Source organism: Dermochelys coriacea, chromosome 1, assembly GCF_009764565.3.
Source record: "Dermochelys coriacea isolate rDerCor1 chromosome 1, rDerCor1.pri.v4, whole genome shotgun sequence".
NCBI classification, from domain to species: Eukaryota; Metazoa; Chordata; order Testudines; family Dermochelyidae; genus Dermochelys; species Dermochelys coriacea.
In genome coordinates, this window is record NC_050068.2 from 258,082,153 (window position 1) to 258,202,762 (window position 120,610).

General features: G+C 52.0%; 4 protein-coding genes across 9 annotated transcripts; 1 reads left to right on the forward strand and 3 right to left on the reverse strand.

Moving 5' to 3' along the window:
• Positions 1 to 1,229: 1,229 nt before the first annotated feature.
• C1QTNF6 (C1q and TNF related 6) lies at positions 1,230 to 9,938 on the reverse strand. 4 transcript variants are annotated; one of them, XM_043520351.1, is made up of 3 exons: positions 9,831 to 9,938; positions 5,371 to 5,620; positions 1,230 to 3,994 (listed from the first exon to the last, which is right to left on the reverse strand). In XM_043520351.1, exons 2-3 carry the CDS (start codon positions 5,612 to 5,614, stop codon positions 3,447 to 3,449), a joined length of 792 nt encoding a protein of 263 aa, XP_043376286.1. In that variant the 5' UTR covers positions 5,615 to 5,620; positions 9,831 to 9,938; the 3' UTR covers positions 1,230 to 3,446. The 4 variants fall into 4 exon arrangements, with proteins under 4 accessions (XP_043376286.1, XP_038274507.1, XP_038274498.1 ...); XM_038418579.2 differs by lacking the exon at positions 9,831 to 9,938 and adding an exon at positions 9,624 to 9,765; XM_038418570.2 differs by lacking the exon at positions 9,831 to 9,938 and adding an exon at positions 6,896 to 7,109.
• Positions 9,939 to 16,486: 6,548 nt separating this feature from the next.
• SSTR3 (somatostatin receptor 3) lies at positions 16,487 to 23,941 on the reverse strand. Its single transcript, XM_038368897.2, has 2 exons — positions 22,468 to 23,941; positions 16,487 to 18,713 (listed from the first exon to the last, which is right to left on the reverse strand). Exon 2 carries the CDS (start codon positions 18,674 to 18,676, stop codon positions 17,465 to 17,467), a length of 1,212 nt encoding a protein of 403 aa, XP_038224825.1. The 5' UTR covers positions 18,677 to 18,713; positions 22,468 to 23,941; the 3' UTR covers positions 16,487 to 17,464.
• Positions 23,942 to 26,455: 2,514 nt separating this feature from the next.
• RAC2 (Rac family small GTPase 2) lies at positions 26,456 to 36,748 on the reverse strand. 3 transcript variants are annotated; one of them, XM_043520373.1, is made up of 7 exons: positions 36,516 to 36,748; positions 33,181 to 33,252; positions 31,258 to 31,375; positions 29,957 to 30,019; positions 28,928 to 29,087; positions 27,537 to 27,669; positions 26,456 to 26,697 (listed from the first exon to the last, which is right to left on the reverse strand). In XM_043520373.1, exons 1-6 carry the CDS (start codon positions 36,548 to 36,550, stop codon positions 27,539 to 27,541), a joined length of 579 nt encoding a protein of 192 aa, XP_043376308.1. In that variant the 5' UTR covers positions 36,551 to 36,748; the 3' UTR covers positions 26,456 to 26,697; positions 27,537 to 27,538. The 3 variants fall into 3 exon arrangements, with proteins under 3 accessions (XP_043376308.1, XP_038236485.1, XP_043376317.1); XM_038380557.2 differs by having other exon boundaries at positions 26,456 to 27,434; positions 36,516 to 36,738; XM_043520382.1 differs by having other exon boundaries at positions 26,456 to 26,703; positions 36,516 to 36,737.
• A 7,358-nt stretch (positions 36,749 to 44,106) lies between these two features.
• Positions 44,107 to 75,487, forward strand: CYTH4 (cytohesin 4). The gene is made up of 13 exons (XM_038422268.2): positions 44,107 to 44,257; positions 51,553 to 51,635; positions 55,637 to 55,701; positions 56,192 to 56,258; positions 58,588 to 58,706; positions 59,197 to 59,277; positions 60,266 to 60,378; positions 62,756 to 62,904; positions 67,267 to 67,378; positions 67,730 to 67,806; positions 68,197 to 68,268; positions 73,730 to 73,884; positions 74,425 to 75,487. The coding sequence occupies exons 1-13, from the start codon at positions 44,239 to 44,241 to the stop codon at positions 74,495 to 74,497; spliced, it is 1,185 nt and encodes a 394-aa protein (XP_038278196.1). The 5' UTR covers positions 44,107 to 44,238; the 3' UTR covers positions 74,498 to 75,487.
• Positions 75,488 to 120,610: the final 45,123 nt, after the last annotated feature.

Genomic DNA, 120,610 nt, shown 5'->3' on the forward strand with positions numbered 1-120,610 from the left:
AGGCCAGCCCTCACTGGTGTGCCAGGCACCTTCCTTCTCAGTGGGTCAGGATGGCCCATCACTCAGTGCCAGGCGGCCAAGCTAGCTAGGCCATTAATGCAGCTTCCCCTTGTGTGGAATGAGGTGGGGGTGATCAGCGAGGGAACAAAAGAAAGGGCATTATTTGCTCAAGTCACACAAAGGCTGAGCACGTCAGCCCCTCACCCCACCCTACCGAATGGCTCCTGCAGGGGGCTGCACTGGGGTGGAATAGACATGGCCGATTCTAGCAGCATCTCCACTGGATGGCTCTGGGATGTGAGCATGCTCTGCACTTCCTGAGGATCTTCCTGTTTGTTTCGTTCTATTAAGGGTGGGGATGGGAGAGAAAAGCCACAGCGGCTCGGGCAGGACCCGGAGATGTGCCAGGGTCCAGCCTGGAGTCCGGAACTGGCACTGGGACCATGCGGAGAGGGAGGAGGAATGTAATTATATCTGCCCCATCCCATCCCAAATGAGTTACAAACCAATCAGAGCCTTCTGGCACATGAGGCAACTGAGACCAGGGTCTTACATAAGACCCTAAGCTGAGCCATCCCCAGTCCTCCACTTTCTCCCACAGACCTCCCAAGCCTGAGCCATCACCTCAACCTGGCTCTCAAACTCCCCCCTCTCACCCCGCCCCGTAACATTACTGACGTTTGTAAACGTTCATTCAATTACTTCATTTCCCTCCGCTATGATTCAGATGCCATATCTTCCTGGAAATACCACAGGGAAAGCCCGTTCTTCCTGTGTAGAGCAGCTAACCAGGACCAAGATCGGCAACAACACAAGAAAAAACATCTGTTCTCTTACAAGCGACTTCCAGCTCCCTCCCCATGTTCAGCTAAAAAAAACACCTCAAACAACTTGTACTTTTCCCTTCGCTAGTAGTTTATTCTCCAGTAACTCCTGCACTGTCTTGGAGCTTTGGTAGCTGAGAACATTTTCTATGAAGGATTAGAAATGTCCTACTAATGACAAATCTCACATAGCGCCTTTCATCCATAGATCTCAAAGCCCTTTACAAAGGAGGTTGAGCATCATTATCTCTGACAGATGGAGAAACAGAGGCACTGAGAGTCTCTCAGTGGGTGAGTGACTGCACCAGGAATAGAACCCAGGTCTTCTGGCCTCCCAGACCAGTGGGGCCCCCTGCCTTAACCTGACTGGAGACAGAAAGAAATTATCCTATAAGGGAAATCATCTCAAAGTGCAAAAAAAAGTTTTAATAAAACTGAAAACATATATACAAAAGTTCTTGGTAGTTTTCTGTAATGTAAAGCACCATTAAGTCCACAGTACTGTGCGTCTCTGCTACCCTGACACCCCACCCAATAAGCACCAGTGACTCTTGAAACCTGGTTTAGCACCAAGGGGCTGAAGCTGGCCCATGAAACGCACATTCCCCTGCCTCCCAATGCATTTTAAGCACCGACCAGCTGCCCTTTTGGCATGTTTGAGCTGGCCCTCGCCCTGCAGAAGCAAACAGTGGCATTGGAAAGGGAGGGACTTCAGAGCTCAGGTCTGGAAGTTATTCAGCATTAGAGATTCCTGCTGCTCTCTGGGGAGACACAGGGACGCCACACACTGTAAATACACAACAGCTGGGTTGGCAGTCTGTGGCTTCTAAAAAGAGAGGGAGAGGAATTCAATTGCTAGTTCCTTCACTCCTAAACCTCACCCCTAGCATGCGGCTCCCTCACGATTCCCCCAAGCCCAACTCTGGAGCCTTTCCACACTCCACTGGGCCAGGAGAGGGGAATCCCAGTCTCCATGTTCCTCATACATCACACCCTGGCATTCTATCAGACACATGGAGCCCCTGATAGGACCAACCTTCCTTGGAGGGACCCTGCTTTTCATACCAGTTGTGCTAATGCAAGCTGTTATGAGGGTCACGTGGGGAAGATCCTGGGACTCGATCCTTTCCCCTGAGCTCCTCATCCTGAGAAAATCAGGGGCAGCAATATGAACAAGAGAGAAACTGGCCTGCAGTGCTCTCAAGTTCACCTCTCCTTTTCTTTCCCTCTGATGTCTTTCTGATGTGAGTTTAGTCCTGTGGAAAATGGACCCAGTGGCAGCCTGGCATCTCATCTTTACTGTGTCCTCAGGACACGTAGGGTGGGGTTTGCAAAAGCACTCAGAGCTGATTCTGCTGCTAGTGAAGTCAGTGGCAATGCTCCCAGTGACATCAAAGGGAGCTGAGCTAGGTCAGCGCTGAGGGCCACTGAAAATCCCAGCTGTCACGCACAGGCAGTGGCAGCATAAGCTTTGCCGTGTAGCCCTGCCAACGTGTCTGACCCGACTGCGAGGGGTTGGAGTGTATTTCAGTCTCCGTGGTTTCTCCACTGAGATCACCAGCAAAGGAGACAGAGTCAGAGGTGGGGACGTTTTTGATGATGTGGACACCTGTTCACTGGGAGCAGGACTGAGATGCCCAACTCACCTCATATAGGCTACCAAGCAACCACTGGCTATCCTCTTCCATTGGAGTATCAGGGAGGTACTGGACAGAAGCTGACCCTGTGCATTAGTAGTAAAAGATATAACCTACCACCAGACTCAGCCAGTCCCTCCCCATTGTGTTCTCAAATGGATTGGAGGTGGGATTTTAAAGGAATGATGGTCTCCTAGCAGAGCTGTTCCAGTCATGCCCAGGGGACCATGGCAGTGGAATCCAGTGGCTGATCACTTGGCTGGATTCTCTTCTCACACCAGCATGCAGTAGGGGGAACGCTGCTGAAGTTGAGAAAGTTACACTGGTGTAAATCTGGTGGGGGTGGGGGAGCAGGAGCAGGCCTGCTTTCAGCCTCCAGAAAAGGAACAGTCCAAAGCTGAGATGGCTTTGAACCCGACACGAGAGTTGAGACTGGAGAGCATCCCATGGGAGGCTTGGAGGGGAGCTTTGCTGATGGCCGACAGGGTCTCGCTCTCTTTCAACACTTAGGGCTAGATCCGCAGCAAGTGTACCTGGGTGTAACTCTGTTGACTTCAGTGGAGCGACACCGATTTACACCAGCGGAGGATCTGGTCCTCTACGTCCCAGATGAGCGAAAGTTTCCACAGCCACGGACTGTACCATCACTCCCTTGCTTTGTATCATTACCTATGTCCCTACCACTGTGTTAAGCCGTGGGAAGGCTCACATGGCCTAGCAAGACTAGTGGTGACCTGAGGCACCCCCATTCAAGGCAAATGGGACATTCCTGGAAGTCAGTGACACACTTTGAACGTGGATGGCCCTGATTTGGATAGCTGGTGTTTTCTTTCAGGCTCCCTGGTGCCCTCCCACCCCATGACCCTCCCAGGGAGCCCCCAGTCCATTTCCTCCCCTGTAGTTTGCAGTGATTGCGGGCAGTGAAAAGAGAGGAGGAGCAAGAGAGAGAGAGGGGGGGGGGGGGCAGAGAGAGAGAGGAGGGCGATCATTCCAAGCTGGGTTTGATCAAGTAGCCGCTGAAGGTGATGTAGATGTCCACATCATCACTGTAGATGGCGTTCTCCCGCTCCCGCTTGTAGAGGCGCACCCAGACCTCGTCGTTCTCCCGCAGCTCCAGCATGAGGCTCTGGCTCTGCATGATACTGCGGTCGCTGGGCTGGGCATACAGGATGACCTGCTCCTGGTCGTTGTGCATGACGTGCATGTAGGTCTCCTTGAAGTTCCAGGTGTGGACGTTTAGGCTGAAGTAGTAGAGGCCGGCCGTATAGCAATAGAACTTGCCTTTGAACATGTCGAAGTGGCCATAGAGGTTGACAAAGACGGTGTCGAAGATCAGAGCCTGGTAGCCCTCGCTGCTGTGCAGTGCCTTCTTGCGGCCCACCGAGAAAGCGGCATACTGGTGCTTGCAGGGATCCCCTGGGGCACCCATCTGCCCCTTGCTGCCTTTCTGACCCTGGGAGCCCCGCTCGCCTGGTGCCCCCTCTTTTCCCCATTTCCCTGGAATCCCAGGCTCCCCCCGATCTCCTTTGTCTCCTAGGAAACAAAGCAGAGGGATACGCTCCATGAGATGTGAAAGCTGCCAAGTGAGAGGTGAAAGCTGCCAAGCACTGGGCTGTCTTGAGGAGGCCAGGGTTGTGGCCGGAAACTAGAGCTGTATACAGAGAACCTGATTCTTCCTTGTGCAGACACCAGCACAGGTAGTCTGTGCCTTCCCTGTTCAGGGGCTGTGGGGGCCAGCGCAGCCTCCCACACAGGCTAGGGCACCCCTAACTTGTTACCCTGTTTCACAGGCCTCTTTGGGGCTTTGCAGGAACGCAAACTGCCTTGAGCACCGGTTCCCCCGGCCACCCCCTCCCTGCTCTGGCCCCAGAATGCCCCCAGTGCTGGGAGCTGTTCTGGAGGTGGTTCTGAGCACCCCTATGCCTAGCGAGCACAAAGGGGCTGCAGAGCAATGATGAATTGGGTCCAAAGAGCAGAATCTCCCATTCGGTGCCAGGACTCACCATGCATGCACATCCTATGCATTAAGCACAGCTGAGATTCAAATGGGGACCCTTGAGGAAGTAGCTGATCTGCACTGGGGAGCCACCCCCATTCCACCCTGAGCTAAGCCAGCAGGAGCTGCCTGGAGCAGGTCTTGGCTGGAAGTCACACTTTGCAAATATGAGTGTTGGGGTGTTCATGCAAGCATCCTCCTAGCTACCTGGGGAGAAAAGTGAATGTTAGGGCTCACGTCATTCCCCTCCTCCCTCTCCCAGATGACATGAGATCCACGGAGATGGCCTCCCATTAGCCTTCCCCGCACAGGACATTAGTGCTGGCACTGTGTCTTTGTTAACCGCACACCCTCTCCTTCTTCCTGGCTGGAAAGACCCGCTACTCCCTCCCTCTGCACTACAGGACAGCTTGATCCTGAAGTAGGTTCAGATTGGCAAGAGGCAACTGCTGATGCTTCTCCCCCAGTGACAATAAACAGGAGCCAGTGGAAATCAGGCGAAGAGGTGGCTCCCCTGAATTCAGAGGCTACAGCAGGAAGACTGCTGGGTTCAGGGGAAAACCGGCATTCTACAGGCTGATTGCACCTCTCTGGTGACATGAGCCTAAGTCTACACGTACCAGCATGGGCACATTCCCTTGATAATGACAGACAACTAGACATCCATCAGTCTGGACATCAGGAACTGGATATGCTGGGGCATGCCCTTCAGTCTGGCAACTGGGGGAGTTTGATGAGTATAACAAATGCACTGGCTATGCTAGCATGTACCAGTTGCCCTTCTGTATGGTGACACTGAAGTCACTGGTAGTCTGTGGGCACCGATATGCCAGCACAGAACCTTACCTTTCACTAGGGTGAAGCTGGTTCCCAAGAAGACCTTGGGTCCCAGGCATACCGGTTTGGCACTTACCCTTCAGTATGGTGATGTTGATGTATGGACGCACCTCCGGCATCGGGTACAGTGAAGAATGGCGTCCGGAAGGGCCGGGGGTGACCTCTGAGGAGCCATGGGAATCCAGTGGGTCGCAGCAGCGTCTGCAGCCATTTGGGAGCGTTGTTGCTTCTTTGGGGTCAGGCTCATCGGCAGGTGCCCCAAATACAAACAGAGGGAGCACAAGGAAGGCCACGTGAGCTCGTAGCTGAATCATTACCATAGTGACCTGGAAGACATGAGCCAGTAAGAGAGAGAGACAGAAGAAGGGGATGACTAAGCCAAGGTAGAGGCCAACATGAAAGGGCAGGGCACTGCATCTCCATTCTCTGTGGCTAACGCCAGTTCATTTCATCGTGGGAGCAGAGAGGGAAAGAAGGAGACAGAAAGACAGAGTTAGTAACTGTTCTGTAGAGAGCTGCCACTTTGGAATCTAATACATGGCTGTCCCTGGAGGGCTAAGGATGCAGTCCAAGTCTCAGTGGTGTCACTGCTAGGGCATGCCTGACTCCCTGGAGTCCTGCCACTAAGAGGAGGCCTGTCCTCCAGAACCTACAGCACCAGCGCTCATAGTGCAACCATTGGAACCCAGGGCACCAGTGCCTGCGGATTCAATCTTCAGGCTGCAATAAAAGGAGAAGAGGCAAATCCAGAAGCCCCTGGTGAGGAAAACAAACTCAGGTCTGAGGTTAGCTCTGCGATAAGGGTCGTGACCTTACAACACTAAAAACATCCTGCTTGGGTCATTTTCTCACCTCATACAGCTGGTAAAGCCGAAACCATACCTACTTCTGAGCTGAAGCCCTGACATATCAGGAGGTGGGGGGAAAAGCACGTTACCAGGGTATTCTTGAGCTGTCTGCTGCTATCAGGAAGGACAGGAGATCTTGTAGGAGAACGATAAACCTGTTAGCTCGTGAGAGCCTCAAATCACTTTCTAACCTTGCGGGAGGGTCCCAGACAAACCTCTTGCGGCTCACTCAGCAATGGCTATTTTCTTTAATTGGAGTCTTGCCCTAAACCTCGTTAGAGAGCATCTAACCGGCTCAGGCCCCAGTGGGTACTGTTCCATCACGCCCAAGGTCACAAGGTGCGGCCCGGTGACCCGCGCACAGGACTAGAAACCACATGCTGCTGAGTCCTTTGCCACTGACTGAGTCCGTGGCCTTGGCCAAGTCATTTCCCCCCTCTGCAGCTCAGCCCCCCATGGGGGAGTAGCAATATTTGCGGGGGGGGGGCGGCGCTGGAGGCTTAGTTAGCAGTGGCCAACTTTGCTCTCAGCGGCACGAAGCCTGGGGCAGCCATCCGAGGGCCACCCCTGGCCCTGCGCCGCGCCCGCAGCAGGCGCCTTCCAGCCCCCGAGGGGCGGCGCAGAAGGGGCCGGGAAAGGCACGTGGCGCTGCTCCGCTCTGCCCGGCCGCGCCGAGGCCGGAGCTGCGGGGGCGCAAAGGGCCCCGGCGAGCCGCGCTTGCGATCAAACCCGCAGCCCTCGCCCCCGGCTCACCCTGGAGGAGAGGCGACAGGCCGCCGGCGGCAGGATCCCCCTGCGCTGCGAGCTGCGAGCCGCTCCCGCCCCGCTGCTGGCCGGGCAGCCTCTGCTGGCGCCGCCCGCCCCGAGTCCCAGGGCGCGGGGAGCTCGCTCGCTCGCTGCTGCCAAGGGCACCGCAAAGCGCTGGCTTCGGCGCAGAGCCGGGCTGCGCCTCCCTCCCCGCCCCCGGCGCGCCCCCTTCTCCCCGCACCGCCGCCTTTAACCCTTGCGTGGGGCTGGGGAAGGCTGGAAAGCGAGGAGACCCCCCCCCCCCGCAGCCCTGCCTTCAGGCCCCCCGGGGGCAGCGGCAGCAGCTCCCTGCTCGGGTTTGACACGCACAGGGGCTGTCCCGGGGGAGCAGGGGCATTGGGCAAGTCCCCGTCCATCACTTGCCCTTCTGGCCGGCACAGTCCCTCCAGGCCTGACCTTTCCCTGCCAGCCCCCTCTGCTCTGCTGCAGCCCAGCGTCCCCCCGAGCCCTGTACAAACATCCCCCCCCCCTCGCCTGACCCCCTCCGCACTACTGGCCTTCCCATGCATTAGCCCCCCTGCTGCCACTGGGGCAGAGCTGTTGCTCACCCCCAGCCCCTACTGGGTGGCTAGGGCAGGCTTTCCCCAGTGTTCCCTCCTCTGCTCCATTCCTTACAGCGCCTCCTATTGACTGGGGCAGGGATCTGTCTCTTCCCTGTTTTGGTTCCCTCTCTGGCCCACGGGTCATGTCCTCGGCCTGAAATCTTGCCCAGAAAGGGCGTCGCCAGCTGGAAACGCTCTGGAACATGACCTCGCTGGGGAAAGCCCACGCACCAACGCTTCTCCAGCTAACGCTCTCGAGCCAGGTGTGCACGTGGCTCTTTGTAGCCAGCCCTGGGCTAGCTCATCATGCCATCTGTGATGGGCCTTATGTGATGGGCCTGGGGCTGAGATGCCACGCTGTTGCAGGGTACCCTTTACCCTCAATTCCCTATGCAGCTAAGCCAGAGGCCTTCCAGGCTCCTTCTTTAGTCAGATCTGGCTCACGCCTGGGGCCCCGTTCCTGGGGATGGAGCATAAGTGTCGACTCAGCAGGTTTGCTCCGCTCCTGTAATTCCAGAGGGAAGCTGGAGAATGTTTAACAGGCCATGGGAGCCTGAGGAAAGGAAAAGTTTTTCCAATTTGTTTAGTTCGGGAGTCAGAGGCGGTTACAGCCAGCTCGCTTCCCAAGGAGTAGCTGTGGCTTGGCAAGAACCCCAGCACCACTGGTAAAGCAAATGGAAAGTCTGGGGAAATATCTGCAGAGAGCATGGGGCAAAGGAGGGAGGGGGAGCACTGGGGATGTTATCACCCTGCCTAATCTACTGGAACCCCCACAAGTGAACGCCCATAGACACATACCCCTTTTGTCCCAGCCAGCAGGGTGGACTCACCAGGGCGGAGGTGCTCTTCAGCAATTCACAACAGTACTCCTGACTTCTAATCCGGGTTCTGCCATGGACCTGCCTGGTCACCTCTCTGTGTCTTAGTTTCCCCATATGTAAAATGGGGATGCTAGGCCAAATTCCATGCTAATGGAGTTGTGCTAGTTGATAGTGACAGAGATTATGCCCCAGGACCCTGAATTGGCCACCTCCCATGTCTAGTGGTGAGGCTTAATTAGTTAATTTTTTGTAGAACGCTAAGCATTATTATTCTTAAGGTTGGGAGCCTACTGCAGGATGTGAAAGTGAAGCCATAGCACTGAGGGAATATGAAGGTAGAGCCGATCTCTGAGTCATCTTAGCCTAGCTCAGGGGTAGGCAACCTATGGCACATATGCCAAAGGCGGCATGCGAGCTGATTTTCAGTGGCACTCACAGTGCCCGGGTCCTGGCCACCGGTCTGGGGGGCTCTGCATTTTAATTTAATTTTAAATGAAACTTCTTAAACATTTTTAAAACCTTGTTTACTTTACATACAACAATAGTTTAGTTATATATTATAGACTTATAGAAAGAGGCCTTCTAAAAACGTTAAAATGTATTACTGCCACGCAAAACCTTAAATTAGAGTGAATAAATGAAGACTCGGCACCCCGCTTCTGAAAGGTTGCTGACCCCTCGCCTAGCTCATCTGGGAGCTATTGAATATTTCCAAGTAAGATATTTTCCAGCCCCTTTTGGAGCTCAGCACCTTATCTATGGGAGACATTTTTCCTTGGAGCAGTGGAAGAAGGTTGGCTTCCATCTTCTCTCCAGTCTTCTTGCTACACTCGTGTGAGCTAGCGGGGTGGGTGAAAACACAGTTTATATGAGCTATTTTATCATCTGATCAAGAGCACATGGGGAATTCACAGGGCTTTGCGCACACGCACACATATGCTTTCTCTCTGCCTTGAAGCCAACCCAGGAAAGCTCTTGCCAGATTGGATTCCAGTACTCTGCTGAAGTGCAGCTGCTCCCCCATCCCCCACTGGACAAAACCTGGAGGGTGAAAGAAATGAGCTTCCCCAATGTCCCCTTCGTTACATTGTCCCTCCCCACCCATCACATGCACATGACTCCTAACCTATCTAGAGAGACTGACCCCTGCCCTGTCTCCTCACCACCCATCCCCTGCAAGTGGCCCCTAACCCATCGAGAAAGACTACTGTCCCCTCCCCTCCCCTGCACTGACCACTTCCTGGCCTAATCACAGGAGCTCCTCCAACCCCCTGCAGTCCAAGCACCCCACGCGAGTGCACAAACACATACTTCCTTGCATCATCCACAGTCACTGAGCAGAGCTAGTTCTTTCTCTAGGCTGGAAGCATTATGCATATCTAGAGGCAGGCAAATAGCCCCTTCCCACTTCTTCCCAGCCACTTATCCTTTATCATTAAGGATAATCATTTTCTATTTCCACCCCTTCCCACTCTCCAGGTGCTTTGCCTTGCAAGTGGAAGACAGGGAACCCCTTACCTCTGAACCCCTTAAGAGAGGTCCTGCACTGAGCTACGTGTATCCTCAGCTGCTCCTTGTTAGCACTGGAAGAGGAGCCCGTGAGAGGAGGCCCAGCTGATTGAAACCAGCTGCTGGCCGAGGGCTCTTATGTAATTACTGTCTTTTCCATCCTCCCTTGGAGGAGGGTCTGGTCCTTTGTGAGTCCCTCCCTCATGCTCTGGACTGTACCAGGCTAAGCAATCTCCCTCCTTTCTCTCTCTCTCTCTCTCTCCCCCTCCCCCCCCCCATTACTTGTTCAACTCAACAGCTGATTCCCCTTTCAGAGCAGGGCCTACTCCTTAGAAGCAGAGCCAGATCTGTCCTGGAAAGGAGTGAGTGCTTTCTAATAGTCAGCTCAGGGAGTTGTTAGTCCTCTGTTATCTTCCCAGCCCTGCCACTGACTCACTGTGTTACAGGCAAGTCACTTAGGCTCTCCTGGCCTTAGTGAAGTGGGCCAATAGGCCAAGATACTGAAAAATGACCAGTCATTTTAGGTGCCTGAATATTTGGGTACCCAAAAGACACCATAAAGGGGCCTGATTGTCAGAAAGTGCTGAGCTCCTGCCCTCTGACAACCAGGCCCCTTTAAGGCAGCTCAGGTTGGGCCCCCAGAATTACTAGTCACATCTGATCATCTCAGCCCCAATTCTTACCTTGCAGGGGTGTTATGAGGCTAAATTACTTCATGTCAGTAGACCCTCTGAGGCCTATGTTTTATGCACCCAGTGCAGTGCCACCCTCAGCTCTGCTGGAGGATGAATTAAGGCTAGATGGAGCCTGAAATGACAGTGACGGAGAGCCCCAAACTGGTCCATGTCCTAGGGAGGGCAGCTGCAGGATTTTAGGGCGCCTTTGGAAAATGTGAAGCACTGCCTGCGTCCATGTTTGTTTCTGCTTTCGTCTGTTCTTCCTGTGCAGCAGCTCAGCGCGAATGCACTTGCTTCGTGGTGCACAGATGGTGACATTGCACCCCTGCATCTGCCCCATTTGCAGAGCCTTTCGCCCAGGACCCCGCAGCGAGGAGCACATTAAAGTAACCTAAATGAGAGGGGTCTCACAGATAGCTGGAGTGCAGGGCTGGTTTGGTTTGCCACCTAAGCCATTTGCTCAGTCCTGGCTATTCACACAAGGGTCCCATTTGCTCACATGACCCACTCTCCTCCCACTCGCCTCATGCCCAGCCCCAAAGGCATGCCCAGCCCCACACTCAGCTGCCCTGCACAATTCCACATTATCAGTGGAGGAGACTATGCCCCTCCCAGCACAGGGCGCTATCAGGTGGGGAGACCCCACTTCTGCAGGACAAAACTACCCACCTCCCACCCCGAGGAAATATTCTGCATGCTTTGTGTTGGGCAGCATGTGTGGTAGTGTTACCTTGGCCACCGCTAGGAACTCTCTGCAAGGGAGTGATGGGAATCTCATGTTTTGGGCCTTGCTCACCCCTACTCCTGCCCCCTCAAATCTGCCTTGACAGCCCTGCTGGGAACTGGACAGCCACTGACATTGCGGGGGGGGGGGGGGGCAGGTTAGCCAGATAGGGGCCAATGTAAGCAAATAGCTCCCCCTGCAGGAGAAACGGGCAGCAGCATTTACAGTCACAATTAGACTTTCTCTCTGCTTCAAGCCTTGTCCACACTGGCATGTTCTGTGTCCGGTTGTGAGCAGGAAGTGCAGCTGCCTGTCTTGGCAACACTATAAGTCTTCTTCGCTTAGGGCCCAGCCCAAATCCCACTATGGTCAGTGGAAAGACTACCACTTATTGCAGTGAGTGTCGGATGAAGCCATGGTGCCCAAGCAGTTTAGCCCTGCCTACTGCAGCACTTAAAAACATGGGTGCAGCTGTATCTATGGCTAGATATCTATGACAGGCACAGAATGTGCTAGGCAAGGTGTCTTCCTGTACTACAGCCCTTTGCTCCTCACTTAACTGGAGATACCGATATAACACCATTTGCAGGGAACAGGATGTGTTGCAAGCGTGTTTCTAAATGCCTGCATAGGCACCTACATGAGTCAGAATGCACATATATGTTTTTACATGTATGCATCTGCATGTATATTTTTAGGGTTGCATTTGTGTCCCACAGGCGAGTGTATACTTATTAGATGGTACATGTTACGCTGAGCGTGCATGTGTTTAGATGGGCGCTGCGTCTGTGTTTCTGTGCTGGGAGTTTTGTGTGTCTGGGTGTGAGATCTGTGCAAGGTGGGTGCCTTATGCGTGCGTTTGCATATCTTAAGCTTGGGAAAGCAAAGAACACTAAGTTTTCATGAGCAAATATTTGCATATTTTCCACTCCTTCAAGCAGATAAAGGGTTTCAGTTCTCTATTGCATTCCCCAGGAGAGCAGGGAGCATCTAATCTGTTCACATCTCTCTGCATTTTTATCTGTTTGGTTCCCCTGCATCAAGAACTGTTTAGAAACCACCCCCAGCCTCGACCCATGCTCCAAACAATTCAGAAGCGAAGGCACGTGCCAGTAGGTTTGCCATTCACCTTATCGGAGCTGCTGTTTTACCATATGGATCGTGTAAACAATGGCTGAAAACAATCCTGAAAATAGCTGAGAAGGATATCAAGTGCAGGCTGTGTAAGCAGCACAGCCTTGTAACATGCCCTCCCCTCAGTTAGGTTGAACCCCTCCATGTGGCCCTTTTCATCTCTGCAAAGTTCTCTTCAACAAAGTTACAGCAGCAGGGTATGGTTGAGCAGAGTAGGTACAGCTCAGTGATTGTGTGGGTGCAGACTGTGGCTTAGTGGGGGTACATAGGATGTTGTGTTGTGAGTATATTTTCAAGGTCAGTAATCAGAGCCTGGCTTTAAATACACACACACGCGTGTGCTGGTGAGCGCACACACACATTCTTGCAGTGCCAGCAGAATGGGGTCCTTTTATTTCTAAGCACCCTGACTATGATCAAATACAAGCAGGAAAGAGGCATTGCAGGGGCTGCTGGAAGCGCTGTGGCCTCTGCTAGACTTGCAGCTCTAGTCTCTACGTGATAAGAATGAAACCCTTTGTGTAGCGGAGGGTTTGATGGTACCCTTATCTCTGTGTCTCTGCAGCCAGAATAGAAAAATCCATTTCCACGTCTGATTAGAACAAATCCCCCTGAACATGTCCAGAATTCAACTAGATGCTGTGCATGACTTCAGCCCCTATCGTTCTCAGAGCCAGCCCACTGCAGGGCCCAAACCACAAGGGATGCACAGGGCCAGCCACATGAATGCAATTTGCACATGGCAACACAAGCAGGCAGCAGCTGTGAACTCAGCAGTGGGAGGGGCAGGGGCAGGTAGGGCTGTGGGACAGAACTAGTTGACATTTTTCACTCCCCTTCCCCCTCAAGGAAAAACAGCCTTTTCAACAACAAGGGAAAATTCTGCAGACAATTTTTGGTTTTAATTTTTTTTTCTGACTTTTTGATGAAAAAAGTAAAAAAAAAAAAAGATTTGTTTTCCCATTTTCATTTTCTATTTGTTTTCTCCACCCCCTTCCCCCCCCCATTTTGCAACTGGAAAAAAGGGGGGAACCAGGAGGGAAAGGTAGAAAACGTGGGAGGGCGAACTTGTTTCTGTGCAAAAATTAGAACGTGTTGCAATTTTTCACGAAATAGCTTGACAAAATAAAAATGGTTGAACATTTCCCCCCAAACATACCGTTTTTCAACCAGCTCCATGTTGGGAGATAAAGAGCGGCCTTTCCAGTGGGCACAGCCGAGTGAAATCAACAGCACTCTGAGTCCCGTCTGCAGGGCTGAGCAGCCTAGTGTTTCTGCACCTAGGGGTTGCAGGCAAAAATGTCTTTGAGGTTTCATTCCTGATCTCTTGCAGCAGAGGGGGCTACAGAGGTTGACCATGAGTTCCCCCTAATCCATCAACCTGGAAAAGGGTTTCTACTTCATCCTATGGCCAAGGTGGCATACATAGTACAATGATAATATAATTGACAGCCAGGGATCCCTCCCTCCCTAAGGCAGGAGCTAGACCAGTCATGTAGCCAGTCTAAAAGGAGATGGGAAACCTTCATGTGTCTGCTCTCCATGTACTCGGAGCTGCCTCTCTCCTGCTGTGTCCTCTCCTGGCTGCTATACTCATTCCTCTCACTGCTCAGAAATAAGCCATCAGCTGTCTCCCTTCCCAGAAGTCCAATGCCATCTTCACTACTGTCTTCCAGCAGTCCTTTCTGCTTCAGAATTACCCAGCATTGCCCTTGCTGTGATACCACCTAGTAGCAGGATCAAGACATCTACCTATTTACCTCTGTCATTGTGGAATTTAGGCCCTTTCCTCTCCAGCACCTGTTGCCTCTTGTACCATGCCTTAGACGGGAGCTCTGGAAGGTCGTCATGGTTTGGTGGGGATCTCATGATCCCGTCTCTTCCTGGTGACCAGATGACAGCTGGAATTCTTTCCACAGTCAGAATGGTCTTTTTGGCTAGCCACTGAGATAGGCTAACTCCCTGCAATTGCTATGGGTTTGCTCCTTAGACTGCAGACTGCATTAGAGTCCATAAGAGTGTATCTCTGCATGGATGAGCCTCCAAAGATATAGGAGAAAGGAGGAGACATGAAGAGTCACCACAACATGTGATTTACAAGGAAAGAGATCAGATACTAAGGCCCTGAAATCTCACATTGTGATATATATCTATCTTTATATGTGCACCCGTTTCCCGGCCAAGCAAAGGGAATGCATTTCACCAGAGAGTCTTGCAATATCTGGCAAAGGGTGGATGCTTCAGGAATCAGAAAAGGGGATTTGTGGGGATTACTCTTTATGCATGGATTGTCTGGTACCAAGATACTGGGTTCAAAGAGAAGAAAGGATGGGTCTGGAGTGGGAGGAGGGTTATTACTCACAGAGAGTCCAGTGCTGGGACTGCAGGGTTAGGGGAATCAGCCCCAACCCCACCCCCAGTCACAGACAATCCAGCACCAAGACAGCTGGGTCAGTCTCTGTTAACCCTCCCTGACAGCCAGTCCAGCTGGAAGACACCCACCCGAGTACACTCCTTGCCCAGCCCTGGCTGCTTTCCCTGGGCTTGGGTATCCCCACAGTGATCAACAGGTTCTTATTTAGCCACATATTGATTCTGAGTGAATTTGCTCCTCAGGAACGTGATTCCATTGTGCGGCTGATCTCACCATTCAAGCCTCCTTTCTCTGCTGTTCCCACTGCATTTTTCTACCCCGGCTTCAAATCTGTTCTGTGTTTTTGGACTTGTGGCTGCTCCCTACGATGACCCAACTAGCCCCTCACAGTCTCGCCCCCTCCCTCTCGGAGGTGCCCCTTGAACTGAAAAGTATTTCTGCCCCAGAGAGACACTGTTTACACATCCCGCAGGATCTTCCTTATCTCTTGGAGCACTTTCTCCTTTTGGCTGGTCTTTAACACACACACGCCCACGCTGCCTCCAATTTCCCCAAAGCCGCCCCTGGAGGAAGGTGCCCAGAATCCTATCGAAGACTCTGAATTTAAAGTCACTCTTACTGATTGCTGTATCTTAGCAACAGCATTTATAGGAAAGTTCAAGATATGGGGAGAGGCATTTATCAGAGCCTGCAGGAATGGAGCAAGGGAGAGGGAGAGATGCTCAGACATACACCCCCATATGCAGCCACCTCTCCACCACCTTCGTACCCATGCACACCCACCCCTGTACAGACACCCCACGGATGCTGCCAGAGACAAATCAACCCCCTGCACCCATATAGACACCTCTACAGAGACAATCAATCTCCTGCACCTGTACAGATACCCCCACGGAGACAAGTCAACCTCCTGCACCTGTACAGACACCCCACGGACACCGCCAGAGACAAATCAACTCCCTGCGCCTGTACAGACACCCCCACAGAGACACCCAAAGACAAATCAACCCCTGCACCTGTACAAATACCCCCACAGAGACAAAATCAGTCCTTGTACCTGTACAAAACCTCACATACACACACCCATGGAAAAAACAGTCCCAAACCCTTGTACACACACACACACAAATCTGCCCACCATAACATCTATATGGGCATTACCATATTCACAAAAATTCACACCCTCACTCCCAGTATGGTTGCCAACTTTCCAATTTTTTAAAAAACAGACACTACAGCCCCCTCCCAGTCGCTCGCTCCACCCTCCCATGGGACTCGTCTGCCACCTGCAGAGCGGGCTGGGAGGAGCTGATGCGGAGCCTGCCTGCTTGCCCAATTGGGGCAGGGCAGGGGCAATCAGGGGCCCAGCAGAGGTGGGTGTCGGTCCCTGGAGCAAGAGTCAGGGGACATGGGGGTGGTTAGTTACCAGAGCGAGGGGCCATAGAACGCCGGGACCCAGCCGGAGCTGGGAGCCAGTTCCTAAGCTTCTCTCCAGTCCATCAACTGAGCTTCTCCAGCAGCAGCTGCTCTTCCCACCCACCCGGCAGTGGAGGCTGGTCAATGCAGTAACCGGACTTCTGCTGTCCAGTCAGCAGTACTGACCAGACACTGCACAGGTCCCCTTTTGACTGGACTTTCCAGTTGAAAACCAGTCACCTGGCAATCCTAACTCCCACATAGCTGCCCCCTTGCCCACAGACACCCCCATTTTTCACACATGCGCTCTCATCCTCCCCGCGCAATCATACGCTGATCCTTTGAAATTGTTCACGGGGTCCTAAATCTTCATGTTTATTTGTGATAAGATGGAGGAGGGTGGTGGAAATTACAGCTTGCAGAACACCCTGCCCCCAATCCGTGGCCTCTTGGTCTTCTTCAGTTGTCCACCAGGCACAATAACACCATGAAACCCTGGGATCGCGAGATGGGGAAGGGTGTGTCTCATACTCTGCTCCACTCTCCTAAACCAGCCCTATTAGAACAGTCTGCAGGTGGGACATGAGAACCCTTTAAAGAACCAGGATATTCCATGCAATTGAGACGATATCAGGTCACACAGGAGGTGGGGAGCTGTCCCCAAGAGATACTAGAGTAGCTGGACGGGGGGTAGGGATAACTCAGTGGTTTGAGCATTGGCCTGCTAAACCCAGGGTTTTGAGTTCAATCCTTGAGAGGGCCATTTAGGGATCGGGACAAAAATTGGGGCTTAGACCTGCTTTGAGCAGGGGGTTGGACTAGATGACCTCCTGAGGTCCCTTCCAACCCTGATATTCTATGATTCTATGACAACCCTAGGGGGCAGATTGTATGTGTTTTTTGGAGGGTGGGAATTGTCCCCATGATCCTGCCCCAGAGTGTCTGGTTCCCATGGACACTGGGACAACTTGGGCAGCTGACGAGGGCATTAGAGTAATTAGCAACCACTCATAATACTCTATGTGGGTTATAGGGGGATTCAGTGCTGGACTCCCCTCTGCAGCTCCCCACACCCATCTGCCCTTATCCAGTCCCCCCTTCCAAGCCCAGCCCAGATGCTGTTGCCCTGCCCCTCCCACAGGGATTTCTGAAGTCACTGGAGGCGCTCTGCCCTTCCCGACACTCCTCGAACTCGTCTCATCTACGGTTCCTCATCAAGCGGAACCTTAGACCTTGCTGCCCCGCAGTCTGCAAACCCCCACAGATACAGACTGGAGTGTCCAGGAGACAGAGGGACAGAGCCTCCCCCTTCCATTCTCTACAAATAACTGATGTGCAGTGCATTGGGTTTATCACAGCTCCCAGGCTCCTCCGGGAGTGGCTTCTGCTCACTGCCTCCTGCTGCTCCATTGGTCAGGGGACACTCCTGTCTGCCATTGCCATTCTGGGCAATCTTGCTGACCCCGCTCTCCTCCACTTCCTCCTCCTCTTCAGTCTTCTCTGCGGGACATGCCACCACCTCCTGGCTCTGCACCCGGCGGGACGGCCTCAGGATGGCCCTGCGGAAACCCTGCTTGAACCGGTAGGAGAGAAAGCCATAGATGATGGGGTTGGCGCAGCTGTTGGCGTAGGGCAGCACCACGACGAGGAAGTAGATCCCGAAGAGAGACGGCTCCTCGGGCAACGGGCAGACCACGTTGATGATGTTGAGCACGTAGAAGGGAAGCCAGCAGAGCACAAAGACAGCCACCACAGCCACCACCATGCGAGTGACCCTGCGCTCTGACCGCTTGCGCTTGGCCGAAAGGGCCCGCACCCTCCGGCCGGAAGAGCGGATCTTGACGACGATGAGCAGGTAGCAGAGGCAGATCACCAGCAGCGGCCCAAAGAAGCCCAGTGCGGCCGTGTAGATGATAAAGCCAGCTCTCCACATGGAGGCTGGCTCGGGCCACTGGATGTGGCAAGTGCTCATCCCCAGGGGGACGTTCGAGAACACCACCACTGGCAGCACCACGATTGATGACAGCACCCACACCGTGGCGCTAACGGCCTTGGCCACACGGGCCGTCCGCCACTTTGACGATTTCCCTGGGTGCACCACAGCCAGGTAACGGTCGACGCTCATCACAGTCAGGCAGAAGATGCTTGTGAACTGGTTTATGGCATCCACGGCCATCACCAGGCGACACATGAAGGAGCCGAAGGGCCAGTAGGAGAGTGCGTTCTGCGCAGCCAGGAAAGGCAGCCCCAGCATGAACAGCTCGTCCGCCAGCGCCAGGTTGAGGATATAGACGTTGGTCACCGATTCGCTCACCGAGTGGCACAGGACCACGTAGATGACCAGGGAGTTCCCAACCAGCCCAACCACGCAGACAATAAAGTAGACCAGGGGGATGAGGACTCCGCTGACATCCATGCCCGGGCTGGCAGCTGTGGATAGGTTCCCCAGGGTAGAACTTGCCCAGCTGGTGGAGATGTTCCACTCCTCAGAAGCCACAGGAGTGGGGAAGGTGAAAGCAGGAGAGTCCATGGCAGAGGAAGGATCGGGCGAGCTCTCACTGGGTCAGCTGGAGAGTTGGAGGCAGGAGAAGAGGAAGAAGAAAGGTATTTACACTTTAAAAGTCAGAGCCGAACAAGCCACAGGTAAAACAGCAGGCATAACGACATGTGGGCACAGCCACAGGTGGGAAGGAGAGGGGGTTCAGATGCTGGAGTCTCTGGAGCATATGGGTGAATGTCAGATGTGACCAGCTGTTTAAGAACCACCATTGGGTGATTGGGACCAGCAGGAAAATGTCCTGGCATACAGCCAAAGGACTTCCCAGGGGAAAGAGCCCAAGGGAGCAATCACAGGCCTCCATTTCCTATTGAAAATGGCTCAGGGGCTGGTAAAGTTAGTTTCAGGGGGCCTGCTTCTCATGTATGCTGAAGCCTCTTTACACTGGCCCAGAAGCATAATCCTTACGTCCGTCCTGGGAAAGAACTCCCAGGCAGGGTCCCTCAGTGGAGCTGCCCCACCCAGACCTTGCCTCCACATTGCCTAAGTGCTCTCTGCATCAACACTGCTGCCTGGGCAATTGGACTAGGACATTATTGTCCACCCCTACCCACACCCCCCACTACTGAGGCTGAGAAATCCCCTTGGAGTCCAGAGCAACTATCAGAGGCTTGGCTTAGTGTCCTGGAAGAAGGAGAGGCACGTTTGCATCATCCCTGCACATGAATAAAGGAGGAGACGGAGTATTTATAACATTCCCATTGGAGGCAGATGGCGTTATACATCCAGCGACCACCCGCTCTCACTCTCTCTGCACCGCAGCAGCAGCTCTCAGTCTTCTCGAATCCAAGTCCCTAATGGAAGGGGCAGTCCCTGCCTTACCACTCCACAGCACCAAAACAAACTTCAAGGGCTCTTAATCTTTTGATACCCAATTGCTCGTCACATCAGGCTTTGGCATGGAAACGCTTAGAGTGAACCCTGAACAAACAGGCAGCTTGTGTGTGTGCCAGATCTCCACTGACAATGGCAGAGATTGAACATGGGACAGGAGGGAATGATTCTTTGGGGCGGGGCTGGGGCCATGTGGGAGCCGCAGCCCAGCACAGGGCAAAACGTGGAGACACAGCGTCTTGCCCCAAGCTATGCCGGAGGCTTCTATGGTGGCATGTCTGCGATGCTCTTGGACTAGCATCTGGAAGAGCCCCTTTCAGATTTCAAATGGCAGCCCCGTGCCTTTGTCATCCCTTGGTGTATTGATCCCACTGCTTGGTTAGCTCCTCAAATAGCCATATTGTAAGTGGGGAGGACTTGCATGGAAGGGGATGGATGCTTAGCCCCAGGAATAGATGGCACCTTCCCCACCGCAGTCTCACCTGAGGGTCTGGGCCAGGAGACCCCTCAATGTTTCAAAGCTTAGCCCAGCTTTTCCCTAATAACAAAGGTTGGGAATCTCAAAGGACACGATTTCCAATCCTACCCACCTCCAGCAGCTCTGAAATAGGCTAAGAACTATTTTCCCTCATGGTGTTTTTCAAACCGTACAAAACCAGGGCAGGCAAAATTTGATATTAAAAATCTAAAAAAAATCCCGAACATTAATCAAACTTCTGGAAGCCTCAGGCAAAATATGAGGTTTGGGCTGGTTCTTATAATATTGGAATGTGTTGTGATGAGCCTCTCAGATACACCTCCTCTGGTCACCACCGCACCTCCCGTGTTTCACACTTTCTACTTGTGCCCACATTCCAGCGGGCACCCTCTGCCCTGATTCTCTACCGAACACAACTAGGACATCCTTACATTATCCTTGTTATCTGTGTTGAATGAGCTTCTGGTTTATGGCAGGAGTAGAGTGGAAATGCCCAGAGAGGGAGCTAAACTGTTTAGGGAAGTCTACGGGAGGTGTAATGGGATGAAATAGAACAATGGGAAGCTCAGGTTTCCTGACGGTGAAGTCCATTGGACTGTGGAATAACTTTGCAATGGAAGCCCCATCACTTGGGCCACTTAATTTAATTGGGATCCGGGAAGTGGGCGGGCGAAGCCCGTCCACTGCTAAAGGATCCCCCCAAGCCTAAAAGGGAGATCCACAGGACCTAGATACCAAAAAATTCCGGGGGACAACTAATGAAATAACAGGGACAGGAGTGTGATCAAAGGGTCAAACGAAGGGAACCGGACGGGGACACTGAGCAGAGAACCCTGGATAGGTCCCACTGCTCCTCAAAGGCATCAAGGGAGTCAGAGGACCGCCCAGAGGAACTCTGCCCGGATATGTGAACGGACCGAGGATCGGAAACTTGGGCCACTTAATATGAGGCAGGCAAAGCCCTGAGAATACACTGCAAGGGGCTGCCATGCGCTGGCCAGGAAAGATGGACTGAATAGAAAGCGTATCCTGCATCTTGGCAGGGCGTTAGAGTAGATGACCCCTGTGGTCCCTTCTAACCCTCCGGTTTTATGATTCTATGATTCGATCCTTTCCAATTTCTAACCTTTATGATTCTTTGAGCTCTTCTCCAAGCTTTTCCAGACCCTTCTCAGTGATGTAGATACGTGTTCATTTTTTCAGGGGAGTGGCAGGCATGGAGGCCAGGTAGAGTGATAGAGGGTATGTCCCCACTGCACAGTAAAGCCCAGGTCTGTGGGAGCTGGGCTTGTGGACTCAGTGTTTCCAAGCCCACACTTGAGCATCCACACTGTATTGTAAGCCTGAGTTTACAATTGCTGGCTCCAAGTCTTACAGCTGTGCTAATATGTCCATACTGTGCTACGCAGATCTTCTGACTCAGGTCAGTGGCTTGACCGGCCTCCCCACTGCAAAATGACAGGGCTTGGACCTGAGTCTCAGCTGGACTCAGGCTCTGACCCACCCATGCTTGCTGATCCCAGGCAGGCTGATTTGTGTGTGGATGGAAGGGGGCTTGAGCTCAAATTTGAGTCAGAGCCCAGACTTAGTGTGCCATGTAGACATCCCTAGAGAACAGGAATAGGCTGATGGCAGGAAGTAAGGAGTGCTGCAATCTAAGTCCCATAAAGAGCAGCAGGTAGAGGCAAGGGATCTCAGTGAGCGCTCTGACTGCAGACATGGGGATCATGGGAGTATTGGCGCAGTTGGACTTCTGGGACGGGGGTGCAGATGTGGTGGACCCAATGAGGTCAAGGAAACTATTGGGGTATAGGATCAAAAACCTGGTTACTTAACTTATAAGCTCTTTGGGGCCAGGACTTTTTGTACTGGGGCACCTGATGGGGTCTCTAGGTGCTCCAGTAATGCAAATAAACAATAACAGTGGTACAAGTGTGTTTGTGCTTAGGGGTTGGGGTCCCAGGGAGGTGAGGGTTTGTGAGTTAAATGCCAATTTCTATTTTTATCCAATAAATCCAAAGTCTTTAGGAATAAGAAACCTTTTTACTCCACATTATCAGTGGGAAACAAGGAATCAGAGGGAGAAATTGGGGGGGAGGGAGTGGAAGGAGCAGAGAGGGGAATCACCGAAGTATAGATCAGCTTTGTAAGTGATGGGAAACCCACCTAGAATTCCCTGCAACAATGTACATAGCATCCCTCTCGAATCCTGCACCTTCTCCATCCCTCCCACCTTGCCTTGCCCCCATTCATTCCTACTCCAGTTCATGACTTTCTCACCCCCAGCACTGGGTACAGACACCATGGCCATCTCCAGCCACCAGTCTGTGGGGACGGAGCAGGGCAGGGGAGGCAGCAGGTTCCGTCTGGGAGGACTGCAGAACCAACTTCTGCACATGAGAGCGCCTGGAGGAGAGGGTGGAAAGAGGAGGCAGATCTGCCTGGTACTTACGTGTCAATGGGATTTACATGTTCTTCCACACGCAGGAAGAATGTTTGTCATATTGTTTCTTCTCCTTTAAAAAAAATTTCCCAATGAAATCTCTGTGTGGTTTGAGTCCTAGAGGGGCTGGAATTGCTTGTCACACTTCTCTCCAGAGGTGCCTGCTGCCCTCACCTCTTCTGCTGCTCCAGAGGTGGTGGGACTTTTCTGCCTTCCTCCAGCACTGCCACATCTGGCTGTTCACACTCTCCCATCTGGTTTCCAGGGCTTGCCTGCTGCAGGGACCAGACCCAGCTCCCAGCACTGCTCAGTGGAGCCAGGACTCCCCTCTCTAGCTCTCCATCCACTGAAGTGGGGGCTTTGTGGACAGGGTTAGGTATAGCAAGCATGTCAGTTACTCCCGGGAATGATCCCACCAGCCAATCAGCATAGACTTGGTGGGGTGGGGGGGAGAGCGAGCATGAGAATAAGAGAGAGAGAATGAATAGTAGGGGAGGGAGAACGGGGAGAAGGAAAAGAGGGGAGTACCAGAGTGATTATGATGGAGAGAGAGAGGAAGGGAGGGAGAAAGGAAGAGGGGGAGAGAGAGTACAGGAATGAGGGGGTGGTTGTGACAGATGGTGACGGAGGGCAAGCCAGAGACGGAGAAGGAATGAGGGGGAGTGGAGGAAAGTGAAAGCAGGAAAGGAGAGATGCAGAGAGCAGCTGGGTGCTGTGAGAATGCAGTGCATGGGAGGCAGGCTGGATGGAGCAGGTTGCTGAGACCTACTCTCTAGGGGGAGTTTTTCTATAGGGTCGTGGGCAAGGTGGGGGATTACGGACACACAGCAGAGGAGTTCCCTGCCCCAAGGAGCTTACAGTCTAGGCAGGCACAATTAGTGCCCTCAGAGCGTCATCATGATCACAGCGCATTGGTATTTATAGGGGTCCCGGGGGGGGCATGAACCCCAGCTTCCACTGTACCCTTCTCCCCTCCTCTGTCCCACAAGCATCTCCAGTAGGACAAGGGAGGGTGAATGGGGGAGTAGGGATCTTTCTGTCTCTACCACCTACCTATCTGAGGGCACATTCCATTTCCCCGCTGGCATTCTCCTAGGGAACGAGACCCCCCCTTCCTCTGCCCATTGCCTCACCTCAGTGAACAGGTGATCGGATCTCGGGCACAGAAAGGGATTGGCTCCAAGGGGAGAAATCCAGCCCCCTCTGCAAACACGTCCCTCTGGATAAAAAGAATAACCCCACACTGCCAAGCATTGTTCCTTCTGCGGGCCTCCCACGAATGGCTTCTCTTTCCCCGGCTCCCTTCCTCACCTCCTTCATGAGAGTGATTTCTGTCTGTTTCCTAATCCTATTTCTGGGGGCGCATCTGAGATCCTGCTGGTTGCCACTTCCCACCTTCAGTATCTGAGCTCCTAGGGCCAAATTCGGACCTGATACAAATTGGCACAAGTGCAACTCCATCGACTGAACATAGAATCACAGAAATGTAGGGCTGGAGGGGACCTTGAGACGTCATCGACTCCAGCCCCCTGTGCTGAGGCAGGGCCAAGTAAACCTAGAGCATCCCTGACAGATGTTTGTCCAGCCTGTTCTTAAAAACCTCCAGTGACGGGGATTCCACAACCTCCCTTGGAAGCCTGTTCCAGAGCTTAACTACTCTTGTAGTTAGCAAGTTTTTCCAGATATCGAACCTAAATCTCCCTTGCTGCAGATTAAGCCCCATTCCTTCTTGTCCTACCTTCAGTGGACATAGAGGACAATTGATCACCGTCCACTTTATAACAGCCCTTCACATAGCTGAAGACTGTTATAAGGTCCCCGCCCCCGAGTCTTCTTTTCTCCAGACTAAACAAACCCAATTTTTTCATTCTTTTCTCCTGGGTCATGTATGTTTACTCATTTTTGTTGCTCTCCTCTGGACTCCCTCCAATTTGTCCACATCTTTCCTAAAGCGTAGTGCCCAGCACTGGACACAGTTCCCCAGGTGAGACCTCCCCAGTGCAGAATGGAGCAGGACAGTTACCTCTCATGTCTTACGTACAACATTCCTGTTAATATACCCAGAATGCTATTAGCCTTTTTTTGCAACTGCATCACACTGCTGACTCATATTCATTTGTGATCCACTGTAACCCCCAGATCCTTTTCTGCAGGACTACCACCTTGCCTGTTAATTCCCATTTTGTAGTTGTGCGTTTGATTTTTCCTTCCTATGTGTAGTACTTTGCACTTGTCTTCACTGACGTTCATCTTGATTTCAGACCAATTCTCCAATTTGTCATGGTCATTTTGAATTCTAATCCTTGCAACCCCTCCCGGCTTGCTTGCAGCCTACAGACTGGGATCCCAGTTCTGGGCTCTGCTGGAACCTTTTAGTGTCAGCTGAGCTGCAATAAAAGGACTGCAATGTTGGCTTAGGCCTGGTTTACACTTAAAATGTAGCTCAACATAGCTATGTCGCTCAGGAGTGTGAAAAAGTCATTGTTTAGTTTATCAATTAGTTCCCAAACCTCCTCTGTCAACACCTCAGCCTGGGATGAGTCCTCAGATTTTAAGCCACTCTCATGATTTTTGGGGGGGGCCTGATTCATGAGTTTTGAAAGCTTGGGTTGGTGATAGATTCTGGTGTTTACACCCCCCATACATATGCGTGTGTAGGGAACTTGAGACCAGACTCCATTATGTTGTTCCTACAGCGCTCACACCAGCTGTGAATTGGGCCCAGGCACCTCATCTCACAGTGCAGGCATCTGCGGAACCCACCGCCACAGAATGTTATCAGGGGTTAATGCATGAAACATAGTGCCACAGGCTGTCTCTGAGGTGCGCCTTGCCTCTGAGCTACCCCTGAAGTAACCTGTAGAACTCACCACCACCAGGGTTTCACCCATGGAATTTTCTGTTACTGGCCTTAGCTGACATTAACCTGTGAAACCCTTTGAAGCAAGGTAGAACCTGTGGAGATCAAATGCAGGCTTGTTGCAGGGTGGAAAGCTGGTTCAATTCAGTCCCCCTGCCCTTTCCTATTACTGCCTCTGGATTTTTCTTTACCGTTTGCTTTGTCCTGAACCCTCCTCCAACTCATTAGACTCCTGGTAGTGGGGGTGGGGAGAAGGGAAGCCTGGGTGAGCCAGGATCTGCAGTGCGCGGGAGAAGTCTGCTCTGAAATCTGCCCTAACAGTCCTCACGTAATGTTGCTTTCCCTATTCTTAGCAGCAGCCAAGGCTCCTGGCGCCCCTGCAGTGAATCAGTCATCCAGGTGCCGTCAGCTGCAGATTCCATCGCCCTGCTGGGGCAGCTCTCATCTGTTTTCATTTCAGCACATCGGTGGGCTATTTGCCTTGGTTGATGACTCATTCCCACCCCACCCTCTGCTTCCTGCTTACCTCTCTGTATGTCTGGCTATGTAAGTGAGTGCCAATGTATGTATAGGTGTCTGTATGGTGTAGGCATAAGTGACGGTGTGTACAGGTCCGTTGGGGAAAGTATGTAAGCTCTGACAGACCGTATCAGCAGGTGCTCTAGAGGATCCATAAGTTCAGGTTGTCCTAGGTTCCCTTCCTGTGCCCCTCACAACAGACTTGCTAGCCTTACCTTTCCTCTGCCTTTGGGGAAGAGGCTTGCCTGGGCTCTGTCAGGCTAGACCCTTTGGCTGATAGGTCCCTGAGGAGAGGAGACTTTCTCCCACAGACACAGACAGATCTGAAGGAAGGTTAGCAATAGCTAAATGCAGGCACCTACCAGCTCAGCCTGAGATAGGAGGTCACACCCTTTCAGCTGACATTGCCTTCAGAACCCCCCGCCACCGTCCCTAGCTTGAATCTCAGCTGCGGTGACACCCAGCCAGTCTGACAGAGGCAGGAGGGATTCAACTGGTTGGCTGTGGTCCTTCCGAGTGTCCAGAGATGCCACAGCCAGCATGGTGCAGCCACAGCATCAAACCCGGACAGCCAAGCTTGCAGCGAAGTGCCAGAGAAGGGACACAAGACACCGATGCCAGGAAAGTACAGTCGGTTTATTAACTCTCATTCCCTATACAGAAATTGACAGGAGGAGGGAGGGAGGCTGTGCAAAAGGACAAATGAGTGCTACAGACCCATATTGGTCCTTCTAGGCAGCAGAAACAAACAAGCGCTGTGATCACCAAGCGGTACAAAGGTCCAAGACGCTGAAACCTTCAACCACTGTTGCATCAGCAGAGCCTGGTGTTGTGAGCAAGCTGAGGACTGGGGCTGGAATCTGTGTCCAGAATAACAAGAGGAGGCAGGTTGTGACACCAGCTTGTACCCTTCCAACCTGCCTTCCCCACCCCATCCATCCCTCCCATTCCAGTCCAGCTGTGGTGTGAGGAGAGAAGAGAGCCTTTTTTCTCCCTCACCTGGCCCTGATCAGCTCTGTCTCCTGTCCCTGGCCACTCTGTGCCTCTCTCCTGCCTCCCTGGGGTCTTATGCGGAGGCTGGGGGAAGAGCAGGGGAAGCAATGTGAAGGGGGAGGAGAGGCAGCCGCTGTCTGGTAATGACAGGTTTCAGAGTAGCAGCCGTGTTAGTCTGTATTCGCAAAAAGAAAAGGAGTACTTGTGGCACCTTAGACTAAATTTGTTAGTCTTTAAGGTGCCACAAGTACTCCTTTTCTTTTTGTCTGGTAATGGACAGCTACAAAGCAGCCCCTAGTGGCCAAGCAGGAAAATTGCAGGGGGGGGCTTTTTTGCAGTTTTCCATATATGTTGAGTTGATTTTTAAGGGGAAGGGCTTAAGCTCCACATCCCCCACAACAGGTCACCCCTGTCTCCAAGGTAGCACTGAGGTTCCAGGTCAGAGTCAGGTTTTGGGATCCCATTGAGGGAAGCTGGCCACAACAGCAGCTTCTCTTCAGGATAGAGTCAGGAAGTTCAGGAGGAGAGTGGTGCGGCAGGAAGGGGAGTCCTGCAAGGGGACTTTCTTCAGGGCAGAGGGCACCCCCCAGGCAGCATCAGGGTCCTTTCAAGGGAGAGAAGGGGCAAGGGGGTTATTTACAGAGACAAATCCCCTTAGTGCTGATAGACTGGGGTCTGGAGGGAAGGGGAGCCCTTTTTCACCTACCCCTAGAGGAGGCTGCACCCCCGTTTTTTTGGTCTAGTGGGCTGGGGACAGAGAACCGCTCGGATTGCCTCGTCAAACACCGTTTTCAGGCCACGTTGCGTCAACGCCGAGCACTCGAGGTATTTCACAGAATCTGTCAGGAGAGAAGACTGCACCATCACTGGGAGGAAATGGGAGTGAATCCAGGAGGTCCCCAGCCCAGCCCTGCAACTGTGAAGGGTCCTCACCCAGAAGAGACGCCATCAATGAAGAAGTCTCAGGGGCCAATGTCAGCCAGAACAGATGCATCCATCTGTCTCTCTCTGTCTGTCTGCTCTGGCCCCCAACACTGCAGTGGCTGAGCATCTCGCAATCAGTGACATATCAATCTTCACAACACCCCTGTGAGGTAGGGCAGTGCTATTACCCCCATTTCACATTTGGGGAACTGAGGCTCAGAGAGACTGACTTGGCCCTAGCCCTGCCAAACCTGCTTCAAAGCCATGTGAGACAGATTTGATGGATCCCCAACCCTGGTCGGGCTGTCAAGATTTGTGGCCAGGTTTGTGGAGTGGAAAGCATTCTCACTCTGAGAGGAGAGGATGAGGTGGCTGTGTGGAGAATGGGAGGTAGGTTGGGGGCGAGTGCTTGTGATTCGTCCCTGGGGGAATGGCTGTGCTTCACTGACTAGCCCCCTCTTCTCTGAAATCCCAGCTGAAAACAACCCATTTCTCCCTACCTTGTGCCTCTGCGTCTCCCCCTCGCCTCTCACCTAGCTACGTCTCGGGTTTAGGGGCTACACGAGGCAAGGAAGTGCTGTACTGTGCAGCGGAGCAGGGGAAAGAGACACACACAGATGAACAAAAAAGTGGGGGCAGAGCTACCATCTTCCCAGAGTCACTCGCACAAACCCCAGATCACGGGGACAGGAAGAGGAAGCAGCGGTTGGGTCTCTCCGAGACAAATTAAAGACCTCACTGTCCCTCCTACTTCCGGACTTGTGGAGGAGGGTTCTGCCAGCAGAGCAGCTGTGGCTTTCACAGAAAAGACTGACCAGCTAGAAGAGGCCGGGGTGGGATAGCTGGTGGGGGATGTGTCAGCAAAAGATCCTGGCCAGAAGAGGGGCAGAAGACAGGGAGCTGAGGGATGGGACCTCCTCACAAAGAGTGTCACAAAAATAAAAGGCCAGGCCTGCCCTTCCAGAGCCCCCAATACCCTGTTCTGTCACACACCCATTGGCATTTCTTCCAGGTGCCCGGTAGCAGCTCCCACTCAGCTTCATGGAATCCTGCCCATGTTCCCCATCCCCTACCAAGGAAGCACATGCCAAACTGATGGAGAGCTCACACACACACACCCCCGTCCTCTCCCCCAGCGGCCTCAGCATATTGCCAATATGACCTTCTACCTACCGATCTCCTTGGCCAGCGCGAGGCCCTGCGGGTACGTGATGGGCGACAACTTCTTCTCCTTCAGCTTCTCAATCGTATCCTTGTCATCACGGAGATCCAGCTTGGTGCCCACAAGGATGATGGGGGTGCTGGGGCAGTGGTGTCGGACCTCAGGGAACCACTAGAGGGAGGTCGAGAAGGGGCCGGGAGGAGAGAGAAAAAGACACACACCCACACACACCAAATAAAATCCACCTGCCACTGTTTCCTCCTACACTGTCCTGTGTGGTAGTGTGGACAACTGCAGCCAGACTCCAACCTGCTCCACGATGGGGTCCAGAGGCAAAGCTCCTGACAAGAGAGCCCATAGTGGGACTTCCCTCCCCCGGAGCTGAGACACAGGAGTGGTGGAAGGGAGAGAGCTATGCAACAGCCTCAGGCTGCGCCCCCCAGCTGCCTCCCTCCCCTTTAGGTGGGAGCTGAAAGTTGCGGGGAAATACACTGTTGGTTCCCACCCCACCCCAAGCTGAATGTTGGGGGAATATATCCCCATGCCCCAGAAATTACCAACGCATAAGAGCTGTGCTGAGCTGGTCTTGGTTGAAAGTTACCCCCTGAACGTGCAGGTTGCAGCAGTGAAAGCTGCTGGGGTCAGGGCAGTGAAGGGGCAGGAGTGGGGGGCGGGTGCTAAGGAAGCACCCAGGTAAGAACCGGGAACAGTGTGTTACCCACTCTCATGTCCTGGAGCAGCACAGTTGGTGGGCCCTAGAATCTAGCCTGGTTTGTTCGTTAATCTCTCTTGAACAACCCAGAGGCTGTGGTAGGCCAATATTCTAGCTACTCCTGAGAGAGACACAAAGAAAAATAGCTCTCAGGATCCAGCTAATCCATCAGCTGTTACCGCCCACACTCACTGCACAAGCGTTCCTTTTTCAAGGCCAGAGTCTGTTCGTGTGGCTCCCACTGGCTCCTTGAGCTGCACGGGGCGAGTTAGTGCCTACCTCTGCCCTCTCCACACAGACACCTCCACACCAGCCACGATGTGCTTACCTTGGCGCGGACGTTTTCATAAGAGGCCGGACTGACCAGAGAGAAGCAGATCAGGAAGACGTCCTGTAAGGACACAGCAGCATTCGAGGATTAGGCTGTGCACATCGCATTGCGTGAGGGGGTCCCCTCCCAGCACTATGCTGGAGCATTCTGTCCAGCATCGGAGAGGGATGGGCCGGTGAAAGGTGCTGGATTGACAGCCCTGGAGACTCAAACTCTCTTGTTATCCCCCCCCCTAAAAGGTACAGCACCATGCACCTTCCCTCCATCCCTCCCAATCTGTACAACTCAGTCCTGACATTTGTGAGCCGCCTGGAGGAGAGAGAAGGTTGTTCAGTCTCCTGGTGCAGCCAGCCCTTGGTAACAGCTGACGCTGTTACTGAGGGAATCTATCATTGCTAAGTGTGGCGGTGGAGCTTTTGTGATGTGGACTCCTGTCCTACTGGGAAATGGACTGACGCTCCCTCACTCATTTCCCACAGATCATCAACCAACCATCAGATGGGGACAGTTTTGGTCTCTGCCAAATGGGGCCAGATTCAAACTGGTCACTATAAATGCAGGAGTGAGACCCAGTGGGTACTTGGGTACTCAGAAAAATACTTCTCTGGTGGCCCCATCACTGCAGAATTTCAGCTTTAGTTTAAAAACAGCAACTCTAAGCCTATGTTTCTAGCCCTTCCAAGTTGTGAAGGAAACCTGCTGAATGTGAACTGATGCAGTGTTGTCTTCCTGAATCTACAATCAGACTGCTTGGGACAATAGCACTATTGTGTGTTGACTCTGAATCCTACTGATGACCATAACAACACAATTAACTATTTTACTGCTGATTGTTTTAACAGACTGTGGATGGAGCTTGAGTAAAGTACCACCATCCCCACTTCTTAAAGGTAAGAAGCTCTGTTTCATGGACTCAGAACGCTCCAGTCTCACAATCAGGACACAAGAAGACAGGAAAGTCTCCATACCTCATTTGCAAAGGCCCAGAGTCAGTCAAATCCTGTGAGAGACACCTTAGTGCTGAATGATACCATATGATATTTAGATGGCTCTCCAAAATATTCCCCATAATCCCTGCACTCTTTTGGACCCCCAGTTGCATAGCATATAAAATAACGGGAATGGGGTCTTTGGGGGCTGGTGAGCTCTGAGAGAGGGGCAAATTAAGAGAGGAATTCTAGCTCCATCACAGGCTGATAGTAAGTCCGACTTCTCCAGCACAGGGAGGAGATGTTGCCAAGGGAATGCACCCTGGGTGCGATGAGTGGGGGAGCAGGGCACAGTGAGAAATGACCCACCGTCTGCGGATAGGAGAGGGGTCTCAACCGGTCATAATCCTCTTGCCCAGCTGTATCCCACAGCCCCAGGTTTACGGGCTTGCTGTCAACCATCACATTGGCGGAATAGTTATCGAACCTGCAATGCAAAGAGAGAGAGAGTTGGTTCCTCAAACCAGGGAGAAGAGAGCTCAGGGGACAGGAGGCCATGGCGACAACGAGCCTCTTCCTGGTGCGCCCGGGAAGGAAAGAGACACCCCCCTGCAGTGCTCCAGTGCTGCTGGCTCACCGAATGCCTGCACCCATCCCACCGCAACCTACCTCCCCATAGCCCAGCTGTCCCAAAATCCTTCCCAGCTCCAGCTTCTCCCACTGCCTTTGGGGCTCCATCCTGCCTGCGAAGTCCCAATCTCTTACTTCCCCTCAAGTTCCCCTTGCCAAGCTCTCCCCATGCCCCGCTCCAGCTCTGTGCTCTCTGAGCCTTCGTCTGCACCCTTTTATTTTAAACACCAGATTGCCCTCTTAAACAGATTCGTGCCATCCACCTTCTCTGTATCACACAGGACCGTGGTCCCTGCCAAACCCCCACTGCAACTGGGTCAGGACACCATGGCTTGCCCCCCTACTCGTACAAAACATGCTGTGGTATCTCTAATGCCTATAGCCAGTGAGGCTCTCCTGTCTTGGGGCAGAGCATCCCCAGGCACCGTGCTGGGACACAGGGTCACTGGCAGCACAGAGAACAGTTGCCACCCACACAGGTGCTCCTTGTAGGTCTCCCATCTTGAAACCATTTGTTATATTTTTCCCTATGCAGAGAGCAATCACAAGTTCTCAGTCTAAAGTGAAGGAAAAGAGCAACAAGAAAGAACTAAAGTAAAGTCCCCGTGAGGGAGCACACCGTGTGCATGTCTCCTCTGGAACAGGCAGCCCCAACTCAGAGAACAAAATGGCTGCCTCTCTCTGTACACAGGGCAGGGGTCCTAGATACGAACCGGTGTGGTGCACAGCAAGTAGAAGGTGTCGCACAGCTACACACACCACACCGTTTGGCACACAGGAGGTGACAGTATCGCAGCACAATCTGGCTGCCAAGAAGAGATGGCTTCTCGTGGCCAAAAGCTCAGCTCAGACTGACCATGTCAAAGGGCAAGGATTTCAGGTGCTCCCAGCCCTGTCTGCAGAGTGATTTATATGCAGCTTCCCAAGACACTTTCCTTTGCTACTGTAGTATAACAGCAACACACACCTGGCTCTTCCAGGGAGCTGGAACCCTAAGGGCCAGATTCTGACACCCTTACCCCCACACACAGGGAGTAGCCCCAGTGATTTCAGTGGGACTTCTTGTGCAGTACGGTGCTATTCACTGAGAACAAGGGTACATGCCAGCGGTGGTGAAGGGAGAGAGGAACGTCAGCTTGCACCATCCCTAATCAAGAGCTGCTAGTAGCCTGTGCTTGGGGCCATCCTAAATTGCATCCCTGCTTCAGTGGCCCCTATAGGAGTTTGCAGTGGTGCAGATCTGTTCTGGCCTTGCACCTTGCTGCCTGGACACGCTCCTTGCATCCTTTACCCTGTCCCCTACAGCTAGGGTTCCCCCTGAGGCAGCACAGAATTGGCTCTGCCCCAGGTATGAAGGTTCCCGGTGCCAGGGCTTATGTCTTCCTTGTGGTCCCTTTAGGTCAAGCTTCCTGGTGTAAAAGAGTCACAGGGCAATGATGAAGTAGGCCCCTTGTCCATTTCACAGCTGGTGAAATGAAGGCTGGGACTATCCAGATACCGGACAGCCCCATAGCCTACAAATGAACAGCTTTCTGGTGTCGAGACTTGACCCAGTACTGACTTATGGGTGCAGAGAGCTGGTCCTCCCGATGGCTGTGTGTTCCTCTGCCCTCCTGCTTGCCCTCTGCCTGGCCCCCAGACTCCCGTCCGTTGGATACTCACACAGTGGGGATGTATTCGCCTGGGAAGGCATTGGTGGTGTAGCTGATGAGGAGACAGGTTTTACCCACAGCTCTGAAAGAGACAGAAAACACACCCAGGACCTGTTACTGTGATTCCTGCTGGGCGGGGGGGACGTGGTATCATGCCTTCCCTGGCCAGAAAGCCAGACATAGCAGAGGGCTGGAGGAGAAGAACAGAGAAACCAGATTCCCAGCCCTAATCACTGTACAAGCAGGGTTAAGATGTTAGAGGGAAAGGGAAGGAGAGAAGATGTCACATTGCTCTAGTGTCTTCTAGCCTGAAAGTTGAGGCATTTTACAGACCTTACACAGGGATCACTCAGCTGAAATGCAGCCATTCTGGGGTAGAGCACAGCGGCTGTTTTTCAGTGCACAGCAACAAAGAATTTCTGACAGGAGACGGAGGAGTATACATGTCTGTTTGATACAGCAGTGACAACGTAGAGTAAAAGAATGCAATTGCCCAGATGGCACCCCCGCAAGGACAGCACCCTCTAATGCCACGCTGGGACATGGCGTCAGTACGAGGGAAAGGACACCTCACGCTGTATGAGCACGGCACCATGTTGGCTTTCCTGAGGCTACCTACCAAACGTCATTGCATGCTCCTTCCAGCATGACATAGCACTCATGAGCAGGGCTGCCTGCAGCGAGGCTGCTCTTGGGGCTTCTGAGCAAGCAGCCAAAGCTTCCTCCCCCCTCCTCCCCTTCTCCTCTCATAGAGTCATAAGGTTTAAAGCCAGAATGGGCCATCAGATCATCTAGTCTGACTTCCTGTATAACACAGCAACTAGACACCCGCAGCTGGCCTGTGCCCGCCGACTCAGACTCACAGAGCAGGGCTGTTTCTTTGCTGTGTAGACTTCTGGGCTCGAGCTGGAGCACAGTGGGAGGGTCCAGAGCCCGGGGTCCAGTCTAAGGCCAGAAGTCTATACAGCAATGAAACAGCCCTGTAAGCCCGAGTCGGCTGGCACGGGCAACCACGGGTTTTTCTTTGCTGTGCAGACCTACCCTTGCAGGCCACCAGCACCACCCCTCTTTCAATGGAGCATGGTGGAGCATTAGGTGGCCAGAGCCACAACACATCCCAACCCATCCCAATCCCAGAAGAGGGCACTAGTGTGAGAGAGACCAGGCCAAAGGGACTTCAAAGAAATGCAGGGAGAGCAGGGACTTGAACCTATGTCCCCCACAGCTTGAGTGCTCAAACCACTAGGCTATGGGATATTTGGGGGAAACCAGGCTCTCTTTGTGTCCAGAAATTCCATCCTGGACTCGAGACAGCATTTCAATGAATTGGCATTTTCTGTCACACAAAAAAAGGTTCCACAGAAAAGTTTCCAACCATCTCTAGTGAAGGGCAAAGGAGCCAACTGTGAAGGAAAAAAGAGATTACAGAGAGAGAAAGGAATCACAGCCAGGATAAACAGGGGAAGGATGGCCTAATGGCTAATGGACTGGCCTTTCCCAGCTCTGACTTGCTGGGTGACCTTGGGAAAGTCATATAACCTTACTGTGCCTCCATTTCCCCATCTGTAAAATGGAGATAACAATACTGACCTGCCTCCCAGGTGGGTGGCAGCACCTTAAAGCAATGGAATTAGCAGAGTTCTGGAGGAGGGTTATAGGGTTATTGTGCTGGGGGCCAATTATGGGGATAGAGCCATTGAGCTGAAGGAGGGATATGGGGCTAGCAGAGCTATGGGGGAGGGTTACGGGGTTACTGTGCTGGGGGCCGGTTATGGGGATAGAGCCGTTGAGCTGAAGTAGGGATATGGGGCTAGTAGAGCTATGGGGGAGGGTTATGGGGTTACTGTGCTGGGGGCCGGTTATGGGGATAGAGCCGTTGAGCTGAAGGAGGGATATGGGGCTAGCAGAGCTATGGGGGAGGGTTATGGGATTACTGTGTTGGGAAGTGGTGATGGGGTCAGTGGGGAGGGATATGGGGTGGCAGAGCTATGGGGGAGGGTTATGGGATTATTGTGTTGAGAAGCAGTGATGAGGTCAGTGGGGGGGATATGGGGCTAGCAGAGCTATAGAGTTTATGGGGTTAACAGTCATGGGGGAGGCTCTGGGGGTGGTAGAGTTATGGGGCAGAGTACTGGCATTGTGTTGGGGGGTTAGCAGAGTTCTGGGGAGAGGTTGTGGGGCACCTATGGGGTTAGTCCCAGGGTGTTTCCTGAGCAGGTGGTTTCAGGTACAGCTCTGTAGCCCTTAGTTTCTGGTCTTTACGGTATTTTCCTGGCAAGTACCAACGTTTGGGGTTTGCTCTGTATTTCTTTGTCCCTCCCCCACCCGCTCGCCTGCCTCTGCCTCCAAGGTGGTTTCTATAATTTGATCGTTTGTTTGCAAACTTCCTCCTGGGGCCAGTTGAAAGGAGGAAGTGGCTGCGGGTGCAGGGCCTCTGCAAATGTCACTTCATATGCTACGGATAGCTGATAGCTGCCCCAGATAACAGCATCACCAGCTCCTAGCCTGGAAGTGGTTTAACCCTCACAGTGCCAGACACTACTCCCGCCTCGCAGATGCTCTCCTGGGCCCTGGCTGCTTGTCTCCTAGTGCCCCTGCAGGGGCAGCAGCCCACTGGGGCCCGGCTTGAGGAAGTTCCTGCTGTTGAAGGCCTTGCCTGGGCCATATCCACTGACAGCAGGGTGCACACTGGCCAAGCGATGGATAAGCCAGGCTATGATTATGCTGTGCTCAGATGCCCAGGGTTTCATTGCCTCACATACCTAAGGCAGATGGAGGGCATCGTGTGTCTCAGGGGCAAAGGGGAAAGGAACATCTCCTCCCTGCTGCATCCATGGGAGTCCCACTGAACGATCTCCTGGACAACTCATGGAGAGAGCATAGGTTCTGAGATCCACAGAAGAGGACCCACGGCGCTATCCATGCATCACTGCCATGTGTCAGTCACCCCCACCGATGGCTTGTGGCGTGGCTCAGTAGAAGGGAAACCACAATCTTCCCCACTGTATGTTAAACCTGACTCCCATTCTACCAGCAATAGCTGCAGTGTGGGAGGCATCGTAGAGGCGACACCTTCATCTAGGGGAGATCGGCCAACCTACAAATAGTTCTTGCTTCAGTGGGCCTTTTACACCTGCCCCGGAAAATGCCCGTCCCCGATCCCGAAATAACACACGACCTCTGTCGCAGGCTGCCCTCCTGCATGCCCTGCCTGGCAGAGAAAGAGAGCGAAAGCAGTTCAGAAGAAGTCAAAAGCAAAGAAGGTGAAATGTCACCAAGAAACAACCTTCCCCCTTCTCTGCCCTCCCCTCCCCCACCCCCACCAAAAAATAGAAGGGTACGTACCCATCTCCCACCACCACACACTTGATGGCCTGCATTTCTCTGGCCTCACGGAGGAGGGCGGCTCCTGGGGCAGGAGGAGTCAGGCAAAGCTAATGCTCTCAGGTGACCAGAGGAAAGACCTGTACAAATGTAATGTCAAATCTAGCGTTGAAGGGAGCAGCAGATCGTGGGGAGGGAGGAAGTGGAAGAGAGAATGTTACTTAACCCTCCCTTTCCCATCAGCCCCACCCCTCTGGTAGTTGAGGCCACTGGCTGAAGGCGGGGCATGTGCAAGCATGCAGTTTGAAAGACAGTTTCATGAGCCAGATGACTCAAGTAATTTCTTTGCTATGCTTCCTGTCCCCCAGCTTTGAGCAGCAGGGGGTGCTGTGCTGCCTCTAGCCAGGGGTTAAACTAAGGCGGAGAAAGAGGGAACACCATTCCCGCCCCTTTGCAGAGAGCAGAGGGTGGGGTCCTCCTTTTCTTCCTGTCTTCCCCAGGGCTCCCTTTCCTCTCAGGCGGGTGCAGTGAGGACTCACCAGTCAGGGTAATCTGCTGTGGGTGCAGGAGGAGGAGCCAGCTCCGACTGAGGAGTTTCAGGGCCTCCCATTTGTCAGGTGAGAGCGGTAAAGAATCACAGAGAAAGCTGAACAAGGAGCTTTACTAGAATCAGGAAAGCAGCGTTATCCCTACTGCTACTCTACCTCTCCCTCTACTTCACTACTCAGCTTCGGCCTCGAACCTTCCCCACTCCCCCTCCTGCCCGGCTTGCTACTGTGAAGGAACAGCACACATATCCTCATACTCACCCATACGTGGAGCAGCAGTAGCAGCTCCTGATGGAGGAAGAAGAAGTGTCTCAGCCTAGATAAGTCTCCTATCCATCTCCTTTCCCCTAAAGGAAGATCTATCTGTCCCAGCTAAGTTTTTATACAGTGCCTGTCACTGTAGTATCTAAGTGCCTCATTGGCTAGCTTCGTGATATATGGGGACCCAGTCCATCTCAAACAGGAGACTTTTATTAAACAAGTCAGCTACAACTACAGCACAACCACGCTTCCCTGCAGCTTGAGCCCCAGCTTTGTCTCCTTTGTTTACCAGGAACCACATCCCTGCCTGGAATGCTATACAATCCACAGAGACATCTAGTGGCTGAACAGCATAACTGCAAGTGAACATATCATTACAAAAAGAAAAGGAGTACCCGTGGCACCTTAGAGACTAACAAATTTATTAGAGCATAAGCTTTCGTGAGCTACAGCTCACTTCATCGGATGCATGAAGTGAGCTGTAGCTCACGAAAGCTTATGCTCTAATAAATTTGTTAGTCTCTAAGGTGCCACGGGTACTCCTTTTCTTTTTGCGAATACAGACTAACACGGCTGCTACTCTGAAACATGTCATTACAGACTCCCTTCCAGCCACTTGTCCTGTGATCCTGAGCAGATGGTCTCCCTTCGATCCAATCTGCTCGCATTATTCTTAAACAAGGGACCCCCAGCTGGCTGGAAGGGATATGATTGTATAACAAAAGGGGAAATTAGCTTAATCTGTGAAACACATGCACACAGTCCATGGAGGGCCAGACTGTGAGCCATTCGATGAAAATATAACAAACCAAATAAAGCAGGGGTTGGCACTTCACTAGCTATATAAGCATCTCAGCCCTCCTGCCATTGTCCCAGCCAGTATCAGATACCCTAACCTCCTGTCCAGCAGGGCAGGGCAGACCCTTGGACTCTGGGTCTCAGATGCTGCTCTGTGTGTCTCTCTCAGAGGGCCCAAGGACTCCATCCCGGTACTCTGTACAATGCAACATCTTGCGAACCAAGCCGGATAGAGGCAGGGACTGCAGTGTTACCAACTCTACCAGCCAGCCTTGCCACCCGCATCGGAATTTCAGCCTGGGATGGATGGTAGAGCCCCCTCTGATTGGCTGCTTCTGGGAAAGAGCAGCCAATCATGACTGCTGCAGCAAGCAGGCCGAGCTTTCCCCCTACTCCAAAGGAGTTTTTGGGTAGGGGAAGAGTTAGAGGGATTAGCCAACACCATTCTCACAGCGGGGGAGGAGGGACTAGAAAGCACCTAGCAGCTCAGGGCAGTTCTTCACCTTCCTCCCTCCCCTCCTGTGAACAATAGGTCAGTCTGCTCTCTGCTCCTCCTCCCCCACCCCCATTCCTGGTGCATTCCCAAGTCTGGAAGGGGGCATGGGATGCCTGGAGATGCAGGGGGAGCAGTGGTTCACTGAGGGGCAAAGGGCAAGTGTGAGTCTGGGGGGACACAGAATTAATTAATTATAATTTTGGGGTACCATCAGGCAGCCAGAGGTAGCCCTGTAGTGGGGACAAAGGCCATCTTAGTATATAAATTTACTGCACCCCATGCTCCCCCCCCACACACACACACACTACACTGGGGCTGAGCCGGGGGAGTTCAAAAATCAGCAGACAGACCAAAACTACAATATTAGCTATAAAAAAGCTTGTGATTTTGGGGCTAATCTCCTGATTTGGGGGGCATCTGACTCACAATTCTTGAACTTTTGGGGTTAGCAAGACTGGGTCCTTGGGAAGGTCGTTCTCCGGTGTCCTGCCTCCCACAGCGGCCAGTCACTGATCTTTCTGAGGGAGGTGCAAGAATCCTAGCAGGTAGGGAGTCACAGGATAACCTGCCAGTTTCTCCAGTTGTTAAAGGTTGGCATTAGTGCTGAAGCATGACGGTGTGCAGCCCTTCCAAAACTCCTGGTTACTTATTCTACATGGAGCTACCCAGCTGTGGCTATGTCTACATTGCAGCTGGCCGCTGTCATTCCCAGGTGAGACATACACATTCTAGCTCACGCAGAGCTAGCGTGCTGACAATATCAGTATGATGGCAGCCCCGTCGGAGATAGCAGATGTATAGTCAGTGGGCTAGCCCAGCCGCTGCACTGCTATTTTTAACACACTAGCTTGAGCAAAGCTAACACGTATGTGTAGAGTGACCAGATGTCCTGATTTCATAGGGACAGTCCTGATATTCGGGGATTTTTCTTATATAGATGCCTATTACTCCACTTCACCCCCATCCTGATTTTTCACATTTGCTGTCTGGTCACCCTACGTATACTTTACCTGAGCTGGAAATTGCACCTCCCAGGTACAGCATACACATACCCTGTGGCTCCAGGCACAGGAGCTGAGAGCAGGGATACAGTCCCTCTTACACTGTCAGTGCTCCTGCTGGCACCGAGGCAGGATGGAGGAGAAGGAGGAAGCTGCCTGTCTCAAATACAAAGGGGGGGGAGGGAAGTTGGAGCAGGAGCAGAAGGGGACAGATGTGAGGGGACAGGAGCAAGGGTGGGGAGGGCAGGAACCAAGGACAGGGAGGGTAATAGCATGGTGGAGGGGGACGACTAGAGTCATGGAAATGGGAGGATAAGAGTGGGGCGTGGTGGGGAAGATGTGCAGGAGCTGGGAACAAGGGCAGGAGTGGGAGGATGGGGCAAGGGCAGGAGCCAGGGGAGGATTAGAATGGGGGGACAGGGACAGGAGTTGGACAGAAGGAGAGCAAGCTGCCAAGGGGGTAGCAACAAGGGAGAGGACAGGGGCAGGAATGGGGACAAGGGTAGAAGAAGACAGGGAGAGGTTGTGGGAAAATATCTGTAACCACTAGAGCACACTCCCCTACAGAACTTGAAAGTTTACAGAACCCAAGAGTCCAGAGTTTCACCATTCCTCTGCTGTCTAACAAATAGCTGTGAACCCCCCCCCCCCCCGGCAAAGTATGTGTCTCCATCCCCTTCTAGTGGCAGATCCACAGAGAAGATAACAGACTTTTACTGCTACCAGTTACGCCATTACTTCCAACCTAGAGGACTGTGCTGTGAATCTAAAGATCACAACCCTGCTGATGACCCATAGGGAGGTGGAGAGGACAGTCAGTATGGTTCCATGTGATTAAATTGTTGGCTTTTAAATGTTTTAAAAACTTAGAAATTTACATTCTGAAAAATCTGTGCTAAAAGAACATTAAGGTTGCAAAGTCAATCACTGCTGTGTTAAGAAAGGCCAACACTAGACTAGGCGAATTGGTGGTATCTGCCCCGTTAAGGCCTACTAGTGCAGGTGCCATGGGCTTGGAGGCCCATGGGCGGAAGAGGCTTATATCCTGGAATTACTTGGCGCAGCTACATCCTCAGCATGCTGTGATTCGCCTTGTGCCTCTCTCCAGCCACCAAGGGGTGCTCTTGGCCAGGGTTTGCTGCCCTGGAGAGTGGGGGGAAGGGGAGGCTGGCTTCTGGCATGTCTTGTTTCTCTCACAGAGTTTGAAGAAGAAGCTGGGAGGAAGAGGAAGAGGAAGAGGAATTTGTCGGTGTGATGGCTGCGCTCTGACAGACTCACCCAGGCCTTGCTGTATTGTCTCTGCAGCTTGGTGATCCACGGGAGGTGGGATTCCTGTAGAACCCAAAGGGGAGCAGGGTTCAGGTGGTGGAGGAGATGGGGGTTCAAATATGAGGCTTCCCCAGCCTACAAATCCAAGGGAGGGGAGAAACTTGAATTACCCCATTGCTCCCCTTTCCTGTCATCCCAGATGTCACCCTGCCCCATCGCCCAACTGTTGTCCCTGCCCTTCGTTCTTACCTCAGTGTACCCTGTTCTGTCATCCCCCGACAGCTCCCCAGGCCAGGAACAGCATCCTTCAGCAGAGCATGCATGGCGAAGAAGGGCTCTTCCGGGGGGAATGTAGGAATGACTGGGAAGGGGAACTCCTAGCCCAGCACAGAGACATGGGGAAAGCAGGAAGTGGGAGCAGATGAAGAGGCCTGGACCCTAGCCCAGGGGATGGGAAAGGAACGTGGGAAGAGATGAGGAGGGAGTGTCTTGTATCCCGGCACAGGGACATGAGAGAGAGGATTCTCCCAATCAAGGGGGAGAAGATATGTGTACCCAGGGCTCAAATGGCAATTACTTTACAAGGAGGGATGCAGCCTTCCCACATCCTACCCCACCCTGGAGGACTGAGGCATCCTTGACTGTGTGCCAGGTCTGTGCAGAAGGGCAGCGTGATGGGTTCTAACCCCAGCTTTATTCCCCTTTTGCCTGCCTCACTTTCCCACCAGCTCAGCTTCCCATCAATTGCCTCCTGCTTTTTGTTCTTCCTTTACTTCGTCCCCTCCTGCAGCTCTTTCCTGCTCGACCGCTTGCTGTCTGTGGTCTTTGATTGACTGACGTGTTTGTTTCACCTGAGTTGAATTCAGACATAAGGTCACTAGTGAAATGAGTGCAGGGGGTTCTCAGACCAGTCATTCGTGGATGTTTAGCTGCATTGCCGAGACCTCACAGGATTCCCCAAGACTGGCCACCTCCAATGAGGAAAGAACCTGGAACTGGAATAGCAGAGGGGACGGTGGCAGAGTTGGTGATGGGGCCAAGGGCAGCAGAGTTGAGGGGCATTGGCTGATCTGTGTCAGCAGTTAGCACTGGATGAGCAGAGAGAGCTGCAGGCCAGGTCTGAGGTGCCTCTGAAGAGCCATGTGGGGATCCCGGTACTGGGATAAGAAGGGGTGCTGCAGGTCAGGATACAGACTGGCAGAGCTGTGGGAGGACTGGAGAGCAGGTCTGAATGAGGCTTATTGACAGAACTCGGCCAGGGCCTCTGCGGCTGGAGCGACGGAGTGTGCTGAAGGTCAGGACTAAGCTGCATTGCCTGCACTGTGTGGGTCTCATGCAGGGGCTCCTCCCCTTGTTTGGGGGACCAAGAAATCTCAACTTGCATTTAATAAAAGCCCCAAACAATACATTTCTAGCCTTTTGCCTTGTGAAAATGGCCTTGGACATGAAAACCTGCGGGTGGAGGGGATTTGTCACTGCTTCTTCCTAAAAATCGTGGGTTATTCATGATCGTCCCCCCACCCATGGCTGCTTGGGTTTAGTCTTTGGGATGCCTATAATTCACAGCTGTGGGGTGCTGGATTTCTGGGAGGACCCCAGGCCCCACCTGGGCTGCCACAAGCTCCCTTCCCCCTCAGTGAGCCCCAATCGTCCAGTGTATTTGGAAAATTGTCCCTTGAAAACCTGTTTTACACGGTAACAACTGTGCACAGAGTCCAGCCCAAGCAACCAGGCTGTGGCTCTGCAGCAGGAGGCCGAGGGTGACCTGAGGAGCTTTCCAATCTCCCCATTTTATATAAAATGAGTCAGTTAGCTTTGGGGTTGCCCCATGGAACCATCTTCCAAACCCTCCCCGCAACCCTATTGCCAGTCCCGTGCACGGTGCAGTGAGTATAGCAGGTAGGGATTGGGGAAATGGCTTTGCAGGCTGCTCAAGAGAGGTAATGTTAATGCAGTAGCAGGGGGTGGTCTTGGACCAAGGGGCATGGCATAGTTGGTGGAGGGCAGAATTGGAATAGTACAGCATGCAGCAGTGAGGTGCATAGGCAGAGCTGGGGTGGGCTCAGGGCTGGAATAGCAGGGACCGCTGCAGGGCCGGAGTGAGGGGCCCGGGCAGAGCTGGGAGGCAGAACTGAAGAAGCATAGAGTACGGCCGGGCAGAAGTGAGGTGCTCTGGCAGAGCTGTAGGTTGTGTGGAGGAGAGGCCTGCCAGATACCTGCTCACATTGTGCTCGGTTTCAGGACGTCTGGCATTGTCTCACCATCCTCAGCCGTAAGCCTGACAGAGAAGTAAGTGAGAGGAATCCCGTGGCCAGGCCACCAGATCACTTCTACAATGAACTGTGTAAGTCCCTGTGAATCCCTTGCCCTGCAAGAGAATCTCGGAACATTGATGCCAGCTGTCGAGCTCCCCTTGTGGCCACAATGCCCTCCCCTCCTTCCCCCTCACAGCGTGTCAGGGCCTCACATAGAATAGACACTAGACGTGGCAACCAAGTGCAATTACCTCAAGGGGAAGTGTGCAGCCTTCCGGGGTGGGGGTGGGAGGAGGGGAAGAGAAAGCTTGACACTGACTGTCCCGGTGGTTAAAGTCCTATACTCTCCAGAACAGACACAGCACAGGCAGGGCCAGGGCAAGCTCCCTCCACTGCCCTGCTGGGGCAAGGCTTCCACAAGGGAGGGAGTGACTCTAAGGATGAGAGGGGAGCTCACTCTCCATGGCCCAGTCAATCCTTGCTGAGGAGCCTGCCCAAAAGGGACCAATTTGGGATGGGGAGAAAGGAACCTGGTCTGGATATAAGACCAACAGCTGTCAGCAGGGTGCAGTGCAGGACCCAGCACACACCGATTTTGGAATTCTCACCCACCCACCACCTATGGCTAACTTCTTTTGGGAGCTTAGAGCAGGGGCGGGGGAAGCGGGGGGTTGTAAACCTGTTTCCCAGCACAAAACCATCCACGAAGCAAGTTGGCTCTTTGGGTTGCCAACTTCCCTCTTCCTCACTCCCCAGAGTATGTTGGATCAAACCAGATGACAGTGAATCTCGAGACCAACCCCCCAGCAAAGACCTGAATGGCTGCCCATGTTAAAACAGCATGGCTTTTGCTCATGGCTTGGTTCGTTTTATTTTTAGGAAGTAACCAATAAGGGTTTGTACACTCTGAGAAACATGAATTCATCACTGCCTTCACCATTCTGAGCAATATGGGGAAGAGATGGGGGTGGAGCCTCTAGACAACGTGGTCCATCCAGCTGACACACTTTTAGCTACTGAGTTGAAGTAGTGCTAGTTGTGACAGGCACCCACAAGAGCAGTGGGGAAAGAGAAACTGACGGCTGTTAAAGAACTCTCCTTTCAGCAAGTATCAGGATGGACGTTTGTCCCACTGGTAAGTCTTTCCTTTGGCCGCCTCTTTCCTGTCTTGTTGCTGCAAGTGGTGCTAACCCACTAGGCTCTGTCAGGGCAGTGACACCAGCTGGAGAGGGGTGCTGGGGAGGAAAGGGGAGACGAGGAGTTCCCCAGATGCTTTGGGTGGGATTTATAGCTTGCAGGTGTTGTGCTGTTTTCACCTCCCTCCATCCCTCCCAGTTATTCAGGATCTGTTCCGGCTCCCTGCAGATGTCACTGGGAGCCGACCCACTGACATTAATGGGACCAGGGTCAAGCCATTACTGAGCTTTGAACAGACAGGACATCTCTGAGGAGGAAGGTTAAATCCCTCATGTCAGTAACCCTCAGAGTAGCTAGATAACAAGGAGGCATGGAGTATGCCAGGCCCAGCCTGGGGCATCAGAGGTGCATGGTGCTTGTACTGAGGGTCAGCATATGACTGTAAACAACAGATTCCTTTGATGCAGCCTCGGTGTGACAGGAACAGAGGTGCAAAAGCATGACTTGCAAGCTCAACAGCGAAATTGTGAAAGCCTTCGCTTCCCTGCCCCAGCTGGGGCTAGTGCAAAGTGAGTGTGTGTAAACCCCCAGAGTTCTGATTGAGCAGTGCGTAGCACAGGTGTAAATGACTGCCTGTGGGGCATGGTAACAGTAAATCAGCCCCCTGAGTGGAGGAGAGAGGGAATGGTCCACTTGGAAATGGGGAGTGGGGGAGAGGGAGCCCAACGACCAGTAGCTCAGCTCAGCAATAAAATCATAGGCTTGGACATATCCCTGCGAACCACAGAAACATGACGGACTCCAAAAGAAGCTAGAAAGACAGAAGTAGCCGAGAGGCAGTGAGCGAGATAAAAACGTATTTCCTGTTTTAGTAAGTGGTGGGCAACGGGGGGGTGGGTGGGGGAGAAGCTGACAACAAAGGGATCCTGGCTGGCCTCATGCTGGCAAGGTCAATTGTCCAAGGAAAAGGTGGATCTCAAAACCAGTTGTCCAGCACGAAAATATGATTGCTCTAATGTTGTTAATAGCCACAGTGAGTTACTTGACGTTATGAATATTGTTGTGCTTTGTACTATTGTGCTTTGTAGTAGTGTCTGGGGCCCCAATTGTGAACCGGGGCCACAGTGCTGGGTGCTGTACAAACACACAACACAAAGTCCTTGCCCCGAGTAGCTTAAGTGGAGTCATTGTATTTCTATGATTCGCATGGATATATCCAGGCCTATGATTTTATTGCTGAGCTGAGCTATTGGTCTTTGGGCTTGGTTTGACATTGGCAGACATTTGGGGAAGGGTCTTCACTGGCAGGAAATCTTGGCCTTTGGAGCAGTGAAAGGTACCCACCCCCAACCCCACCCTGCCTGGGGACCCACGGCTGGCTGGCACTGGTTCAAAAGTCAGCTGTGCTTCCTGGGGAGGAGGCGTGGTCAGGGGGCCAAGAGTTTGCCCCGATTGAGTGTGTCCCTCAGGCAGCTTTCAGTGAGGAAGCTTCTGCAGTTTAAGGTCGCCCAGCCCATGGCACGACCCTAATGAGGGGCGAGGGTGTAAATACTCCCTTGTCCTCTGCCTGGAGTGAATCCCACTGAAGCACAGTGACCCCTGCTGCTGCTAGGGGATGCCATTTGCACCTCTCTGGGCCAACTCCGGGGAATCAAGCCCATTGTCTGTTTCTGTGGAGAAAATGTTCGACTTCCTCTCCTCCCTCATAGTCCATGGATGACTGACAGGGCGAGCCTGAAAGGCAGAAACTCCCACCCCTTTCCCTTGGGGGGCGAAGTGAGCGACTTCATCTTGTGTGTTCCTATGTGGGAGAGAGCTATGCCGGCAGGGCCATGGGCTGGGCTGTGCGATGGAGCCCGCGCTCATAGGATGGAGTATGGAGAGATGATCATGTCATAATCAGAACAGTGGTGAGGCTGGGAGAGGGATCTATGCAAGGAGGAGAGTGAGGAACTCCAGGGTCTGCTGCCGCCTCTCATTGGCTGTAAATTCAGCCTCCTACCAAGATAGACCAAAGGCTTGTGTATTGTGGATCCTGCATTTAGTCTAGTGGCTTCTAGTATTGCCAGCACAGTTTTGTACCCATTACTAATGGAGGGAGGAAATTGCAGATGCAGTTGTTCCTGTCTGCAGTGGTATGCATTTAGATGCCTAGCTACACCCTCCACTGTTCCTCAGATGTTCTTGTCAACTGCTGGAAATGGCCCACCTTGATTATCACTACAAAAGGTTTTCCCCTCCCTCCCCCCCCCCCCCCCCCCCCCCCGGCTCTCCTGCTGGTAATAGCTCACCTTAAGTGATCACTCTCCTTACAGTGTGTATGGTAACACCCATTGTTTCATGTTCTCTATGTATATAAATCTCCCCACTGTATTTTCCACTGAATGCATCCGATGAAGTGAGCTGTAGCTCACAAAAGCTTATGCTTAAATAAATTTGTTAGTCTCTAAGGTGCCACAAGTACTCCTTTTCTTTTTGCGAATACAGATTAACACGGCTGCTACTCTGAAACCTAGCTACAGTATGTGGTCTTCGGTGTGGCTGGCTAAACCATTGTGTTAATTATTTGGCATGTGTACAGTGTGGTTACCAAATTTGCACCATCCACGCTGGAGGTGAGTTTTGAAAATAGAGGTCTGAGCATGTCTTGGGGAAACGATAGGAGCTCATGAAACCTTTGGGGGCACTGACTCCCTGGGGCATTGGACTTGACTTAACTAATTCCTGTTCAATGTGGGTGAAATTTATCCCTGGGCAGAGGGCCTGTACGTGGTCTATGCATCATTTAAGTTAAGTCCTCAACACAGGGTTTACATGGAACTTAGCTGGTGCCTAGACTCTGTGTGGATCCTCTGTACCAGATGTGAACTTCTTTACCCTGTGATTGCATTGCTACGCCCAGGCTCATCTTTAAGGTATTGGAGTGGACCAGTGAGAAGATCCACTGGGACTCTCCCTTCCCAAGTTCCCAGGCTCCATTTTCTATAAAAGCAGAAAATGAAAGAAAGGGGAATCATTATGCTGCTGTCAACCTCCTCTGCTGTTGGGAAAATAGAGGCCAGCTGCCTGCACATTATTATTTATTACCACAGTGCCTAGGAGCATTCAGCATGGACCACAACCCCATTATGCTAGGTGCTGTACAAACACTGAACAAAAAGACGGCCCACGCCCCAGTGAGCTTATAATCTAAGTAGCATAATTGCCCTCATTTAACCATTCAATTGATTCAACGGATAGTTCTTCAAAGAAACGACTCGATTCTGGCTCATTGCAGGATTTTGTGGGCAAAAGGGTGACTTTTAGGTTATTTTCTCTCCTTTCCCCACCCAACTACAGAATCCAAAGCAGGCAACAAAGGACTCAAACTAGCCATCTCGTGTCTCCGCTACCAAAATGCAGAGGTTTGGAATGCCTGCTAGGGAAGCACAATGAAAGAGAGGCGCTTACATTAAATTCACTTACTTATTAAGTTGCTTCCAATCGGAGTTAGGCACCTCACCTGCTTAGGTGCTTCTGAAAATCCCACTAGACACCTCTCTGCATCTTTAGGTGCCTAAATCCCTTTGTAAATGTGACCCACCTGCCCCGTTTCTTGCTCACTCTCACCTTGATTCCTCTTGTTTCCCCTTCCATGTCTGACTCAATCTGCCCATCACTTTCTCCCTGCCTCCATCCTTGTCTACCCTTTTCTCTTCCAGTCAAGGCAGGCAGGTAATTCATTTGTTTCTTCGGCTGTTTGGCAGCATTTGCAAGGAGAGGGAGCCCTGTTATTTCCAGCCTCAGCTTGGCGACGTGGGTCAGTGGACATCCTCTGGGGGCCAGATCCTTGGGCTCGCTACATGCTTTAAGCTGTTTCACCAAAGCAAAGCAGCCATAGTGCCGGCTTCACTGGTCAGTGTAAGATACCCCCAGGTGATGCAGACCATCCGTAGCAGCACATCAGCTATAACAGCACCACAGCCATCAGGGTATGGAGCATAGCTGAGGGCGAGGCTAGGGAATATGTGCCCACACTGCTGCTCCCCGGCTGCCCAAACAGCCCCAGGCAAAGATTGTAGCAGCCCTGAGGTTGCTCTTGCTCGCACCAGGGACTGTCCTGGTCTCTTGTTGACCCTGGGATAAGAGGGCATAAAAGTGACATCAAGCCACCTTTGCCCCTTTCCCCTTTTGAGCTGCACTCGGCACAGAAATGGGGCTGGGATTTTGAATTGGAGTTAGGCAGCCCATTTGCCAGGCAGTAAGCCATCATAATTCACTTGTCAAGCCATCATAATTCACTTGTCAAGCCTGCAGGTCTGGTTGTCACAGATTGCTAATGCAGCCCTAAGATGCATGACAGGAGGTGTTTCCAGTAGAGATAGGCAAGTGTTAGTACCATTATACAAGCCACTGGTGAGACCTCATCTGGAATAGTGTGTGCAATTCTGGTCTCCTATGTTTAAGAAAGATGGATTCAAACTGCTGCAGAGAAGGGCTACTAGAATGATCAGAGGAATGGAGAACCTGCCTCACGAGTAGAGACTTAAGGAGCTTGACTTGCTTAACTTAACAAAGTGCTTCCTATAAATACATCACAGGGATAAACACCAGGGAGGGAGAGGAGTTATTTAAGGGAAGGGCCCATGCTGACACAAGAACAAATGGATATAAACTGGCTATTAATAAATTTAGGCTAGAAATTAGATGAAGATTTCTAACATCCGAGGAGTGAAGTTCTGGAACAGCCTTCCAAGGGCAGCAGTTGGAGGTTGCCTACAATGTCATATGACCCATCCATGACCACTATTAGCAAATATCTTCTATGGCTAGTGATGGGACACTAGATGGGGAGGGCTCTGAGTTCTACAGAGAATTCTCTCCCAGGTGTCTAGCTGGTGGGTCTTGCCCATGTGCTCAGGGTCTAACTGATCACCATATTTGGGACGGAATTTTCCCCCTGGGTCAGATTGGCAGAGACTCTGGGGGGTTTTCACCTTCCTCGGCAGTGTGTGGCCCGGGTCACCTGCAGGTTTGAACTAGAGTAAATGGTGGATTCTCTGTAATTTGAAGTCTTTAAATCAAGATTTGAGGGCTTCAGTAACTCAGCCAGGGGTCATGGGCCCACTACAGGAGTGGGTGGGTGAGGTTCTGTGGCATGCGGTGGGCAGGAAATCAGATTAGATGGTCATGATGGTTAGCCTTCTGGCCTTAGAATCTATGAGAGCAGGCATTTTCCCATCCTACCTGCGTTGCATGGGGGCTTGGACAATTTAGCTTCCTCCAGGTCCCCACCAAGGCTGACTCCAGAGTTGGGGGATATGCTCCTGCCCAGTCCAAGTTCCCGTCCACACAGCTCTCCCCAGTCTCAGTGGCCTCAACTCAGTCAAGGCAATTTGTGCGCATGTGTACAACTGTCTGCAGGAAGCTGGCTAAGGGCTACTGCTTGGGGTGACTCTGCCCCCTTCGTCTGTGTTGGGCATCCTCAGGGCATGTGAAGCCTAGAGGGAAGCCAGTAGAGTTCAGTGAGTAGCATTGCGGGGGGCGTAAGAACATGTGGTAAGACTCTAATGGGGCTGCCCCGTCCCTCACTTATCTGGGACGCTGCAGGAAACAAGCCCCTGTGCTCTGAGATTACTGTTCTTTCTCCCCCTTCTTTTTTCTCTCCCCTGCCACAGCTGATTCCTTCCCCTTTTCCACCCTATTTTTAGACATTGTTCCGTGTGTGCAAGGCACACTAAGAGAGTTTCCAAAACAGCTGGTCAGACTTCCCCTTTCCCCCCCAGACACGGGAGGCCCAGGGGATTTTGGTGTGTGCACAAACAGAGCAGGATACCTGCTGGACTGATCTGATGCAGGGGCGGGGGAAGGCATTTGCCTAGAGAGATGCTCCTGGCCTGGGGCTGAGTGAGAGCTCTCCACACGCTGCCCATATGTGCGTGGGTTGATCTGTGGCTCCCCTGAACTCCCTTGCCGCTGATGTGGGCTCTCCATTTCTGCTGCTGCAGCTTCCTATTTCTCCTCTGATTCTTGCTGAATGCTACGCTCTGGCCAGAGTGTATGTAGCCGCTCTGCTGCCGTTCCATTTCTTCTTTTAGGTCTTTTATGAATCATTCTGTGGTCTTCTCAGCCCCGTCATCACTTGTCTTCCTGTGAAGAAGAGGGGAAGCAAGAGCAGCCCGAGTTACATCTGTGTTAAGCCCGTGGTCATTGGAAGATTTTCCCAGCCCCATCACTCCTCTTCCTCAGATGACCCCCCCCAAATTCCCTTCCCTCAAAATAGCATCAACTTAGACTCTCTCTTAAACCATTTCTGTGTCCCATTTGCGTTTGTTTCTTGCATCTGTTTCTGCATTTAATAGAAGGGCTTTAATTTCTGAGAGATCAAGAGAGATCAAGCCAATGGCTTTTGATTGGGTTAGATTTTATATTTAGGTCACTGCTTTATCAAAAAGAAAAGGAGGACTTGTGGCACCTTAGAGACTAACAAATTTATCTGAGCATAAGCTTTCGTGAGCTACAGCTCACTTCACAGACTAACACAGCTGCTACTCTGAAACATGCTTTATCAAGTTAATTTGTCCTGATCTTGCTCATGAAAGAAGCTCGTTTGTATGAGAAACCACGAAACAAAATTTGGCAAGATTGAACACCGCTACTTGGGAGAGTCCAGGGAGCGAAACAGGGGGGTTGTTGCAAGATCAGGGCTGAGGGACATTGGCATTGCCGTGTAGTGCCCAGGAGTGGTGTGTCTGGGGGTGCTGCAGGGTTAGGAGAAGCATTGGCAGAGCTGGAATTGGGTCCCAGGACTGGAATAGGAGGGTAGGGTGCCGGGCAGGAGGGAGGTGCCCTGGCAGAATGCTATGGGAAGGAGCAGCTCAGGACTGGAATGGCAGGGGTTGCTTTGTCCTGCCCACAATGTTGTGGGGCTCCACTTGGCCTGAGACAGTTCCCGTTCTCACTGGCATTCATTTTTCCTTTTAGAGTAGCAGCCGCGTTAGTCTGTATCCGCAAAAAGAAAAGGAGGACTTGTGGCACCTTAGAAACTAAAAAATTTATTTGAGCATAAGCTTTCGTGAGCCTCAGCTCACTTCATCGGATGCATTCAGTGGAACATACAGTGAGGAGATTTATATACACAGAGATAAATATATATTATTTATATAATCAGTGTATATAAATCTCCCCACTGTATGTTCCACTGAATGCATCCGATGAAGTGAGCTGTAGCTCACGAAAGCTTATGCTCAAATAAATTTGTTAGTCTCTAAGGTGCCACAAATCCTCCTTTTCTATTTCCTTTTGTATTTCCAGAGTCATCTGATCTGAGCGAGGCTGAAGAGGCTGAAATAGATACTATCAAGAAGCACAAGATGGTACTCCTGGAGGACATTCAGGTATGGGCCACCCCGCCCCTTCCCATCTCTGGACAGGCAGGTCTTTCCAGAACCTGCTCTCTGGGTGAACTTTTTACAAACATCCCATCCCATCTAGAACAGTTCCCTGGCCTGGCAGGAAATACTTTCCCAAGCACCATCAGATCTGGAATTCTGAGGTTCAAATGGCACCAGTCCCACCATTAAGCAGCATCCCTTCTGGGGAAATCCCTGTTGCAAGAGATCATCAAGGCAAACACTATAACGGGACATTTTGAAAAGGCTGGTGAATTTTATGAGCAATATTATTAACAGCCCAGATCCTCAGCTGGGATAAATCGAGGTAGCTTTGTTGACATGAATGGATCTATGCCAATTTACAGCAGCTGTACCAATATTTGGAGTTACTATTAATTAGCACATATTACTTGTCTAGTACCATGGCTGTGCATGGCAGTGTACAAAACCAGATAGTTTCTGTTCTATTCCATGCCCATTGTCATGGCATCTGAGCCCCTGCCCTGTGTCAGGCTGTCTGAAGTGACTCACAAATGCAGGTGCCAACCTCAGGACAGCTACAAACCAGGGCTCAACCCCCAAACTGGTTGTGTGTTTCTATCATTAGATTTAACCACCCATCAAGTGTGAACTCCACAGGCACTGTAACAGCCTTAACAGGGAGTCACAGACATTCCTCTTGGGCACTGCAATCTATCTAGCCACCCAGGCCTGCCTTTGTGACACAAGCCTGCCTTTGTGACAGATGGTCCCTAACACCAAAAACCTCAATTTTCAGGTTACTCCCAGTCCCAAAGGACCAGTCACTTACCCCAGGTCATTTGTACCTTATATCCTACACCAAAGACAACGCTTTTAGCCAATCCTATATTTAGGGCCCTACCAATTTCACAGCTGTGAAAAACGTGTCACGGACCATGAAATCAGCCCTCCGCCACAAACCTGATCTCCCCTGCTGCTAGGAGCCCAGGGCTCCTAGCTGCTAGTCCAGCTGCGCTGGGAAGGGACAGGAGTTGCCCTTCCCCTGCACAACTGCTCTTGGTGGGGAAATCAGACCCATCTCCAGAGGCAGCACAGAAATGAGGGTGGTACATCCTCACTTCTGCACGGCAGCAGCCCAGGAGCTAGGCTCCAGGCTTCCATCCTCCCCCCCTCCCCCCCAGCTCCTGCCGCAGCACCAGGCGCCAAGCTTGGGGCTTCCTTCCACAGTGGCTCCTGCCAGGCTGGGAGCTTTCACTCACAGCAGCTGCAGCTGGGGCAGCCTGGGCTCTGGGTTTCTGTCCCGTCCCCCCGCTCCAGCTGGTGCTTGAGGCAGCTTGGGCTTGGGACTTCCGCCCCCTGCCACTCCAGATGGGGCTCGGGGCAGTCCGGGCTCAAGGCTTCAGCTCTGCGGTTGCAGCTGTGGCTCGGGGTACCCAGGCTCGTGGCTTCTTCCCCTGCGGCTCTGCTGGGTCTCGCGGTGACCTGGTAGGGGCTTCTGCCCTGGGGCCTCTTCCAGGGCTGGGGCACCCATTTTCCTGGGGGGCCCTAAATTGGCCAGGGCCCATGCCTTAATCTGCCCCTGGAGTGGACTAGCAGCCAGGAGTCTCCAGCTGAGGCGCTCCCAGCAGCATGGGGGAGATCCTATCCACCTCTACCTCAGGAACCTCCTCTAACTGCAGGAAGCTGGGATCTCAGCTCTGGAGGTAGCATAGAAGTGAAGGTGGCAATCTTGGGACCCACCTACAACTTTGCAACCCCCCCCATCCCTCATGATCCCATTTTGAGTGGGGACCCCCATGGTTACAAACCGTGAAATTTCAGATGTAAACGTCTGAAATCATAAAATTGACCAATTTTAAAACCCTCTGGCCGTGAAATTGACCAGAATAGATGGTAAATTTGATAGGGCCCTACCTATCTTAAACTAACTAAAGGTTTATTAATTAGGAAAAAGAAATAAGGGCGGTATGGCAAGGTTAAAGCAGGTAAACGCACACACACACGCACGCACACACACACACACACACAAGTTACAATCATAGATTTCAAAAATAGAAGCTGCTGTAATGTTCAGGCGCTATCTGTCCTTTAGGGTTAATCCAGCTAAGCATCCCTAAGGATCCTTGGGGATCCCTTGCTTATGCTTAGAAATACTGCCCTCTCCAAATTCCAAGCAACACAGTGATACAGATCCTTCTGGTTAGGGATTTTTATTCCCTTCCCTCAGAGTTCAAACTGTGATGGGATGTAGGTTTGTGCAGTTCCCCTCTTCATGGGTGTGGGGGGAAACAATCAACAAAGTCTTGTCCACTGATGTTCCATGGTGGTTCATCTGCTGTCTATAGGCCTTCTTCTGTTGAGCAGAAGATGACATCTTTTGTGGTAAACTAATATTTTCATGCTTGGTAATGCTTCTTTCCTGACTGTGGGGATTTCCAGTTTCTTAGCAAACACTTAAATATTACCTTATAGGGGTACCGATATTACCAGTGAGATTAATGCATGTGGCAATTCACAAGCATTCCATACAGTCCAAACACATCTCTCTAAATCTAATACCCATTTTAACAATATTAATACCCAAGTGAGCCAGACTGGTTTCCAGCTATGCATGTGTCAGTGTTCAGTGAGGCCTAGGGGCCTCGCCATGAGCTGGCACCTGGCCTGCCAGCATCACACACTGAAGAGCTTATTGAGCCAGATCGGTGGCACTACGTTGACTTGCATCAGTTGAGGAGCTGGCCTACAATCTGCAGGTGCCCAGATGCCCAGGTGACGAGTGCAGTGCAAGGCCTAGGACAGAAGGTTAAGCCAAGTTCTACCAGATAAATAATCCCATCTCGTGCTTCTTGGTGTGAAGTGATTGCCATAGAGTCAGGAATGCAAACCCCCTCCCCCATTCCAGGTACAGCTTTACATAATTATCCATTTGCATTGTTTTTTTGCCTTCCCACTGTCAACGTAGGAGGCAGGAAACCTGAGTAGATGGACCAGAGGGCTGACCCAGTATGGCAGTAGACAAGATACTGGACTCGTTGGGCCAATAGTCTGAATCTGTCATCTCCCCAATGCTGGTTGGTAATCAGTCACTGCCCAGTGGAGCAGGAGGTGCTTAGGTAACAGGGTCCCAGGATGGAGATTCATCCCCTGGGGAATTTCTGCAGCAATCTTAGTGCATTATCACTGCAGTTAAACAGCTAGTAGATCTCAAATTGCCTATTGAGCAGTAACCATTTGAATTACAGTAACCAAGCTCAGGGCTCCATTGTACTAGGTTCTGTACAATCATGTTCTCAGGGACAGTCCCTGCCCTGAAGGGCTTAAAATCTAAATCAGCTCACCAGGCAAAGGGTGGGAGGGGAAACAGAGGTGTGGAGTAAACCCGAAGAACTTGGCTCCCTTTGTAACCCAGAGGCAGCCGACTAGGGGCCGGGAGCTATCAAGTGTCCAAAGGAGCTGAATTCCATGTTTAACTGATAGAATATAGTGAGGAGCAGCCCCACCAGCTCACCAGTCTGTGTGTCAACTGCTGAATGCCAGGGGAACAAGCAGCTCCCTTTGATACAGGATCAGCACACCTAAGCCCAAGGTGACTCCCCCTGCTTGGTAGCTGGTTCCACTATCTCTCTGCACAGCTTTCCTGGCTGCGTGGCTACAGCAGAGAAAGGGGCACGGCACAACACCCAGGATCCGTTCCAGAGCGGGCACAGACATGGGTCCCTGTTCTCTTGCTCCCTGGCTCTCTCTACACTCAACTTTTCAGCCATGTTTGACAATAGGTGTCAGAACATTTGCTACCTACCCCAGCCTTCAGCCAGTGTCCAGCATGGGTGGAGAAAGCCACCTAAAATCAGCGCCCTTTTTGATAAGACACCCTGGCTAGTCCTGTGACAATGGCCAGTGAACTGGGCTGGCCCTGCCCACACCAGCCGGGAGTGGCAGCTGCCCAGGGATGAGGTGAGACATCTGGTCTCTCTTCCATCCCCTGGCTCGCTCTCACTCCCTGTCTCTTCCTCCCACAGAAGCTGAAGGAGGAGATTGCGCAGGTGTTTGCAGAGATAGATTGCTTCCAAAGCGTAGAAGAGAGGTGAGGATCCAGCCACATGCCTGCAGGGAGGTGGCGATTGCATGGGTGTTTCTCTGGTGCATAGGTGGCATGGCTCTTCTTCAGGGTGGAGAAGGAACCACCCCTAGCTGAAGCCTTTCCATTGACATCAGTGGGCTTTGGCTCATGTCCCAGGAGAGGGGAAGCTTTCTGGACATGGGAAATGATGAAGACAGCTCATTTGCGCGTGCACTCTCTCTCTCATGAGATTTCTCTTTACTAGAGAACAGTGAGGTCAGTAAAACACCAGCCCCTTGAGAGATTCCAGGCTCCATAGGGGTTAACACCCCCTGCCTTAGGACAGACATATTCTAAGGCAGGGGGTGGCTTCTCTTCTTCGCCCTGGAGCAAGCCTGAGCTGAGATGTGGGAACTCCTGTTGGCAACTTAGCCCCACTCCTGCCCCACCCTGGAGGGGAATACTGGCTGCTTCTCTTTGTGCCAGGCTTGATTCTCCACCTTTGCATCCGCAGCAAAACAGCCCAGAGGGACAAAGATCTGTGCATGGGCCGGAAGAAATTCAACATGGACCCCACAAAGGTAAGGTATACTGTTCCAACTGCTGCTTGTTTGCATCCCATATGGACTCCTCTTTACTACAGATCAGATGCGAGTTACCTACTCCAGAGACATTCATTCTGCCATCAGGGCAGACACACGTGGGGTGGGTCCCAGGAACTGGTGGTGGGGTGGAGGTAGGCTGGTTTCTCAGCCTGACATAGCACTGCCAGGCCATGCCTTGCACCAGGATATCTTCTGAGAGCTCTGAGCAATGCTGCCTCCCCATGACACATGGTGCTGACACGTGTCAATCAAAGCACCCCAAAGCAGAAGAGAAATGGGAGGAGGAGAGACAGGGCCAGACTTAATCCAGCCACTAACTCTTCTGTCTGTCAAGGGAGCCCAAGTCCGGAGAGCCCCCAGCCCAGGCTCTCTCACCCCCATCAGCTGATTCCTCTAAAACCCATTTCTGGGTTGGGAGGGAAGTCACCCGACAGGATGTGAGGCTTTCTCGCACTCAGAGCAGGCCCGGCCAGGCCAGGTCGCCCCTGCTGCTGGCCTGGGAACGAGCGTATAAGACTTGGACTGCAAAGCAAGTCTGGATCTCCCACCCACTGGATAACTCCCCCTACCCCCACCCCCGGCAGGACCCGCACTCCCCACCCCACCAGCAGGGGACTCAGAGCAGGGTGTAAAGGCAGAGGTGAATGTGAATAACAAGAAGAGACCTGAGGGCCGTTTTCTCTCCCCTCCCCCGCTCTGCTGGACCACTCAGTCTATGCTCTGCAAAGAAAACCACAAGCTGCAACAGTAATATCAGCCCCCATCGTTTTAACCACAGCAACTGTCTAACTGGCTCCAGCTCAACCGCCACTGCTCTGACCAACTTTCCATCACGCCTCCGCCCCCTCCCGCTAGGACACAAAAGAGGACCCACCAGCAGAGCCAGTGCTAGGCAGACTAAGCAATTGCTTAGGGTCCCGAGCAGCTCAAGGGGCCCCCATTGTCCCTTTTTATTATGTGTTGTATGGGGGGGATATTCCTGCTTAGGCCCCCAGTGGGCTAGCACTGCCTCTGCACGTCTGTACCATCACAGGTTTCAGAGTAGCAGCCGTGTTAGTCTGTATTCGCAAAAAGAAAAGGAGTACTTGTGGCACCTTAGAGACTAACAAATTTATTAGAGCATAAGCTTTCGTGAGCTACAGCTGTATGGTCTAATAAATTTGTTAGTCTCTAAGATGCCACAAGTACTCCTGTACCATCACAGCAACTGCTGGCAATATCCACCAACTCACCAAAGGGTGAGCACAGTCTGGGTGACATTCACTCCAGAGCACCAGCAAACCAGCATTAGGACTCCTCTCTATTTACCTCCCGCCTGGCAATCCAGCCCCTTGCGGTCTCTTATGTAGAATTAAATCAAGCCCTGTTTTGAGGCCCTAAGTGGGACTTTAGTGATGCCTGGTCTTTGTCCTGATCCCTATGTGCAGAGGAGGATTGCACCCATAGATAGTGCAGACTCCGCCCAGGGGTGCCAGGGCGGGAGAGGGGCAGTGTGTGTTACTTTGGGACAGAGATGTTTGGGAAAACGTAGAGGGAGCTATTTTCCATTGGAAAACGCAGCTCTGTCGAAATCAAAATGCTTCACAAAATCATGTCGATTTCATCAAAATTCTGTTTCAGAGAAAAAAAGGTGTGTGGGCGGGAAGGGAGGGGAGTTCCAACAGTGTTGAAACACCCCATTTGGACACGTTCAGAATGGAATGTTTCCATTTTTCCTTTTGAAAAGATGTTTCGTTTTGGAATGTTTTAAACGGTGCATGACGCTGTACATTATAATAGAATATGCCTTTTTAAAAAAAGTCAGAATGGAACCAAACCAATTTTGTGGACACAAAACATTTTTATCGACCCAAAATGAATTTTTTTTTTTTGTGGGAGCGGGCTGTAACTTTCTTCTGAGGAGAATTTTGAAATTTTCGGGTTCCATTGGAATGAAACAAAGACAAACTTTGAAATCTCAGACTCCTGCTTGAAATGGACTTTCCGTTCTCCGCACAGCTCTGCTCAGGAACCTGGCAGCTCCCCGACAGTAGGTGTCCCAGGCCAGGCCAGGACGGGGAGAGGGATGGGTACAGCATTAGCACCTATGTGGAACATGAGAGGAGGGATTAAGATAGCAAGTCTGGCTGTGTACTTCCCAGCTGCGTTCCAAGAGGGAGGGGGAGTAGCTGGATTTGGGAGGAGGCTTGTAGAGCTGGGGAAACATGATGTCCAGAGATGATTGGGCTGGACCCCCCCATTAAATTGTCCTTTCGCGGCCCCCCAGAACACCCTCACTCACAGCCTGGCTGTGCTTTTCCCCCAGGGGATCCAGTACTTGACCGAGCACAAGTTGCTGTCCTCAGACTTGCGAGAGATCGCCAGGTTCCTCTACAAGGGAGAAGGCCTGAACAAGACAGCCATCGGGGATTACCTGGGAGAGAGGTAAGTCTCCCCTAGCTGATCCAACTCTCTTAAGCCTTAGACCCAATTTCTGCCGCCAGTGTAGCTGAACTGTAGCAACCCCTAGCATAGACAGGCAGAGCTGCTACTTGCACTGAGGGAGCTCGGCTCTGCTTGAAAGGGAGATAAGTCATGTATAGCTCAGCTTCCGGCTGTTTACCCTGTAGATGCAAGGGGTTAGCACTGGGGTAGCTGCACTAGTTGCTGATGGCTGTACTTGGGGCGAACCCCCGGTGCAGAAAAGGCATCAGTGTAACAACGTTGCCAAGGGTCCTGGTGTCTTTTTGTGGGGGAAGGGGAGCTGAATTTTGAAAGCAGGGAGAGGGGGTATGCAGAGATGTTCCTGGGGGAATCGGAGCTCTGAGGGGTCTGAGCCCAGCTCTGCTCTAGGTCACATAGTAAGGCTGCATCATAAAGTCACAGTCTCCTTCTCGCCCCAAACCTTCCCACTCGGCCCTGTTCCCTCAACCAGGAACTCGGCAAACCTGCAGATCCTTCAGGCCTTTGTGGAATGCCACCCGTTTGCCAACCTCAACCTGGTGCAGGCACTAAGGTGAGTGAGCACACAGGCAGAGACAGCAGAGGCCTGGGGGTGGGTCCTCAGGCCTGGCTGCAAAGGCAAGCGAACACAGGCCAGAGGGCCCGGGGCTAGGGAGACAGCTTAGAGCAGGGACGGAGCTTCCCAAGCATTCGTCTGGGAGGGGACCCCTGCCCCCATTTTCATACGTGGGTGTCCGACTGCACCAATGCAGGGGAACCCACTTCCCGGGGCAGTGCCCCATTGCTGTGCAGTGCGTTGGCGAGCGTGACCTCCATTTCCCTGGGGGGCATCTTGCTGCAGTTCCCTGTATTAGGGAAGAGCATCCTACTCTTTCATAGGTTGGCCCTGCTCCTTCCTCCTGGGGTGTCCCAGCATGGGGGGAGAGGGCCTGCTGTTTTCAGGGGTGGCCATGTGGGCAATGTCTGTGTGCTGTGGGAGAGGGATCCCCCCACCACCACCCGGGCGTCTCATTGAGCTCTCACATTGCCCATGCAGGCTTCTCCTCGGGCTCTTGTGCACTACCAGCAGAGGGAGCCTGTGTCCTGAGGCAGGCGTCTCATTTGAGGCTGTGCACTGGGGAGAGAGGTCCCCGTTTGCTAAGAGAGCGTCCTGCTGGATGCCCATGTGATGGGAAGAGAGGCCTTTGGCTCTGGAGCAGGTGTCCTGTCCTGCTCCCTTGTTTTGGGAGAGGGTCTCCATTTCTGAAGGACAGTGTCTAGTTGTTGCCCTAGGAGCTGAGGGAAGGGTTCCCTGTTTCCCAGGCTGGGTGTCTCATTGGGTGCTGAGGGGAAAGCTGCCTGGGTCCTAGGCTGGGTGTCCCAGCGCACCCGTCTTGGGAAGAAAGGGGCCCCTGTTGCACATAAGGATGTCCTATTGCCTTCCCTGTCTGGAAGGAGGACCCCCACACACCATGGGAGGAAGGAGGTTGCCTCTGTGTATTAGGGACATGGAGCCTGCCTGGCCATTCCGTGACTAGCCCATGGGCCTGGTGTCCTTGTAGGCAGTTCCTGTGGAGCTTCCGGCTGCCTGGGGAAGCCCAGAAGATTGATCGGATGATGGAGGCCTTCGCCAACTGGTACTGCCAGTGTAACCCGGGAGTCTTCCAGTCGACAGGTAGTTGCAGAGGTGGGGAGTGGGGATGAGCTGCCAGCATTGGCTCAGTTGTTTGCTAAAGAGGGGCCATGATCCACCACTCACAAAATATAGTGTTTGAGCAGTAGAGGTGGCACCTCCAGCTTTAGCTTCCCTTCGATCTGGTGATTTGGCCCTGGTCCCCTGTCACTTCTGCCAGTTCCTACCCTTAGGTGGCTTTTCTAGAAACAGGGGACAATCCTGCTCTCTGCTTCACTGACAGAAACCCACTGGGCCATGCGTGGAAGTCAGTTGAGTCTACGTGGATTAACCCCAGCTGGGGATCATTAATGATTTGGATGATGGGATGGATTTCACCCTCAGCAAGTTCATGGATGACACTAAGCTGAGGGGAGAAGAGATATGCTGGAGGGTAGGGATAGGGCCCAGAGTGACCTAGACAAATTGGAGGATTGGGCCAAAAGAAATCTGATGAGGTTCAACAAGGACAAGTGCGGAGTCCTGCACTTAGGACGGAAGAATCCATGCACTGCTACAGGCTGGGGACCAACTGACTAAGCGGCAGTTCTGCAGAAAAGGACCTGGGGATTATAGAGGGTGAGAAGCTGGATATGAGTCAACAGCGTCCCCTTATTACCAAGAAGGCTAAAGGCACATTGGGCTGCATTAGTAGGAGCATTGCCAGCAGATTGATGGACATGATTATTCCCCTCTATTCGGCACTGGTGAGGCCACATCTGGAGTAATGCGTCCAGTTTTGGGCCCCCCACTACAGAAAGGATGTGGACAAATTGGAGAGTCCAGCGGAAAGCAACAAAAATGTTTAGGGGGCTTGGGCACATGACTTATGAGGAGAGGCTGGGGGAACTGGGGTTATTTAATCTGCAGAAGAGAAGAGTGAGGGGGGATTTGATAGCTGCTTTCAACTACCTGAAAGGGGGTTCCAAAGAGGATGGAGCTTGGCTGTTCTCAGTGGTGGCAGATGCCAGAACAAGGAGCAATGGTCTCAAGTTGCAGTCAGGGAGGTTTAGGTTGGATATTAGAAAACACTATTTCACTTGGATGGTGATGAAGCACTGGAATGGGTTACTTAGGGAGGGGGTGGAATCTCCATCCTGAGAGGTTTTTAAGGCCTGGCTTGACAAAGCCCTGGCTGGGATGATTTAGTGGGTGTTGGTCCTGCTTTGAGCAGGGAGTTGGACTAGATGATCTCCTGAGGTCTCTTCCAACCCTAACCTTCTATGATTCTGTGATCTAGCTCTAGTTTCTAGTCTCTTACCTACAAAAGGAGTTGCCTCTTGTTGCCTTGATTTCCCTTTTCCTCCCGTTATGTCTGATCTCTTCTTCCTTCTTTCCCCTGGCCAATCTCCTCTCCTCCTCCTTCTTGGCACTCTCCTTCCTTTCCCCTCATGCCACACTCCATCATCACTGTCCCTCTTCAGGCAGTTGGCTCCAGAAGCCTTGCCAGTACCCGACAGCTTAGGATAGTGGCTCCTCGCTATCTGACAGCAGCAGTGCTGTTAGTGATCTGCACTCAGGTAACTGAGCCATTATAATGCCAGCCAATCCATCCTGTCCCAGCAGTGAAAAAGCCTGTCACCACCATCAGTCTTGTGTCTTCGGCCCACAGCTCCAGGTCCTGGAATGATCGGCCCAGGCCACCCCTCTGTCAGTGTATTCTTAGCGCCCACCGGTCATGCTGCATGTTCCAGCATTTCATAACTGTGTCCCAGCGACTGTGTCCTCCCACCGCGTTGCTGTCCTAAATCACATCTGTGCTGCAGGTCAGACAGTGGTTCTCAACCGATTTACCATTGTGGGCCGCATCCAATACTATCTGTATGGCCCTGAGGATGTCACATGGCCCACAGCTGTCTGCTGATTGGGCCACAAGTGGCCCATGGGCCACAGATTGAGAACCACTGGTGATCAGGATGGTCCCTTCTGACCTTAAAGTCTATGAGCGTTGACAGCCACCTGTGCTAAATCAGTGTCTTCATGTAATGGCGCAAGGTTAAGGAAGCAAATAAATGTCACACCCTCCACCTGGGACTTGTGTCCACTCCACACGCACAATGCGGGCCCTTGACAGGCCCCACGTGCCGGCCATCAGACCCCAGTGGGGTGAACAGCCTCTTCCTGCTTTCCGAGGGCTCCATGGGATCCAAGTGCTCAGTACTGGAGACCAAAGGAACAGGCAATCCAAGGCCATTAGCAGAGCCCAGGCAAAGGGAGACAGCCTCCTCCCGCTGCAAGAGGAACCTTGCTAGAGCCCCAGTGGGAACAGAGAAGCCTCCCCTCAGAACCCCAGGGGCATGGTTCACCCTGCAGGGGTGTCTGGAGTGGTGATGCTGCCAGGCACCCACACAGCCCTGGGCGTTCTCTCGCTTGCCGACAGATACGTGCTATGTGCTCTCCTTCTCCATCATCATGCTGAACACCAGCCTGCACAACCCCAACGTGAAGGACAAGCCCCCCTTCGAGAGGTTTGTGGCCATGAACCGAGGCATCAACAATGGAGGGGACCTGCCTGAAGAGCTCCTGCGGGTAAGTGCTTCTGCCTGCTCACTTGGCCTGCTGTCGGGTGCTGAGCTGGAAGAAATACCCAACCCAACCAAAGGCATCATCAATACCTCTCCCTGGGGCATCGCGCTGATTTCTGGGTGGCCCCTTCCTGGAGCATCCATGGTCCCCATGAGTAGGAGAGTCTATGTATTCCTCCTTCCTCAGTGGCTCTGGAAGTGAGGGTTGCCAGGTGTTTGGTTTTTTTACTGGAACTCCTGGTCGAAAAGGGACCCTGGTGGCTCTGGTCAGCACTGCTGACCGGGTCGTTAAAAGTCCGGTTGGTGGCGCAGCGAGACTAAGGCAGACTCGCTGCCTATCGTGGCTCCCTGCGGCTCCCGGAAGCAGCGGTATGTCCCCTGCCCCCGGCTCCTTGGCGCAGTGGCAGCCAAGGGGCTCTGCGCACTGGCCCTGCCCCAAGCACCAGCTCCACAGCTCCCATTGGCCGGGAACTTCGCGGCCAGTGGGATCTGCGGGGGCAGCACCTGCGGACATGGCAACGCACAAAGCTGCCTGGCCATGCCTTCACTTAGGACATGCTGCTGCTTCCAGGAGCTGCCTGAGGTAAGTTCCACCTGGAGCCTGCACCCCTCACCCACGCTACGCCCTGCCCCCCTGACCCAACCCTGATCCCCCTCCCACCCTCTGAACCCCTCGATCCCAGCCTGGAGCACCCTCCTGCACCCCAAACCCCTTATCCCCAGCCCCACCCCAGAGTCTGCACTCCCAGTCGGAGCCCTCGTACTCCCCTCCACCTCAACCCCCTGCCCCACTCCTGATCCCCCTCCCACCCTCCAAACCCCTCGGTCCCAGCCTGAAGCACCCTCCTGCACCCCAAATCCCTCATCCCCTGCCCCACACCAAAACCTGCACCCCCAGCCAGAGCCCTCACCCCCCACACCCCAACCCCCTTCCCCAGCCCAGAGCCCTCTACCGCACCCTGAACCCCTCATTTCTGGCCCCATCCCAGAACCCACATCACCAGCCCAGAGCCAGTACCCTCTCCCATACCCCAACCCCCTGCCTAAGCCTGGAGCCCCCTCCCATACTCTGAGTCCGAACCCCTCGGTTCCACTCCCCAGCATGGAGCCCTCTCCTGCACCCCAAACCCCTCATCCTCGGCCCCACCCCGGAGCCCGCACCCACAGCCAGTGCCCTCTCCCCCTCCCGCTCCCCAACCCCCTGAGCCAGCCCGTGAAAATGAGCGAGTGAGTGAGGGTGGGGAGAGCGAGCAACAGGGAGGGGGGATGGAGTGAGCAGGGGCAGGGTCTCAGAGGAGGGGCGGGGCAGTGGCGGGGCAAGGGTGTTGAGTTTGTGTGAGTAGAAGGTTGGCAACTCTAGTCACCCAGCTACTGAGCAAGGAGGAATAAGTGGACTCTCCCATGCTGGGGGACCAGGGGTGCTCCAGGAGGGGGGTATGGGTGTCTGGAAGATGAGAGAATGTACTGTGGCCGAGGGACAGGGAAGGTGCATTGGAGAGAGCCTGCCAATGTGGCCTTGCTGGCTAGGGTGTGCTACAGAGCAGGAGAGTGTGGGGCGTGTGTGTGTATGTGACAGAGAGAGAGAGCAAATCTGTGAGGGTTGCGTGTGCATGTGTAAGTGTGGTTAGCGGTGGGTGTGTCTGTCGGGGATGTGTCATGGTGCGTGTCTGCGAGTGTGTATCCGTGTGTGGGCATGCCTGCCTTTGTAGGGCTGGGACTTTCACGGGCCTAATGGAGCAAGACACCCAATGCACAATAACCTGCCAAAAGAGCTGGGCACCTGACTCCCTCAGCCCCAGCCTTTGTCTGTAAGCTGTTCAGGGCATGGTGTGTGTACACAGCCTGGTGCATCTGGGGCATGATGATGATGATGATGATGTCATTGTGGGCCAAATTATGAACCCCTTACTCACACTGAGTAGCACCCAGGAACATCCCCATTGATTCCCAGGGGACGACTCATGGAGTAAGGTGCTGACAGGAATAGAGGTCTCAGAGCCTGGCTCTGCAATGCCATGTGTCTTTGCTGTGGGGCATTTGCTCAAGGAAGGACTCTGGCATCTCTTTCTGCACACGTCCTGCCATTTGTAGCTCAGGTTTCTCTGATCCCGAATGGCCTTGTGCCCCTGGCCAGCCTTGGAAAGCCCCAAGGGATTTATTTTACATGGTGAATTCCTGCATTGCCTGGGGGCCATTCTCCCTCTCGCTAGGCCTCCCTCTTCTGAGGACCTTGGTGGCACCCCCTGCAGGTTCACCCTCTGGCTCCCTTGGCAGTATCAGTACCCAGACAGGGATCCATACTTACGAGAGAGCATCGTTAGGCTTGGGCAAGGAAGAGCCTTAATGGCCAGGTTTCCAAAGGAGCAGAGCAGCACCCTGTGGCCCTTGTTCAGGGGCCTAAATGGGGGCAGAAAGTCTGGCCCTAGGAGACCTAATGCTGTGTGCTTACCCTGCTTTTCCCATGCAATTCCCAGAGCTGTGGAGACCAGCCACCACATGGCTGAGTCTCAGGGAAGGCAGCATGACAGCTCCTCCTTTCTCATACGATACCCGGGGGTGGGAGGGTAGGTTTAGCGACTCCTGCTCAGGTTTAGCCTGTGGAGAGGGGCCCTGCACAGTGCTGTGACTGTGACTCTTTCTTGGGGTGCCCAGAACTCTAAACCACTGTGTTACCCCCCTGTCTTGTCCACCTCACCAGCAAACTCTTCCAGACTCTGCCAGTCTTCGCCTAGCCTTGCTGGTAACATTCAGTGAACCCGTTCCCAAGCCCCCAGGAAAAGTGTTCCTCTGGAGCAACTAGCCCCGGCCCTGGATGCCCATAGAAATACCAAGTTTGCTGTTGCCTGCAAAGAGACAGAATCCACACCAGCCAGCCGAGGACACTCTTCACCTTAATACGCAACACTGAGCTGGTTTGTAGTAAAACCAAGCCTAAGTGTCTGAACAGAGTACAGAGACTGAAGAAATCCTAAGCAAGAGGGAAAGAGATGGTTACAAACAACACAAAAAGCTCACGTTTTCTAGTGACTCAAACTTAGCCTTAGCAAGCAGCGATCTTCACCTAAACAGCTTTCACATCTCCATCAAGCTATCAGCATCCCCAGCCCCTCAGGCAGGAGGACCCACCGTTCACAGGGTCAGAGCGTGCTTCCCTCTTTGTTCCCTAAGTGATGGATAACGAAGGAGTCTCCTTGCTTCTTTTTATAGTCCAGAAAACCTTTGAAACGTATTCTCTGAAAAGTAACCCCAAGGCTCCTCTCCTCAGCTGCTTATTCTTTGGGATGCAGGCCACAAGCCCACTCCTCATCCTCTGGTCAATTTGCTTTCTCGGTTGGCTCACTCACTTTGGATGCAAATGTACTTTCCTTGGCCTTTGCTTGTGATCAAGCCATGCTGTTGTCTCAGAGCTTGATCCATGCTGACAGGTAAAGTCACATTCCTTTCTCCAAGGCAGGCTTGCTTATCAACTGCCTCCACAACATATTGTAAGAACGTATTGCCAGCACGCATACACAACTCTTTATACACAACCCGTACATACATCACAGAGTGATCTTCATGACCAGCATGGCACCAGTTTTCATATGATACCTTACACGACAGTGTTTGGCTAAATAATCTCACAGTCAAGTGTTGGGTGTAGTGAGTTTGTCAGGCCTGCAGGGATTTATTGTTACATAACCATGTGGCCTTTGTTGGTTGGCATCAGGGGGCTCATACAGGCCACAGTGATGATTTGGCATTCAGAACCCTCTATCCTGCTCCCGACACCCACCCACCCCAGCAGCAGCCCTGGCTTTGTTTAGCACCCCTCTGCCCCACTCCTCCCTCAGTGTGAAGGGCTCAGCTTTCTGGCATCATGTCACTTCCTGACAGTTGTTTGGAGGAAATTGCAGGAACTTTTTACTCAGAACTTTGCATAATAAATGATGTCAAACCCCAGTAGCACAGTGTCATCCCCGCACAGGACGAGAAACTGGAATCCCCCTTCTACAGCTGTGCAACGTACTTGGGCATGCCTGGTAGCTCACAAGCATGTGTGTGTGTGTGTCTGCTTCTAATTGCTACCCTCTGCGCTTGTGTGTGTCTGTGCAAAATAGCATGCTGGCTGCATGGGCATATGTGTATGTGTGTGTGTGTACCCACACCTGATTGCTCACTTACAGGAGGGTTCCCCATTGAGTGTGTGTGGCACAGGAATGTTGAACGAACACATACCACTCCCATTTTGTCCCTGTGAGATGAGCATTAAGGGGTACCACGTAGCCAGCAACCCCTGTCCATCCATATGTAGGGAATGTCAGTGAGCTAAGTCAGGTCACCCTATGCCAGCTTTTTTATTTCTCTCCCTCTTTCTGTGGGGCAGAATCTGTTCGAGAGCATCAAGAACGAGCCATTTTCCATCCCGGAAGATGATGGGAATGACCTCACGCACACTTTCTTCAACCCCAGCCGCGAGGGCTGGCTCCTTAAACTGGGTACGAATCGCCTCCTTGTGCAGCTCTCCCCCATGAGCATCACCCCAAGTGTTTCCTACGCATCCATGTGGAAGTCTGCAGCAGCTGCCCTTCCTTCTGCTGCCGTGGGTTGAGCCTGACCCCTGGTGTTCAAACCTCCTGGCTGTTCTCTAGCCAGCCCATGCCTGCACCTCCCAAAGCCAGTCTGCTCAGAAGGGTGCCGCCCCTCCCCCCAGTTCTGAGCTGTGCCAGCTCCCGGGGTGTGTTCAGCATGGAGCGGAGGGTCTATCCCTGGGCACTAATCTTTGGGGGGTGATTGCAGTGAGCGGGGGCTGTCAGGGACTGACACGCTTTGAATCTTCCTGCCCCTAGGAGGCCGGGTGAAGACCTGGAAGCGCCGTTGGTTCATTCTGACTGACAACTGCCTGTACTACTTTGAATACACCACAGTAAGGCTGCACTCCAGTCAAGCAGATCTCTCCCATGGGGGCTGTATTTTCCAGGGGTAATGAGGGATGGGGCTACACCCCACTCTGTCATCCCTGGACTGCAGTCAGACTGAGTCCCCCCATTCCCACCCCCCACCCCAGGCTATGACCCACAGCTGCCATTCCAGACTGATTAGAATCAACTACATGGTATCTTCTGTCAGGCAGAACTCTGGCCAGCTATAGCCATGGGCACCAAGCACCCCTTTGATTTGCCAGTGTGTTTCTGTTGGGGGCCTGTTTTGCCATAATGCTCTGGGGTGCATGCCAGGACAACGGGGAGCAACACTTCATTGGGCTGGGTGCTGGGAGCATGTCAGACCCTCATACCTGCTTCTCATTGGCTTCCAGGATAAAGAACCTCTGGGGATCATCCCCCTGGAGAATCTATCGGTTCGGAAGGTGGACGACCCCAAAAAGCCAGTAAGTCTCCACCATTTGGTACCGCGACAAGCATGTGTCAGAGACGCTAGCCGGTTTATCTCCTCCTGCCCTGTTCAGTGGCATTGTCCCAGGCAGTCCTCTGCTGTCTTGGAAGGCAGAGTGTCTGAACGTTTTCCCCAGGAATTGAAATGGGGGGGGTCAAATTTACAGCGGGGGCGGTCAGGGTCAATGAGGGGTGAGACCGTGAGGGTGTAGGTGGGCTGTATGGCACCATAGTAAAAACTGAAAAATGTTTCAAGACCATTTTATTAGATTTTAAAATCATCACACAAATTAAAGTTGGCTACTCAACTTTATGAAGCACTACATCTACATCCTCCTTGGTTTCTTGTTATAATTTTGCACAACTCTGTTAATGAACTTCTTGAATGCAATGCATTCATGTTTGGTGGCTTCTCATGTGTCTGGTACTTCCATTCCTTCAACTGATATGCTCATTATTTCATTCACATGATCAGGCAGAAGACAACTACTTTCAAAATACAAAATTCTATTCAATGATGAAAAAGAATGCTCAGCTGTAGCTGTTGTGACTGGGAGTAGCAAGAGATGAATTCCTACTTCTTTCAGCCCAGCAAACATAGCATAAAGACTGGGTCGAGCCACTAGCGATGATAAAAAAAGAAGTTGAAGTCAAATCTTCATTCATTCGTCGTATGATATTCCACTCTGTGTTCAAATTCTCCTGAGCACATGGCCGCCCCATTGCTGGTAGTGCCTCACTCCACTCAACTGTCGGTGTTTTATAAGACCGGGATCTGTTAGAGCTACGTAGAGGTTGAATAGAATCTAGAAGTTGCTGTTGTAGATATTTAAAAATCAAGTCTGTGTACTTTTTCAGTTGTCTTAACAAACACTTCTTGTCCTCTTCATTTAAGGATTCAAAATAAATGCCTTCATTAGTCAACTTCTGGACGAAGTCTTTGCTTCTTCCAGTACTTTTTCAATGGATAGCTCTCTGATTGATCCAAATGTAGCTTCTACTGCTGGACAAAGATCTACTACTCTTGTAGCAGATGCCTGGATGGCATTGTTTAATGACCCAAGTAGTTTCAACAGTAGACTTACAAATGAGAGAATGGCAATAGTCTACTCTAAACATAGTAGCAAAAGTAATCCACCAGCCTCACTACTTAGATCCGTCCCATCTTGGTAGATACTTTCCAAAGCCAGTAATAACGGCTGGAGTAATTTTAAGACAACAGCCAAGGATCACTCATGAGAAAGCCAGAGCGTTTTCTCAGGTTGGAGTAATTTGAACTTCAGTCTCAGTGTATCTTCTATATTTTCCAAGATATTCAGTCTTTTTGGACTCTTGCTGAAAAAAGAATATAATGAAGACATTAAATTTATAGCTTTTTTAATGTTTTTTGAAGAGTCTGCAGCTCATACTAGCGCTAGCTGGAGTAGTTGGCCTCTGCAGTGTGTATAGGAGAGACTAGGGTTACACTTTTCTCTGAGCAAAGCTTGTGCTCCACCATGTCTTCCAGAGAAGTTTGCAACTCCATCAAATGCACAAGCAGCCATCTGTTTGGGGTCCAATTGATAAGCATTTAACTCTTCTAAGATGTGGGTTGTCACAGATGTAGCCAATGTGTCTTCTATAACTTGAACATCTAGAAATGCATCTACTGGCCTGTCACTGACATCAGGATAACGTACACAATGACTTTGTACTTGATGACCATTTGCATTGGAGCATTCATCAGCCATGTATGCAAATTTTTTGAATGTGGTGAGAGAGTTCTTCACTTTTTCAACTGTTGAGTCTTTCACTGTTGCACCACATGCATCTAGCCAGTCAGTTGAGTTTCGTGCAGAAAGATAGTGAGCATTTTGTTTGGAACCAGTGTTCAACGTCAGGATGAACAAGTGACAATGCACTTAACATTGGCCTCCAGTTTGTAGTGTGTGGTATCTCTTGCTTAAATAGAAAGTATGTGGCCACAACCATGTTTGTTTGCATGAACTGTGCTGTGTCTCCAGCATTCTTAACAGCCTCATTAACACTCACTGGTGTTGTCCTTGGTCAGTGGAGACTCAGAGTTCAGAGGTGCTTTCACATGAGTTCATCTCCCAGGTGGAGGGCGGCAAAAAGGCACCTTGCTCGTTCCTCCAGCTGCTCACTGTCTGCTGTGGCCACTGTTATTCGTTGTGCCACCATTCACTCCATCGCTCTGTTGCCAATGGCCCTGAGCAGTCACCTTCCTCTGCCACCTGCCACTGTGACCTCTGCGAGTTGGTCTCTTGAGGTTCCTTCCACCCAGCTCTCAGTGATTTCAGCTGAGCTCTCAGTGGGGGAACCTCACTGCTAGTGCAGACTGGGCCGTCTCTTCCACAGAAACTCTGTCCCATAGCAGGTCTAAACACTTAGACCTGATTATCAGTGATTTTAGCTGTAGTGGTCACTTAACAAAACAAAGACTATCTATGGAGCCTAATCGGCTCTGTCTTTAAACAGTGGAGAGGGGCAGGTCTAATAGTACTTGTGACTCAGGCAGACCATCAAGCAAAACACCTGTCCCCACCCTCTCAATCTCGATGCCCCTCAATCAGCACAGGCTAAGTACAGTTCTACTTCCCTTTACTCATACAATAAGAACAACAACATTTCATTACACTCCCCCCCCTCTCCCCGCATTCAAGTGATTTGTAACCCAACCCCAGCCAAAATCTATCACTTGGGCAACACCGCTCTGTTTGCTGGATACCTAGGTAGAATAGGTGTGAATGTAAATACAATCTGGTCCTGAAGCCTTTCCCTCCCAACCCCGAGCTCATCACTGGCTGTCAGGGAGAGCTCATTTAGACTTTGCTTACAAATTATAATTTGAAATTATTAGGTTGGCCAACATTACCAAAATGAATGCACTGACATGGTCATAAACAGCTGTACAAGGAAGCTAGTTTATGTTTCAAATCTATTAGACTTTTTCAGATACACATATTTTATCATACACAGTATATGCTTTTAAAGTGTGTATTAATGTTTCTGTTCCCATTCAAATGTCCAAACAATCACTAAAGTGGCAACACTGCATGTAACTAATTCACTAAACTGGGGGGGGTTGGGGAAATTCAGGGGGGATAAACACCCCCCATGGGGGGGTAGGGAAATCCCGCCCCGCCCCAGGAGCCAACACCAGGCAGATTCTCTTTAAAGCTCCACATGAGTGCAGGTGAGAAACACGGGATCAACAGCTGCAGAGACCAAGCCCTGCCTTTACCTCCAAGACAGGGGCAGGCCCAGCCTGGGCAGCGGCAGGATAAACTTCGCACACACCTTAGCCCTGCTGATGTGCTTCAGATATGTCTAGGATGGGCTGGCACTACTGGTAACAGGGGGAATTCAGTCCCCATAGCCTGCTCAGTGCTTGGCCTCTCTGCTGAGGTTGTCAGCGAGGTTGCAGTTCTAGTCTTTGTTATGCCGCTATAGACCAGCAGTAACACATGGAAGTCAATGGCCCTTTACTCGGGTTACACTGGTGGAAAATCAGTATCAAGCTCAGTACCGTTTGAGATGCCTATTGGCAGTCCTGTCCCTCTGTACAGCAGCTCCTGGTACATTGGAGCAGGGGCTGGAACAAGACCTGATCGCTCAAGACACAGGGGTCTTGACTTCAGGCCAGGGAAATTATGGTTCTGTTAGAGCTGGGTGGAAAAATTCCAGTGATATTTTTCATGGGAATTTGCCAACTAGTTGAAATTGAAACATTCTGTGGCGATGGTTCAATTTGGACAGAGTTCCTCCAGACACCAGGCAGCTTTCGAAACCTGCCTGGCATCCTGCCAGCTCACCCACCCAGCACCTCTCCAGCTCACTGTCTATGAGTTGGGGACCCTGGGCTTTCCCTTTCTGTGACACTGCTGAAATGTTTGGGTTTTGTTCTGAGTTTGAATGGAACCAGAGTTTGAAATATTGCAATCCTCCATAAAACGAAATCACCTTTCTCTGCCCGGCTCTAGATTTGGTGCCTTCATCAGAAGTTTGTGCCACACCACAGTGTGCTACTTTGGAGGAAGTATATAAACTGGCCAGCAATAAGTTTAGGCTTGAAATTCGACGAAGGTTTCATACCATCAGAGGAGTGATGTTCTGGAACAGCCTTCCAAGGGGAGCAGTGGGGACAAAAAACCTAACTAACTTCAAGACTGAGCTTGATAAATTTAGGGGGGCGGGGGGATGGTATGACAGGACTGCCTACAATGGCAGATCTGCAACTGCTAGCAGCAAATATCTCCCATGGCTGGTGATGGGACACTAGATGGGGAGGGCTCTGCGCTACTACAATGGATTCTTTCTAGGGTGTCTGCTTGGTGGGCCTTGCCCACATGCTCAGTGTCTAACTGATCTCCATATTTGGGGTCAGGAAGGAATTTTTCCCTGGATCAGATTGGCAAAGACCTTGGGGATTTTTTGCCTTCCTCTACAGCAGGAGTCCCCAGTGCAGTGCCCGCAGGCGCAGTGGCGCCCACCGGGGCAGTTGTGTACGCCTGCAGGGCACTGCACTGTCGAAATGCCGCTGACGAGTGCAGCCGCAGGAGAACCGCCCGCTGAAATGCCGCCGAGAAGCGTTGCCTTTCCTTGGCCGCATTTCGGCAGGGATGCTTCTTGCCGCTGCTGCTTCTCAGCAGCGGGGTATCTGGCACCTGCCACAGTCTTCTGGGAATAAGAGTATGCTATTCCCACAGAAAGGTTGGGGACCACTGCCCTACAGCATGGGGCACAGGTCACTTGCAGGTTTAAATAGTGTAAATGGTGGATTCTCTGTAACTTGAAGTCTTTAAAGCATGATTTGGGGACTCCAGTAACTCAGCCAGTGGTTAGGGGATCTATCACAGGAGTGGGTGGGCGAGATTCCGTGGCCTGCGATGTGCAGGAGGTCAGCCTAGATGATCCTGATAGTCCCTTCTGGCCTTAAAGTCTATGAGTAAGAAATAGCGCTGTGCTGTTAGAGAGGTTCCCCAGGAAAGCTTACCTCAACCTGCCCTCCTTTCTGTCTGTTCCTTGTGCATAGCCAGTGTTAGTTGCAGTATGGCAGGTGATGCCGTACTGTTAGAGGTGTCCAAAAGCCATTTGGCAATGTTCCCGTATGACTGTCTCTGGCAGGCTGCATGCGGTGCAGCACAAACCACCGGGTGTTTTCCAGACTCTCGGCCATCATTCTCGCTCTCTGTAAAACATGGTTTGGTGGCCACAGTGGTGCAGGCATCACTGAGTGCAGAGTGGTGCGGTTTTTACTTGTGATGCCTCTGAGCTACTGGAATCTAACTCAACAATGCTGAGATCCCTGGAGCATGACAGGCAAAGTCCTGGCCCCAGTTCAGGAACAGACGAGCCCACTGCCACCTCTGCAAACTCCCTTAGCATGCCCTCCCAAAGCTGGGCCCCTGGAACAATGGACTTATTGCCTGACCCCCTCCATGTCTCTCCCTACAGAACTGCTTCGAGCTCTTCAATCCCAACTGCAAGGGGCAGAAGATCAAAGCCTGCAAGACAGATGGGGATGGGAAGGTGGTAGAAGGCAAGCACCAGTCCTACAAGATCTCGGCAGCCACGATGGAGGAGCGCAACCTGTGGATTGAGGCGATACAGTAAGGGGATGGGCCCTGCGGGAGAAGAGAGGGCTCCCCCAGGCAGGGTGAAATGGGGTGGAGTGAGCTCAGGCCAGGGGAGACGTGGCACTAGCAGAGGCCAGAGCTACCTCTGGTGCACCGGTGGGCAGAGAGGTGAATGGCAACGCTGTGCCAGCATGCAGAACTGGAGGCCTCTGTGGGGCACTTGGGCAGCAGCTCTTTTACGTGCAAGGGAGCAGAGGGGCATAGGCCCCCAGGGAGATAAATGTTCACACTTGAGCACCTGTGGGCATCCCTAACCTCCTCGCCTCTCCACACCTATGGCTCCAGTGGATTAGCCATCTAGGGCCTGGAGGCCCTTGCCATGAACCTTCAGGCTCCTCCTCTGGCCTGCAAAGCCTGACTACACTAGTTGGAGGCACCGGGTGCTGCTGAGGGGCCTGCAGATCCCCTGTTCTGGGGAGGAAGGGGATCCATTGTTTGCAGGTTCAGAGAGACCCTTGTGGTTTTCCATGTCATTTCCCAGCCCTGAATCTCTCTCGTTCCTCCTCTATCCAGGACCAGCATCACCCAGGATCCCTTCTATGACCTGGTCTCAGCCCGTAAGAAAAAGATCGCCAGCAAAAACTGAGCCAGCTGTCAGCCCACTCGTTGCTGCCCAGATGATCTTTAATCGCTGGGCCATCTCCACCCCTACTGGGCTCTACCAGCGAAGGAAGCTTGGGGACCAGCACCTTCTCCTAGGTCCTGATGGGCCAGAAGATGACTGACAGGTTGGCAAGCCCCATTTGGCTTCTCCCTTTCCAATCCGGGAGTTCAAATCTGAAGGGGAGTAGGTTGATGCAGATGTGGATCTGGAGGCCGGGGCTATGGGCACAGCCTCTCCCACCCTTGAACTGACAGAGGCTCTATGACAAGATGTAGCCTTATGTACGCCTCACACTGGCCTCCTCACGTTGGACAGGCTGCAGGGGTCTCCAGCCCCCAGCCTTGGCCAGGACAGTCCTGCAGAAGTCTGCTTTCTCAGACTCCTTCCCCAGCCACTGAGCTGGGCAGCAGGCCTGTGGGCTCTTCTGGGAGAATCCCAAGAAGGTTTCCTCCCCCCCAGGATTGTCCAAGCCAGCAGCAGACTTCAAGATCCAGCTGCATCTCTTCTACACAAGTAAAAACCTAAGAAGTGAGAGGGCTGTGACCATGAACCCCAGCGTGAAACCAGAGCCCAAGGAACGTGACCCATGCACTGGGGAGCCCTCTCTGTACGCTGCCATTCCAGGGTCCTCCACACTGTGCCCCTGAAGACAACGGTAATAGTTTGGAGTCCCCAATGTGTGTATATATATGTACATTGATAATGGGTTGCAGGAAGAAAGTCAAGGGGGTTTGGTGGGGACAAGGAGAAAAGGTGCACTTTGCTTTGCTCTTCTACCTCCCTAGTCTCTCGTACTCAGAGCCTGGCAAACAGGTCTCTGTGAGGGGCTGAGGCTCTGGAGAGAAACCTTCAGGGTCTTCTCCCAGCCTGCAGCGCTCCCAGGGTTCGCTCAGCTGCACCGTTTCAGGGAGGCAGATCTCTGCATCCCAGCTGCCCCCAGCCGGAAGCAGGGAGAGCAGGAATGCCCAGCACATACAGAAAAGGAGTACTTGTGGCACCTTAGAGACTAACAAATTTATTAGAGCATAAGCTTTCGTGAGCTACAGCTCACTTCATCGGATGCATTTGGTGGAAAAAACAGAGTTTTTCCACCAAATGCATCCAATGAAGTGAGCTGTAGCTCACGAAAGCTTATGCTCTAATAAATTTGTTAGTCTCTAAGGTGCCACAAGTACTCCTTTTCTTTTTGCGAATACAGACTAACACGGCTGCTACTCTGAAACAGCACATACAGTGACCTGGTGTTTTGAACTCTGGTCTCTTGTGTAAAAAACCCAAACAAGCCACAGGGTGGAATGATCATTAAAAGATAAGAATTGCACAGACGCTACCAAAGGGTTTCATGTTGCCTTCTCTAGTAAGCTGCACGCCCAGGGTGATGATTCAGCGCAGTATCGAGACACAGAAAGGCACTGAGCAGCTGGATGCAGGCAGGAGGGGGGGTGTGAGTGTCATAACAGGCCAGGGGAGAAATGGCAGGGAAGACCATGATGCCCACTGGGAGAAGTCCCCACAAGCCAAGGCGTGGTAGGTAGGAGGGGAATTGCAGGTTAGACTCATACACGCTCCTCACCCTGTAGTTTGCAGGGTCCCTGCATCTTCCTCTCTCCTACCATCCCGATTTTCTATAACCTCTCCCTGGCTCCTTTCTGTGCCCTCCTTCCTCCCCCTTTCCTCCTGCAGGGGGCTCTGTCCACCAGGAAATCTGCAGCTAAACCCAGCACAGCCAGATTAGTTATTTTGCCGATGCACCAGGGATGGGGAATTAATTTCAAGAGGCAGGGACTGTATCTCGGAGTCGAAGCACGCGCTCGCCCACAAGAAGGAACGTGAAGATTTTGTCTGGTCTCTCTTATTAATGTCTCCAGGATTGAATGTCTGAGCCGCTCATCTGTAGGGGCTCCAGCATGGGGAAGGCCGGATCATGGGGGGCAGGGGTGGGGTTGGAGGGAAGGGCTTAGAATCTTGCCCTCAGCTGGCAACTTCTCCAAAAATCCGCTGTGAATTTTAAAAGATGCCACCAGCTTCCCAACCTTGCCCAGAAGCACAGATTCTGGGGATCATTTTTAGTCCTTGTACCCCAGTTCCTGCCATATTCCACTCCAGGGGCCACAGGGCTCCAGTTCAGGTTCTGCCCCTCCTCCCGGGGGATGGGCCCAGACTCCATTCCAGGGGCACAGAAATCTAGTGCAGGGCTCTTATCTCAGACCTGGCTTGGTTAGTTCTTGCAGTTCCACTTGTGCTCCAGAGCTAGTTCTCTCCAGAGCAGGATTTGGGGGGGGGGGGAAGAGGGAGCAATGGGTAGGTAACATGAAGCAACAGTGGGGCAGGCAGTTATTCAACTCATCCATCCAACTCATCCAGCGAGATAGGAATGGAGGTATTGGGTTTCCCTTCTCCAGGGGGATGAGGAGGGGAGGACAGGGGGCAGAGTTTGCCATCCTTCCACGGCTCCAGTGTAAAAATCTCATCTCTCAAGTCGTTCATGCACCACCCACTCTACCCAGCACAACGCCAATACACTACTCACATAGTGCATGCCACCCCCCGACAACACAAGGCGCACTAAGTGCACTAGACAGGCACACTCGCTATCCACACACCCTGCCTGAACACACACCTACCGAGAGCCCAGCCCAGCCCCATGCGCACACAGAATGGGCACAAATATCAACATTGGCCCCCTGGTCTGGGCTGCCTCGTGCTGGACAGCCAAAACTCAAGTTCCCCCAACCCAAAATCAGCACGCTGTTGGCACAGACGTTTACAGCACCCACAGACTCACTACATGAATGAGATGTGTGGCTCCAACAGCCAGACCCCGGACATTTGCAGTGTCTCGCTGGCCACAGACACCCATCCTCCTGCATCTCGCTGCTAGAAATCACAGCATATGCACACACGCCCTTAGATAGTAAATTTGACAGATTGATGGCTAGCAAAAACGCTCCGCTCGCTCGTCACCGGTGGCGCGGGTGACGCACATACACACATACAAGCACACACAGACAGAGGGAAGGCTGACACTTGTGCCCCCCTCCCATCAAGGACTCCTGCACACAGCTGGTAATTTATTTTCATAATAAATGGCCATCGATCTTGGTAAAAGGCCAGGAGGAGAACACCACAAAGTCAGGAAATATGGCAGCTCACTGCATTGTGTCTCCTGCGCCTGCCCCTCCCACGCCTGTTTGTCGGCTCCTCCTTGGAAGGATAATACATTTTAAACAGCTTTCTAGAAATCATTTGCAAGCAAGGGAGGTGAAAGCTGGGAGGGAAGCCAGGGGTTTCAGGCACTTCATCTTAAAGAGGTGTGTATATAGCAAGGCACATAAAAAGCACAGCACAGAGGAAGGTGTGGGGAAGCTTATGAGAGTGCTGGACAGATGGATGGGCCCAAAACTGTATTCTGGGTTAAACTTCAGCTCCGGAGCCAAATGTCATTTGCACCGATTGCTATAAAAAGGCCACACTGGCTCCTCAAGCCCAGCCATGCCCTGAACTCAGGGGGGTTGGATTCTGAACCAAATTTAGTTCTGAGGTTTGTCACCAGGGGCCATTTGTCCTCCAGTCTAATGAGCTGATTAGTGCCTCTCTCTCTGAGGCCTTGCTATAGTGCCCCTCACGTATCCCAGTGCTGCTGTCGCATGTTAGCCTCCTACTGGGTGGAATCAGCGCTGCTCAACTATGTATCATATGCCTTGTACTGCTGAAAACAAACAAGGCTTCTCCTTTGGCAGAGAGGTGGGTGCTTTTGGAGTGGGAGAATCTGAGTTTTAGGGGAAGGGGTGCAGAACGGGGAAGCTCTGACTGGGTCAGGGGTTGAGGGTGATGCTCAGTTGTACTATGAGCCACCGACCCCTCCCATTCCTGAATGTCCCAGGGCCTGAGCAGCTTTCCCCACTGCAGAGGGGAAGCTGGCTCCCGGAGGCGGGGGAGAGCCATGCCCGAGGTTCCCGAACGGACAGCACCATAGGCACCCATGCTCTCGCACAGTGGCGGGGATCTAAATGACTGACAGGGAAGTGCTGCCGTCTAATCTTGCCCTGCCATTTTCAATTCTTCCCTCACCCATTGACGAAAACGAACAGGGCCTATCCCAGGGACTCGCATGTCATTTTGTTCTCGTGGGGCCAGAACGTGTCCCCTGGACCTTGTCCTCCCACTGCATGCTGCCCCAGGAGATCAACCGTGATGCAGTGGAAGGGGCGGGAGGAGTGCTTGGATCCTCATTAGCCACCCAGCACCCCCATGCTACCCAGGGTGTCTGGGTTGCCTGAATAGCCGCAAAAGGCCTTCCTGGCTATGGGTCCTTCTGCTTAGCTCCAGCAGGCTGTGCCTCCGCAGGGCTTTGGGGCACTGTACAGACCATGAGACTGGGGCACCAGCCATAGCCTCCTCCTTCCAGCCTCTCTGTGCTCTCGGGGCTCCCCCAGCCCCTTACCTGGCTCGGACGCTCCCTGCTGCCATCAGGGGGCATTGCCATTCTGCAGACGCTTGCTCCCCCTGCCCAGCTGCGGGCAGCTGCAAAACCAGCAAAGGCGTCACTGTCAAAGTGCAGCAGGGAGCCAAGAGCTGGCCCCCTCCTGGCAAGGGGAAGGAATGGGGCTGGAAACCTGCCTGGATCCACTCCTCACCCCAGCTCTGTCTGCGGGCCCAGACGCAGCTCCTGTCTCGCCTCCCAGGGGGCTGCAGCCGAGGTGGATCTCTGGCCTGTAGAGACTCACCCCAATGCAGGAATGGGGAGTCCAGTTAATGAGAAGGCAGCTAGCGGGGGGCAGAGGGGAGTCAGAGGATATGTCTACACTGCAAAAAGACATGGACTTAACTCCTGAGTGGGGCGTTCTACAGTGTAGACACATCCCAGCTGAGTTAGGTGGCGAGAGAGATCTATAGACACAGCACCATTCCAGTCTGGCACAGGGGATTCTTGGGAGGGGGCAGCTATTGAGACAGGCCTATTACTGGTGTGGGGCCTGGGGGCTATTCTGGGACAAGGAGCTGTGGGGTGAGAAGGTCCAAGACAGCCTTTCCTATGAGAGACAGAGACCTCCTAATAATACCGGCAGGAGAGACACTTCTTGCTGCTGTCTTTTCTCCCTGAGCAGGTCACAGGCTCATTGAGCTGGGTGAAGAGGGGGTGATTTGGGTTGTAATTATAAATAAATATTCATATAATTGATTAGACATATTAAGCAAACTTGTCAGCTGCAGCCACAGCCTTGACAGGTTGGCATCACACACACACAGCCGCTCTCCACCCTGACACACACTCCTCTTTGGGCAGCACAGGGGCCTCTGGAGGGAGGGATCAGAGAGCTGTAACAAGCGTCCAATCTCCCCACATGCCCAGTGTGTGGTGGGGGGAGAGGGGGCTTTGTGAGCTGGTTGATGTTTGTGGTACAATGGGAGTGTGTGAAAAGACCTTTTTCTAAATTTGCATGTGTGTGGAAAATGGTTATTTTAACAACTGCCCCATCCATTCCTCCCCCCTCACCCCAAAAAAAATCTGATTTGGGTTTGTTTTCTTTCCCCCTTCCCCCCTGCTACTCTCCCTTTCCCTGTCCTTTTTCAGGGGCAAATGGGACAGGGAAGGATGAGGGAGGGAGAGAGAAAAAAGGAAACAAGAAAAAAAAATATGGGCAAAATGTTTGGTTTCAATCATCAAACCAGGTTCTGTGCTCAAGGGGAGTTTGAGCCAAAATGGGGAGTATTTTTGTCACGATCACTTTAAGAAAAGTAGGTTTCAGAGTAGCAGCCGTGTTAGTCTGTATTCGCAAAAAGAAAAGGAGTACTTGTGGCACCTTAGAGACTAACAAATTTATTAGAGCATAAGCTTTCGTGAGCTACAGCTCACTTAAATGCATCCGATGAAGTGAGCTGTAGCTCACGAAAGCTTATGCTCTAATAAATTTGTTAGTCTCTAAGGTGCCACAAGTACTCCTTTTCTTTTTAAGAAAAGTAGTGGCTTTTTCATGAAACACCCTTATTGTTTCTCAACGAGCTGCTATCTCAAGAGTTTGTACCCTCTGCCCTCACCCCTCCACAGAGCCCCCTCTAGCCCCCCCCCCCCAGCAGGGGTGGTTCTGCCTAGAGCTCTGAGGTCACAGAAGTTTCCCCATCAGGCTGCATTCGGGGAGCAGAGGCCCTTCCTTTGCAGATCCCCAGGAAAGCCCGATTATCACCGGAAGGAAAGTCACTGAACTGGAGCCAGACTCCACAGCACCGGCTGATCACCTGCAGCTCGGCTCTGTGCTGGAGGCTTTGCCAGCAGTCTGTTATTATCTCAATGGAAAAGATACACGGCTCTCTCCAAGCAGAAGGAAGTGGAGGCAGAGATTATAGTGATTTGTCTGGAGCCAGCAGGGTTCCCTCTGCCTCAGCTGCTGCCTTTTGACTGGAGAAAAGACACCCCAGCACCCTTCCAGAAGCCAGCATTGCGCAGGGCTGAGCGCCTGGAAAGCCCAGGCCTGCAAGCAGAGAGGGGAAACAGAGGGTCAGAGCGAGAAGGCCCCAAGTCTCATCTCCTGCACTGAGATAACCCCATTGACTCCTGCAGGGGCCCTCTGGATTTACACCATGGACTCTCAGCTAGGGTTGCCAGGTGTCCGGTTTTTGACCGGAACGCCCAGTCGAAAAGGGACCCTGGCGACTCCAGTTAGCACCGCCGACTGGGCCATTAAAAGTCTGGTTGTCAGCGAAGCAGGGGGCCTGGGGCTACAGCTCCCTGCCTGCCCTAGCTCTGCGTGGCTCCTGGAAGCAGCCGCCAGGTCCTTGCAGCCCCTAGACTCATGGGTGGACAGGGAGGCTCCTCGTGCAGCCCCTTCCCCAGGGCCAGCTCTGCAGCTCCCATTGGCTGGGAACTACACCCAATGGGAGCTGTGGGGGCAGTGCCTGCAGGTGTGAGGGCAGAGTGCAGAGCCTTCCTGGCCACCCTTGTGTCTGTGGGCTGCAGGGACATGGTGGCCATTTCCTGGGTGCCACAGTAAGCACTGTGGTATCTGGCACCCAAGCCCTCTCCTGCACCCCAACCCCCTGCTGCAGTTTCTCTATTATTGGGGCAGGAATAAACTGTTATCCTGATTATGTGAATCAAGGACAGTGGAACTGTACTTGGCCTTTTGTTATGATGGAGGGACTCACTATCAACTAAGTAGCACTTGCTAGGCAAGGGTCATGGGTTCCAAAACCCAGTGAATAGAGAGAGGCTGGGGATAGGTATTAATACCTGGTGTTATGGGGCCCACAGTGAGGGCCTTCCATGCCAATTGCACTATCAGAGCTAATTTTGATTCCGTTAGGAGGCTAGTTACAGACTGCTGAGCTGAATTCACTTTGGGCCAATGGTGCACCAGCACTGAGGCTCCCCTACTACAAGCTGAAACCACAAAAGAGCTAAACTTATTAAGAGCTGAAATCACCAAGTAGTGAGGGAGCCTGAAGATATATTGCAGAGCAGTTTGCGGGATGGCTGGAGCAGCTCATGGGGGCGCTGGCAGAGCGATCCATGGGACAACTGGTGGAGCAGACTGAGCCCCATGGAGAGGGGCAATCTGCTTTGGACCACATAAGGTGCCCCTTAACACCCCCCTCCCCCCATCTCTACCCAGGTTGGAGGTAAAACTCTGCAGATAAACTTTTGAACTCTGGGGCTGCACTGACCAGGGACAGAGACTTTTGGAACTTTGGGTTGCTGGACTCAAGAACCAAAGGGAAAGGACACACCCCAATTTTCTTGGGGTGGGTTTTTGCTCATGGGTTGTGTTATTAATCCTGTTGGTGGTGTTTCCCCAACATAATGCCATGTTGTATCTCTGTTATTAAAAGGCTTTGTTACACTCAGACTCTGCTTGTGAGAGGAGAAGTATTGCCTCTTGGAGGGACCCAGCGGGGGTGGTATATTTGTGTCTCAGGTCACTGGGTGAGGGCTCGAGCCGGTTTTGCATTGTGTTATTGGAATGGAACACCTAGATACTGAACCCGGCCCTTGTTGCTGCCAACTCTGACAGGCAGAAGGGTTACATTAGCAAAGTCTTGACCATTACTTTAGTTCGGGCCTTAGGCTTCATACCAGGCCTCTGATGCAAGAGTTTGTTTCAGGGCCTCACCTTACTACACAGCCTATTTCATGGCCTTGTTTTCCATCCTCTAGCCCATCATGCTCCCTGCCAGCTTGACTGCTCTGGAGTCTCCATTTCTGTATCCAAGAGCTAATATGCTGCTTGACTTCTTCTCCAGAGGGCTCTCTGCAGAAGCCTGCATGCTTCCCTGCTGGAGCAAGCCCCTGTGACTCTGCAGGACAGGAGCGGAAGGTTATGGCTGCTTGGATACACAGACCCATTTAGCTAGGTGGGAGAAAAGCACCCAGCCCCATCATCTACTCAGGCAACTCCTAGACCCTCTAAACACACACAACCCCACAAATCTCCAATCACCCCGACATCTGCTGGGAGAGCAATACAGCAGTGCACAGACAATCCAGGATGTTTCTGGAGCATGTTGGGGGACAACTTCCTGGTGCAAGTGCTGGAGGAACCAACTAGGGGCCATGCTTCTCTTGACCTGCTTCTCACAAACAGGGAAGAATTGGGAGGGGAAGTAGAAGTGGGTGGCAACCTAGGCAGCAGTGACCATGAGATGGTCAAGTTCAGGATCCTGACAAAAAGGAAGAAAGGAGAGCAGCTGAATATGGACTCTGGACTTCAGAAAAGACAACTTTGACTCCCTCAGGGAACTGATGGGCAGGATCCCCCTGGGAGGATCATATGAGGGGGAAAGGAATCCAGGAGAGCTGGCTGTATTTTAAAGAAGCCTTATTGAGGGCACAGGAACAAGCCACCACGATGTGCAGAAAGAATAGCAAATATGGCAGAAAGAAGAGGAGTACTTGTGGCACCTTAGAGACTAACAAATTTGAGCATAAGCTTTCGTGAGCTACAGCTCACTTCATCAGACGCATTCAGTAGAAAATACAGTGAGGAGATTTATACACACACACACACACACACACACACACACACCATGAAACAATGGGTTTTATCATACACACTGTAAGGAGAGTGATCACTTAAGATGAGCTATTACCAGCAGGAAGGGGGGGAAGAAGAGGGGGAAACGTTTTATGGTGATAATCAAGGTGGGCCATTTCTAGCAGTTAACAAGAATGTCTGAGGAAAAACACCATCCTAGCCACTATGGATGTAGAAGCCCTCTACACCAACATTCCACACAAAGATGGACTACAAGCCATCAGGAACAGTATCCCCGATAATGTCACGGCTAACCTGGTGGCTGAACTTTGTCCTCACCCATAACTATTTCACATTTGGGGACAATGTATACCTTCAAATCAGCGGCACTGCGACGGGTACCTGCATGGCCCCACAGTATGCCAACATTTTTATGTTTGACTTAGAACAATGCTTCTTCAGCTCTCGTCCCCAATGCCCCTACTCTACTTGCGCTACATTGATGACATCATCATCATCATCATCATCATCTGGACCCATGGAAAAGAAGCCCTTCAGGAATTCCACCATGATTTCAACAATTTCCATCCCACCATCAACCTCAGCCTGGACCAGTTCACATAAGAGATCTACTTCCTGGATACTATGATGCTAATAAGCGATGGTCACATAACCACCACCCTATACCAGAAACCTACTGACCGCTATTCCTACCTACATGCCTCCAGCTTTCACCCAAATCACACCACATGATCCATTGTCTACAGCCAAGCTCTATGATATAACTGCATTTGCTCCAACCCCTCAGACAGAGACAAACACCTACAAGATCTCTATCATGCATGCTTACAACTACAATACCCACCTGCTGAAGTGAAGAAACAGATTGACAGAGCCAGAAGAGTACCCAGAAGTCACCTACTACAGGACAGGCCCAACAAAGAAAACAACAGAACGCCACTAGCCATCACCTTCAGCCCCCAACTAAAACCTCTCCAACGCATCATCAAGGATCTACAACCTATCCTGAAGGACGACCCATCACTCTCACAGATCTTGGAAGACAGGCCAGTCCTTGCTTACAGACAGCCCCCCAACCTGAAGCAAATACTCACCAGCAACCACACACCACACAACAGAACCACTAACCCAGGAACCTATCCTTGCAAGAAAGCCTGTTGCCAATTGTGTCCACATATCTATTCAGGGGACACCATCATAGGACCTAATCACATCAGCCACCCTATCAGAGGCTCATTCACCTGTGCATCTACCAATGTGATATATGCCATCATGTGCCAGCAATGCCCCTCTGCCATGTACATTGGTCAAACTGACCAGTCTCTACGTAAAAGACTAAATGGACACAAATCAGCCGTCAAGAATTATAACATTCAAAAAAAAAAAAAAACCAGTTGGAGAACACTTCAATCTCTCCGGTCACTCAATTATAGACCCGAGAGTGGCTATCCTTCAACAACAAAAAACTTCAAAAACAGACTCCAATGAGAGACTGCTGAATTGGAATTAATTTGCAAACTGGATACAATTAACTTAGGCTTGAATAGAGACTGGGAGTGGATGGGTCATTACACAAAGTAAAACTATTTCCTCATGTTATTTCTCCCCCCCATCCCACCCCCCACTGTCCCTCAGATGTTCTTGTTAACTGCTGGAAATGGCCCACCTTGATCATCGCCATAAAAGGTTTTCCTCCTTCCCCCCCTCCCCTTCCTGATGGTAATAGCTCATCTTAAGTGATCACTCTCCTTACAGTGTGTGAGATAAAGCCCATTGTTTCATGTTCTGTGTGTGTGTGTGTGTGTGTGTGTGTGTGAGATAAAGCCCATTGTTTCATGTTCTGTGTGTGCGTGTGTGTGTGTGTGTGTGTGAGAGAGATAAAGCCCATTGTTTCATGTTCTGTGTGTGCGTGTGTGTGTGTGTGTGTGTGAGATAAAGCCCATTGTTTCATGTTCTGTGTGTGCGTGTGTGTGTGTGTGTGTGTGAGATAAAGCCCATTGTTTCATGTTCTGTGTGTGTGTGTGTGTGTGTGTATAAATCTCCCCATTGTATTTTCCACCGAATGCATCCAAGGAAGTGAGCTGTAGCTCACGAAAGCTTATGCTCAAATAAATTTGTTAGTCTCTAAGGTGCCACAAGTACTGCTTTTCTTTTTGCGAATACAGACTAACACAGCTGCTACTCTGAAACCTGTCAAATATGGCAGGCAACCAGCTTGGCTTACCAGAGAAATCTTTGGTGAGCTTAAACGCAAAAAGGAAGCTTACAGGAAGTGGAAACTTGGACAGATGACTAGGGAGAAGTATAAAAATATTGCTTGAGCATGCAGGGGTGTAATCAGGAAGGCCAAAGCACAGCTAGCAAGGAATGTGAAGGGTAACAAGAAGGGTTTCTATGGGTATGTTAGCAACAAGAAAAAGGTCAGGGAAAGTGTGGGACCCTTATTGAATGGAGGAGGCAACCTAGTGACAGATATGGAAAAAGCTGAAGTACTCAATGCTTTTTTTGCATTTTTCTTCACAGAGAAGGTCAGCTCCCAGACTGCTGCATTGTTCAGCACAGTATGGGGAGGAGATGAGCAACTCTCAGTGGTGAAAGAACAGGTTAAGGACTATTTAGAAAAGCTGGACATGCACAAGTCCATGGGGCTGGATGCAATGCATCCGAGGGTGCTGAGGGAGTTGGCTGATGTGATTGCAGAGCCATCGGCCAATATCTTTAAAAACTCATGGTGATTGGGGGAGGTCCCGGATGATTGGAAAAGCAAATCTAGTGCCCATCTTTTAAAAAAAAAAAAAAAAAAAAAAAAAAAAGGGGAAGAAGGAGAATCTGGGGAACTACAGACTGGTCAGCCTCACCTCAGTCTCTGGAAAAATCATGAAGCAGGCCCTCAAGGAATCCATTTTGAAGCACTTGGAGGAGAGGAAGGTGATGACGAACAGTCAACATGGATTCACCAAGGGCAAGTCATGCCTGACCAATCTGATTGCCTTCTATGATGAGATAACTGGCTCTGTGGATATGGGAAAGCGGTGGACGTGATATACCTTGACTTTAGCAAAGCTTTTGATGTGTTCTCAGTGTATTCTTGCCAGCAGGTTAAAGAAATATGGATTGGATGAATGGACTATAAGGTGGATAGAAAGCCAGCTAGATCATTGGACTCAATGGGTAGTGATCAATGGCTCAATGTCTAGTTGGCAGCCAGTATCAAGCAGAGTGCTCAGGGGTTGGTCCTGGAGCCAGTTTTGTTCAACATCTTCATTAATTATCTGGATGATGGAATGGATTGTACCCTCAGCAAGTTTGTGGATGACACTAAGCTGGGGGGGAAGAAGTAGATACACTGGAGGGTAGGGATAGGGTCTACAGCAGGGGTGGGCAAACTTTTTGGCCCAAGGGCCACATTGGGGTTGCAAAACTGTACAGAGGGATGAATAGGGAAGGCTGTGCCTCTCCAATCTGCCCCTCCCACACACTTCACACCCCGACTGCCCCCCTCAAGACCCCCAAGCCATCCAACCCCCCACTCCTTGTCCCCGACCACCCTCTCCTGGGACCCACCACCCCTAGCTGCCCCCCAGGATCCCACCTCCTTATCCAACCCCCCCAGCTCCCTGTCCCCTATCCACACCCCCACCTCCTAACAGGGCCCCTGGGACTCTCACTCCCAACCCTCCCTGTTCCCTCTCCCCTGCCTGCCCCCCCAGAACCTCCACCCCATCCAGCCACCCTCTGCTCCCTGAATGCCCCCCCGAGGCCCCCCCATCCCCTTACCATGCTGCTCAGAGCAGCATGGTAAGTGCGCCGCCCAGCCAGAGCCAGCTGTGCACCCTGCGTTGCCCAGTAGAAGCAGCGGGCCAGAGCACCGCCCGTGCGGCAGCATTGCTGTGGGGGGAGGGGCTGGGACCTCAGGGGCCAGGCAGGACAGTTCCACGGGCCAGATGTGGCTCACAGGCTGTAGTTTGCCCACCTCTAGTCTAGAGTGACCTAGACAAATTGGCGGATTGGTTCAAAAGAAATCTGATGAGGTTCAACAAGGACAATGCGGAGTCCTGCACTTAGGATGGAAGAAATCCATGCACCGCTACAGGCTGGGGACCAATTGGCTAAGCGGTAGTTCTGCAGAAAAAGACCTAGGGATTGCAGTGGACGAGAAGATGGATGAGAGTCAGTGTGCCCTTGTTGCCAAGAAGGCTAAAGGCATATTTGGCTGCATTAATAGGAGCATTGCCAGCAGATTGAGGGACATGATTATTCCCCTCTTTTCGGCACTCGTGAGGCCACATCTGGAGTAATGCATCCAATTTTGGGCCCCCCACTACAGAAAAGATGTGGACAAATTGGAGAGTCCAGCGGAAAGCAACAAAAATGTTTAGGGGTCTGGGGCATGACTTATGAGGAGAGGCTCAGGGAACTGGGGTTATGTAGTCTGCAGAAGAGAAGAGTGTGGGGGGGGGCGGTGGGATTTGATAGCAGCCTTCAACTACCTGAAGGGGGGAGGAGTTCTAAAGAGGATGGAGCTCGGCTGTTCAGTGGTGGCAGATGCCAGAACAAGGAGCAATGGTCTCAAGTTGAAGTGGGGGAGGTTTAGGTTGGATATTAGAAAACATTATTTCACTTCGATGGTGATGAAGCACTGGAATGGGTTACCTAGGGAGGTGGTGGAATCTCCATCCTGAGAGGTTTTTAAGGCCCAGCTTCACAAAATGCTGGCTGGGATGATTTAATTGGTGGTGGTCCTGCTTTGAGCAGGGGGTTGGACTAGATGACCTCCTGAGGTCTCTTCCAACCCTAATATTGATTCTAACCTACACACACCTTCGCCCTTACACCTCAAGAGGCGCACCCCATGCCCTGTCACCACTAGCTGCTTACACTCCTACCCTGAGTATTCAGCAATTATGCCCCCCCCCACTCCCAAATCCTGAGATTCATACCTTGTCAGGTCTTTATCTTTGCCTTCTGGTTTCTGAATCTATAGGGTGCACTTGCTTCATGTTTTCAAGCATTTCTCGGCAACCATCAGAGCTAGGTGCTTGCTTTTTTTCTTTAAATGCAAGCGGAGAGTCTCTGCTGACCCCATGACTCCAGGAGCTGGAGCTTTAAGAAAATCATCATCACGTATGGCAGTCATGCTAATATTGCAAGTGTTGGCAACACTGCCCACCCCGACTCCTGTGCCCTCCAAGCATAGACACCCCTAAAGACTCCCAACGATACCTATGCCCCTAAATGGATGCATTGACACTCCTATATACTAAATGCATACACTCCCATGCCTCTAAACACACATTTCACTCTAGACAGGAATACACTCCCACCCCCATTACCATAAATATAACCCCTGAACACTCAGAGCCCTACATCTCCTACCCAATACAATACAAACACATACCTCTAGGAGTTTTATATTTTAGAGAGAAGGCGTGGCTTAATGTTTAAAGTACAGCACCTGGGTTCTATTCCCAGTGCTACCACAGACTTCCCCCATGACCTTGGGCATGTCACTTTGTGCCTCATTTTCCCTCCATCTGTCAAACAAATACCCAAGTAACAGGAGCTATTTTGAGTTCAAATTCGTGAGTGCAAAGCACACTGGGATTCCTGGGTGGAAGGCCCTAAAAATGTTGCTGAGGGAAGTGGTGACTCAAGCCCCTCCTCGCACCAAGCTACCCAAACAGGGAGGACTAATGTGTCCCTTCCACATCTAGTCAATGTACCTACCCAGAGCACCCTGTCAAACATCTACATGCATATTCATACTGATGCAACTGTACTCTCAAGCCAGACAGCAAATCCATGGCCAAAAGAGAGGCGACAACCTGGCTGGACCGTCTTTTCTTCTTTTATTTTTAGAAGCACCCAGAGGCTGCAATCAAGAGCAGGACCTCACTGTCCTGGGTGCTGTACAAACAGCAAGACATGGTCCCCACCCCAAAGACCTTGCAGGCTAGTCAAACAAAACAGGACAACTGGCCTCATGTTGCAGATGGGAATGTCCAAAGCCAGTGCCGTAAGCACAAAGCCATTCCTTCCTCTCCCAGCAGCATTAGGCAGCTGGAGGTGTGGGACTCGGCAGGCAGCTCTCTGACCCAGGAGGCAGAGTGTGTGAAATCCAGCCTGGGTGTGGGCCCATCACAAGTATTGCAGTGCAAGACTGGGCAATGCATGACTGGGCAGATGTTCCCCCCTGCTCTCTGCCAGGGCTCCCAAGGGAAACATCTGCGCCCCATGGCCCTGCCCCTCACTGGCTTGATTTCCCAGCTGCAGAGTAGGACTGTAGCTGAAGGGGAGCTGACAGCGCTCAGCAGGCCTACATGTGTCTTTGCCATGGGCGAAGGGCCCTGTGGTTCTCTCTGCTAGCCCGGGAGCTGATGCTCCCAGCCCTTCCCAGCCATGCTGTGGCCTGCCAGCTTGGAATTGCCGAGAGATTGAAAACCTGTTGGTGTGAATTACAGAGGCGCCTAGCAGCAGCAAAGGGTTCAGTGTATTAAACTCACCATTAAAACCATAATGGGATTTTGCACGCTGCCACGACCAGAATGCCCAAGCCAGCTCAGTGGCTCGCCAGGCTCGTGCTGTGACAGCCACAGCCCCTCTGTAGAGTGTTCCTCAGCCACCACTGCTACAGGACTGGGGGCAAGGAGACGGGACAACCTGGGGCCTGCTTCCCCCAGAGAACACAAGGGGCATCTGCTTCCTTCCTTGGGGAGGGCAATAATGGCCCAGGCATCATTGTAGGAAGTGTGTGGGGGGGAGAGAAGAGAAATTCAGGGAAGATGGAAGGAGAAAATTGTTCAAAGGTGGGGAGTGATTCTTGGGGGGGGGGGGGGTTAGGGAGATTTGTGAGATACACTTGAAGGATTGTAGGGAGGGGTGCTTGGGGGGGAGAGAGGTTACCTGGTGGACAGGCCATAAAGGGGAAGATTCTCTGCAGAGAGGGCTGCTCCGGGGGGGGGGAGGGAGTCCTGTGGTATGGAAGGGGAGATCCGCTACAGGAGGGTGCTCAGCTAAGAGGAAGGCTGAGCTCTTTCCCTGCCAGCCTATTGCAGGATCCTGTTTCCCATCCACCCCAATGCAGTGCCACCGGGAGGGAGGAAAACAAAGCACATCAGGCTTGGGAAGTGTCTTGCTGCTCTCAAAGCTCGGCAGAGGGTGAGGAATCCTGGCACCAACACCCCACTGCGATCGCAGGCTTTACACTAACACCCAGGAATGAAGGGGGGGGTGCTGCACCCACTGCCCTTCCTTCCAGCTCTGGGTGAGGGAGTGGAGAGAACTGGGTGACTTTCCATTCACTCATCCTGCACCCGTGAAACCGCCCAGACCAAGCTGTGTGCTAGTGCCTGCTTCAGAGCCAGAGAGAGCAAGGGGCCAGGATTGAAAGAGACAGAGAAGGGGAAGGCCCAAGCAGATTAGTGAGGCAGAGCCAAAGGACTGGCCTCAGAGGGGCTGGGTGACTCAAGACACCACTCCAATCCAAGGTGCACACTCCAGCCTGCTTAGACTGTAAGCTTCTTAGGGCAGGGACCTTCTTTCACGATGTGTTTGTACAACACCTGGCACAGTGGGGCCCTGATTGCAGCTGGGGCCTCTAGGTGGTGGTGCTGCTGCTGCAATACACAGACTAACAAGGGGGCTGCAGTCTCAGGCTTGGCTAGCTGTAGCAACATGACAACTTAATGGTATAGCACCTCCTGCTGGTCATCCTGGGAATTAGCTCTCCAGCCTCTGGAGCACCCTCTGCAGGCCAGTGTCTTGCCTTCTGCTGGCCCACCATGTCCCTCATGCCCCTTTGCCTTGGGTGCTGCCCCCTGCAGTAGCCCCACAGTCTCTGGGTCTCCCACCCCAGGGGACCCCTACCCTGCTTCAGTAACTACTGTCAATCACTATCTAGCCCCGGCTCACTGGGGCAGACTGCAGTATATAAACCATTCATCACTGGCAAGGAGGGTTTGGACCTGCTGCCTTTGCCTAACCCTGGGCTGCCCCTCTGCAACCCCAGTACCTGCTTCGGGCCTTCAGCAATGCCTGCAGCTTGGGGGCTCTCCAGGCTGGAGCTCCCCAGCCCTGCTCTACTCCCAGACAGCCAGGTCCTCTCTCTACAGCCAGAGAAAGTCCTTCTAAGCCCCTGGCTCTCTACAGCTCTTTTATAGGGCCAGCTGTGGCTGTTTCCCCAATCAGCCTAGGCTTTTCTCTCAGCCCCAGCCCTCTCCCAGGGCTGGCTTTTAACCCTTCCAGGGCCAGAGTGGGGTGACCCACCCGCTACACTGGTTCTTTGCACTACAAAAGCTCAAACAATAGTGAGGTAAACCAGAGGCCCAGGGGGAGTTCAGATCTCCCCACTCTTCTCTCATTTTCATCTACCCTCTTTCCCTTTTCTCTTCTGCTATGCTTTTCTCACCCCTCTCCAGCTTTCTGCTTACCTGGGGCTTTCCTCACTTGTGCCTTGACTTCCCCCCTTCTTTCCTTTCTGGCTTCTCCTACCCGCTAGCTCTCCTGAGGTTTGGACTGGGAGGGACGAGGCCGCGGTTCCTCGGCTGCTTCCTAATAAGCGCTGTCAATTTAAGCTGAAATGAGTTCATTAGCCTTTGGAGGGGTCCTGGTAACTGAGTCATTCTTATGGAAACTAACCCACCAATCCAATTCAAGGCATCCTGCCCCAAGATGCTGGAGCTGAAGATTCCTCTCAGCCCACTAGCCAAGCCCAAGCCATCCTGAAACAGCACCACCCATGCAGAACCTGACCCAGCTTCTCCTGATGAACCTCCCCCCGCCAGAAAATCCTGTGTTACCTCCAGCACAAGGTGGAGAGACGGATGCAGGTTAAAGTGGTGGGGAAGTGGTAGGCCTTCTTATGCAAAGGCAGGAAGTAGCCTTTCATAGACCATAGGCAGGGGAATATCTTTGTTGTGGCACTTTAGGCTGTACCATGGGTGGGGTGTTGAGGGACGGAGAAGCTCTTCCACGCACAAGTCCCTCCAAGAACTGAGAATGGAGATCTTCAGCCGAGGTCAGCTGCCATCACTTGGGTCACTGACCAGAGCCCAGGAGGGAAGGCTCTTTGGCTAACTGTGGATGGACTGCCTGACCTGCTCTCCTTAATTACGATGACCATGGCAGCCAGCCATGGTGGGGAGACATGGGGTCCAGAGATAGGAAAGCCAAGGGAGGCTGGGCGGAGACCAAGGCTGCTTAGTGAAGGAGGAACTTTCCTGCAGGGGCTTTACTCTGACTCCTAGGAGGTTCAGTTCGGGATCCACTCGTGCTGATGGAACCCAAACTACTCCGCCGCACCCTTCTCTCTGACATTGAAAGGTGGGAGTGGGCAAGCTGGGTGGGACTCTGTCCTCCGATGAAGTGAGCTGTAGCTCACGAAAGCTTATGCTCTAATAAATTTGTTAGTCTCTAAGGTGCCACAAGTTCTCCTTTTCTTTTTGTCCTCCTTCAGCCTTTCCACACAGTACCCAAACTAGCCACTGGGTGTCGCCATTGCTCCACTGATAGCCCCAGCGGCAGGTGCAGTGGCATGGCTGGGCAGGCCGGAAGGGGTAGTTGGAGGAGGTAAATGGGGCTGCTCATCTCTCCAAGAGTGTTCTTTGGGATCCCATTCAGTTTCTCCACCTCCCTCACCAGCTCAAAGGTATTACAGCCCCCCGCCCGGAGCTCCGGACCAGGTCCTCTCTAGAGCCCCTTGTTGCCCCCCCCCCCGGACAGGGTCCCGAGCAAGGGCCGGATGCTGAAGGACAGCAGCACATTGTCACCTAGTGCTGTGCTGGGGAGCAGGGTGGGTGGTACCTCCATCCTCGAGAGCTGGAGCACACCCAGGTAAGGAAGGAGGCTTCGCCGGGCTCCCTGGCAGCCGCTCCCCCAACGCTTCACTGCCTAACACCTTGATGGGGCGCGGGGAAGACAGGGCGGGCTCCGGGCTGCTGTTGAGAATCAGAACCTACCTTCTTCTTCTCCAGCTTTAGAGAGAGACCTGCATGCCCTGCGTCTACCAGCCCAACCCTCTGCCCAGGCCCAGGGGGTTGGGATGGGAGCAGAGACCACAGACCTCCAGCAAGGAGAGCAGCACCCTCATTCAACAAACCAACTGATGCACCCAAATGGCTGCTGCCTCTTCCTTTCCCCTTGCCCCCCGCCCAGCCATCTCCCCCCACCACACACACACACACACACACACTGGATTTGCCATGGCAAGGTGGGGACTCATGCGAGTGAGCTCCTTGATGGGGTGGGAAGTGGCCTCTGCAACTAGTGAGCACAAGCCGCTGGTCCTTCTCTCTCCCCCTTCAGGCTCCACGTGCCAGGATGAGATAGATCCGGAGAGGTACCATTTTGTTAAATCTTGATGCTGACACTTTTAATATCCATTAGCGCCGCCACTCTACCGGAGAGCATTAGCCGAGATATACGGATGCCTCTTTCCCCACTCCCCTCCCCTCCAACCCAACCGGGCTGCAACATCCACTACTGATGACTTAAGAGGCCTTGGTTATTTTTGATACCTGTCCCCGGCCGCCCCCTAGTCTTGTTTGTCTCTTGGAGAAAGGCCGGTTCCCACCTCCTCCCAGCCTGAATGTGAGCAGGAGAGGATAGCAGGGTGACTCCCAGGTGGGTGGCGCTGTGTGTGGTGTTCCATCCTCCCAGGGCGGCGGTTATTGGCTTTCAAAGATGGCAGCAGAGCTAAGGAGCCTCAGTGCTGAGGGAGCATGAAAGGAGCTGGGTTGCAAGGAGCCCTGGGAACGGGGGAACGGAGGGTTCAAAGGGATGGAAGGGACCGATAAGGTCACCCGAGATCACACGCTGCCGCTCCTGAGCGTGTTTGGAAGCTAGAAGATGAGCAGAGAGGTTGCGCCCTAGAGACTCAGCATTCCTCCATTCAGTCCTTATTCATTATTTGCATTGCAGGAGTGCCCACAACAGAGACACCCCCTACTCCCACCTCAGTGCTGGACACACATATAGTCAGAGACGGTCCCAGCCCTGAAGAGCTCACTATCTAAGGAAAGCCTCGAGATTAGTGTCTTCTACAAATGGGGAACAAAGGCACAGAGAGGGGATGTGACTTACCCGAGGTGGCACACAGAGTCAGTGGCAAAACTGGGAATTGAATCTAGCTTTCCTAAGAGCCAGTCCAGTGCACTAATCACAGCTCAGTCATCCTTTCGTTCTGCCACTGACCTACTGCCTGGCCTTGGGCACATCACTTAACAGCTCTTCACCTCAGTTTCCCCCTCTGTAAAACAGGGTTGGTCTCACAGGGGTGTCACATGAGGTTGAATTTGGGTTCTCTGGTGAAAGCTGTCAGTCACTCTCAAAAGGCCAAGTGCTCTCTTGGTGACAGGAGAGAGTTCATGATGCATTCAGGGAGGTACCCCTAGGTACAAAGGGCCAGAAGCATGAAGCAAGGTGCTAGGAGAAGTGATTAAAGGTACAAGGAAAGGGAAGGAGTTTGAGAGGCTCCACTTTGTTCAAACAAGGGGACTAGAAGGAGGACTCTCCAGCTGGATTTTCAGCTGTCTGGCTGACTCCAAGCATCAACACATGTGCTCATGCAAGGCCAAGGAGGAGTCTGAGTCAGATATGCTTCCCCAGATGTCATTCCCTTCTTCTTCCTAGGCTCATTGCTGATTTTCTCCCCAGTGGAGGGTTTTATGAAGGCACTGGGGGACCTGCAGATGCTAGAGACGGTGCAAATGAGGCAATAACCTTCTGTCACTAGTACTCGGCTGTAGTGAGACACCCCTGTAAGGTAGGGAATAGTCCCATTCTGGGGAAACTGAGGCACAGAGTACAGGCATGACTTGCCCAGGATTACACAGGGAATCTGTGGCAGAGCTGGGACTAGAGCACAGGGGTCCGGCTGTAACCACCCTAAGTAGTCATAAAATCCCAGGTGTGTGTGGGCCTGATGGACCCAATCCCATCATCACAGTATCTGAGCACTTCACTTGGCAGCAGCTGCTGGGGTGGGGAGCGGGGGGGGGAGTAGCATCTTTCTCCTTCAGTTCTTGGCTCCCTGACACCCCCTGACACACTGACACCATCCACCACATTCCTGGCCCACCAGTTTGCTCCGAGAATCTTTAGCTGCCCGGTGTTGGCACTGCTGCTTCCCTACACGCCCCCCTCCTCCCCCCCCCAGCTGGTGGCAGAGATCATGCTGACGGGCTGGCGTTACCTGTGCCCTGTCACAGACATAATGCCATCTGGCACTGGTAATTTTAATGGCCTGCCTGGTGTCATTTTTCTTGGCACTGTCCTCCCACAACACCTGGGAGCCCAGCAGCAGCTGCCTCCTTACTCAGTGTTTCTTTTTCTTTGCAGCACTTACTCAGCTAAGGGGGAGCCCTTTCCACACTCGGCTTCTCTCTGACCTCTGCTGCCTTCCTTGGTGGTGGGACCGGTATGTTTGTGAGTGTGGCATACAAGAGCATGCAGGCACCGGGAGAGATTTGTCTGTGTCAGTATGTGAGACACAAGGATGTGTGTGTGTGCATGTGTTTGTGTGTATGTGTGATATGTAGGGCTATGTGCAGGCTGCTGTGTAATTGAGTGGCAGTGGGGCATACATGGAGGAGGACCTGCATAGGTCAGTTACTGAATACGATCCAGCATGAATGTGTCAGAGTGTATGTGATATGGGACTACATGTAGGCATGTGGCAGTGCAGGCCTATGAAACAGGAGAGGGTGTGGGTGTGGCAGAAAGAGATTTAGGAGAAAATGCAATGTCAGCACACGAGTGCAGTACAAGGGTGGGAGCACTGGATTGTCAGCGTTGATATGAAACAGGAATACAAGCCTAATTTTCAACAGTGCTGGGCACCCCCGGTACCCATTGACTTCAGATGGAGTAGCAGGAGGTCAGGACTTCTGAATACAAGACTTCCTGTGTGCAGTACAGGAGACCACGTGTGTTAGAGTTTGTGTGTATGCACCAGTGTGTGTGCCCCATGAGAATGCATATGCCAATGTGCATGATATAGGAGAATGTGTGTGTGTATGTGTGTGTGTGTGTATCTCTGGCGAAGATAAAGGACAATGTGAGTGTTTGTGTTAGTGTGCGTTTAAATACCTGAATGTTGCACCCATGCGCAGAAGCCTTTCTCCTTGTGAAATATAGAAATAAGTGACTGAGAGTGTCGGAAAATATGCATGTGCTTGTCTGTCATATAGAGGAACATATGTGCACGTCAGTGTCATTGTGTGTGATGCAGTGGTGCCTGTATTTGTCAGTACTGTGTATTTGTAATTCTAGGGTGTATGCCGCTGCATGTTACTATGTGATGTAGCAGAATACGCATGTGGATGTCAGTTTGCGAGGTGTTATTAGGAGAGCATGCACGGGCATGCCTGTGTGTGATATAATACATGCATGACAGTGTGTGTATTACAGAAGTGCATGCATGTATCTATGTGTGATATCAGAGTCAAAAAATGGCACAGGAGTGCATCTGTGTGTTCAGTGTGCTGGGATATAAAGGCACATGCAGGTGTGTTTGCAACAGAGGTGCATGCACAGGTATATCAACATGTGGTTGTGTGATGCAGAAGTCCAGTGCATGGTGTGTGCTTGTGTTTGATACAGGAACATGTGCCAATGTGGATGGGGGAGAGACGCTAGCATAGGCTCACAATTTGGCTCATGAGACCAGATGCATGATCGTGTCAGGAGCTGATTGAACCCCAGGGTAAGGCCCTTAAGTATATCAGTTCTCATATTGGCCCTGTCTCCAAAGCACCAATGAGTTTTTTCACCTTGTTATCGCTCCCAGACCTGATGAGATGATCACTGGGAGATAAGTGCCCATGTGTCTGGGAGACAGGCAGAATCACAGGCTGCAAACCATCTGCACAGCATTCTTCATATCGGTCTCTTGGGAAAACCCTTTCAAGGGCTTGGCTGCCTGGGATCTGATAACCGATTTAAAGTCTCTTGTGAAGTCCCAGCCTCAGCCCCAGGCGGGTTGCTCCCCTACCCCCAAACCACCAGCTCCCTGTTCTCAGCTACTGAGGAGCCTTTGATGCAGTTTCAATCAGGGAAGCTGTCAGTCACCCCAATGCTGGCGCTAGATGTAGAATTGTGCATGTTCTTGAATCAGTGCCCTTCTGAAAGGAACTTAATTGCTTGTCAGAGAGTCAGCTTCACTGCTATGGGGAAGTCAACAGCTCCAGATTGTCTATAAGGAAGGAAATTATACCCCCACACTGGGAGCCACCCTCAAATTAATCTAAATTTCAGTCTGGGGGGAAATGTCATTTTCTTCCCTCTGGGGGGAAATGTCATTTTCTTCCTGCCAGCTGATTCTCATAGCCCATGCATCCGGATCAAGGCTGAAGTACCATGGCAGAGCCAATAGCAGGGGATGCTGCAGGTCAAGATTAAGGGTCACTGGCAGGGTTGTACTGGGAGCCAAGGACGAGAATTGCAGGGGGAGCTGAAGGCTGGCGTGGAGGTGCATTAGCAGAACTGTGGGATGGCCTGGATATGAAATGGCAGGGAGCTGCAGGGCAGAGTTAAGGGGCACTGAGAGAGCGGAATTGGGCTGTGTTTCTGGTCTGGAACAGCAGGGGATGCTGCAGAGCAGGACTGAGGGGCATGAGCAAGGGGTGGGGGGTGTTGATGGAAGCTTCTAAAACTCTTTGCCAAGTTCTAGCTTGACTGTAGTGTTTTGTTCACCTAGCGCTATAGGTGGGTGTGGTGCGGTACAGAGATAAAAGAATACACAGTCCCTGCCTTGGAGAGTTTCCAGTCTCAGCGAGCAAATTGGCCCTGATTCCCTCCTGAGGCCTGTAGGCTGTACCACACCCCAATTAATAGCCTAGAATAGTAAGAATAACAATAACAGCACCCCTTCCTCACTCTCAGTCTCTGGTTTTTCAAACGTCCTCGGAATTCATTCCAAATGTAACAATAACCAAGAGGGAGGCAAAATCAAGGACAAAACCTTTTGAAGCAAAGGGAGCGCGTTGAGGGAGGAGGAAATTACCTGCGTGATCAACCCTGCCTTTATTTCAACACACTACCGTGGGCGGGGAAAAGGTCCCTGATCTCTCCCCGCACACATATACACAAACATGCTCATTTACCACTGGGGGTTTTCTAAGAAAGCGGGGGAAGGCCAATACCTGCAAACACACACACAAAACAGCGTTTGAGTCAAGCATCTGTCGAAGTCAGAGAAGAGGTGGACAAGTGACTCTGTCCTTGAGGGACAGCAGCTGCTGGGCTCTGCTTCTTGGGCTCAGCATGGGATGAGATTAATTCCCTGTTCATTTGTCCCCCAGAGCTGCGGATAGCCCCTTCCTCTCTTGCTTTTCTCAGCCCGTCTCTTGCGAGATGCAAATGGATGCCTGGAAACCTAGAGAGAGCCCAGAGCACCACTCGGGCTGTTGCCTTTGTGGACTGGTGCTGCAAGCCAGACCCATTGTGCCAGATGTGTGTCTCCCACCGTGCTGCTGAGTCGTGACACAGGCCTGTTCAGCTGTCCTAAGATGTGGGAGACAGCTGTGAGAATGGGGTGCGCCAGCAGATTTTGGGGACAGACAAAGGAGACTTGGATGGTTCAGTGAGATTTCTCCCTTGCTCGCAAAAAGCCACGGAGCCATAAATCCATGCCTCTCTTAATGTGGCTGATCTGCTGTGTGTCTGGCCATTGTGTCTGTCTAGGCAATCTAACCCACAGGAGTCTATAATGTGATCTGTTCGGCCACCCATCTGAGTGTCTCCCATCACCATGGTATCTGGGCACCAAGCAGCAGTACTTCCGCCACTCCCCAGAAGTGACTGCATTGGGGTTTGCTGCAGCCATTCCCACTCTAACATCTTGGCCTAGGAGAGACTCCGCTCCCCAAGAAACGCTACAATGATTCAGTGACTCCATTGACATGCCAGAGAGCACTTGCATAGGTTACATCCACTGATGGGCAAAACACTGTGGAGAGAGATGGAGGGGACTGGTTTGAGCAACCCCAGTCCTCACCCGATATCTGTAAGCGTTCATGCCACTGCTCCAGCTGGCCCTTTGTGTCTCATGCTGGTAGCGAGGATATTTTTAAGTGAGCCCAATTTACCCACCCACCCCCTTTCCCTTTGAATGATCTCTCCACCCACTCAGTGAGCTCTAAAGGCATGGCACACTCTGAGGGATGACTTAAGGACAACAGGGTACGTTGGTGCCAGGTGTGTGGGGTGATGACCTCTGGCGGCAATGGGGCATGGCAGGACTTTGTGCCATGATGTTGTTATGAGGACAGGGTGCTGGCCAGCTCAAGGTGATATGAGAGCTGAAGGACATCCCGGAGTACAGGGAGACAGCGTCTGGGGGCAGTGTGAGCACTGGGGGGATATTGGCTCCTGATGGTGTAAGTAGAATATCAGCTCCCACTGTGGGGGATATGGGAGTGAGGGGTGTCAGGTTATGATGGTGGGATGAGTGCAGGAGTGGCGACTTTGGGCGGGCAATAAGGGAGCTGAGGGCATTTAGTTCTGGCCATGTCATTAACATTATATCAACCTCAACATGAGTCAGCAATACGATGCTGCTGCAGAAAAAGCTAATGCAATTTTAGGTTACATTAACAGAGACATAGCATGCAAGTCATGGGAGGTGATAGTACTTCTCTACTCGGTACTGATTAGGCCTCAGCTGGTGTACTGTGTCCAATTTTGGTCACCAGTGTATAGAAAGGATGGAGAGAAACTGGAAAGGACCCAGAGGCAAGCAACAAAGATGATCAAAGGGATGGAATTCAAGCCATATGAGCAAAGGCTGGAGGAACTGGGTATGTACAGATTGGAAAAGAGGAGATTAAGGGGGGAATATGATAATGGTCTTCAAATACTTGAAAGGCTGCCATAGAAAAGATGGAGAAAAGTTTTTCTCTCTTGCCACAGAGGGCAGGACAAGAGGCCATGGGTTCACACTACAGCATAGCAGATTTACATAAATATCAGGGAAAACTTCCTAACTGTAAAAACTTCCTAATTGGAACAGACACCTAGGGAGGCAGTGGAAGCTCCTTCACTGGAGGTTTTCAAAAGGAGGCTGGATACCCATCTGTCTTAGATGGTTTAGACACAACAAATCCTGCATCTTGGCAGGGGGTTAGACTAGATGACCCTTGGGGTCCCTTCTAACCCTGTGATTCTACGTGCATATAGAATGAGGCCACCAGCTGGAGTTACCACCCATGGTAACGATGGCAGGTTGGTCCCTTCTCCTGCAAGGCCAAGTCACAGGGCAAGTGAGTGCTTAGCTATTACAGTAAGGAGGTAGGAGTTATAAAAACGAGATAGATAGACAGACACTAAACAGTCCTGAATTCACATCAAGCTTAGCAATATGCTCATTTTGGCCCCTGGATTTGCAGTGACTGCAGTCGATAACACAACCCCGAGAGGTGAGTAATGGGCCTCCTCATGGGATCTCCTCTTTACCCAGCCTCTGTCTCTTCCTGCAGCTTTCACCCCATTTGAGGAATGAATACATTCTTTTATGACTGAAACAACGCTGATAAGAGGCAGGTCTTCAAATTAAGAATCTGAGACTTGATTGTAGCTCTTATCATATTTTTTCCATTCCTCCCCCGCCCCCACTTCCCACCAGAAAATAAATTGCTTCAATAAATTACATCTTTAATCTGCACAGGGGACTAGCGGGCTGGGCTCTCCTTCTAACGTGCTGTATGGTGAGATAATCATCCCCTTCCTCTTGCTGCACGGAGCAAAGTAATAGATTTTAAACAATTCCATTATTTGACGATTTCTGCTTTTATTAATACAAATTGCCTCCACTCGCTTTCAATTAGAGGGTTTTTATTTTCTAATAAATCCCAATCAGATTCTCTTAAAAGCCACCTAAAAATGGGGAGGATACAACAGCTTCCAGTTAAACAAGGTGCCAGTGAGATGCTTGTTCCTGGCCGCCCTGCATTTTTCATCTCTGTTTTTCATTGTTCCTACACACACACACACACACATATGCCCTGTCTCTCCTTCAACTCCGCCTTCCTCTCTCAGGTTCCCCTCCCCCCTGCCCCACCTCATCTTAACAGAACCCCCCTTCTTCTTTTCCATTGGCTTCTTTGGAATCAAATTGTGTCTCCCTGTCTCAGATAAGCAAGTCAATAAGGTTCCCATTAACTCCATTGATTGCTGCCCTCGTCCATTATTCTGACTGGGTTCCCAGAAGCTCTGTGGCTTTTGTGCTGTTCTGTCAAGGTCCCCTTGGATGTCCTGATGTGAGAAAACTGAAAGCTTGGAAGCCGTGTTAACTTCCAAGTGATAGGTTCCTACTGTAGTGCTGCCTGCTTGGTTTCCAGCCAATGGTTCCCTTATTTCTTGGTGGTATATTAATTATTATTAATAACAATTCCAGTAGGGTCTAGAAGCCTCACCTGAAGTCAGGGCCTCACTGTATGTATAGGATAGAAAGAGCTTACAGAGGGTGGAAGAAAGGAAGTATCCCCATGATTTGGAGTATGTTTACATTGGAGCAGGGAGGTGTAATTTCCAGCTTGTGTAGACATACCCGTGCTAGCGCTGATCAAGCTAGTGTGCTAAAAATAAAACAGTGGTGCAAGGGGCTAGCCATCCTGAGTGTGATCCCACCTGAGACCCTTGATAAGCACTCAGGTGACTAGCCCCTCCTGGTGCTCATGCTGCTACGCTTCTATATTTAGTACTCTAGCTTGATCCGAGCTAGCACCGGTATGTATCCTCCCGCTGGGCATGACACCTCCAGCTCCAATGTAGACATATCTACAGATGGAGAACAGAGGCACAGACAGACTAAGTGACTTGTTCAAAGTCACCCAGGGAGTCACTGGTGGAGCTGGGAAGTGAACGCATGTCTCCTGATTCCATACATTTGGATTGTCGCCTCACCTGGAGGTCTCAGGACAGTATTAGGCTGATCAGGCCTCAGCTGGAGTATTGTGTCCAGTTCTGGGGGCCACATTTCAGGAGAGATGTGAAGAAATTGGAGAAAGTCCAGAGAAGAGCAACAAAAATGATTCAAGGGCTAGAAAACATGACCTATGAGGGAAGATTGAAAAAAATGGGTTTGTTTAGTCTGGAGAAGAGAAGACTGAGAGGGGACATGATAACAGTTTTCAAGTATATAAAAGGTTATTACAAGGAGGAAGGAGAAAAATTGTTCTTCCTAACTTCTGAGGATAGGACAAGAAGCAATGGGCTTAAACTGCAGCAAGGGAAGTTTAGGTTGGACATTAGGAAAAACTTTCTAACTGTCAGGGTGGTTAAGCACTGGAATAAATTGCCTAGGGAGGTTGTGGAATCTCCATCATTGGAGATTTTTCATAGAGGTTGGACAAACACCTGTCAGGGATGGTCTAGCTAATACTTAGTCCTGCCATGAGTACAAGGGACCGGGCTAGAAGACCTCCTGAGGTCCCTTCCAGTCCTATGATTCTACTGTTTAAATGTCCTATGTCCCATGAGCATGGGCCATTAAAGAGCCACATGTTAATGTAGTGCACTGTGATGGTGTCACATAATGACTGTGCCCCAGGACACACAATAGTGTCCTGCAGTGAGGCATCATCTCAACTAAAGATATAAAACAATGCAACACAGTATAATGGTACCCTGGCTATCATGCCAGCAGGATACCAGTACTTGCCATTGATGCACTTCATGCGTTGTGCTTTATAGAATACATACGGACAGACAGAGAAACCATTCATCCTGAAATGAAGCTGCTTCTGGGGTGGAACTTGGCAGCCAATTTGCACTACAACGGTGTGACACAGGCGAGAAAGTGAAAAATGTCTCCTCCTGTCACAACTGCAAGGGCAAGATGGGTCAGCAGGATGCAATCGCCCACACTGGCCAGGACAGGAGGGTTAAGCAGTGAGGAAGTGGGCTCTTTAGTGATCACACATGGTCCAGGACGTTGGTTCTAAGCTTCCTCTGAGAGATGGTGGCACCGTTTCCCCCAAGCGTCGTGCTGCGGCACTGGTTCAATACTGACTTCGAGGGAAGGACTCAGTCTCCTGCCCAGGAGTGAGAGCTCACCCAGGACGACTCAGGAGGTGGTTGGCCTCTCCTCTGGGGAGGGCTGAGTCCAGACAGAGGTGCTGGGTGGGTGTTCCAGGAGGCACGTCCCTGCTGCAGGCCTCTTCCTTCTGGGCCTGCCAGGGAGCATTGCTCAGCTGCTGCTGTTCTCCCCAGAGGTTCGGCCCAGCGAGTCGGCAGCTGCTATGGCAACCAGCCTTGGCTGGCAAGAGTGAGAGAGAATGAGAGTAGGGGTGGCAGCAGGGGGTGGGGAGGGCACAGCCTGCTTTGGGGGAATTGATATGCAGAGGTCGTTCCCTGTCACCATCCTCCATCCTTAGCACACCAGCCGGCTACAGGGGAGCGTGGCTGAATGTCAGAGGCAGGGGTGAGGCAATGCTGCTGGGAGCAACACGCGTTGGGAGGGGAACACAAGGCTCTCACCCACCGACGTGCCCATGGCCCACACCCCAATGCACACTCACCTACATCCCCCCGATGCACACCCCACACAAACACACATACGCTCCCTGAAACACATGCACCAGCTCCATTCACAGACACACACCCATCTGCACACACCCACACATCCAGAGCCATGCAGTTACATCACTCACCTACGCATAAAACCCTGCACCCACATCCCTGCACACTTCCATCACCTGCAGACACACAACCCTGCACCCCTACATCACCCACATATGCAAACCCCTCCACGCACACCCATGCACTTCCATCACCTGCAGGCACACAACCCTGCACCCAGACATCACCTACATACACACACCCCCTCCATATATACCCACGCACTTACATCACCTGCAGACACACAACCCCACCTACACATGCACCCTCATAAATATACTTGCTTGTACACCCAGTCCATCCACAGAAAGACATGCACACATTTACACAGACCCCCGCCAATATTATGCACCCAAACATCAACACAAACAGACTTACATCCCCACATCCACCCTCACTCCACCCAGCTACAGCTGCCCACGCAGACACCCCCCTCCACCGTAGCCCTCAGTGAGCTGGTGGAGCAGAACAGATGGCTTTAGCAATGAAAAAACCAGTCATTCACTCCCCAAGTTCCTTCCTCCACGTTCTGTTTGTTTTCGGAGCGCATCCGCCACCAGAATAAAAACCAGACAAGATGGTCTGATACAAACACCCCAGCCCTGTTCCCACCAGGTGTGAAGTCCCACCCTCCCCCGCGGCACTCTCTCCTTCTGGCTCCCAATAACTTCTTTCAGCATCCCCTTTCTAATCCCGCTGCATCTTCAGGCCTCAGCCCTGCTTCCTTGCAGGTTAACTCTTTGCTTGCTAGAGACCAGTTAGGGCCTGGGCCCTCTGTCACATCCTGGTGCCCACCTCCGACCAAACGGAAACTCACTCCAGCAGGTACAGACACGCACCCCATCCACTCAAAGACAGGCTCCTTCTCCTGCCCTGTTCTCTGCCCCAGCTGTCGCATTGTGGAATACAACCACACAACACCATGTCCCCCACCCTTCTGACCATTTGCTTCTCACAGCAGACAAATCCCAACGTGACGAGAGGCCCTGACCCTGTCCCTCCGGAGGGATTCTCCCTGAGCAGCAATGGGACCAGGTGAAGGCCCGATGTTCATAAGCCCCTGCTAGAGGGTTTACACTTTCTGCTGCTGACAAGAGATGGCATTTGCCATGCCAGTGGGTCCACTTGAGAGAGGGGATGCGCAGCTCCCTCCAGCTGCGAGGCTGGCTGTGATAGTGTAACCTCCCGTGCCTCCCTTCTTTGGATTGCTGTAGCTGGTGTGGTAGTCAGGCAGGGGTTAGTGTCCAGTCTCTGTCACTGGGGCACTCCCCCTAAGCGGGGCCCTCGGTGGGCAATGGGCAGCCAGACCCCTTTCTGGGGCACTTTACCTGCACCCAGGGGGCTGGCTCCTAGATCCTCCACATTTCAGCAGCTGAGCCTCAGCCTCACGCAGACATACGCCTCTGGCAGGTGAGCAACGAGGGGCGCCTCCCCTCCATCTCTGAGCCAGGAATCGAGCAGAGCATCGCCAGGCCCAGAATTCCCATGGGGGGCCTAGGAAATCCCCACTCTTCTGGGAGAGGGCAGGGCTTTGTCGCCCTCTAAGTGGGTGGTCCACAAAAGAGAGTTATGGGTCCAATACTGCCATGGCCTCTAGGGCTCCATTGTTTAGCTCAAGAAGTAAAGGCTCCTGCTTTTGGCACAGAAGATTGAGGGTTCACACCCCACGGGGAGCAGCATCAGACCCCGGCAGGCCAATTAACAAATTGTATAGCCGTTTCTGAGTCGACACCTGACGCGAGGACTCGACTCAGGGAACCCAGGAGGTGACAAAGAGCTGGCAACCATGTACTAGGAGCTGCCAGCTGGGGTCGCTGTCTCTATATCTTCCTGGCTGAATCATCTCGACTCCCCCTCCTCCCCCCTTAGAACATGAGGCTCTGCTTTTGCCATGTTTCCTTATATAAAGGAGAGGCAAAGCTCCATTTCATCACTGAGAAAAGGGCTGATGTGCCAGAACGCAGCCAATTAAAAACTGTGCAACAGATAAACAGCCTTTGTATTTCTAGATGGGCCGGGGGGGGCCCCTTTCCCCATGCTGTCTCTCCCCTCCCCCTCCCCATGAAGGAAACAAACCATAAAGAGAAAAACCTTCTGAGAGATGAAAAAGAATTTTTTAAAAGGAAGGGTGGATACGGAGGCAATTGATAATATACCTGGTGCGAGGCGAGGCGGGGGGGCGGGCAACGTACGGTGTGGGGGAAGAGGCGAAGGTTGGAGTCAATATTTCGTAAGGAGGAAGCAGGCCAGAGTTCTGTAACTTGGGATATTTGGCAGGTAATTAACAGCTGTCAGGGCAGGGGAGCTGAGAACACAAATTTGGATGGCTCTGGAAAGCAAAGCCTTGCAGAGAGAGGGCGTGGGGGAGAGAGAGGGGAGTGAGCAAAAGGGGTTGGAAAGAGGACGAGTGGGTATATTCTGTGGAATGGGCGTTCACAGTGCACTATCGGGGGGAGTGCAAGTTAACCCTAAAGAAAGGCCTCTGTTGCCAGAGCAACAAATATACCAAACCTATTTCCACCATATATAGAGACACATACAAGGACAATACACCCTCAGTAAGTATGTCCTTCCTACATGCCCGTGGACCACGTATTGCTAAGGAAGCATGGTGGGTGAAGAGGGGGCATCATAGGTGGTCTACAGAGCAATGAGGAAATCAGGAGAGCAAACAGACATCCTCTGGAACTAGGCTTGCCAACCCTCCAGGATTGGCCTGGAGTCTCCAGGAATTAAAGATGACTCTTTAATTAAAGATTACGTCATGTGATGAAATCTCCAGGAATACATCCCACCAAAATGGGCAACCCTATCTGGAGCTGTATGATGCTAAAAGAGGACTGGGGAGCAATGGAGGCAGGGGGGACATCTGAGAGCAGGCAGGTGAGAGGGACCCATAAGGATGCTGGCTCAGCGGTGGGCAGCGTAATGGCTAGTATGTGTGTTACTGCTGTGCAGTGGAGGGGCTCAGAACGGCTCACCTGTGTGCCATAGGCCTGCCATTGCTAGCATCTAAAGGTGCTTTTCCTTCAGATCAAGTGGCAGGAGCCTCTGCTTTTGGAGCAGGAGAATCTGAGATCTGTCCCTGCTGCCACCATGAAGCTGTGGGTCGTCACAGTTTGTGGCATAGTGACACCTGGGAAGTCCTTGGAGGCCACAGCTTTGTTGCAATATGAGAGTCACAACAGGGCAGACAATGGGAAGGGACAGGAAAAGGAGAGTCTAAGACTTCCCACACTTAATTCTGTTGTCATGTGAACAGGAGGTCTGGAAGAGCCAGGCCCAGCCACACATGCTTAGGATCTAGGTCCCATATGTTAGCTGGTCTAGGGAAAAAGAAAAGGAGTACTTTTGGCACCTTAGAGACTAACAAATTTATTTGAGCATAAGCTTTCGTGAGCTACAGCTCACCGATGAAGTGAGCTGTAGCTCACGAAAGCTTATGCTCAAATAAATTTGTTAGTCTCTAAGGTGCCACAAATACTCCTTTTCTTTTTGCGAATACAGACTAACACGGCTGCTACTCTGAAACCTGGTCTAGGGAGGTTCAGACAAATGATTCCAGATGAGCCTTGTCTCTGTTGCCGGTGCAGAGTCTGACCTGCCCCTCAAATTCTGCTTTGCTCCTCAAATGCCAGGGACAGGGGAAGTTGTGGTTTGGCTGCTAGAAATGAAATTGCCCATCTCCCATCAACAAGGTGGTAAGAGGGGAAGAATGGCCCCAAGCCTCCACCAGGCACCACAGGGGAGCCCTGAGGCTGCCCCATTCACACTTGGCCACACTTTGAGGGGATTGGGCCGTGATAAAGGCTCATGGCACAGGCCCCCACGTGCTGCAGGGTGTCTCTGTGCTTCATTTAATCCCCCTGTCAAGCTACACCTCTGCCCCATGGCAAGAGGGGGCACTGTCGATTCCTCTCCCTCCCAGACTCCTCCCTACCCTATGCACAAGCATGAGCCTCCCCATGCCTCTGACTCCCAAAGTTCTGTCTGCCCCACACTAACAGAGGACTCTCTTTCCATCCCTCAACCTCTGGAGTCCCCCTGTGGCCCACAGTGGAGTTGGGGGAAGGGCTGTCTCTCATATCTGTCATGCTCAGAATCCCCTCTTTTCTTCCTTAGCATTTATAAAACACCACACATTTTTCAGAGTGCTGGATAAGCCTCAACTAACTAGTCTAAGTAAGGATATGTCTACACAGCAGCTGGGAGCTGCTCATCTGTCTATTCACACTGGGAAACATCCTCCCAGCTGCAGTGCAGATGGACCCTTAACAGCATTCGTTATTTGTATTGTAGTGTCCAGCAGCCCTGATCATTGTGCTAGGCACTGTACAAGCACAGCCCTGCGAGAGAGGGGAGCACTAACCCCAGCAGACAGATACCCTCTCTGCCACAAGTGACTTGCCCAAACTCACAGACATAGTAGAATCAGGATTAGAACTCAGGGCTGTCTAATGCCTAGTCCCCTGTTCAACCCACTAGATCAGGGGTTCTCAACCTTTTTCTTTCTGAGCCCCCTCCCCCAATATGCTATAAAAACTCCATGGCCCACCTGTGCCACCACTACTGGTTTTCTGCATATAAAAAGCCAGGGCCGGCGTTAGGGGGTAGCAAGCAGGACAATTGCCTGGGGCCTCACTCCACAGCGGGCCCCGCAAAGCTAAGTTGCTCAGGGTTCAACTTCAGCCCCACATGACAAAGCTCAAAGCCCCGGGCTTCAGCTCTGCACAGCAGGGCTTCGGCTTTCTGCCCTGGGCTCCAATGAGTCTAACACTGGCCCTGCTTGGTGGAGCCCCGAAACCTGCTTGTGGCCCCCTAGGGGGCCCCAGAACCCTGGTTGAGAATTCCTGCACTAGACGCCACTTTCCTTTGGGAGGCTGTGTTCATAAATCAAGTTCTCACTATCCTGTGCTAGGCAAGGGATTCTTACCCATTCCCTTAGCCTCGGTCAAGGAGGGCACTGTTTCTCTGCCTCTCCTCTCTAGGTCACCCTGGGAGAGATCACAAAGAGTAAATTAACATGGGGATAGGCTTTCCCCTCTGCCTCAGCAGAGCATGTGGGTGCAAGCAGAGGGTGAATGCAGGAGATCCTTCCTCCCATGGAGCAGTGCCCTCCTCCCTTCTGTTAGCTCCCCATCTCCTCTCCTCCGGAGGGACTCCCTGCAGCTTGGGACCTGGTTCAGCGGAGTATTGATTTGCCATTTACACTGAGAAGTGACCATTTCCATTTTTTCCAGCTATTTATTACCGCAATGGGTCATTATGGATAATTGTTCTCACTGTGACTCCATTTACCAGAGCAAGGTGGGGAAGGAGCCCCCCATTCCAAAGGACAGCAAAGCTCATCAGGAGAGATGTATGGGCCTTCCTTAATGTGCAGAGATGGGGCCCATGGCAGGCTGGGCAAGGGCAAGTCCTGGCAGCACCTGCAGGAGTGAGAAGAAATAGGGAAGTAGGCTGGGAAAGGAGAGATGGAGGGAACAAAAAGCAGGGGAAAGGAGGAGAAGGCTGAGAGCTGCTGCTCATACAGCCCCGCTCCTGAGCTCCTGGTCTGCAGGATGCTGCCTATCTTTGGAGGTTCCTACTAAATTCCTAATTCTGGCAGCTTTTGTTTTGCACTGGGCTAGTGTGACCTGACAGCCCTTTTGGTGATGTTAATAAGCCCTTCAAAGCAGAGTGGTGGCAGGGCTCCTGGGGAAGCCAGCAAGGAATTTGACTCTTTCAAACGTATGCAGGAGCTGCTCTTTACCCAGCTTGGAGGCAACGGTTTTCCCAGTACGTGCCTGTGTCCCTGGCCCGTGCGTGTGTGTGTCACTGTGCACACCTCCTTCTTGGATGGCTGGAGGAAGGTACAAAACATGTGGGAATTTTGGTAATATTTGTTTGGTGGCAATGTGTGTCTCAGTTTCCCTCTGTGGTCTGTACTGCTGTGGACTGAGTGTAAACAGCAGGAGACCTGTGATGTTTCGTCATGTAGCTAGATGGGGTGATATGAATGGGCCGCTAAGGACTGGCTGGGACCAGTCCATCTCAGTGGAAGACCATGAGATAATGGAAACCCCAGTGACTGAACAATTGACTTGGCTAGGTGATCCTAGCAGGACGATGGGAGGAGATGATGACAGGAGGCGTTGGCAAGAACTGGGCTTACCCACAGAGAGAGAGAGCGAGCACTCCTGGGACCAAGACAAGGGCACAGACATGGAGAAAGGAAACTAAGATGGTTTCTAGGAGCCTGGCACAAGGCAGCCCTGGCTTTGGCCACTGGGAACTTTGTCTTAACCTTTGCTTCTCTATGCTAACCTAAGAACAATCCAGTACTCATTCTGGTTGACCAATAAACCTTACTCTGTTCTGAAAGGCTGCCTGCTGTGATCATGAGGTGCACTGATCTCTGAAGAGGGGGAAAGTCTCTGACCAAGAGTCTATCTTCTCAGTCAGACTCGCTGGGCAGAGTTCATGGGGTGAAACTGGAGTGCTGGATCCAAGAGGCTCAGATTCGGAGGTGCTGAGGCTACATGACCTACCTGTAAGAAAAAGTGTGACCCCCTTGTTAAAAAGCCAGGGCATAGCACAGATCATTGGATCCATGGCAGAAGGTAAAGAAAGAGTGTGGACACTTGTGCGCCGCAGTGTGGAGTTGTGAACTGCTAGATTCTCACCAGCCCCAGGGAATTGGCAGACAATCACAAAGGTGACTTGGCCATCCAGCTAAACTTCAGATTCCACAGCGAGGGCCAGAATAAGCCTTATGAGGAGAGGCTGGGGGAACTGGGGTTATTTAGTCTGCAGAAGAGAAGAGTGAGGGGGGATTTGATAGCAGCCTTCAACTACCTCAAGTGGGGTTCCAAAGAGGATGGAGCTTGGTGGTGGCAGATGACAGAAAGAGGAGCAATGGTCTCAAGTTGAAGTCGGGGAGATCTAGGTTGGATATTAAGAAACACTATTTCACTAGGAGGGTGGTGAAGCATTCGAATGAGTTACTTAGGGAGGTGATGGAATCTCCATCCTTAGAGGTTTTTAAGCCCCAGTTTGACAAAGCCCTGGCTGGGATGATTTAGTTGGTGTTGGTCCTGCTTTGAGCAGGGGATTGGACTAGATGACCTCCTGAGATCTCTTCCAACCCTAATCTTCTATGATTCTATGATAAGCTGACCACAGGGGGTGTGGGGGTGGCAGATTCTGGTCCCGGGGAGGTGGGGGAGAAGGAGAGAAGTCAGAGAGCATGTAGGAGTACTTAGAAAAGGGGTGGATCAGTATTTACTTCAGTATCACCTACACCCAATACACTAGTTCCACTTCCCCCATAAAACCTCTCACTTCTCAGACAAGTCCAAATTTTCTTAAGGAGGCAGGCCCCAGCCTATGCCCAGCTCTCTCCAAACTCAGCACCTTTTCCCCCAAGGTGATTGCCTGGTTTTCCCTTGGCAATTCCTTCAGCCTCCCAGTCTTTTTCGGTGCTGCCTCACCACCTCTCTCTCACACACACTCCCTGGTTTATGTACACTCCAGACCACGCCCACTCCCAGCAGCCCCTGAGAGTTCATTGGAATCAGCTGCTCTGCAGGTAATTTTTTTCCTCCTACCATGTGACAGTTCGCACTGTTACATGGGCATGTGCCCATCTGTGCATCTATACACTGGGTTGTGTGTACACACATCTCTGTGTGTGTGTCCATGCATTGAGGTGTGTGCATGTCTGTGTGCCCACGCATTGGGGTGAGTACAGACATCCATATGCCCATGTGCTGGGGTGTGTGCACACGTGTTGACGCGTTATACACACACTGGTGTGCCCATGCATTGGCATGTATGGATGTGACAGAAGTGGGAAGTGTCTGTAATAGTTTTATGACCTAGCTGTAGGACCCGGTACCTATCACCTTGGTATTGCTACCCAGAACGTGCTGAAGGGTTGAAAAGCTACCCATTAGGGAAAGCAGGAGACCATCTGAGGGTTTTTTTTGTCATGCAAGCTGTCCGGGTTGATATGAATGAGCCAGGGCCACTTAAGGACTGGCTGGGCCCTTACGGAGACAATGGAAAGCCCAGTGACTGACCAATTGGCACTTATCAGCAGGAGGCTCCCAGCAGGATGAACATGTGAACTGGGCATGGCTTTCCAGCAGAACACCAGGCGGGGGTGACAGGGGGCGGTGATAAGAACTGGGCTCATGGAGACATGGGTCTCTTACCTGGGACTAAGGCTATGGGATAGTCTACAGTAGACGTGCTACAGTGGTGAAGCTGAGCCTGGTGAAGCAGCATGCCTGGTGAAGACATTCTAAGCCAGGAGGGAGTTCCTGTCAGCATAGTAAAACCACCTCCAATGAGTGGAGGTAGCTATGTCAGCAGGAGCAGGCCTTAGGTCGGCAGTGACGGATTAGCCACTGGGCCAACAGGGCCTGTGCCCAGGGACTCCAGCCAATTGGGGAGCCCCAGAAAAATGGGCATCTCCATACCCTGACCCACTCCACATGCCTGGCGCATCTTCATGTGTGTAAACTTTTCAGTGTAGCCATCGCATCAGACAAAGGGATAGAGAGGCCTGGTCTATATTTAACATTTAGCTCAACATAATTATGTCGCTAAGGGATGTGAAAAATTCACACTCCATGAGTGCCAGAGCTATGCCGACCTCACCTCTGGTGCAGACCTGGCTAGGTCAGTGGAAGACTTCTGTTGGGGAGATGATTAACCTACAGCAACAGAAAAGCCTCTTCGATCTCTGTAGGACACTTCTGCACTATGGTGCTACCGCAACATAGCTACAGCACCGTAGCTAGGCCACTGTCGCACCCTGAGTGTAGACAAGCCCAGAGAAAGGCAACCAAGGTGGCTCCTCATTGGAGCCCTGGCATTAGCCATTATGGACTGTGTCTTAACCTTTGCAGCACTATGCTAACCTAAGGATTTCCCACTGCTGTGTTCCAGCTGATTAATAAACCCTACTCTGTTTGGAAAAGGCTGCCTGGAAGATACTGCTTCAGTGGGACTCACTGGGTGATGCTCACAGTGTGAACCAGGAGCATTGTACCCTGGAGGCTCAGTCGATGAGGCATTGAAGCTGCGTGGCCTACCCTTATAGAAAAGCGAGACTGCCTCAGGGATCAGCACACTGCAGGGGTCCTCCCAGGGGACTGCTTAAAGGCCAGGGCATAGCACAGATCCTGTAAATCAGACACATCTGTGTCCATGCACTAGGAGGTGTGTACCTAGCTGTGTCCATGTGGGGATGGGGGAGTGCACACATCTGTGGCCATACATTATGGGGTGTATACACTATCTGTGTGCATGCAGAGGGAGGGTTCATACATCTGTGTGCCCATGTGTTGGGGGTGTATATACCCATGTGTTGGGGGGTGTACACATCTGTATGTGCATGTTTTATAGAGTATGTATGTTCTGGGCTACAGGTGTGCTCATGTGAGATGGGCATGTGCCTATTTGGAAGGGGATGTGCATATCTATGTGAACACGTATTGGGGGATGTATGTATATCGGGGCTGGTACATGTGTATTTATATGTTGGCAGATGTATGTGTGACGGTGTGTGTTTGGCCTCCCTCCTGTACCAGCTGAGTGCCCGTGGAGCTGCAGGGCGGATGATGTCTGGATGGCAACGCTGCACTCACAGATGCTGCAAATGATACAGGCCGGCTTTGGCAGTTCTCTGCCGCTCAGGATGAGACGCTTAACTCACACAGACAGCCGGTGCTGGGGGCAGCTGGCAGGGGCTGGAAGCCGATTGGTTATGACAGGGCTCTGTGAGGGGTGGTTGGGGGCTTCTGCTTGTCTGGTTTCTGCCACAGACTGGTTACCTAGCATCAGGCTAACGGGAACGTCTCCGACTCAGGCAGATCTGAGGGGACAAGTGCAGAGCGAATTAATCAGAAGACCATCAGGAAAGCCAAAGCATTAGAAAGCCAAATGCTCCCCACTCAGAACACCAGTGATCCCACTTCTCCCTCTGTCACTGGCCACCTCGCACACTGCTGCTCACTCACTTATTTCTCTGTCCCTCGCTTCTTCCACTCTCTGCCTCCTACCCCAGAGATGCTCTCTCTCCCAGAGCCCCTCTATCCACCCAGCCCCGACACTGCCAACCTCTGAGCTTGTGGCATCAGTGGGACTTGTCCCTTCACCGCTCTTCGACAGGGTCTGTGTCTACAATAGGTTTCCCCATCACTGCCCCTCTACAATTCCAACTGTTGCCAGATCCAGTTCAGCTCCCCCCACCACTAGCCACAGTGGGAACCCTATTAACAGGCTTCCAGGTGTCTCTGCCATTTTCAACAGCCTGCCCTGCTCTTCCTGTGCTCTGGTGTTATTCAAGGTGGGCGGAAGTATCCCTGGGGAGGAAAAGCCTGAGTGTCTATGGGCCAGAGTCTGCCGAGGAGACCTCAGTGGGTGTACAGAGGGTATCAAGGACAGGAATGGGACGGGTGCAGATCATACAGCACTCCAATTGGCTGCTGGTCAGTGCAGCCCTCCCTGCAGGACCATTGCAGCCAGCGTAATTAAAAACTTTAAGTTACTTTAAGTTACACCAAGGGCCATTTTGGGGTGGGGGGTGGGATTGCAAATGTTTTTGTCCTTTCTACACTAGCAGCCAATGTGCTGTCAACACCAGGTGCGGGGGTGCGAGGGGGCTCGTTGCTAACAACCCTTGTCAGTGATGGGAATGAGGAATGGAGGGAGGGATGGAAGGAAGGGGAGAGGCGATGGAGGGGAAGGGGAAAGGCGAAGGAGGGATGGAGGCAAAGGGGAAGGAGGGATGGAGGCGAAGGGGAAAGGCGAAGGAGGGATGGAGGCAAAGGGGAAGGAGGGATGGAGGCGAAGGGGGAGGAGGAATCATAAGTCAGCCATTTTTTTAGTGTAGACTTCTTCCATTCTCACCCAACCGCTTTCCCTCCAACAGTATCTCCCCTCCTCAGACCTCCATCCCTCCCACACATTCCCTCTCTGCTGTCTCCCTCATCCCACTCTCTTCCTCTTGCTCTCTCCTTCCCTCCATGAACGAACCCTGCAACTGCTGGTTCTTTCTCATCGCGCATTTCCTAGCTTGGCGAGACATCCGATTTCTCCTTCCCAGTGTCCCACAGACTGAGAAAGAAAGGAAAAGCAGCGAAAAGCATGACTTGTCTGGGAGAGCAGCTTTGCCAGCCATCACCTCGTAAATCTCGTGTCTGTCGAAGCTTTTAGTGCTGGAGTCCTTTAAAACTGCTGCATTTTTTCAGGTTAAATTGATTAAAGGTGCAAGGAGAGGTGGTGTCCAGAAAGCTCAGATGGAGGACTTCACTGGTCCTTGCCGACGACAGAGACCCTCACTTGGTCTTTATTCTGCTTCCTCTCTTTGCCACCGCTGCCTTGTCTCTTTAAATAAGGAGTAAGCGTTGTCCAGGTTAGTGCCTGGAATAGTCAGAGTCCTTTCTCAGGGAGACCTGGATGGAGTTATGCTCATGTTCAAAACTGTTCAATAAAGAGGGGGCAAAGGTAGAAACAATGCACAAGGGCTCACTGGGAAGGAATTTCTGTGCCACCTCCCTCTCTGGGCAGCAATCAATGCCCTGTCATTGTGCCAGGGAAGGTTTTGACCCCACTGCAGCAATGGGACCAGATGGTAACCCTCCATCAGAGCTCACTGGATCCTTCTCTCTTTGGTACATTTCAGGGATTTCTGCCTGATTAGATTTCATTTCTTTTTTGATTCTGCACTTCTAATGGCAAAACTCCAGTATCGCTCTCTGATAATGTGAGATGCTATTTTCCGTGTGTTTTCCATTTCCTTCTGCTTTGGGATCAGACACTGCCGTTTTCAGACTCTACCTGTTCCCTGGGTCTGATCAAGGAGAAGGTTGAAATTGCCAAGCTGCAGCGTCCCTTGGTATTTCAGTCCTGCTCTCCTTCCCCACTGCCCCCCTCCCACACCTCCCTGCCAGTTCATCTCACTCCCAACCTAGTAGCACCACCTTCTATCCCTGGACCCAAATCCCTGCTCTGCCAATGCCCCTCAATCCCCACCTGAAAGAGTCCCCACCCCCATTCACTTCCAGGCTTCTTCTGTGTAGCAAGTTATTCAATGTAAGCTTCTGCTACCTCTTCCCTGTTAACATCCCCTTTGCAAAATCCCCCCAGCCCTTACGTCATTGTTCTCACAGGTGCAGAACTGATTGGTGATCAAGATCACTAGTCACATTTCCCGCCTCGTCTCCATTGGGTATACAGGGGTCACAGACCTGAGCGTCATGTGGCAGCTGCCACCCACATTCCCCAGGAGACCTAGCCCCCACATCCCAAACACAGGTAGGAGCAGGAGACAGGATGTGCTGAGCTGCCCCAGAACCAGAGGCCAATGTGGTGGGGTGGGGTGGGGTGGGGAAGGAGGCTTTAAATTAGGGGCAGGCCCAGTCCCCAAGGCTGTTCTAATTTAACCCAAGGGCTGTTCAGGCAGCAGGAGTCCAGGTTTGCCCCCTTCTGACTGGCCATACCCCACTACTTTGGGGGACTCCTCTACTGATTGGTTTAAGATTTCTTTGTGTCACCAGACTAGCCTTAACACACTGGAGAATCCAGGCCAGGGTGTTTAGTCTAGTGGCCAAGAAGTCCCAGCTAGTAGCCAGGTTTCCAAAGGCTGGTTGTGACCCTAAGAACCCCACAATGTCAACTGGCAAAGGGGTCATTGTTCAAGAACAGCAACTTCTGCAGGCCTGACAAACTCACTACACCTAGCACCCCCCTTCATAGCATTTATCCATAAAGAATGCTATGTGAGATCTGGAACAAAAGCCAGGATCACAATAGTAATTAATAGCATTCTGAAACATATGTACTGACACTCTAAAAGAAGACATGTGTAGATATGCGGGGAAATGTGTTTTAAAGTCTGCATCAAGGCAGGGCTGACCAAAAAAATGGCTGCCAAATAGAGGCTGTGTATTCACCTGTCCACTTCGGTTCACATGTAAATTACGCATTGCAAGCCAACACAATGGATGCCCTGAGTCAACATGAAGCTGGGAAATCAATATGGGGTCAGCACATCGAAGAATGAATCCCAGGAATCATCCTGACACTGGTCAAACAATGAATTTGGGAGTATATAAGGGAAAGGCAAAAAGCCCCCTCTTTATCCTGGACCGAGGAAGCAAAAAGGACAGCGTTTTTGCACTCAGGAAAGCAGGATCCCAGCCTAACCAAAAGAAGGCTGAGGGGAGATATGATTTCTTTCTAAAAATATATCAGAGGGATAAAAACCAGGGAGGGAGAGGAATTATTTAAGCTCAGTACCAATGTGGACACAAAAACAAATGGATATAAACTGGCCATCAGGAAGTTTAGACTTGAAATTAGGCGAAGGTTTCTAACCATCAGAGGAGTGAAGTTCTGGAACAGCCTTCCAAGGGAAGCAGTGGGGGCAAAAGACCTATCTGGCTTCAAGATTAAACTCGATAAGTTTATGGAGGAGATGGTTTGATGGGATAACATGATTTTGGCAATTAATTGATCTTTAACTATTCATGGTAAATAGGCCCAATGGCCTGTGATGGGATGTTAGATAGGGTGGGATCTGAGTTACTACAGAGAATTCTTTCCTGGGTATCTGGCTGGTGAATCTTGCCCACATGCTCAGCTGATCACCATATTTGGGGTCAGGAAGGAATTTTCCTCCAGGGCAGATTGGAAGAGGCCCTGGGGGTTTTTTGCCTTCCTCTGCAGCATGAGGCAGGGGTCACTTGCTGGAGGATTCTCTGCACCTGAAGTTTTTAAACCATGATTTGAGGACTTCAGTTGCTCAGACATAGGTGAGCAGTTTATTGCAGGAGTGGGTGGGTGAGATTCTGTGGCCTGCATTGTGCAGGAGGTCAGACTAGATGATCGTAATGGTCCCTTCTTACCTTAATATCTATGAGTCTATGTTGGTTGGAGATGCTGGGAGATTACTTTAGGTGAGATAAATTACTTTAGACAATGGTTGAGCCTCTTAAGTTTAGACTCTAGGAAGCACATTATTCTTTTCTTTTATATGGAACCATTCTGTTTCCATTATCCTGATTCACTACTCCCTTGAAACTCCGAGTCTCAATTCTTTGTTACTAAACTTATTTTTCTTTTCACTACAAACATATTTCAGTGCAGTGGCTTAAGCAAAATGTTGCTGCTGGATTAAATCCATCTAGGCGGTGGGTGTATTCTCCCTTTGGGGACAGCAGGCCTGGTAATGCGGTACGTGTCTGGTGAAGGGGTCTGGACACTGCAGGGACCCCTCCAAGGACTCAGGGCCTGGGGTGTGCCTATCACCTGAGTGAGTAAGGTCTGTGAGGGCCAAGAAGGCAGTGCTTGTGTTGCCAGGGGCTGGTGGTTTCAAGGAGCTGCACTATTGCAGGCGCAGACAGGACTGCCTCACACTACAGGCAGGTAGTGGTGAAGTGCCTCACAACCCTGGGGAGTGTCACACTGGCAATGTGTCCCCACTGCCACCTATCTCTCCTCCTGATTCTCCACCTGTCAAGGTCCACATGTGGGACACAGCGTATGCCGAAGGCCCAGCCTGAGGGACATACCACTGTTGCCCAGGAAGGAAATGTGTCATACCATGGGGCCTATTGCTTTCATGTCAGTGACACTCTACAGCCTCCGCTCCAGGATTGTCTGTTTCTGGTGTAAATCATTTCCCACATCAACAGGGAGGAGGAAACCAAATCTATGTGGGACATGGGGTACTTCGTGTCTAAAACAACTCACCGCCTTCAAAAAGAGGAACGTTGGAGAGGTGTGTGAACCCAATGTGCTCAACAGTGTCTAGGAGATGCTCTGGCTGGGCTGTTCAGAGGGGCCTACAGGATTCAGGTGCTCAGTTCCCACTGAAAATCAATTCCACTGACAAACCTTGCCCAATTTTCCAGAACCACTCAGGTACAGCAGGCCACAATCCATTAGTGACTTGCTGCCTCCACTGGGGAAGTATGGTAGGAGAGAGAGAGAAGGGTGTGCTGCAGTGTTACTCCTGGCTGGCACCCATGCCTTTTGTGCCTCAAAACAAGGGCAGAAATCTAGGGATCCTGCAGGGGGCACCGGGATATGTGAGGGGAGAATCAATAAACACAGGAATCAACATACATCCTTGGTGCTTCAAGGGATTCTCACCGAGGTTTTTGATGGAACCGGAGGTGGTGGGTGAGGTCAGGGATATGTAGAATTTCTAGCGCCACATGTCTTTAGCTAGCTGGGATTGATCCGATATATGCAATGGATGGGCAGGCTAAACAGAGCCGATAGGTACACGAGCAGATAGCTAGGAAGGATGAGGAAGTCAGACGATCCTGGGGAGGGATGGCTAGCCATATCATTCCTCCCGCAATGGACCCCACTGACAGGCTCCTATGGGCTGTGTGGCGCTATGGCATTTCTAAACACTGGCAGTGCTGATGAGTGTTTGCCGCCTGGGGAGAAAGTGCAAGGAAGGAGGGGAGGGGAGGGGAAGAGAGGAGTGGGGGACTGCCCGGGGAGCGGTGACTTCGAACAGCTGATGCCTCCTGTTCACTCTGCCTAGGTTCTGGGTGCAGAATAGCAGGACACACCTGAACACAGAGCCAAAACCAAGCCACTCAGGTTACGTCTACACAGGAGCTGGGAGGTATAATTGCCCGCTCCAGCAAACACCCTGGTGTGAGTTCTGATCCAGCTAGCACACTAAAAATAGCAGTGCAGCCATGATAGCGCAAGCAATGGGAGAGACTAGGACCCCTCGTAGGATTCCACACAAACCTATGGGGTACATACTCGGGCGGCTAGCTCTCCCAATGCTCGTGCTGCTGCAGCCATTATTTTTAGCATGCCAGCTCAATCAGAGCAAGTGCGGGTATGTCTCCTCGAGCTGGAATGACAATCCCCATGTCGGTGTGGCCATACTCCCATATGTGGATACTCCCTGCCAGAGAGACAGGAGAGCAATAAAATTCCCTTTCTGTCCCGCACATCTCTGCATGTCCCTATGCTATGGCTCTGGGCTCAAACAGGCTCCCAGAGGTGCCTGCAGCCACTCCCTGCTCTATCTCTGGCTGCTTAGAAAGCCTCCAGGAGTCCTGGCTTTCTGGAGGTGTCTGAGAATCCGAAACTCCAGCCATGCACTTGAACCTTCCCTCTCCTTTGTTTTCAAGATGTTCAACCTTGAATTTCCTCAGCTATGAGGCAGGCATTCAGTGGCCCAAGCCCTGACCTCCTCCATCTTCCTTCTGCTGAACGATCATATCTCTTTAACCAACTCGATGGAGCACTGACTCTGAGGCAGGTGCTATAGGGAATGGGGTGGGAGCACTGGCTGAGGGGGGAGTCGCTGTGGGGAATGGGATGGAAGCACTGGCTGGGGGGGGAGTCGCTGGAGGGAAAGGGGTGGGAGCACTGGCTGGATGGGGAGTTGCTGGAGGGAATGCGGTATGAGCACTGGCTGCGGGGGGAGAAGGTCGCTGTTGGAAACAGGGCAGGA

Bases quoted from the DNA above. Each gene is read 5' to 3' on its own strand.
- CYTH4 (XM_038422268.2), top strand. The intron at 59,278-60,265 runs GTGAGTGAGCAC...GTGTCCTTGTAG, and splicing joins AACCTGGTGCAGGCACTAAG to GCAGTTCCTGTGGAGCTTCC. The intron at 68,269-73,729 runs GTAAGTCTCCAC...CTCTCCCTACAG, and splicing joins TGGACGACCCCAAAAAGCCA to AACTGCTTCGAGCTCTTCAA.
- C1QTNF6 (XM_043520351.1), bottom strand. From the start codon at position 5,614: ATGGTAATGATTCAGCTACGAGCTCACGTGGCCTTCCTTGTGCTCCCT. The intron at 3,995-5,370 runs GTAAGTGCCAAA...TTTGTTTCCTAG, and splicing joins CAACATCACCATACTGAAGG to GAGACAAAGGAGATCGGGGG.
- RAC2 (XM_043520373.1), bottom strand. From the start codon at position 36,550: ATGCAGGCCATCAAGTGTGTGGTGGTGGGAGATGG. The intron at 33,253-36,515 runs GTACGTACCCTT...TGTCTCTTTCAG, and splicing joins TGTGTGGTGGTGGGAGATGG to AGCTGTGGGTAAAACCTGTC. The intron at 30,020-31,257 runs GTGGGTCATTTC...GTGTCCTTACAG, and splicing joins CCCTCTCCTATCCGCAGACG to GACGTCTTCCTGATCTGCTT.
- SSTR3 (XM_038368897.2), bottom strand. From the start codon at position 18,676: ATGGACTCTCCTGCTTTCACCTTCCCCACTCCTGTGGCTTCTGAGGAG.